Source organism: Mustela lutreola, chromosome 6 (genome assembly GCF_030435805.1).
Source record: "Mustela lutreola isolate mMusLut2 chromosome 6, mMusLut2.pri, whole genome shotgun sequence".
Lineage (NCBI taxonomy): Eukaryota > Metazoa > Chordata > Mammalia > Carnivora > Mustelidae > Mustela > Mustela lutreola.
The window spans coordinates 156,416,517-156,556,139 of NC_081295.1; the positions used below are offsets into that span (position 1 = coordinate 156,416,517).

General features: G+C 45.8%; 7 protein-coding genes, 2 long non-coding RNA genes, 19 other non-coding genes and 1 pseudogene across 30 annotated transcripts; 17 read left to right on the forward strand and 12 right to left on the reverse strand.

Moving 5' to 3' along the window:
• Window positions 1-11,373: 11,373 nt before the first annotated feature.
• Window positions 11,374-11,480, reverse strand: LOC131834894 (U6 spliceosomal RNA). Its single transcript, XR_009354988.1, has one exon. It is a non-coding gene; the product is annotated as a U6 spliceosomal RNA (small nuclear RNA).
• A 1,034-nt stretch (window positions 11,481-12,514) lies between these two features.
• Window positions 12,515-13,034, reverse strand: LOC131833034 (histone H2B type 1-K). Its single transcript, XM_059176284.1, has one exon. It carries the CDS (start codon window positions 12,997-12,999, stop codon window positions 12,619-12,621), a length of 381 nt encoding a protein of 126 aa, XP_059032267.1. The 5' UTR covers window positions 13,000-13,034; the 3' UTR covers window positions 12,515-12,618.
• A 242-nt stretch (window positions 13,035-13,276) lies between these two features.
• On the forward strand, window positions 13,277-14,245 carry LOC131833017 (histone H2A type 1-E). The gene has a single exon (XM_059176263.1). The coding sequence runs from the start codon at window positions 13,325-13,327 to the stop codon at window positions 13,715-13,717; it is 393 nt and encodes a 130-aa protein (XP_059032246.1). The 5' UTR covers window positions 13,277-13,324; the 3' UTR covers window positions 13,718-14,245.
• Window positions 13,915-15,955, forward strand: LOC131834744 (uncharacterized; annotated as a pseudogene).
• Window positions 15,956-22,287: 6,332 nt separating this feature from the next.
• LOC131833030 (histone H2B type 1-K-like) lies at window positions 22,288-25,683 on the reverse strand. The gene is made up of 2 exons (XM_059176278.1): window positions 25,241-25,683; window positions 22,288-22,804 (listed from the first exon to the last, which is right to left on the reverse strand). The coding sequence occupies exon 1, from the start codon at window positions 25,628-25,630 to the stop codon at window positions 25,250-25,252; it is 381 nt and encodes a 126-aa protein (XP_059032261.1). The 5' UTR covers window positions 25,631-25,683; the 3' UTR covers window positions 22,288-22,804; window positions 25,241-25,249.
• LOC131833042 (histone H4) lies at window positions 22,590-23,687 on the forward strand. The gene has a single exon (XM_059176292.1). The coding sequence runs from the start codon at window positions 22,590-22,592 to the stop codon at window positions 22,899-22,901; it is 312 nt and encodes a 103-aa protein (XP_059032275.1). The 3' UTR covers window positions 22,902-23,687.
• A 249-nt stretch (window positions 25,684-25,932) lies between the features above and the next one.
• On the forward strand, window positions 25,933-26,370 carry LOC131833023 (histone H2A type 1-H-like). Its single transcript, XM_059176269.1, has one exon. It carries the CDS (start codon window positions 25,966-25,968, stop codon window positions 26,350-26,352), a length of 387 nt encoding a protein of 128 aa, XP_059032252.1. The 5' UTR covers window positions 25,933-25,965; the 3' UTR covers window positions 26,353-26,370.
• Window positions 26,371-32,078: 5,708 nt separating this feature from the next.
• Window positions 32,079-32,150, forward strand: TRNAH-GUG (transfer RNA histidin (anticodon GUG)). Its single transcript has one exon. It is a non-coding gene; the product is annotated as a tRNA-His (tRNA).
• Window positions 32,151-37,435: 5,285 nt separating this feature from the next.
• On the reverse strand, window positions 37,436-37,508 carry TRNAV-UAC (transfer RNA valine (anticodon UAC)). The gene has a single exon. It is a non-coding gene; the product is annotated as a tRNA-Val (tRNA).
• Window positions 37,509-38,362: 854 nt separating this feature from the next.
• On the forward strand, window positions 38,363-46,434 carry LOC131833070 (uncharacterized). Its single transcript, XR_009354296.1, has 2 exons — window positions 38,363-38,651; window positions 45,408-46,434. It is a non-coding gene; the product is annotated as an uncharacterized LOC131833070 (long non-coding RNA).
• Window positions 39,455-48,261, reverse strand: LOC131833062 (uncharacterized). Of its 3 annotated transcripts, XR_009354288.1 has the most exons (4): window positions 47,894-48,261; window positions 47,247-47,414; window positions 43,791-47,150; window positions 39,455-43,738 (listed from the first exon to the last, which is right to left on the reverse strand). It is a non-coding gene; the product is annotated as an uncharacterized LOC131833062 (long non-coding RNA). The 3 variants fall into 3 exon arrangements; XR_009354286.1 differs by lacking the exon at window positions 47,247-47,414; XR_009354287.1 differs by lacking the exon at window positions 47,894-48,261 and having other exon boundaries at window positions 47,247-47,858.
• TRNAT-AGU (transfer RNA threonine (anticodon AGU)) lies at window positions 41,420-41,493 on the forward strand. Its single transcript has one exon. It is a non-coding gene; the product is annotated as a tRNA-Thr (tRNA).
• Window positions 47,991-48,064, reverse strand: TRNAI-AAU (transfer RNA isoleucine (anticodon AAU)). The gene has a single exon. It is a non-coding gene; the product is annotated as a tRNA-Ile (tRNA).
• A 2,859-nt stretch (window positions 48,262-51,120) lies between the features above and the next one.
• On the reverse strand, window positions 51,121-51,193 carry TRNAV-CAC (transfer RNA valine (anticodon CAC)). Its single transcript has one exon. It is a non-coding gene; the product is annotated as a tRNA-Val (tRNA).
• Window positions 51,194-57,733: 6,540 nt separating this feature from the next.
• TRNAS-CGA (transfer RNA serine (anticodon CGA)) lies at window positions 57,734-57,814 on the forward strand. The gene has a single exon. It is a non-coding gene; the product is annotated as a tRNA-Ser (tRNA).
• A 1,439-nt stretch (window positions 57,815-59,253) lies between these two features.
• TRNAR-ACG (transfer RNA arginine (anticodon ACG)) lies at window positions 59,254-59,326 on the forward strand. Its single transcript has one exon. It is a non-coding gene; the product is annotated as a tRNA-Arg (tRNA).
• A 5,331-nt stretch (window positions 59,327-64,657) lies between these two features.
• TRNAL-UAA (transfer RNA leucine (anticodon UAA)) lies at window positions 64,658-64,740 on the reverse strand. Its single transcript has one exon. It is a non-coding gene; the product is annotated as a tRNA-Leu (tRNA).
• A 3,573-nt stretch (window positions 64,741-68,313) lies between these two features.
• TRNAV-AAC (transfer RNA valine (anticodon AAC)) lies at window positions 68,314-68,386 on the forward strand. The gene has a single exon. It is a non-coding gene; the product is annotated as a tRNA-Val (tRNA).
• A 3,382-nt stretch (window positions 68,387-71,768) lies between these two features.
• On the forward strand, window positions 71,769-78,710 carry PRSS16 (serine protease 16). Its single transcript, XM_059176187.1, has 12 exons — window positions 71,769-71,838; window positions 71,915-72,075; window positions 72,362-72,461; window positions 72,550-72,679; window positions 73,842-73,965; window positions 74,196-74,273; window positions 74,355-74,402; window positions 75,032-75,322; window positions 76,048-76,189; window positions 78,042-78,221; window positions 78,301-78,446; window positions 78,553-78,710. The coding sequence occupies exons 1-12, from the start codon at window positions 71,769-71,771 to the stop codon at window positions 78,619-78,621; spliced, it is 1,539 nt and encodes a 512-aa protein (XP_059032170.1). The 3' UTR covers window positions 78,622-78,710.
• A 4,192-nt stretch (window positions 78,711-82,902) lies between these two features.
• TRNAI-AAU (transfer RNA isoleucine (anticodon AAU)) lies at window positions 82,903-82,976 on the forward strand. The gene has a single exon. It is a non-coding gene; the product is annotated as a tRNA-Ile (tRNA).
• A 13,463-nt stretch (window positions 82,977-96,439) lies between these two features.
• TRNAV-UAC (transfer RNA valine (anticodon UAC)) lies at window positions 96,440-96,512 on the reverse strand. Its single transcript has one exon. It is a non-coding gene; the product is annotated as a tRNA-Val (tRNA).
• Window positions 96,513-102,986: 6,474 nt separating this feature from the next.
• Window positions 102,987-103,060, forward strand: TRNAT-AGU (transfer RNA threonine (anticodon AGU)). Its single transcript has one exon. It is a non-coding gene; the product is annotated as a tRNA-Thr (tRNA).
• Window positions 103,061-106,457: 3,397 nt separating this feature from the next.
• TRNAV-AAC (transfer RNA valine (anticodon AAC)) lies at window positions 106,458-106,530 on the forward strand. The gene has a single exon. It is a non-coding gene; the product is annotated as a tRNA-Val (tRNA).
• A 1,774-nt stretch (window positions 106,531-108,304) lies between these two features.
• Window positions 108,305-108,378, reverse strand: TRNAI-AAU (transfer RNA isoleucine (anticodon AAU)). The gene has a single exon. It is a non-coding gene; the product is annotated as a tRNA-Ile (tRNA).
• A 1,290-nt stretch (window positions 108,379-109,668) lies between these two features.
• Window positions 109,669-109,741, forward strand: TRNAV-AAC (transfer RNA valine (anticodon AAC)). Its single transcript has one exon. It is a non-coding gene; the product is annotated as a tRNA-Val (tRNA).
• Window positions 109,742-115,377: 5,636 nt separating this feature from the next.
• TRNAI-AAU (transfer RNA isoleucine (anticodon AAU)) lies at window positions 115,378-115,451 on the reverse strand. The gene has a single exon. It is a non-coding gene; the product is annotated as a tRNA-Ile (tRNA).
• Window positions 115,452-116,767: 1,316 nt separating this feature from the next.
• Window positions 116,768-116,840, forward strand: TRNAV-AAC (transfer RNA valine (anticodon AAC)). The gene has a single exon. It is a non-coding gene; the product is annotated as a tRNA-Val (tRNA).
• Window positions 116,841-125,534: 8,694 nt separating this feature from the next.
• TRNAS-GCU (transfer RNA serine (anticodon GCU)) lies at window positions 125,535-125,616 on the forward strand. The gene has a single exon. It is a non-coding gene; the product is annotated as a tRNA-Ser (tRNA).
• A 6,566-nt stretch (window positions 125,617-132,182) lies between these two features.
• On the reverse strand, window positions 132,183-136,848 carry POM121L2 (POM121 transmembrane nucleoporin like 2). The gene has a single exon (XM_059176147.1). It carries the CDS (start codon window positions 136,585-136,587, stop codon window positions 133,606-133,608), a length of 2,982 nt encoding a protein of 993 aa, XP_059032130.1. The 5' UTR covers window positions 136,588-136,848; the 3' UTR covers window positions 132,183-133,605.
• Between the last annotated feature and the right edge of the window lie 2,775 nt (window positions 136,849-139,623).

Consider the following 139,623-nt stretch of genomic DNA (forward strand, 5'->3'; position numbering starts at 1 on the left):
AAACAAGAACATTCTCAGTCCTTCTCACTTACTACAATGGTAAATTCTTTGGATTTACAGAAAAACTCAGAAAGGCATTGACTGACATGTCCTTTTCCCGTGGACTACTTCAAAATCCCTGTTTGACAATCTGCAAACAACTTCTGCTTCCCTTGTCAGACATCTAGAGAGGAGAACCAAGCATGGCTTCACTTGTCCTCAATGTCTTGACATCAGTCGTATTTGAAGGATCTGGACCTGGGGAGGCCGGTGGCTGAGATCCAGGCGAGGATGCTGGTGACCAACCTGGTCTCCTGGATGCTGGACGTGAGTCCCCCATCCCTAACAGGGAGAGGCAACTTCCATTATTTTTGCCCAGGTGGGGAGGGATCATTGTTCTAACTTAAAGGGCCTGGTGAATGTTGAGAGAAGCTGCAAGATAAATATTTATCCATTTATCCATTTATCCACTGCCTCTCGAGATGACATGTGGAGTTATAGCTCACTACATTTCTCTGTGTGAGAGATGGTCAGTCACCTAAAAATGGGGTGTGGCGGACAGCTAAGATTATCAGCATCACACTCATGGCAAGTCAACCCCTGCTCCCTCCTCTAGACTGGGAACTTGTAGCTGGAGAAGGGTTTGGAAATGGGAGAGACTAGGGTCCTGGCTATGATGTTTGAGCCTATTCTGTGTGTAAATTCTTAATGTTGGCAGGTTTAATCGTGGTGTTAGTGTCTGTCTCAGTGAGTCTGGTTGATTAGGCAGAACAATTCAATTTGGGACCTCGTGTGTGTGTGTGTGTGTGTGTGACGTTAGTCACCATTTTTTTTTTTTTTTTTTTTTTTTTTTTTTTTTTTTTTTTAGCAGTGGTAGTGTATTGTGCTGTAGTAGGAAACCAACATGTTTGTCTACCAGCTGCTCATTCGTTTTCATGGCTAAGTAGAATTCTGGTGCACAAATAGACCGCATATTTTAGCCATCTCGTACTGATGAACATTAGATAATTTCCACATTTTGGCGAATACAAAGAGGGCTGTTGTGAGCACTGGTGTACGAGTCTTCGTACGGTGAAAGGCAGTACAGTATGCCCTCACAGAATGTGCCACTTTGGCATATCAGTTATTCGAACAAAGTTACTTGAGAACAGGCTGGTATAAGAAGAACTCTGACCCTCATTTCCCCTCCCCGGAAAGCAGGAAATAAATCTTCCATGTGAAAGGTGCCCTCCCTGTCCAAGGAGGCTAGAAGACCTCTTTCTCAGCAGAGGTGAGAATTTAGGCCCAAAGAGGCTTTATAAACAAATCTTGGTACTTCACTAATTTACTACCGCACGCCCCGCTCGCCTTGTCAGTTCTTCACAAATGCATTGTTTCTCTGTCTCCCACGGACAGAAGCTGCCTGCTTAGCTCATGTCTCTGAGTCATGTTTCCATGGGGCCTCCGCACCTATGAAGCCAAATTTGTTCTTTTCCTATTACTCTGTCTTATGTCAGTTTAATTATTAGACCAGCCGAAGGACCCAGAAGGGAAGAAGGCAGGATCTTTCCACGCCTACCATGATCATATATTTCATTTTCTTTTGAGTAAAAACCTGGGAGTGCAATAGCTGAATCATATTATAGATTATATGATTAACTTCTTCAGAATCTGTCAAATTATTTTCCATCGACAGCACAAGGTTACTAGGAGAGTTCTGGTTCCTTCATTTCTTCTCCAACACTTAGCATGATTCTTTTTTTAAACTTGGCCTTTCTAGTAAGTGTGTGGTGGTCTTTGGTTGTGGTTTTAATTTGAATTTCCCTAATGGCTAGCAATTCTCAACATCTTTTCCTATAGTTATTTGGTAAGCACATACTTTCTTATGGAGTGTCTGTTCGTATCTTTTGCCCATTTATCTAATTGGATCCCTTATTCTCTCAGTGTTGAATGTTAAGCACACTATAAATACAATCCTTTGTCAAGTAAGTGACTCCGCAAAGATCTGACCCAGTTTGTGACTTGACTTTTGATTCTCTTGTCCTTTGAAGGGCAGAATTTTTTAATGTTAAAGAAGCCCAATTTATCAATTTGTTCCTTCTTGGATTGTTTCTGTGGTGTCATAGCTAAGAAGTCTTTGCCTAATCTGAGGTCACAAAACTTTTCCCTATATTTCCTTCTAGGAGTTTTGTGGTTTTCATTTTATGGTTAAGTCTATGATACATTTTGAGGTCATTTTTGCAAATTATGGGCCCAAGTTGTCTTTTCTCTTCTTTTTTTTGCTTGTGGATATTCAGTTTTTCCAATTATTAGAAAGACTATCCTTTCTCTACCAATTTACCTTTAGGCCTCTTTCAAAAATCGGTCGTTCATATGCAATAGTTTATTCTTATGCTCTGTTATGTTCATGGACCTATTTGCCTATCTTACTTTCTATAATAATTCTTTGAAATCAGTAGTTGATAGCCGCTCATCTTTGTTCTTTTTGAATTGTTTTGGCTATCCTAGATCCTTATCATTTCCATGCAAATCTTAGAATCATATTGTCAATTTTTACAAAGAAAGCTTCTGAGTTTTTGATTGGGTTTTTTAAATTTACAGATCAGTTGGGGGATAACTGACAGGTTAACAATATGAGTCTTCTGACTTCTGAATGAACTTTATCTTCACATTGAGTTGTCCTGATTAACTTCTCCCAAAAATATTTTTGTATTTTCAGGCACAGGTGGTTAATATCTTTTGGCAAATTTATCTCAAAACATTTCATATTTTTATCATATTATAAAGGAAATTTTTAAAAATGTCTATTTCTTATGGTATTGGGCTAAAAATATACTGATATGTATATAGTCACCTGATTTGTGACGAAAAAGTGGGTGTGTGCACTGGGCAAAGGGTTGTCTTTTAATAAATTGTGTTGGGTCAACCATATGTCTATATGGAAATACCCATCTGGAAAAAACTCGTAAAAATCAACAAATAAATGTTAAATAACCCAATAGAAAATACTCAAAGGTATGAATAACATGCTCCACTTAATGACGTTCAAGGTACAGGAAGCATATGAAAAGGTATATAACATCATTACTCAGAAAGGAACCAAAAATTCAAATTAAAATAACAAAATATCACTGCACATCTTCTCAGAAGGACAAAAATCAACAAGCCTGACAGATAGGAAGCAATTAAAATCATTTTATACTGCTCATGCTGAATTGCTTTCTCTATTTTGGAAAAAATATTTGTCGGTATTTATGAAAAGTAAATATATGACTACCTTACAAACTGTCAATTCTACTCCTAAAATTATATACCTGAAGTTCATGAATGCATAAGTTCACCAAAAGACATATACAAAAATATTCATAGAGTTTATAATACCCCCCAAAACTAAAAGCAACTGAAAAGCAACCAAGGACATTAAACTTTAAAGTGTTAGCATTTCCTGAAGTTGTCTTGTAAGCATTCTTAAAGTACAAATTAACACATTAGCCCTAATAAAATGTCACCATAACTTCTATGCCATTAGGAGTCAATCAAATAACTTTAATGTGTATTTTTTTTAAGATCTTATTTATTTATTTGACAGAGAGAGATCACAAGTAGGCAGAGAGGCAGGCAGAGAGAGAGGGAGAAGCAGACTCTCTGCTGAGCAGAGAGCCCGATGCCTGGTGGGGGGCTCCATCCCAGGACCCTGATGAGATCCCAGGACCCTGATGAGATCCTGACCTGAGCTGAAGGCAGAGGCTCAACCCACTGAGCCACCCAGATGCCCCAACATGTGTATATTATTTTTAATCAATAAAGGAATTTTAGAATTTAAATCTACAAACTTCAAAGTATTGACTTTGTAACATAATTAATGTAAACATAAATTCAAATATATTATGGTTTGTTAATCCTCAACTTGTTAATATTTTACATCAGGTGGACTTTTAAAATCAAGCATATAAATAAAAATATTTTAAAATGGTATTTGAATTAAAATAAAGATGGAAAGCCCAACCACCATGTAACAGCACTGACCTGCCCTATTATCAAAATGGAGTAGGAGGAAACTGGCAAGGATGATTTTTGAGTTTACAAAAGTAGTTTGGAGGGTCTGGTCCTACTCCTATGGAAGAAGTCATTCTGCCTCCTCCTGGGTTGTGTTCAGGAGAGCCTGAAGGATTGAGAGTGGGAAGGAATGGGAACTCAGCTCTAGCTCCCTGGAGCCGGTGGGGGGGTGGGGGGGGGGCTACGGAGTTGAGGAAGGCCCTGAACACAAAACTTAATTCGTGGCCGCGCGGATTATTGGAGTTAAGTCTAAGAGCACCTTTGTTCTCTTCTACTGGACTGTGACAGCAAGGACAATGCCTCACTCCTTGTTGCTTCCCAGATGCCTGAAACAGTTCTTGACAAACAGGCACTTTGTCAACAGTAATTGTTTATTGCACCATCAAACACTTTTTTTTTTTTTTTTAAGATTTTATTTATTTACTTGACAGAGAGAGCAAGTACAAGCAGGGCCAAGGGAGAGGGAGAAGCAGACTCCCTGATGAGCCGGGACACCCCGCCCACCAATGCGGGACTCCATACCACCACTCGGGGGTCATGACCAGAGCCAAAGGCAGACGCTTAACTGACTGAGCCGCCCATGCTCCCTGCACTGTTATACACTATTACAGTTATTCTCGATTATGCAGGTGCGTGTAGGTCAGGTGTGCAACTGACTAGATAAGGCAAATGAGGCTTAATACGGGGAGGGGCATCAGGCTCACTTTCAGGGGTTCCCAGTGTAGGAACAGTTTTGGCCTGGGGTTACCTTCCTCAGGTTACAAGCTCGGGCGCACCTGCAGGAAGTTTCAGCCACTCCGGTTACTAAGGAAAGCGTTCTGGGCACCTGGCAGGCTTCGTGGGCTGGGTGTCTGCCTTGGGCTCCAGTCATGGTCCCAGTGGAGTCCCAAATTGGACTCCCTGCTCCTGAGGAGCCTACTTTAACCCTCCCTCTGCTCCTCCCCACTCTGTGCTCTCTTTGTCAAATAAATAAAATCTTTAAAAAAGTAAAAATAAAGGAAAGAGTTCCAAGCTAGGTAATGAGAAAAGCAATGGTTAGAACCGTGAGACGAACATGGCCATTGCCCATTTAAATTAAAGAGTGTGTCTTTGCGGGGGTGGAGGGTTGGGGGGGCAGGGAGGGGTGTAGTTCACTTTTATGTCTTTGTATGAAGAAGTTCCAGACGGCTACACAGGAAACGAATAAGCGTGGTTCGCTGTTACTGGTGGGGGAGCTGGGCGGTCGAGGACTATGCTGGGAACAGAAGTGCTTCTTTATGGATGCAGTTAGAAAACCCTCATAAGGGACTGCCTAGTAGAAACTGCAACAGAGCCAAGTTTTAGCTGCATTGTCCCAAACGGCCAGCAGGTGGCGAGAGCGTGCGACGTCGTCCTGCTGGTGGGCCGAAAGGGGGAGACTGGGCTTCCTCGCTTTGATTTCTGTGCGTCTTCATTCCTCTGAACGAGGAATAGATTCGTTAACCTGGCCGACTCCTTAAAAAAACTTTTTTGGGGCAGGGCGGGGTGCAGGGGAGGCAGGTGGGGCAGGGACGGAGGCCGTGTTGAAGCACCCCCGGAATCTCCGGGGATTACCAGCATCCTGCCCACGCCGGCGGGCTCTCCCGGCTTCACTGGGCCGGAGGGGGACACCAGCTGTCCTTTCAGTGTTGAGTATTGTCACAAACGTCCCAACAGATACAGAGGTAAACAAAACACCGGATTCTCGCACCGAAAGTAACTTAGAAGTGATCGTTTGTAAAATCATCCAATACCTAGCAGTTAAAACAACAACAACTCCACAACACTCAATTGCCTCAAATACTTTTCTACAATGATTTTATCTGAATTAGGATTCCGTTGGTTACTATCTGTTTTAATTCCTAACAACAAAATCTCCAAATAGTCGAGTTTGCTCTTTGGGAAAGGACTGAGAAAGGATAATCTGGGTAATAGCAATTCTCATTGTTCATGGATTGTCATTGTAGACCCTTTCTGTGAAAAGTGCTGGGAGAAGTTTTCTCTAAAAAACAAAAGTAATTACTGATATTTTCCATTCATATTCCGTTCACATTAAATTTAGCATCTTTAAGTTTAAAATTGAAAAGCTTTTGCTCTGAAAACCTTAGTTTTTACACAATAAGCAAACAAACTTGTTTTCTGTATCCATAGACATAATAGGAAACATATTTTAACACTTTCATTATTCTGAATTAGGAACCAGAAGAAAAGAAGGTTTGAACCTAAAAATCTGACCTCAGGTGAGGTCAAGTTCAGACTTCAGTGGAAAGAGACTTTTCAATCCCTTCTTCATTTTCAACTGACATTCACTAATACTCACTAATAATAGAACCTAGAAGTCACGATGTTGCAAAATAGCTTAAAAGAAAAGGCCTACTCTAGTAGGCCTGGCTAGTACATTTGTTTCTTGTTTTTTAAAAAGTCTTTCTTTCTAATATTTTCCTATTTTATCTTCCAAAGGCCTTAGTGGTTTTCTACTTACATTTTGGGTCTTCTCCCAACAACCATCCCATAACCAGTTGCCACAATCAATTTTTTTGAGCAGCCCATCTTTTCCTCACTAACCTGAAATCTCACCTCTCTCTTTTCTGAAGTTTCAAAAAAAAATTAGATGTGATCCCTGGCTTCCTATCTAATTCAGTTGGTCAATGCGTTCAACTATCTGCAGTGCTCCGTGGTATTAGATAAGTCTTTTATCGCTAAATCATATTATTCCTCTCGTTGAGAGTTTCCTAGATTTTTAAAAATCACTTCACTCTTCAAATAAATGTTAGAATTAGCTTCCAAATTCCAAAACTAACATTAGGATTTTGACTAGAAGTACCTTGAAGAATTATACCAACTTTAGAAGAACTGACATCTCTATGCTATTTAATATTTCTTGTCCATGAACATAATATATCTTTTAATACCTTTAAATAAGAGTCTGATAGCATTGGATTTCTTAATCCTCCAATGCAGCTATTTATGGTCATATAAACACACACACACACACACACACACACACACACATATATATATATATTTAATAATTTTTTAAAAAGTTTGTTGTTGGACAGAAACTCAGTTAATTTTTGTAAATTGAGAAATAATGACCAAAACCCAAAATTTACTCCTTTGCACATATTGCTTCTCCATAATGATGATGATTTGCTCATTTTGCATGTCTCATCATATTTTAAGAGCATGCAAAATCTTTTTAGTTATAGAAAATAGCTCATAATCCAGAATCCACTACTCTTCTCGTTCTACTGTGAGGCCATCTACATATTGTGTAGCTTGTAGGGTTATATGGCACCAAGACACCCTAAATAAAATACCAAGCGAGAAGGAAAGAAAAACCAGTGATTAGATTAAATAGTCAAATATGTGAAATATCACAGAAGGAAATATGGGTAGACAGGACAGTTTTTCTCAACTCAGTTATCTAAAATCCATTTCACCAAGTAACTAATTCTTAAGAGTTCTTGAAACTTTATTTGTGTATTTATCAATTTTTTAGTAACTTACATTAGTGTAGTTTAACTTGTATTTGAAGATTTCTCAGACTAAGTTGATTGGCTTTCAGTGTGTATTTTTTATGACAGTCTTTTAAAGAACACTCAGACTGTCTCTGTCCCATTGTCTGCCCATTCTCCTAAAAAGAGAAAGTGCAAGAGGGAAGAAGGAAAACCAAAACTTAAGATTGGGAAACAAAGGATTCCAAAGGCCTAAATCCGAAGACCTAAATCTTTACCAAACATCTCTTAAGCCTGCTAGTGAATCTAACTAAAGTTGCTTTAACTTTACCTAAAAAATGGACCACTTTTGGTAAGTCAATAGAATTTAATAGAGTCATCTCAGTGTCCACTGGCCAAGGCATTCCTCCTTTGAATACCAAAAACAAAAAACCAAAAATCCAATAAACTGGACGGAGTGAGCCCTGAGATCCAAGGATGGAAAGTGAAGGTTGTTTGAGCTGGTGATCAAATCCTGTACCTGAGGGACTCCCCCATTTCTGCTTCTCTTTTCTTTAACCAATGTGTTTTGGTTAAAGACCAATGGCGGAAATTATGGCTACACTTTGTCACCCTTCAGGACCTATATGTCATCCAGCTGAAAAGGACTCTAATAACTTGCCAAACTCCTAGACACCACTTTCAATGAGTCTTCTAGTAACAGATGAGGCTGCCATCATGAAGTCTGCACTACACGCTGAGACTAACTGAGTCCCATGGCCCTCTCTGCATTGCCTCACCTTTTCTCTATAATGTAGAGAAATGGGGGAAAATAGTGTTATGAGATAGGAGACCTAAAGAATTCAGTAAGTTTATAGATAAGCTTGTTAGCAATGGCCTGAGAGTGAAACACAACAAATCTAGAATGAGCGTCTATCTCAGTGAAGTCCTGTATTTGCCTCATGGGGACAAAATGGATCCAAGAAGACTAGTCCTAGGATATGGGACACTTGGCAGAGTCTGTATCCAGGTCAGCTCTGCCGAACTAAGTCTATATTGAGGAGCTCCTATATAACCTCTGCTCTGGGCCACCTCGCTTACCAACTGCTTGGGCAGTAGGAAGGGCGCTGAGAAAAGAAACATTGACATGCACATGGCTGGTATTATCTGCCTGATTACGGAGAGCGTCCTTGGAAGTATGGACCTCGTGGTTGGCATTGGCATAGGCCAACACTATTTTTAGACTCTGGGACCATTTTGAGTTCATTCATCTCATTCTTCCCTAAAACTTGTCAACAAACCTCCACTTTTGTCCTCTTCGCATCTTTGCCTCACCAGACAAATCAGTCACACGCCTGAATCACTTTAGATCAATATCGTAGATCATTTCTCTTCCTAGCAAAAGTAAACAATGAGATGCAATGCTCCCACTTCTTCCCAGTGGCAACAATCCTCCTCTCCTCCCTCTTGTCTTTCACAGATGCTCCTGAGTGTACGTTGTTATTACTCTTTCTAATACGGCTGCTATGACTGGTGTCAGCAGTGGGATTACATCCCATAAGTTGAATACTTACCATATGTGAGACATTGTTCCACGCATGTTAAAAATATTTATTCTTTTAAAAAAAATATTCATTCTTCAGAAGCACTATTCTACTCTCTTTTTAAATGAGGAAAAAAGCTAGAGAAATTAATGTGTAAATGCAAATTTTAAGTGCCAAGACCTAGTTTCAAACCTAGATAGTTGTTCTCAATTAGCAATGTATAAGAAACTCCTCCTGTTATTAAAAATAAAAAGCACAACTATGTTTCAGAAGTAGAAATAATTGCAGTGTGAGCTATTTGCTCTAATGGTTATTTTCTTCCTTCAGCATTTGCTCGGGCTGGGCCTGGTATATCTCACTTCCGTATGACAATCGAATGCTGATGTATACATCATAGTTTTGTAGATCTGATGGTGTGCAGGTAATAGTAGGAGCACAAACCACATGTTTACCGGGTTTCCCAATGTCAAGTGTATAGTATAGTTTCCATAGTAAATGAGAACAGATTCACTGACAAAGAGTAGAAATACTATTAATAATGTGCAAGACAAGTTCTTCAGAAATCCTTTTTTTTATTATTAAAATTTAAAAATTCTGCTCTACTTTGATGTGCAGAGTCCAAATATGCCTTCATGCAATGCAAACCCTAAAGAGAGTTGCATATCCAACATTTGGGGGCAATATCAAGAAAAGTGACTCTTTGAAATTGAATCTTAAGATAAGTCATTCAAATCAATGACTAGTTTGTAAATGTAGTTATTACTAATTGGAAATTTACCATATATTATCAAAACTTGAAAGTAAAATTAACCAAAGTTATATTACAACGGAATTAACTTTAACATACCAAAGGGATAATGGAAGAACAGATCATCTGCATGGTGTCTAGATATAGGGCCACTGACCTTTCCATAGACTTTTTTGTCAGTGGGGCTCTTTTAACTCCCCTGGGGACTGGGTGCCTTGGTTTCAACAACTGCTGGCGATTAGTTTAAAAAGAAACAAGTGCACAGTAGAACAATGAAATATAATCATTTGCTATAGCTGGAAAAAAGGCTATATACAAGCATCTAGTTCTAACACAATGTTCTAGGCATTCTGGTTTGTGGTTTCCGGGGAAGACCTGCCAAATAGTCCTAAGTACTTTGAGTAACAAATATCTTTTTATTTTGTGATATATTTCACAGTGTATTTTTTTCAATGACGTACCATGTTAGTTTAGCTTTGAACCAGTTCTTCTGAAGCTGATTAACAATGGGTTAAAGTGATAACAGTTTTTCAAGGAAGTATAAAAACCTTGCCTTCTTTTCTTATCTTATCTTTTTTTTTTTAAGATTTTATTTATTTATTTGACAGAGAGAGATCACAAGTAGGCAGAGAGGCAAGCAGAGAGAGAGAGGAGGAAGCAGACAGAGAGCCCGATGTGGGACTCGATCCGAGGACCCTGAGATCATGACCTGAGCTGAAGGCAAAGGCTTAACTCACTGAGCCACCCAGGCACCCCCCTTGCCTTATTTTCAAGGGGACTCCATCAGGGTACAAATTACCTCAAAGATGAAAACTTGATTTATTTACCTGATTTGTTTATGGCCTAGGCAGTTTAATTTTCTGAGTAATAGGATAATTAGCTGGGATCTTTTCAACTTAGTAGTTTTTGAAAACTTAGTCATTCTAAATTTTCATCTGAGAATGGACTATATTGCCCATGGCTCATCTTCTGTCTCAATCTTTGTCCTTTTCTTTCTTTAGGTTTATTTATTTATTTATTTGACAGAGAAGAGAGACCGTGAGAGAGGCAACACAAGCAGGGGGAGTGGGAGAGGGAGAAACAGGCTTCCTGCTGAGCAGGTAGCCTGATGTGGAGCTTGATTCCAGGACCCTGGGATCATGATCTAAGCTGAAGGCAGACATTTAAGGACTGAACCACCCAGGAGCCCCAAGTCCTTTTCTTTTTTATTCTGATTTCTATATCCTATAAGACAAACAACAAAAAAATTATTTATCATCTGACTATCTGGATTAATGGAGAGGGGCCAGGGGCTCATGTGACATGTGACAGAAGTGACAAAAATTATTTATGTTCTGTTTATTTACAGATACTCAGTTACTATTAGTGTGGGATGGAGATGAAGGAAAGAACTTTCTTTGTTTTTTTTTTGTTATGACTGGACATTGACTATGTGGAAACATACAACAAACAAGTTAGTAGCAATTGAAACCCATATATATGAGGAACTATATGGAGGCAGTTCCCAAATGCTCGACAAACTGTCGGAAGAAGCTCGAAAACAGAAGGCAATTTCAGAGAGGGGGCATATTGAAGTGGGCTCTGACATATGAGTAGGATTTGAGTCGACAAGCCACTGTGTGTGTGTGTTTTTTTAAATATGGAACGCTTCACGAATTTGCGTGTCATCCTTGCGCAGGGGCCATGCTAATCTTCTCTGTATCGTTCCAATTTTAGTATATGTGCTGCCGAAGCGAGCACGACAAGCCACTGTGTTAAATTTAAATCCGTTTTAGATAAACTAGATAATATATTTTAAATTAAACGCTTTTAAAATTACCTAACCCCCAAACCAGCACCTTGATGAAGCTTCCAAATGCTTTATAGATCGTGGCTTTGAAGCAAAGAGACACTGAATATTGAAAAGTTACAACCCAGAGACTTGGGTGACTGGTTCTTATTTACAACAGCCTGACATGGAGTTTGTTCTTCCTCACCGGTTCCAGGCAATGTCAAACATAGGATTTAAAATAGCAACAAATGGAACTTTAAAATAAAGACTGATTTTTGTTTCAGGAGAGTCTAGGATAAATGCCATCAAGCTTCTTTGCCTTCAGTGGACCCCCCCCACCACCCCACCCTCCATAGAGCCATTTCGTCCTGTAGTATTTTCCAGTCTATGGATATATGGCAAAGAGAAAGCGGCGCCCTAAACAGAAATAAACCAAGGATCTTTGGGGCCTGAAAATGACATCCGCCAAATTCCTTTCTGACGAAAATTCCGAGGAAAATTATAAACGTCATTCCCACAAGGATAGAACGCTCAAGTCGAGGACAATGGAGAGCAGCCCAGACAGCGGGAGAACGTTCCCTCCGGGAACTGCTGGGGCTCTCGGCCGGGAGTGGCCGCCGGTCTCCGCGCGGCTGGACCCGCCGGCGCGACCCAGTTGCCGGCAGCCAATCCAGGCACCGGGAGAACGGGCGGCAAATTCAAAGTGCCCGCGCCACCCCCGCGCCCAACGCTGGACTCCCGACAAACTGGGGAGTATTTGCATTTGCTTCGAGTTTAGCTTGCTCTACCCTCGTCTCTTGATCCCGACGGTGATCAGAACCAGTGGAAGAGGCCTTTTGAAAACCCAAGGGACAGTGACAAAGCAAGCGCGGTTGCTTTACACAAAGGAGTTGCAGACCTTTGGCAGGGCCTCGTTAATATTTTTGTCGTTTAGTTACCGGGACAGGAAAACGGTGACATTACTCAGGGATTGCCGTACCTCGCAGACCAATTACTGCAGAATTCCAGGAGCCAGCACAGAATGGAAACAAGCGGCAGCTCTCTCTTTGAGAACATGGGTGGCTCTTAAAAGAGCCTTTAGTTTTCAATTGGCAGCGAAGTCGCTGTTTACTTGGCGCTGGTGTACTTGGTGACGGCCTTGGTGCCCTCGGACACGGCGTGCTTGGCCAGCTCCCCGGGCAGCAGCAGGCGCACGGCCGTCTGGATCTCCCTGGACGTGATGGTCGAGCGCTTGTTGTAGTGCGCCAGGCGGGACGCCTCGCCCGCGATGCGCTCGAAGATGTCGTTGACGAACGAGTTCATGATGCCCATGGCCTTGGACGAGATGCCGGTGTCGGGGTGCACCTGCTTCAGCACCTTGTACACGTACACCGAGTAGCTCTCCTTGCGGCTGCGCTTGCGCTTCTTGCCGTCCTTCTTCTGCGCCTTGGTCACCGCCTTCTTGGAGCCCTTCTTCGGGGCCGGAGCGGACTTGGCTGGCTCGGGCATAGTTCGCAAAAGCTCAGTTCTGTGCGAAGCAGGAAATGATAGAAAAGAAGCGTGACCGGTCCCATTTATATAGAAGCCCTTATGCAAATGAAGTGTAAATTACATTCCTGTGTCTGATTGGTGGCCATCCAAAGTAACGTCAGAAGTTAGTGCTGCCGAATCAGAATGCAAGAATCACAAAGTTGCCATTACCATTGGCTAAAATGAAGCTGCAATCTCAACCAATGAAAAATTTTCTTTTTCAAGCCCAATAAGGTTTATAAAAAGTGCTACCCTTGCGCTTTCATTTTGGCAAGTTATTGCGGTGGTAAAGCTTAAGGCTAGTATGTCAGGTCGCGGGAAGCAAGGCGGCAAGGCGCGCGCCAAGGCCAAGACGCGCTCGTCGCGGGCGGGTCTGCAGTTCCCGGTGGGCCGCGTGCACCGCCTGCTCCGCAAGGGCAACTACGCGGAGCGGGTCGGGGCCGGCGCGCCCGTGTACCTGGCGGCCGTGCTCGAGTACCTGACGGCCGAGATCCTGGAGCTGGCGGGCAACGCGGCGCGCGACAACAAGAAGACGCGCATCATCCCGCGCCACCTGCAGCTGGCCATCCGCAACGACGAGGAGCTCAACAAGCTGCTGGGCCGCGTCACCATCGCGCAGGGCGGCGTGCTGCCCAACATCCAGGCCGTGCTGCTGCCCAAGAAGACCGAGAGCCACCACAAGGCCAAGGGCAAGTAGAAGACTGGCAGAGTTGGCAGTTAAAGTCCCCTGTCTAAACCCAAAGGCTCTTTTCAGGGCCACCTATATTTTCTGAAAAAGAAGTTGAACATTTAATTTGGTAAGTGGGAAGAGAAGGTGAAGCCTAGAAAAGCAGAGTATTCTTTAACTCCTATCCCGGGTTGAAAGCCCAGCTCCCAGTGTAGTCCCAAACTGCCATGTACGATAGATGGTCGCATTTGAGATTTGCAGTAACTGGAAACCCCTCTTGCGTACCTCGTCTAATGGTTTCACTAGGTAGTGTGCGTCCACAGACAGCCATTAGCTTTTGTAAGTTGACATTTCTGGTGCACCTCAGCTTCCCTGGCTGAGTTTAGCAGCTGGCTACGGGCGGCGTGAAGAAGCCGCACCGCTACCGGCCCGGCACGGTGGCCCTGCGCGAGATCCGGCGCTACCAGAAGTCCACCGAGCTGCTGATCCGCAAGCTGCCGTTCCAGCGGCTGGTGCGCGAGATCGCGCAGGACTTCAAGACCGACCTGCGCTTCCAGAGCTCGGCCGTCATGGCGCTGCAGGAGGCGTGCGAGGCCTACCTGGTGGGGCTCTTCGAGGACCCAACCTGTGCGCCATCCACGCCAAGCGCGTCACCATCATGCCCAAGGACAGCCGGGTACCCTACAGGGTTAATGGAGGGCCTCATTACAGGATAGCTCCACACCCGTGTTTCCTAACAGTAGACATGCTCTGAGGCACTGCCCCCCATCACTGTCACTGTTGCCAAATGAATAAAATAGTGGGATTACATTGGTATGTAGGACACCATTCTGGAGCCCGAGAAAACTTTCTCACATCTGGGATGAACCTAAAATCTTCAGGGCTGTTGCCTCAGGGTAATTTTTGTCAAACCTTAACATGTAAGGGAAGTTTCCCGTAACTGGTGCAATTGAAATGTGTAATGTTGCTAATCCCGCAGGCTGTTCTGCCTTCCAGACTCAAGGAACGAGTGGAGTCAGGAAAATACTATAGAGGAGTCTGATATGGTTTGACCAAGGGCTGTTTAGGAATGAAGTGCACTGTGTGGCCGGTTTCTGACAACCCCTGGCCTCTGAGGGGGCAGGGTTAGGGATGGAGGAAGGTCTGTTGACGAGCACCACACTTAACTTTTGTTGCTGTTAGGGAATAAGGAAAACCCCTGCCAACTGGTTTTATTGCCCAGGGTACAGAATCTTGCCTCCTACTCTCTGTTCACTGTACTCCTTTAACTGATGTCACCTCAAAAAGCGGGGTTGGGGGGGGAGCCTTCTTGTTTTTTTTTTTTTTTTTTTTCTTGAATGTCTTGGATAAATAACTTTGGCTGCCCAAAGTGACATTTATGGAAATCCTTCAGAATAATATTTGAGGTGCATAAAACGCAAACATTACAAAAAAGTACCCCCTTAGTTACTGATGTATTTTTAATAAAAATAAATTCAATAGGACTGACATGTGCCTAACTAGCAAACATGTTATATGATACATGCTTGATGAACCTAAAAACTGCCATCACTAATCAGACAAGTAAATAACGGTTCAAGGTAATTTGGCAATTGTTAGGAGAAATGGGATTATCTGCGATTTCCACTGGGTGACAAGTACTGAGTTTGTGGCCTAAATTCATTGTAAAGAGCAGTAAATTACGCTTCCCCATCCCAATTTATGCGGTTTCTCCTCACTACCACGCACCCTCCACCATGCACTGCCAATTTTTATCCTCGGAGGTATTGTGGCGTGTATGGACTTCAGCTTACAAACCTTTGTAGTAAAATTTGATTGACCTACCCGTGACTTTTCAGCCTAACTATAATTTATCCCTGAAAGCACCACTTCCTATCTGGGATTTCTTTAACAAAGTCTATTAATATGTCATATTAATATTCATACCCTTGTTCCTATTTCTTGTACTTAAAACATAACTACTTTTTTTTTTTTTGTAAACAACTTCTAGTCCTAGTGTAAATATGACTTTTTGGAATGAAAATGAACACTGATGGCAGTATCTAACAATGAGAAGCACTCAGATGCATCCCCTCCCATAGTAAGATATTTGACTTTTTGATGGGCTTTTTAGAAGCTGTGTGACCCAAATGATTTTACTCATTATTCAATTGTTCTGTCCTTAAATATGTCTTCCAATTTTAGGGAAAGAAAAATGACTTTTCCTCTACTCTTCTGAGTGTTCATCTGAGATCCCTGTAATAAAAGACAGTTTTCCAAAGAGAAAAACACGGAGACTTTTATTAACATTGCTAAAGAAGAAAAATTCAACTGAGTAAATTTAAAGGTCAAATTGGCTTTATTCAATGATTCACAGAGCAGGTAACATCCCACCCGGCAATACAAAGGCGTTCTGGGGAGCTATAGAAAAGAAAAGGCTTTTAAAGGTGAAAGGTGGCAGAAAAAAGAAACTATTAGCAGCTAAGAATGCATTGTTTCAGGCAAGGTCATCTTTCTAAAGGGGCGGGCCTATTGAGTGGATTATCTCACTAGCAGACTAGGTTAATTGCATTTGGCTAAAGGTTACATTCCTGGGGGTGGCAGTGGGACTCCAGGGGAGTGAGATTGTGACTAGATTAGGTATTAAATCTTGGTTTGCTGATGTGGGGTTTATTCAAGTGACTCCATGTGGGGCTTGCTGTCTCCTTTCTAATATGTGTACCTTGTGTACATATGGGAGCCACACTGCAGACAACCAGGAACCCCCAAGGTGCCTTAAAAATATCGTTTTAAACGGAAGACCGTTTAAATACGGTCTTCCGCTTGTCAGGGAGCAAGAATTCCTGTCCCCTTCAAGGGTCCTTCTGGCTGGACTAGGAATCCAACAGACTTGAGAAAGATTAACAGGAGAAAAGTCTAATTTAATAGCATTTGTACAGGGAATACACACAGACCTGGAAATTCCAAAGACAGGCAAAAGAAGGCATATATCTCATTCTGAACTTCGGCGTCTGGGATTTCAGAGGGAAGGGATGACCTTCATGAGGCAGTAAGAAGGGCGGGTGTTCCGTAATTAGATGTTTGCCCTGCCATAGAGATGTTATGTCCGAGTTTTTGCATCTGAGAGACCACCAAGGAGCCAAACACCGATGTAATCACACACGAGGGTTTATTTGACAAGATTAAGCTTGGGCCCAAGTATACCTGACACAGGGGAGTAGGGACTTGGATCCTGAGATGACATGCTTAAGCTTGGGACCAAGTATACCCTGCGCAGCGGAGTAGTGGCTTGGACACTGAACCAGATTACAGTCAGAGTTTTTAAAGACAGAGTAGGGGTGGATTGGCAGTAGGTGATTGGGCTACGATGGCATCCCTATGTTCTTGTGATTTTTTAGAGTGTTAAGCTGTCCTATTTCTGACATGATTTATTACAACGTCAAGCTATCCTACTCCTGACATGACTTGTTACCTCCTTAAGCTATCCTATTCCTAATTAGTTTTTGGTATGGTGTTTTGTTTTCAAAACCTGGTCAGTCTTCCTGGAGCCAGGAGTCATTTACAGGTCACGAAGGCCTAAGATGGCTGCCGGGGCCAAGATGGCTGTACTTCATGTCAAGGCTAGACTTGACAAAAAACAGCCTTGGTTTTTTTGGCCTCCACAAGAGATGGGTCCCTTGGAAAACGTTTACCTCTGTTAATAATCCTCTTCTGGGAACGACCCCAATTTAGATTTTTCTATGTACCTATGAGAGGGACAAAAGTTTCTCTCGAGCCCACAGGGTCTTTATTGTATTCAGCTCAGAATAATTTCAGCAAAAAAGCCCATCTTTGGGGCATCCTGCCCTCAGCCCTTATAAGCCTACCACAAAAGGTGAGGGGAAGTTCGTTATGGGAAGTTTACCAGGAAAAAAAGAATCAAGTTTGTTAGGCAGATTTAAGTTGGGGCCCTCTCCACTGATAAAAGGTCTAAAGCTGCCTACTGGTGTTGCTGGGTGGACTGGGAGACCTGGGCCCTGAGGTCTGGATCCAACCCATATCAAAGATGTCGCTGAAGGCTCTTGGTCTCCTCACGAGAAAGAATTCAAGGGCAGATGCAACACAGTGTATGAGGGGTACAAGCAGGAAAGTTTATTGAAACCAAAGAACACTCAGGATGTGAGAGACCATGGTGAGCTCAAGAGGGAGAACCATGCGTCCTGGAGTTAGGGTTTCTTTCACTGACAGTTGTTAACCAGCGGGCAGAATAGTTATTACTTGGGCCTGAAGCAGGGTCTCTTCACCGGCTCAGGGGTTTCCGGTCGTGGCGCCGCCATCTTGGGCCTGACTGGTGGGATCCGGCTTGACGCTACCCTGACCTGCCTCTGATCTTCCGCACAGTGGGCGGTGGCCTCCGCCTTGATGGCCTCGGGGTATCCCGGTAGAGCCTAAACTAACTGCCTACCCAGACGCTGGGATTAACCTTTGTCCCTCCTGGTAGAGAGGGAAGGAGGGACAGCTTTGTAAATCTACTTCCTGCTTTTAGGCGAATAAGTGGAAAGACAAAGAGCGTTTCTTCTCTCTGCTTCATCTCAAGTGCCTTCAGCTCAGAATCAACCTTACGTCAGCGTGGAATATTCTGGGATGGCCTATTAAGCTATCTTTTAATACCTAATGCTAATATTTGTATTTATTAGTACAGTATTAGGTCTATACTAATAAAAAATCTGAAATCTGCATTATATTTCTAAATGATAACACAATATTTCTAAACAAAAGTTTTAAACAAAGGAAAGCTGTCTCTTTACCATACTTTTAAGGCTTCCCCCCCCTAATGTTCTAGATTAATGTAATTGAGCGCTTTTTCTTATATTTGTAGATATTCATATATCCCTTACAGACAATTCGAACGATCTACTCCTTTCACGTTCCATAGGCTTGATGAGGACTTTTTATAATAGTGCAGAGAAACAATAAGAAAACCATGTGGGCGTTGTAGGGAGATTGGGGGAGAGGGGACAGAGGCAAGAGGAGGGAAGGATGGTTACCAGTCCTTCCTTTAGCCTGATGACCTGCCCTTGCCTTGGCTGTATTCTGCTCCTTCCCCCCCATGGTCCCTAATCAATTTATTTGCAGCTGCAGCCCGAATCAAAGGGGACTAGGAGGCCTGATTTCTCTCATGTGGAATAAAGCAAACTGGAAGACACTGATGGCAGTGACTGCTTTTTAGAAATAATACACAAAATAAACACTGAAAACCTGTACCATTGTAAGGCAACTCATGTGCGAGTTCATTCCCCTGGGAATCACAGATAGAAACTGCACCAGGTGGCTCAGTCAGTTAAGTGCCGGACTCTTGATTTTGGCTCAAGTCATGATCCTCTGTTGTGGGATAGCACTCAGCCCTGGGATTTGCACTCATGGTGTCTGCTTGTCCCTCTCCCTCAGCAACTCCCTGGCTCTCTTCTCTCTCAAATACATAAAATCTTTAAAAAAGAAACTGCACCAGGTGAGTTTTCCCACAAAGGAAACTTTATCTGCAGCAAATAAGGAAACCACATGGAGTAACTTCCAAAACCATGACTCCCCAGGCAAGGGTGAATGGGTTCCTTTTATATAGGGTTAGGGTGAATATGTAGGAAGATGAGCCTTGTCCTTGTATGTATAGGCAGGCATAGCCTCACATGCGCCTTAAAAAACATGCCTAGACTCACATTGTGTGTTATGGAAATGAGCCTTGTGCTCCTTGGGCAGATTTTAGTATGATAATGAAGTACAGGTCACTGTAAGTCACTCCGTGGGTCACTCAGTGATCCACCCGCACAGGTCGGAGTCCTGATTAGTTCAAACTGGTCTGGATGGTCTGGTCGGTTGTTAATGCTTGAAGGGTAGGTTCACTTTCCATCACGGGATACTGCTCCTGGGGTCAGCTGCCAGAGCTAAGAGATCAGCAGGAAAGAAGAAATGTGGGACAAACATCAATGAGTACAAGCAGGTGGACAGCAAAGGTCAGGTCCTGGGGCCTAGCAGATGACATTCACTTTCCTCCTGGAGTCCATCACTTTCCTGCCAATATTCCATCTGGTAAAGGATGAGAAAACCAAATTCTCCATTGAAATTATGGTTAAGGGGGCACCTGGGTGGTGCAGTGGGTTAAAGCCTCTGCCTTCGGCTCAGGTCATGATCTGGGTTCTGGGATCGAGCCCCATGTCGGTCTCCTTGCTCAGTGGAGAGCCTGCTTCTTCCGCTCCCACTGCCCCTGCTTGTGTTCCCTCTCTTGCTGTGTCTTTCTGTGTCAAATAAATAAAATGAAATCTTTTAAAACAGAAAAAGAAAAAGCTTTGTATTTTTACAAAATAATATACTGTAGGTTTATAAATAAATAAATGCCTTTGGCTATCAATTTCAGAAACTATAAAGAGCCTGACCAACTTTTCAGATATTCATCCATTGCTACCTTCTATCATGACTAGTGTTATGCAAGTATCCATTAAATCAGATGAAGAGGGAGGCTACCGGTTGGTGGGAATTTTACTTATTTTTAAAGTAGAGAGAGTAAGGTCTGTAAAAGGTATGTCAATGAACTAATGTTGGGGAAATATAAGGGGAAATTTTTTTTTTTTTAAGATTTTACTTATTTATTTGATAGAGACATAGTGAGAGAGCTCAAGCAGGGAGAGTGGGGGAGGGAGAAAGCAGGCTTCCCTCGGAGCAGGGAGCCTGATGCGGGTCTCCATCCAAGGACCCTGGGATCATTACGTGAGCTGAAGGCAGATGCCTAAAGACTGAGCCACCCAGGTGCCCCAAGAAAACAATTTTATTGTTCAATAAGCATAAAGCCAGAATATTAGGCTCATCACTGGCAATCTTCTAAAGAGATGGCAAAGACAAAGAAATCTCACTTTTTTTAGAACTAATCGGATACAACCCTTTACATCAGGTAGGATTTGCAATGTAGTCTCAGATACCAGCTGAAGTTAAATTTCCTTTTCAAGAAACTGACAAATAGAGTACTGTTTTCCTTGATGATTACATTTCAAAATAAAGGAGTCAAAGATCCTTGAGGAAAGTTCCTAAATTAAGAGGCTGGCCAAAGGCTTATTTACCCATCAGAAGGATTTACATACAATTGGAAAGGAGAAGGAAATTCTGAAAGAGAAAATGGGAATAGAGGGACCTTCAGAGAAAAGTCAGTCTCTTATCTTCCATTTGTATTTGCCCTTAAAATAAACTATGCTATCCCTCCCTTCTATTAAGATATACTGATTTTGCCTCCCACTTTCTGAATCAGTATTGTTTCTTCAAGCGAGTTTGGCAAGTTTTCTTTCATTGCAACATAAATGCAGAAAAAAAAATCTCAATATTTTAATGACATTTAGAAATTCTTTTTATTTACTTTATGAAATTTAAATGGAATACTTTGGAAACACTATAATGCAACATCTCTAAAAGTAAGTCATTGAAATAAAGGATAGCAAGAAAATAATTGGATAACAAGGGGATTCCATGCTAATGCTGAAAATAGTCATTAAAATTTCTCAGAATTTAAGCAATATTGTATATGCATTTATACTATATATATTTAACTAAGTATATAATTGTATTTATATTTGTTTATTATATATATTTAACTAAGTATATAATATTAAATATATTCTTTTAATAAAGAATTTCTTAGGGGTGTCTGGATGGCTCAGTCAGTTCAGCATCTGCCTTCAGCTGAAGTCATAATCCTGGGGTCCTGGGATTGAGCCCCATATGTGGCTCCCTGCTCAGTGGGGAGTCTGCTTCTTTCTCTGTCTGCTACTCCCCTTGCTTGTGCTCCCTCTCTCTCTGACAAATAAATAAAATCTTAAAAAAAAATTAAAAAATTTTTTCTTAGAAAGACCAAAGTATACTTTCTTTTCCCTGAATTTGAATTTTCTACTTGTTTGTTTATGACAAATTAATTGCTCTTGTAGTTAATGAAAGTTTTAGAAAGTTTTTAAAAATCATATTTATCTAGAAAAAAAAACCAACACTACTGAGATACACTGAAAGACCTAATATGATGGAGAGATTCAGTATTTTTCAGGTTAGGAGGGCACAATATTCCAAAGCTAATAAATTTACCATAATAAATGTACAGCCAAATACTAAGATATTTTTCAATGTTTCAAATAATTATAATACTTCAGCAGTACACAGAGACTGATCAACAGAACAGTGAAAATTCAAGAAATAATTTTTTAAGTAAACTTTTCCATATATAAACAATTAATTTCCTCAAACCAGTGGAGAAAATATATGTTATACTGATTAGCCAGCCGGTTAACTTTTTAAAAATTAATGCTCTGTACAAGAAACCAAGTCTGGATTATTATAGTTTAAAAATATTTTTAAATGGTTCTACTCATTATGAGTAAAATATAACTGTTGTTGAAAATGAAAGTTGTTAGCCCTTTGGCAGTGGAAGAGAATTTAACCATATCCCTGGAAGATCTTTAAATTCTCTATTAGCACATCGTGTTCCACTTCTAGGAAGTTAGTGTTTGGAACATATCCGCCCCCCCCCACCCCCGCCATAACAAGGAGAAAAACCTTTACAAAATGGTATAATCTTATGCAAATACTGTTAGTAAAAGAAAATGCATGCATGTATGTGCAGATTAAAACAGCATATTTTATTCTCTCTTTTTCAAACGTATCCTCTACAGTGTTAAAGTTGTGTCGTTTCACGAGGATGGGACAAGAGAAAAGAAACAAAGAGCCTTAGGTCTAGAGGCTACACTCGGTGAACAAAAGCGAGTGCCCTGGCAGCAGGCTGTTCCTTTCCAGATCCCCTCCTCCAACCCAGAGGGACTTCCCGCCACAGTCTTCCGGTTTTCACTCCGGTCCGCAGAGGTTACGGATAAAAAGGAGCTGCGCGGCCTGGGGGCAGTTTTGTGCTTTCACGTTTGCTGAAATGTCTGGTCGTGGCAAGGGCGGGAAGGGCCTGGGCAAGGGGGGCGCCAAGCGCCACCGCAAGGTGCTGCGCGACAACATCCAGGGCATCACCAAGCCCGCCATCCGGCGGCTGGCCCGGCGCGGCGGCGTCAAGCGCATCTCCGGCCTCATCTACGAGGAGACCCGCGGGGTGCTCAAGGTGTTCCTGGAGAACGTGATCCGCGACGCCGTCACCTACACGGAGCACGCCAAGCGCAAGACGGTCACGGCCATGGACGTGGTCTACGCGCTCAAGCGCCAGGGCCGCACCCTCTACGGCTTCGGCGGTTAAAAACCAAAGTAATCTTAGATTCTTTATATCAAAAAGGCCCTTTTTAGGGCCCCCAAGTTTTCCCTGAAAGAGCTTTAGTGCTTTTCTCCAAACGGGTCATTTCGGTAGAGCCGCTGTGTAAGTTTTAGTGCCAGCAAAATGACTAGAGGCCCAGGTACTCTTGACGTTTGGCACCTGAATTACTGCTAACCAACCTTTTCGGTACGACGTAAGAATCGCATGTATCTGGTAGATCCTGGGTCATTAATCTAACCCAAAGTCTCAAGACTGTGGAGGTCTTAGATCTAAAGCACCGCACCCCACACTAATTTTCTGTTCTTTTGAATTTAGACCTTAATGTCAGGGTGAAGGGTATAAGCAAAGTGATAAGATCCACACAGCAGACGCCTTAAAAAATGTGTTTGGTTAAGCGGAGCTGCGGGGAAGGAGCTCTAGCAAGGGTCTTGAAAACGTACTGCTCCTCTACACTGTAGGACCTAGGTACTATGCTGAAAATTTTAAATTGCTGTATTTCCCATTACAAATCACACTGCTATGGGCGTTGTACACAGCTGTATCCTTCTGTGTGTGCAGATCTAGGAGAGGCGCTGCTTAGTAAGGGGGTCTGCATATTGAACATGAAATGAGCAACTTGTGTTCCGGGGTTATTTTTGTTTTATACCCCCATACTCCACAAGTACTGAGTTCCTGTTACTCCCCATCTTCAACATTTCACTAGTGCAGACTAATTTTTTGCCAGTCCACATTTGCTAAACTAAATCTCATGTATTTAAGTTGCACTTCTCTGATTATAATAAAGTTGTTCAGTTTCTTAGAAGTTTTTTGGCTATTTTGGAGTCATGTTTAATAATGTTGGGTTTAGAGTTTCAGTAGTTTGCAAATGATGCCTGTTCATATAGGAGTTATTTCCGTCTCCCTTAATTCGCCAAAGAACTGCAGGCATAAGTAGACCAAAAAATTGAGGCTGCTTATCTCATTATTTGGGTTGAAGAGTAAGGCTTTTCTGAAATTACTGATTAACAGACTGGTCTTCCTATTTTCGTAATAAGCAATGATTGATTAACCAAAAGCCTAAAATTTGCAAGGCACTGTAATAAACAAAGGTGGAGTGAAAGAGAAGAAACCATACCTATAAGTTAATTCAAATTTGTGCTAAATGCTTTCCTAATCTTCTGAGATAGATTTTATTTTAAATTGGCAAAATATATGTGCTGACAGCCAAGTCGACCAAGTCACAAATATTATATTCTATAACCCATACCTGTAATATTTTTAACCACTCTCTAGGTAACTAGAGAAGCCATCACAGAGAAGGGGTTGCAGTCCTGGTGCAGAACTGAGAGCTTCCGACAGGTACAAGATGTGCCTCTATCCCAATCTGACCCAATTATTCCAGTCTTTCCTACAGTAGGTCTGACTGGGACTGAGAAAGTCACTTATTCTCTCACTCTGTTCACACAGATTTCGTACTGGCTCTGGAGAGCAGAATTTAGCGGCTGAAATCACAAAGTTCAGATCAATGTTCTTGTACAAATAGGCAAACTGTTGCAGACTTTAATTTGCTCAAATTATCAGAGGCACAGGATTCCACTTATTTATGTGCCCTTGTTTTTCCCCATTATACCACCTACCACTTATTAGCTCTCTAGCCACATGTGTAACAAACTAGTAAACTAGCCGCCTATCTTTTTTGTGAGCTCCAGTATTCCATTTCCTTATTCGGGAGAAAAGCGGTTTACTTGCAGACCTCCCCCCCCGCCCGCCCGCCCGCCCGCCCGCCCCGCCGATGGTCCGCCAAGGTCCCGATCCCTTGTGGGCTGGAGAGGCCAACTTTTTAAAGCTCGAGGCAACGCTGTCAACTTAATGCCCCTTCCGCCATTAGCAATTGCCTGGGACAGGAGATGGCTGCTGAGCAACAAGGCGGATTTTGGTTAATCAGTGGGGACTGAATTTACTAATACATAAACGCAAATTGTAACTACAACGGAGAAAGGCCACAAGACCCAGGCTGTTAGGATTTAAACAGGAAGCCACTCTCGCACAGAACCAAAGGATACACTTTCACGCCAGAGACAGGAATTCTTTGCGCTCACACACAGCACACACTTGCGTTAACGTCCTTTAAGGGCGACAGACGCCGCGCGGTACATCTGGTTCCTTCCGGCCAAAGGCAGTGAAAGAGCAAAGCGCGCGTTACTCAGAGCAATGGAATCCGCATAACCGTCCCGGGGTAACTGCCTGGAAATGAAGCCTCGATCCCGGCCGCGTATTTCCAGCTCTCTTACCGAAAACTTAGTGGCTCTCAAAAGAGCCTTTGGGTTAAGTTTAAATATGCTTACTTAGCGAGGTTACTTGGCGCTGGTGTACTTGGTGACGGCCTTGGTGCCCTCGGACACGGCGTGCTTGGCCAGCTCCCCGGGCAGCAGCAGGCGCACGGCCGTCTGGATCTCCCTGGACGTGATGGTCGAGCGCTTGTTGTAGTGCGCCAGGCGGGACGCCTCGCCCGCGATGCGCTCGAAGATGTCGTTGACGAACGAGTTCATGATGCCCATGGCCTTGGACGAGATGCCGGTGTCGGGGTGCACCTGCTTCAGCACCTTGTACACGTACACCGAGTAGCTCTCCTTGCGGCTGCGCTTGCGCTTCTTGCCGTCCTTCTTCTGAGCCTTGGTCACCGCCTTCTTGGAGCCCTTCTTCGGGGCCGGAGCCGACTTGACGGGTTCAGGCATGACTCGGAAAATATGCCCAAAACGCTCAAGGTAAAAAGAAAAACGGAAAAAAGAATGTGAGCCCAGTGCGACTAGTCCCTTTTATACAGAAACCTTATGCAAATAAGGTGTAAATTACAGTCCCGTGTCTGATTGGTCGCCATTCAAGGCAACGTCAGAAGTTAGTTCTGCCCAATGAGAATGCAAGGATCCCAGAACTGCACTTCCATTGGTTAAGAAGAAGCTGCAATCTTAACCAATGAGAAACCTCCTTTTTCGCGCTCAACGGGGGTTATAAAGAGTGCTCGGGTGGCGCTTGAACTTCGGCAGTTCCTCCCAGTGTGGTTGAGTTCGCAATGTCCGGACGCGGGAAGCAGGGCGGCAAGGCGCGCGCCAAGGCCAAGACGCGCTCGTCGCGGGCGGGTCTGCAGTTCCCGGTGGGCCGCGTGCACCGCCTGCTCCGCAAGGGCAACTACTCGGAGCGGGTCGGGGCCGGCGCGCCCGTGTACCTGGCGGCCGTGCTCGAGTACCTGACGGCCGAGATCCTGGAGCTGGCGGGCAACGCGGCGCGCGACAACAAGAAGACGCGCATCATCCCGCGCCACCTGCAGCTGGCCATCCGCAACGACGAGGAGCTCAACAAGCTGCTGGGCCGCGTCACCATCGCGCAGGGCGGCGTGCTGCCCAACATCCAGGCCGTGCTGCTGCCCAAGAAGACCGAGAGCCACCACAAAACCAAATAAGGAGGAGCAAGGTTAGGGACATTGAAAACCAAAGGCTCTTTTCAGAGCCACCTACCATTATCAAAGAAAAAGCTGGTACACTTGACCTGCACTCTCGTTTTGTGGGGCGGGGGGGAGTAATCCCATCAAATGTTTTAGGAGGAGGAACTCGATTGATAATCCTACACGTAGTCACACCTATAGGAAGGCCAACTTGGAGATCGTTCAGGGTGAAAAGTTGGCTATATAATTATAAAAGGAACCAAACGGGCAAGTCCCTGAGACCATTTTAGTGAGGGTCTTACCAATTACTGATTTTAAGCGGCCAAAAGTAAAGTAAAGCTAGAATGCATTGACTATTTTCCCAGGACAACAAGCAATTTGAGTATAGTAGAGTTCTCAGAAAGGACAGCTTGACTTAAGCTTGACTTAATTTTCACCAGATGTTGGGATTGTTCGTGGCCATTTCCATTTTCTTTAGGATTTCACTCTGAAGGGAGTTAGTCTGATATTGATTAAAGATACACAACGTACTGAAGCCCACGTTAGTAAATCCTTTGTCCTATTTCTTTGGAACACATGTATTTGCTTAATTCACTCAGCTCAGGACACAACAGTGGGTGCAATCTAGAATATATCTGCCTCGGAGCTACTTCCAGGCAGCGGAGACAAAAAAACATAAATAGGTAAGGTGATAGGTAAGTATCCTATGAAGAAAAGAGAGAAGCTATAGAGCATAATGGGAACTCCTACTTTAGATAAAGGGTAACTGATCAGAGACCTACATAAATCAAAAGAGACGAGCCAGGTAGGTATTCGGGGAGAATTCCAAGTAGATGGAACTGAAAATGCAAAGGCCTTAAGACAGAAAGCTTGTGGAAACAGCCTGCAGGCCCTGAAGGCTATGATGGAAAAGCAGGAGGTGGCAGCACAATATAGGACTTTGTAGGGTGTGTAAATTAATGTGTATGAGTGATCAGAAACAATAGCACTCCTGAGCTCTGAGTTAATAAATTTGATAATACAAATCAACTAGATGTGAAAATCTATGGACTCCAACCCATTTAAAAAACAAGCAAAAAGATACTAAAAGTAAAACTAACTTTATCATATGGTTCACAAACAAAGAGTTAGGAGCTCACACTTTATACTTCAATACACACAGATTTATTTGCTACTGAATGGAGGGGAGAAAATTTCCTCTGTCCGAGTTCCTTCTAGCAGGACTAAGAATTAATTTGATGAAACGGGTTAACAGGAGAAAAAAAGTTTTATAATGTGTATGGAGAGGTCCAGTAATGAATTTGACACCTGAAAGAATGATCAAAGCAGGCAGTTTTTATATATTTTAAACAAAGAGAAAAAAAATTGTGAGGATTTGACAGGATAAAGAAAACAGATGTTTGGGAGCCTGGATTAGTTAGGAATTCTAATTAAAAGTTGGGTTGAAGTAGTAGATTAGTAAAGAAGTAACAAAGTTTGTTTTTACAGCTTTCTTGGCTCTCAATTTCCTGTTTCTGGTGATAAGGATATCTTTTACATCTCAGCCCTGGGAGGGTGACTTGAATAGAAGAGATTTATTTCCTGCTTTCGGTGTGATGTCCCTGCGCCTGCTGTTTTTCAAGTAGCTCCCATTCAGGATAATCACTGTGCCATTGTGATACACTTTAGGACAGCCTGTCCTGGGCCCCTACACTACTCCTAGTCTTTGTGTGCAGAAGCCCTATTGAATAAAACAAGAGTCAAAAATGCAGGAGACCCGGGAAAAAGATGGTAGCATAGCCACACAGGTCATGTCCTCTGGGAGCAGATGCCCAGTTGAAGTTTGGGGCACAAAATGTGATTAGGGGCCAACAGCTGTGAACGGAGGAAGAGGAACAAGGATGGGACAGAAGAGGAAGGCAGACTGTGCTACAAGGCAGACAAATGTGGGAGCTCTGACGCCTGGGTTGCCTATCAGTGATGCCCCAAGCCAGGCAAAAACTCCCCTGGGCCAGTCTTTATAGCCTCATTTTGCTCTGTCTGGACTGTGGGCTGCCATGGACAAGGATGTGACCTGGAGTGGGACAAAGCCGGAGGGAGCTCAGCGGCTGCCCAGCTCCAGACCACAGTCACTCTGCAGCTGGGCTGCAAGTCTTTCCTGGCAGGGGGGCGAGGGGGGGGGTGGACTCTGGACATTTTTATGCCTCTGACATACATTAACATGAATATAAGTATCAAAGTTATGTCAACTATGGTATTTGAAAAACTTACTTTTTACTACTTTCACTGGGGAATTCAAAAGGGATGTGTTTTCTTTTTAGAGAAATGATAAAATCTACAGACTTTCTGAAAATCTTATCCTTGCAAATGGAAGGTGACATAAAACAATTGTAAGGACTCCGAGAGGAGTTTCCTTCCACTGGCCTGCTCTCGTTCTCCAGATGCTGCAAATCACTTCACAACCGGGAAAAAAATCCAGCTTTGCAGCATTAGGTGAAAGCTCCGAAACGAATAGTTGAGGCCCAGACGAGAGGAGAGTGAGCCATTAAAGAGAGGTTTTAAGGGCAGAATCCCCATGATGAGATTTGAGATTAGCACTCTTATAAGAGACCAGAACACCTTCCCCCGCCCCCGCCCACAAACAAATCACGTGAGCACACGGGGAGATGGGGACGCCTACAAGCCAGGAGACAGGTCCTGAGCAGACACTGAATCTGCCCGCACCTTGGTCTTGTACTTCCCAGACTCCGGAACTGTGAGAAATAACTGAGTGGCTGGGTGAACTGGGGAGACCCTGGGCCCTAGGGCCCCGACTCAGGCAAACCCAAAGGAGTCCACGAAAGGTTCTCTTTCTTGTGCTGAGGAGGAGTTCAAGGACAGACATGTACACAGGGGACACGTGACAGAAGCCAGAAGTTTATCAAAGCGAAAAGTTACACTCTCGAGATATGGGAGCAGGCGGCTCAAGAGGGAAAGAGAGAGCTGTGTCCCTCAGAGACTGGGTTTCTGTCTTTTTTGGACAGTTGTTAACGAGGAGGCAGAATAATCATTACTGGGAGCCGGAAGCAGGGTTTCTTCACCCGCTCAGGGGTTTCTGGTCGTGGCGCCGCCCTCTTGGGCCTGTCTGGTGGGATCCGGCTTCTCGCGGACGCTGCCGGGAGGGCTCCTGACCTTCCCCACAGCCGGCGGTGGCTTCCTCCTTGCTGGCCTCCAGGCATCCACTTTGAGCCTCACTATCTGCTTTAACATTTGTTATTTAAGCCATCCGGCCTATGGTACTTGTCATACCCTCCAACTGAGTAAGACAAGAAAGTGCAGCGTTGTTTCTTTAATCCGAATCTCAATTTGTAAGAGATAAATCTGTAAATCAGGGTATTATCTACCCCAACACAGCCCACACATAACTGCCTTCTCTTAACTATCTGGTCTTACATACTTTGGTCTAAAGTGTGCAAAACTTGGGTGAGGTTGTTCAAAAGAAGCTGTCGGAAGATTTTAGCAGGAGTATCACTATCAGATTTGCACTAACAAATACAAAATGAGAAAGCATAAAACTAGACTTAATTATTCAAGTAATGTTTACAGTAGCAGATTCCTGAATATGGGGACCATAGTTAATACATACTTTTTCCCATGTTCGATTCCTTACCCCCTCATCTTCATACCTATTACTAGATGGAGCTGTTGTAATACACTGGGGATAAGGAACAATTGTAAGGTCAAATCTAATATTGAATATCAAATCAAATCAAATATTTGTACCCCAAAGTAACTGCATGATTCAGGTAATTAATAAGGATAGAATCTCAGGAATGCTTGTGGTTATGGATAATGAGGACGCTTGACTAAGGACAAAAGAATATAACGTTATACTAGGCTGACATCTTTGACAGGGCTTCACTTACCAGGGAACCTCAGTCCCAGGTATGCTAGTCTAAGCACCTGATAGGAGTTCTGATTATTTACAGGAATGCCTGACTGATACCTAGATCCACAATTGGCCATGAATATATGAATTTAAGATCTGAAGCCTTCCCTGGAATAATACGAAGGGAAATACCAAAAGAACTCTGAGGGTAAAATTGCTTGTGCAAATAAATATTATTTGACCTATCCAAAGCCAGCCTTCTTCTCATGGTAGAATTGCTAAACTCATTGATATTTTTGTGGAGAGATCATTGTATCTCCTACTTTGTTTGCTCAAAAAGTTTACGAATTAATAAAATTATCCGACCAGAACTAGAAAGCATTGTCAGGGATCGGCCTGTCGGATTTGGTCCGGTATCACTGCTGAATAAATCAGGAGGCTCCCGGAACATACTAGTCAGTCTCCAACATATCCTTTCAGTAGATCAGTTTACGTAAAGAGATAACATTAGAGTTTTTCCATCTCTCTCCCTGGGGGAAGGAGTACGGTGTTACAGTGGTCATTTCGCCCCACTCCACCCTCAAGAACTAACCCAGCACTGTTGTCAGAAGCAACTAGAAATCACAGTGAGCTGCCTCTCTTCCCCCAGTGAATCAGGTAGGACAGTGTGGTGGTACCTGGTTTCCGCATCTGATCAAGCCTGCTGTAATCTACTCTTTGTCTTTTACTACCCAACCAGCGTTTGCACCAAGTGGAGAGAAGTAGAAAGTTTAAGTTTGCAGAAAAGATCTAGAATTCAGAATTCAGCTGCAGACATACTCGATGGGAAATGTCTATGAGACACCCAGGGAATGGGGAGGGTCCAACCAAGAGGCTGAACATCACCTTTGGAGCTGGGGGGAGAGGTCTTGGCTGAAACCCCGGAGTGTGGGTACAATCAGATCTAATCCCCCAAGGAAGTGAGAGAAGGTAGAGAACGAGACCGAGATTTGAGGACTTGGAAAGCATGAAGCATTTTGGCTCTGCTGAGAAGCGTTATCCGGTCAGCTGTCCAGGTACTTCTGAGCTCCCTTGCTTGCATTTTTTATGGATCTTCAAAATGCCACAGGCGGCCCTAACCCGGGCATCCCCGTCCACACACAATAAAACCAGGCTTCTGTGTTTGGCCACCGGCTGCTGAGAGACGTTGCTTTCATAAAGCGTGGAATTGCATCTGTGCCCATCATTCATTCTGCGGCCAAGCGATATTCTCGCAGAAATAAAGGTGGGGTTGGCTGGGGTGGTGGGGGTAGGGGGGTGCGTCCCGTGGGGCTTCCAGGCCGCACCAGCAGCCCGCGCTCCCCTCCCGGTTCCGGCCGCCCGGGAAGGCCCGAGAGAGAGGCCCCGAGGCGGCTGGAGCCCGGGCGGGCAGCGCGGACTGCGGGCTGAGGCTGGCCCCGCCTTCCGGAGTCCGGGCCTCCAGCAGGTGCGCGCCTCGGGTCCCGGCGACCCCCTTCGGCAGGACGGCCCGCCAAGCTGACCCGTCCTGCCCCGGATGGGACCCGGGCAGGTTCCCCTCGCGGCCGCGCCTCTCCAGCCGGGGGCCAGGGGTCGGAGGCCGGAGCATTTGGAAACGCGGCGCGGCTGGGAGAGGCCGGGAGGGCGGTGGGTTCGTGCGGTCTCGAAGCCCGGGCGGGGACCCCCGGCGTCGGACAGGTCCATGCGGGCAAACTCACTTCTTCTCCGCTTGGGTTTGCCCGTCCGCAGCGCAGCCCTGGGCGGCGGAGGAGGACACGGCAGCCCCCCGGGGGGCAGCTCGGAGGAAGCCCTCAGGACCCGCAGGTGGCTTCCGAGCGCCGATGCAGGTGCTCCTGGGCGGGAGGCCGGAGGGCCCGCGGCGGGCGGCTCCCGGTGGCGCGCCGTGATCGTATAGTGGTTAGTACTCTGCGTTGTGGCCGCAGCAACCTCGGTTCGAATCCGAGTCACGGCAGGGCTCGCGGGCTCCCCTGCGCGACCCCCCTTTTTCCAGCGCGCGTCTCCCGAAGCCGAGGTGCCCTTCACCCCCTGCCCCGCCTCTGGCGTGTGTCTCTCTGTTTTGGGGCTTCTCCCCCCAGCCATTCCCAAGTCCCACAGCCCTGGAGACACCGGCTGGAAGTCCCAAGAAGAAACTGAGGTAATAAAAATAAACCTGGGGATCTTTTCCTTTTAACCGCGAGGGAATAACTGCCGGAGTTGATTCTGGCGATCTTTCCCAGCGCACGAAGGCCTGATTCTGCATCGCACGTGCCAGGTTCGTGGCGGGACCAGGGAGGAGAAATTGTGAACCTCTGGAGAAAATGGGTAGAACTTTTGGGGGAAAACATTATGGCTCAGAAGCCTATCTAACCTTTCCAGCTTCCAGAGCTATTTAGAAAGGGGCTGGTGGACCGGGAAAGGTGAGTATAGGGGAGACCCCGCCTTGCAGATTTTGAAGGCTCCACAAATACTGTCTTCTGTCTTCTTTCTCATATTTTTAGCAGCTTATTAAGAACTTTCAGCATGAAGATCAATCTCCAAAAGGCTTCCCTTCTGTAGGCTGGACTAGCCGCCATTGCTTCCCCGGTGGTCTGACACAGATCCTGAAATGCCCCAGTAAACCTTCAGAGACATTGAGCCAGGGCCCAAGTGTCTTACAGTTTGGACGTCATCCCTCTGGTGGCCCCAGCGGTTTCACTCCACTCATCGTGTCGTCCTTGGTCACCGGTATCACCTCTGCCCTTTCGTGTGTGTTCTTTCTCCTCGGTTTTCCATGGGCAAGGACAGGAATCAAGTACATATTGACCCAGAAGGACCAGTTTCTATCAATTCTTTTGCCACCAGTGAACAAGGAAAGTCTGATTTAGAACAGAGACAAATCCCTGAATCTTGGAGTTCTCTAGAACACATTTCCTTCCACTTCTTACTGGCCTGAGGAGCAGGAGGAAGTCAGTGACCAAGGCCCGGAGGCTACCTCTTCCTAAGAGGGCTAGGATCCTAAATCTGGCACTGAATTCACCTATAGCGCCCGGTGAGTGAGGGGCTGAGGCAGACCAGCACTCTGGATTTGCTCAAAAAGGAGAGAGCTCGCTTGGCATGTACCCAGTAGTACTCAGCGCCAAGCACATGTCTATATTTCATATATATTATGCAGCTTGGAATAAGCATCAGCAAATCTGGTATAAACTGAGCAGGGGAATTACATGAGAAAAACTTTGCATTTTCCAGGTATCCTTTTATGAATGCAAGAAGAGTGATCTGGGAGCCTCCTGCACAAGCTGCTAGTGACCTTTGCCCAGAGAAAGCTGCCCTCCTCTGTGGAACTCGTGATCTGGTGTCTACACTTCTCTGTGCCTCATCATCGTCATGTCTTACGGAATGTTAATGAGAATTACCACTTTTTGCAGCTGTTCTAAAGACTTAAGGGCCTAAAATGCAGGATGGCACTAGTTCACGGGGGCACAAACCAAAAACACGATCAAATAAGCCATTGTTAAAAAGAATAAGAAATCGCATTGCTACTTCTATGGAAGACGTCTCTGTGCAGCGGTGAGATTGTAAACATGGGCACAAAACTCAGCATCTTTTTTAAATGACTGCCATCTTGGGCTGTTTTGATGGTGATGTGCTTATTTTCACATGGCTGGCAGAGTTTTGCCCATCCTCCGGATTAAGGCTTATTCCAGGATTTCAGCTAGTCTGTTTATGAAGCTGATCATGGCCGAAATGTTTGCCATAATAGGCTATCAATATGGGGAAGGCACAGAGAGAGGTCTTGGAGAAAGGGAGATGGTAGAAAGAATGGCCACAAGTCAGGGAACCAGGAAAAGGACAGATTTACGTTCAAGGAACTTTCTTTTAATATGAGCAGAAATCCCGAGGGAGCAGGCCAAGCCAGGGGCCTGGGGGACTCATTTCTCCCCAGTACCGCCATCTGTCTATACTCGGACCATCCTTGTATCTCCTTTACACCAGCATGGCTGCTCCTATTTTGGAAAGCTTTTCAACAGGAGAAACGAGGGGCTTTTCCTCCAGGACCTCACAAAGAACCTCAGTCCAGAAAGCTTGAGAAGTATAAATGGGTGCTGGCCTGGGGGTAAGCCAGGAGGCGAGCAGGAGCTCCCAGCTCCCAGCAATGGTAATCAAGCCGCCCTTCACTTGGTTAAGGAATAAAAACTTGGATCTTAACCTCCAGGGGCGCATCCTTACTGCTCTGTGTCCTCCAGCCTCCATAGTCTTCCTTCCAAGTGTGAGGCCCAGGGCAGACTCCTATGGGCAGAGGCTGGAAAAGGAGCAGGTCAAGTACAGCACTCTTAACGAGAAGAGACAGAAATTGTGACTCATGTGATTTCTGCCTCTTGGCTCTTGGTAGACCCGTGGCTGAGGGTTTCTGGCAGTTCCTCCACTGCTTTCGCCAAAATATCTAAAATCTTTGCTTTTCACCTTTTAGCCTGTGATCCACCAATAACTCATTTTTATGTATAAAGTATGGATTTTGTTCCCAAATATGGATAATTGAGTCTGCAATACTTAAAGTTAATAGTTGACCTTGCCCTCTGCCCTGCCCTGCCACCTCGGTCAGACACAGGTGTCGCTCTCGGCCCGCAAGAACGACCCGCAGAGGCAAGCGGTGAGAGGCAAGCTTCTTTTATTATTTCTTCACCGGGGCCCCCCGAACCAAGCATTTACAGCAGTATATATTCACGTGTGTACGCCCCCCTTTCCGCCCAATCAGAGTGCTGTGCATGCAGCGTCCTCGTGTACTCTTATGTAACCGTGCAGGATTCTATTGTTCTCTAGCAGTGATCATGCGTTTATCTCTTGGCTCCTAGTGCTGTTCACGCGCCGGCCACGAGCGCGCCCACATCCTCCTAAACCAATCATTTTCATTTCCTCAACCTTCAGGCACTCCCATCTACGTGACTCCTTGCATCTGCTGGATGGCTCCCCACACACAGGGTTTCAGTATTTGCTTTGGTCTATATTGTGCCATCCATTCTGTTTCACGGGTTTAGTTATACACTTCTGCAAAAATGCCATATATATTCGCTGTTATCCTTTGCAGCCCCTGTAATACTTACAAGGGAAAGCAGTTCTACCGTCTTTTTCTTCTTTTTAAAAATGATTTAGCTTGCCAAAGCTCTCTACTCCTTCCCCGTATTAGAATCTGTTGGAATTCTGATCAAACCCTCACTTAATATATATTATAATTATAAAGAAACTTTGCATGTTTATTTTATAAAGCTCTAGCTCTCATTAATACGGTGTCTCTCTATATTTACTTGAGCAGTTTCTGGCCTTCCATAACATTTTATAACTCTTCCTGTGTAAATATTATACATAATTCGTCAGACTGTTCCTTAGGTATAATTTCTCAAGCCTTATTTTCTGTAGGCTTCAGAATGAAAATTACAAACAGTAACTAGCAAATGTGTTAAACTCATTTATTGATCTTAAACACTTACCGATTCTCTGTTTTCTCTGTAGATACCGTATCATTTGCATCCAAGAGTTCCTTATTTATTCCTTTTCCTTCCTTATCTATTCCTTCCCAGTTTTAAATCGTCCTCACAGACTACAAACACTCCTCCCACCTGGAGTGAGGAATGTTATTTTTATCAGCACAGTTTTCAGCAGATCTTGTCATTTCGGCCCCAAATTCATCCCCCAGTTACAGATATTTCATTTGGGGCTGTCTACCCGCATCCAAGGTGCTCTCCACTTCCCACCTTCTCGAATTTGTCTTCCCCAGATGTTCCTGACATATAGTCTGGCTCCCTCAAAGCTGTGAACACACCAGGCTCCCGTCACCTTGGCCTCTCCCTCGCTCCTCTCCTGTAATGCATTTTTAGCTCGTATTCTCTGTTTCCAGTCTCCCTACCTCTCATTTTTACAGAGATCCCAGGGAAGGGGGTACTACAGGTAAATCGTACAAGGCAAGGTACATCTGAAAATGTCTCTCTTTTACATTCCTATGCGATGGATACTCAGATTTCACAGAGAACCTAGGGCAGACTTCAGCTTCTTTAAGATTGAAAACCACTGCTTTGTGGTCTTCTAGCTTCTGGTGTCAACCTTGACAAGTCCAGGTTGTTCTGCTAACAGATCTTTTTGTGAGTTGTGTTTTTCTTCCCTCTCTAGAAGATTCTATGTTCCTTCCTGTTTCATCAGTAGTCAAGGATCAGACTATTTTTCTCCATTTGACTGAATATTCAGTGATCCCCGACTGCCTAGAATTTTTCGTTTGTTTTTAGGATTCTGATATGTACCTGATTTTTTGAGGTTTATCTTCCTTGCATTTTCCCTAGCGTTTACTTTAGAAGTAGTGTTATTTAGCTATTACACATCCTCGTCTTTTCCTCCACTATAATTTTTTTCTCTCCTTCAGCACTGTTTTTGCTTGATGTTCCAGAATACCGCACATTTTCTGATCTACTTGTTGAATTTTTTGTTTCTGATCACGTATTTTTGTTTTACAGAAGCCTCTTTCCTTGTGTAGAGAGATACACCTGTTGCTTCCCTCTTCATGCTCTGTCCCACCTCTCTGAGTACATCCGTTTATTCTCAGCCTTGTTCCAACCACGTAGCCCTTATTCCTCAAGTTGCTTTTTGTTTCTGTGGTTTCAGTGCCTTTCTGTCATATAGTCTAAAAATCTGTGACAATTCTGACTTTTCCCTTCTAAGCTAAGATCAGGATACTGGAAAGGTGACTGGCAGCTCGGACCCGTTGATGGCACGGGTGCCCCGGGAGGGGAAGTAGCACTGAAGTGGGCCGGGAAGGCTCAGTGTGTGTTGGCCCGGTTTTCCGCGCAGAACCGCAGGCCCTGGCCGCGTGCAGCGCCCCCAGGCCGGGCACCTGGGCTGGGTCCCGATCTCAGGCTCAGGCTGCACCTGCTCACCCTTACCCAATCCCCTCGCCCGGGTGGACAATCGTAGGAATTCCTGCAGGTGAGCCGCTCGCTGTCTCGGTGAGCAGATCTGTTTCTGGAGCCCGAAGGCTTCCCTGTGACCTTCGGGGCGGCTGGACGTGACAGGAGCAAGACAATTTTTCTGCGACGACCTGATGCTCCGCTCCTGCCGCTGAGCGGCGCAGGAAGGTGCGTCTCCGGAACGATCCCAGAAAGCCTTTACTTGGGGGGGAAAAAAAGAGAGAGAGAGAGAGAGAGAGAAGAAAAAGAAAAGAAAACGCACCGAAAATAAAACCTAAAACAAACCTGCTGTGCCTTCGAGCCGGGGCAGAAAAGGAAGAGCTGCCGTTACTGGTTCCACTGGGGATCGAACCCAGGACCTTCTGCGTGTAAAGCAGACGTGATAACCACTACACTATGGAACCGCAAGCTGACGAACGCCTGCTTGGCCCCATATACAAAAGCTTCTGAACAACCACGTCGAAAAAAATCCCTAATTACCCAATCGAGGGACAGGTGACTCTATTTAAACACGGGGAATCTTCAACTGCCCCCCGGGAGCGTCTCCCTGGCGCAGCGGCTGGAAATAGCCAGTAAAGCCATCTGTGAACGCGCGAGAAAAACTTCGGCAAAACCGCGTTCTCGATGCGTGCCCCCTTCGAGCCCTCGCCGACTGCCCCATACTCACCTCTTCTTTCCCAGGCCGCCCACGCCTACCGGGTGCCACGCCCCGTGCAGGTGCTGCGGGTTAAAACCCCGCGGGTGCGCACTTTACCCCGGAAGTCCCGGCAAAGCCGCGGGGCGGCCGCATCTTTAGGTCCCGGACAGCACACGCCGAGAGCGCAGCACTGTCCCGGGCTCCCTTTATTTGGCCCTGGGTCAGAGCTCAGGATATTAATGCATCAGGATGGGACACAAATACGTGTTTTCAACTCTTGGGGTTCAGAGCATGCCACCCCCAAAATATGCGTCTCTGGCATATTGATAATTTTGAGTTAAAGGCACTGAAAAACCAGCAGGTGGAAGAAAGAGCACTCAGGACCTTCCTTTTTCTTCCTGAAAGCGGCGGGTAGAGTACCCCGTGGAAGGAGCCCCTCCCTGTCCCGGGAGGAAGGAAGGCTTCTTATCGCCAGAGCCCTGCCTCCGGGCCCAGAGAAAACTAACCCTTATCTTTCTAGTCACTTGTCCACAGTTAAATGCCCCCCCCCACCCCCCCGCTTTGTCTTGTCCGGTTTCACCCGATTGGTTCGACCTACTGAGTAGGCAGGGAGCTCTAACTGCTTCTTTGAGCCTTTGTTTATCCTGTGAGGGCTGCCCATCTATGTAAAAATTACTTAATGAAATGTCTGTGTGTTTCTCCTATTAATCTGCTTGATGTCCGTTTAATTTTTAGGCCCAGCCAGAAATGCTAAAAGCGTAGAAGAGAAATTTTACCTCCTTTACACAATCTCTCTCTCTCTCCTCCTTCCTCGGACACCGTATGGGTCTGACCGTCTCCTTCAAACTCTGGGCCCTGTTCTCCGGAGCCTTAGTGAAGAGTGAGGAGCCTTTGGAAAGTCAAGTCACTGGTGAGTACCACTAGGCCCAGGAGGTCATGGGCCACATAACCCTTTTGTGTCACCCAAGGTCTTCTCACTTTACATTTTAGCTTAGGATAAAATTCCAGTAGACTTAGAAATGGATGGACTTGGGCAGTTATGCCAAATCCATGGTGGGCTAAGACCATGGTAGAGCCAATAGTGTACCTATTAAACATGGCCTTGTAGGATTTGGTTCCCAAGCTCTGGTGGTAAGGTGCAGGATTATAGGAGAGAGAAAAATAATCAAATTGTCTCAGTGCAAAACAGAAATTCATAGGTTTTCTGGAACCAAGAGGGGTTTGCAGTTCATATTGAAGATGACAAATTAACAGATAGATTATTTGCCACAAGCAAGGATTGGACTCCTGCAAACTTGAAGTTCAGCACCTTGCCCATTCATCCATCACAGCAACTTAGAATCTGTCTTCTCATATCTTTCTTGGAAGAAACGAAATATTTGTTTGTAGTTTGGGGAACCTAGAATTGACTTTATAGGACCATGAAACATAGGCCCAGGCTTATAAGAATATAAACAAAAAACCAATCTAGGGAAGGTTATCTGATGGGAAATTTGTAGAATATAATTTGGGCAATTGTTTTATTAAAATATATTCTTTACATTTGATGATTTGTATGGGGTATTAGGAAAGAACTGGATTCTCCCTGACCTTGCAGATAGATATTATGATAGGAAAAATGTATGATTTTATTAAATATGTAATTGCATGAAAATGTGAAAAGGCCACCACACAAGCAACCACACATCTTGGAGACCCTTACCAAACCAAAGCTTTGAGAACCAGAAGATACAGTTTTAATAGATTGTCATATAAAAAACAAACACGCTTATCTAGATGGATAATCTAGATATTATCTAGATGGATACTCAATACTAGATCGATCAACATCTCAAATGTGAAAAAGAAAATGTACACAGCTTTTGTTTTTTAGAGAGAACATTTTTTAACTTAATAACAGAGAAAGACCCTTTAAGCATAACTATAAAAGTACAAACCCTGGGGTGGAAGAGAGGAATCCTTAACAAAATCAAGGATCTGTCATTAAGTTCCTCCACTGACAAGTCAACAGACAGGTAACACATTGGGAGATAATATTGCAAGACCTAAAATTCACAGTAGCCCAATGACCACGGTACACAATATATCCCCTGTGCATCAATGTGAAAGACAAACCAACCTCAATAAGAACATGGGCTCATTATAAGAAAAGAGTCAATGTCATTAAGATGGAGTGCCAGTAGGGAACAGACACATAAACAGATGCTCAGAGTCTTTAGAAACCATAAATGCAAATTAAAAAAAAAAAACAGTGATGAGACTCATTACACATGTTAGATTACAAAGTAGAAAGCTGAAAAGGGTCAAGCTGTGACAAGGCTGTGTGGACAGGGGGAGTGTGGCCTGGAGACTGGGATTAATTAGCCATTCCACTCCTACATCCCAGTGAAATTTGCAAACACAGACATAAAGGGGGTGGGTGAAAAGGTGGTGTTATTTGGAATTGGAGACAGTGGAGGCAACCTGTGAGTGCACCATTGGGACAGAAGAGAGAAAACACATCGTGAGTACCCACCATGGGATTTTATATAGCAGTTAGGAGCCATGACTTAGGTAGACATGGGATAATTTTGATGGCTCTTGAAGTCATAATTTTAAAAGACATAAAAATATATACCATTTATATAAATTTATAATATATGTCCATGCGATGTCAATTTTACAAAACATACATATTAAAACGATGTACAATAAACAGATTAGCTTATATAAAGAGAAGTATGGCAGCAGGACGTGGGAACAAAGGGAACGCATCAATCTTGAGGTGTTAAGGTGTTAAGAAAGGCAACTAGGTCAGATACAGGGTAGACTGGAAAAGCCAGAGATGTTCCAGAGGAAGGCAGGTTTATGGAGGATCTGTCCCAGGGTAATCTCCCATGTGATTTCTCACCCCAGTTTTCTTCTGGCTTCTCTGTATCCTCCACTCAGTTTTTCTGTCTTGATGAAGACAGACATCAAGTCCGTTTTAACCCAGCAGGTCCACAAACAGAACTAGACTGTGCCTGAAGTTTCCTCCTGTGGAACTCCATGCTGAGCCACACATCTGTGGAGCTCCAAGCCATCCTTGAGAGAAAGGGCATGACATTGTCTGGTTTGGCCAAGTTGGAAGCAGGGTGGCTGAAAATCTCTGCGTCCACGTGTCCCCATCTCTGCTCGCTTTCTTGAGCCAAATTAGATAAAATGGAAGGAAGCATGATAGTCTTGTTCAAATACAATAAACTAGCTCAGAAGGTAGCACTGTAGGTGTGTAACCTGGCGGTAGTGGTTACGTCATTGTTTTGTTGGGGGGGGGGTTAGGGTGGATTATTTACACTTGCTTTCTTTACCTCCGTCTAGATTACAAATTGTATAAGGAAAGCACACATTTGTGGACAAAATGAGTGAATTAAAGCAGAAACCAAATTAAAAGGTGCTGCAATATCCAATATTTCCTCTAGATGGCAATAGTCACCATAAAATGGGAATTTAACCCTTTTTTTTTTTTTTTTTTAAATTTGGAATTTTTAAAACCTTGCATTGAAGAATGCATTTCTTAAATGTTGAAGTTTCTGTTTTAGTAAAATCTCAGAAACACAGCTATCTTCCCTTTGCCACAAAATCAAGTAAATTTCTGACAAACTGCTACATTTCACAGAAGATGGTATAAATATGATATAACTGAACATAAATGCAAAAAGGGGCTCTGTGGCTTAGCTGGTCAAAGCGCCTGTCTAGTAAACAGGAGATCCTGGGTTCGAATCCCAGCGGGGCCTTCTTTGTTTCGTTTTCTATTTTCAACGGTGTCCTTGCCCTGGAATATGTTGGAGAGGCCTTGAAGAATTTATATGGTAGGTAAAGCCTATGTTCAATTGTTATACCAACGGGGGAGAGTCTCTTGCGAGGCAATTGCATCCCATCATGAGGGTTGGGATGAAGGGAAAATGAGTCACATTTCTGTAGGTGGTCAAAGCAATGGCTTTGCTGATGATAGGGAAGTCCAGGTTAGGCCCCGAGCACCAGTTCTCTTGCCGTTAGGTGATAGAAAGCAATGTCTCACACTCTGTCTTGGAAGTTCAGTCTCCAGTCTCTGATTCTGTGATGACCAACATTTTCAGCTCAATGACGGAGTCTGGTTGTCAGGGTCAGACCAAGAAGTAATAAGCTATGGAGTCCGGTTTGAGTCAGACTCATGGTTTATGAGGACAAGTAAGGGAGCGCGTGGGACACTTACACTCTCACCGTTCTGGTTTTGGGCAACCCTAAGAGCTGTCATCCTTGTGCATCAGACAAGCCACTGAGTTTGAAGGACAAGACTGGGGCTCAATGACATTTTGAAGAAATAAATCACAAATGGACTGTAGAATCTTCGGTGATATCTTAGTTCATAAGCTAAAACATATGTGTAGCACTACCCCACGCACTGGGCTCTTCCATCTTATGCAAAGAGATTTCAAAGGTTATGACTGGAGTTCCTTGAGAATCACTGACTATAACCTGGTCCTGCCCCATGCCTGAAATCCCACCTACACTCCAGAGTAAACTTGGTTTCATCCTCCTTTTATTCCTAGCTGTTCTGCCCCTTCCAATTTCCAAAGGGATGTGAACAGAAAGATGGTGATGAAGGGCGTCAGACAATACCATCCAAATCTGCCACTTTGGTATACAGATGTATTGTGAGCTGAAAGCAAGTGAGAAGAACCAGATTCCCAAAAAGTTCTCTGCCCCACCCCCAACCTGCCTAGAAGCAGGACAGGGGTTTACACAGAGGTCCCGCCTTCCCTGTCTACCTGAAAAGACAAAGGTTAATCCCCAGAGACAACTTCAGAGCCTGTTTTCCTGGAAATGAAATCACGGAACTTTACTAACTTTTATCTTTGCCCTTGGCCTGATTCTGCCTTCCTTTGTTCCATCATTTCACCACCAATTTATAGTCTGTTGTTAAAGGTGCTACATGACTTGGACTTCCGAGCCACGTGGACAGTTACCTGTCTTTCCTGGGGTGTCTCCCACCTTTACCTGGTAAATGTGTTAACAAATTCAGTTTGTTTTCCTCTTCTTCGTCTTTCCTTACAGGGGTTTCAGCTAAGATCTCAGAAAGGCAAAAGGCAGATCATCTTTCTTCCCCTATCAGTTACAGGCCTCATGTAACTTTAATACTGCAGTATTCTCTCTCAGCAGAAACTAAATCCAGGGAAGGTTGAAAATACCATTAGACCTATAGATCATATATTAAAGTGTTATTCCTGCCCTCTACCTACAAAAAGCTCCATCAGGGAGGAACACATATGCTATCAGTACCTGTCAATCCTTGTCTAAATCATGAAGCGAACAATCAAGAACCAAATTTGCCTCCATAACACTGCCGGTTGCCCCAAACTCGCAACAGATGAAAGGGAGGCTCCTCCATAATTAATACCATTATTAATATATCCCCAGACCACCACCCTGGCCCCCGCAGCCTGCGTGATGGATAAAAAAGCTGAGTCCTCTCTCCTATGTCTTTGGCCAAACTTAGGAAGGGGAGGAAGGAAGTTAGGAGAAATGACAGAACATATAAGTTTTGCAAGATAATGGATTCAGTAAAGATTTTTTTTCTATAGTGGGCTGACATGAAATATCCCTAGAAAGATAATGACTAAAACAAATTCAAGAAAACAAGACCGGCAGATCAAAATAAACAAATAAAAATGCTGCACACAACAGGAAAAATATATGAAAATAAGTCTGTCTGGCAGTTTATAAGCAGTTGCCTAGGGTTTTAAACAGATTTATAAATCAAATCGTGAAATATGGTTGTTAATGGTTGGTTTATCTATTTCTGTACATGCTGGAACAGACAGATTATTTCTCTTACATCTCAAGAGTCTCCTGTTCCTTTCTTTTATGCTTCGATGGGCCAGTCGACTCATCTGGGGCAATAGTCAGAATTTTGGTATTCCAAGGATCCTTTACACTGGAAAGCTGCTGTTGAAAAGCCCTGTAAACAACTGAATAAACTTAAATCAGAGATTTAAGTACCTAAATTTAAGTACCTAAATTTAAGTACCACGGCTATCAGAGATTTAAGTACCTAAATTACAAACTTGGAATGCTTATTCTGTTACAAACAATTCCAACACAAGTGATTACAATCGCTACTGATTAACTCATTTGACAATAACAAAGGGGAACACAACCCATGTTGGGGACAGCTTGGTAATAGTATGGAATTAGTTCCAACCTTGTAGATTCCTGAAGCCAGTCCTGAAGTACAGTGCCAAAGTGTTCCAGGATGGGGAAGAGCATAACAAAGGACAGAATTTGAAAACCTTATTTATTTATCCTCATTTATAATACCTGAGTTTTAAAAGCCATGAACTGTATTAAAATCTAGGAAAGTTTGCTTCCTTTTGATGTGTCTTGATGTTTCTTTGGTTTACTGCTTCTTGCCTTCCCCATAATATGACAGGGTCCTTTTTGGTCTTCCCTTCTTGGAGAGCAAATATTCTGTATTTTAGAGATAACCTTTTTTAGTTTATGCTGACTGTGCTGTCTTTAATCATTTGAGACAACAAAGTTCCCTCATATAGGAATGAGCTACAGTTCTTGACAATCATGTTACCTTCCATGCTTATTTTAAAATGTTTTACTGTAACTTTGAAACAAGTAGCCAAGTGTTTTCTCCAGTAACCATGATCTGATTCTTCTCCTGAGTGTTCAAATGGCCTGACAACTTTTAAGTTTTGTCCTCTCCAAATGAAATCCTAAATGTACAATAAAACTTTCAAGATATCTTTTCCACCTACCACTGTCTTTGAGACTTCCTGGGAGGTACCTAGAAAATCCTGTAAAAAGAGAGATGCTGGAAAGAACCACGGCTATCTGATATGTCACTATAGCTAAGTTGCACAAGAAGACTTGAAAATCAGAAGAAGAAGAAGGAGGGAAGAGAAGAGAAGAGAAGGAGAAAGGCTTAGTCTTCCCTAAGTCAAATTTGCATGGATAAGATGTTAATATAAATATTGTAGAAGCTTTACATCAAATGGGAAATTCCCGGAGATTCATCATTGCTCTTACTGTCCATGAGATGTTTCTATCAACATATAAATTCCTGGTGTTGTTTGGTTGATAATAGACAACAGGGGTAGAGTGTAATCAGTCATAATCCCAGCAATTTCTTTTATGTAAACTCAGTCGCAACTTCACTTCTTTAATTTGAATCTAGCATCTTCTGGGCTACTGAGTTTTAATTGGGGACTTACATCACTTATTATTAATAAGTCTCTAATGTATAAATATGTAGAACCTACTCCCGACTTACCAAGCCTCTTTGCTTCATACTGTGGACATCGTCCTTTTATATTCCTACTATGTGACTTGTACGTTTGTGGCATAGGATGTCTCAGGATTAGCGTATGTCCGTTTCAAGACTTTTTCTCTGTGGAAATTATGTTTATCCATTTCTATAAATTAAATGCAGTGTTTTCTATCTTCTTTGAAAATATGATAGGTCATTATGTCTACAACTATTTTATCTAGAACTTATTTTGGATTGGCTTTGTTATGTTGTTTTGCATGTCACAGAAACAACCAGAATTCCTTGTTAGTGGCATTATGGTTGTTATGAATTCTCATCAACCCTTTCGCCTTGGAAAATCATAAGTAATAAATCAATCACAACATTTAAAATCTTTTGTCATCGCCCTAGACAGTTATTTTGTTGGGAAAGGACTTGCGATCAGCTTCATCTCCAACAAAGAGACCATCTCAAAGCTTCTTAGGAAAAGATGACTATGCCAGATTCGCTTGCTTACACACTCCTGATGGTGTGGCTTCAACAGCTTTAAGAACATAACCATCCTACTGAGTCTGGATTTCCAGAATTCTGCTCAAGAAGCACGTGGGTTCATGAAACTGTGGTGGGGAAAGAAAATGACCCCACCAGCAGAAAGATGCTTCCTTATCAATAGAAGAAAGAGAAGACACGTAATGAAGTATTTACTGTATTTACATGTATTTAGGGTATCACCAAAGTGATGACAAAAGTATAAACACTGACTCATTGTTTACAGCAAAGCTGAAGAAAGAATATTGACTTCTCTTTATCTCCTTGAGAAGCAAAGGGCTGCACCTTGTGAGTCTCCCGTCAATCTCCTGAGAGCGTCCTGACCTAATTCTGGAGGTACATTCTTATATACCTAGAGGTTATTTGGCTCACAACCTTAGAGATACTCTGCATGGTAAAAATTGAAGACCAGACTTCATCCATAGAGACATTGATCTCTATTCCGAAGCCTGGAGTCAGGACTCAGATTCACTACGTATCCAAGAAACACTGCAGGGAAGGAGGTGGGGGCGGGGGGTAGAAGAAGGGCACTTTCGCTATATAATCAGAGAAAATAATTTCCATTTACCCTTATAATTGTTAACTCAAGATCTGGGGGAGCAAGAATAACAGAGGACTGACTGAGAGGTGACTGGGATATTGTCTGTTTGTCTGGAATATTGTTGATGCTGTTACAGAGTTCTATCTTCTAGATCTACAAAGAAGCTCTTTCTCTTTCCTCAGTCTATGCTGTGACTTGTAACAATTTGATAGACTTCGCTTTTGTGAGCTAAAACAATTGAAAATATCTTATTGTCTAACAACAGGCTCATTTTTGTTCTCTGTGAGTCCTAGTTTTACCTTTTTTTGAAAATTGCCTTTGAATAAATCTATACATAATTTCCTTTGATCAACAGTGTGTTTTGGCGCTGCTACTTTAGTACTATTGGAAATTCAGAGAAAGTGTTTTATTCACATTTTAACAGAAAATTAAAGGCGCCCTGTTCCTGCCCTCTCGCCAGCCCTACTTGTATACTTCATGAGTCAGGGGTAAAATGGATTCAAAAGTTCAGCTTCAACTTCTGGCTAGCTGGACCAGTTCAACTGAAAATGGGCTCTGTTTCTATATATATACTATATAAGTATGCTGTTTGGGAACTCGATATATGCTGATCAACCCATACTTCCAAGATACCTCAAGTGAAAAGAGCACGATGCAAAATAGCGTGTACAATGTGACATTTTGTGTAACTAGAAAGGGAACATTTATATTCATATTTACATCTCCACGCATAAGGACATCAGGGAGCATACGCGTGAAACTCAGAATAGGAGTTACATCTGGGAGACGGTGGTGAGCAGTGACGGGTGAAAAAGGTTCAGGCTGGGGACACACCCATTTAGTTACCTACCATGTGAAGCTATGACCTCATCCAAGAAAAACAAAACCTAGGGGCTCATCCGGCCGGCAGGAAGGTGTGGCAGGCCCGGTTCCTCGCGGCAGGTGTGCGGCTGAGACGTCCTGGCAGGCTGTCAGCGAGCGGTCACGCTCGGGTTCCAGCGCGTTTCCGCAACCCGTGGCGGAGCTGCCCTTCATCCTCGAGGTCAGCAAAGGCCTGTCGAGTCCTTGCACAAAATCGGAGTATAGTAGTTAATATACCATGGAGAAGTAGGTATCCTTTATTAATTTTTAAAATAGGTTTCTCAGCCTTTCACTCTGACCTCGGCACTGCTCTCGACGTGAAGGGCGCAGCACTGAGCACACCGGCGAAGCCCCCGCTTTCTCGGATGCACTGAGCATCTCCCACATCGCCCGCACCGCGCTTGAGACATTGCTCACGTTATTACGTAATCAGTGCGGCTAATGCCACTTTGGTGGTACCCCAGACTCTGAAACAGGAGGAAGAGCAGAGCGCGCTGGCAGCCTGCGAGGTCGTGCGCGGGCCAACGAGCAGCGGGTGGCAGAGGCCCCGGAAGATGCCGGGGGCAGAACGCGGCGGGCGCTAGGACCCGGGGCGGCCCGAGGCTCCCCGCCCCCACCGCGTCCGCCCCGCGTAGACGGAGACGCCGAACCGCGGGGCTGGAACCGGAGTTCTTAAATGTTCTAACGCGCCGTGCGCGGCGCGGAACCAGGCGGCGAGCGGGTACAGTGCCCCGACGCGAGGAGAGAAGGGGCTGCGGCGGCAAGCGCCCCGCCACCCCGGGAACGGCAACGCGGCCCCAGCGCCGGCGGCTCCTCCGGAAGCCTGCGCGGGGCCGCAACAGCTGCGAGCATTCTGTAACCCCCCTGACGCGTCCCGAAAGGCAGCACCTCTCTGGCCCCCCGGACGCGATTTCTTTTTTCAAAAAAGTGAAATTTCCGAACTCACCGCTCAGCAGCGGCGACTCTGGGCTGTCTGTCGCTGGGAGGGAGGCCGCAGAGTCCACGAGGACGTGGCGGACAAAAAAGGGAAAAGAGTGCGCACATGGCCCGTACGGGGATCGAACCCGCGACCTTGGCGTTATTAGCACCACGCTCTAACCAACTGAGCTAACCGGCCGCCTTAGGGCGGGCCTTCTACTTACACTTGTTAAAGTCATGCCCGCCCAGCCCGGCTCACATTTCCCGCCCCTCCCCCCGCTAAGAGGTTAAGAGAAATGCCCTTTTTTCTATAAAGAAAGAGAAAAGAGGCTTCCCGGCGCCGACAGAGCGGGATGGGCTTCCTCCCGGGAAAACAGACCCCAAACTGACGGCAGCGGCGCTAGAAATCCCTTGCGGGGCTCCCTCTCCTGCACTGGGAGCCGCCCCAACCCGGGCGGGGCCGGCGCCGCGCTGGCTCCACGCTCCTGGGGCCCGTTCAGGGCAGGTCAGCTTCGCCGGGACCCTGGGGACCCGGACCCTGCAGCCCCCGCCGCCCGGCCTCCGCGGGTCCGCGCTCGCCCCGGGCGGAATCGCGAGCGGCGCTGGGAATCTGGAGTGGCAGTGCGGCTTGTGGACGCGTGGTGGCGCTCGAGGACAGGGCTGGCTTCGGCGGGGCTCGAGGACTGGGGGGGTCTGCCGGCTCCAGAGAGTCTGACCCCTCTCCGTCCCAAATGTACTAAGACGCCCTAAATCCGAGACAAAAGAAGCCGAGACCAAGGCGAGTTTGGAGTTGGGGCCTTTATCTTTTCTCTGCTGGACGCTGCAACCCTCCTATGTCTCGTCTCAGTGCCCTTTGCGGCTTCTGAAGTTCGCTGTACAAACGTGTATCTGAGCAAGACTCGAAAGACACTTTTTCGCTCCTTTTTTTCTTTTGCAGAAAGGAGAGCTCTTGTCTTTCGACAAGGCAGATCAACTACTCATTTGCTTATTTTCCATTATGCCACTATAAATGTGGTTTTTAATGTGAAAATAAAAGCTGTGAGATCATGCTCCTTGTATTTAGTGCGTTTCTTGGCGTCGGCACCCTGCGTGTGAACTCACAGCTGTCGGCACTTGCTTTGTCCTCTAGTAAAAATTCAGTAGAAGGTGAACCGAAAAATCAGATTTTCTGTTCTCCGGTCCCTTTTCTCTTTGCACTTTACTGCAGCTCCCTTAGCTTTCCAAACCCTGGGAGAGCTTTCCTGCTGAAGGGCCGGGCTCTTTGGGCTGCTGGGCAACCTCTTTGCTCTCCAGTCTTCACTTGGCTATTTTTTTTCGGCCAGGAGATCCCTCTCCTTCCAGAGAGCCTTGGAGAGATTGCTCTCAGCTCTCAGTGCTGGCTCTTGGCTGTTGAATACAAAATGCCTTGGACGGGCCTTACCCCTGCAGGTGCCTCAATGAATATTTCTCTCCACTTTGTGGCCTTTTCCCTCAGGCCCCTTTTGACTTAGTCTCCTCCGCAGAGACAATCAGCAGTGGTTTGGGCTGCATGGAATTCTCTGCTTGGGTCAAGCAGGCCCACCAACAAACCTTAAAAATCTCTTGGAGTTTCTTCCAGTTTCTTCCAGTTGAAGACTCTAATGGGGTCTTCATAGGTTTGTCTTTCTTTGCCCGTCTGCTCCTCTGCTAGGAATAAGGGCAACCAGAGGCCTCTCTTATCCTATGAAGGCCTCCTTGTGGAATTTAGTTTCCTTTGATTCTTTAGTCTGGGTTCAGAAACCTGATATTCTGAAGCCTATGGGCTTGCTTTAATCAGTAGGTTGAGAGGGACACACTGTTTCAACTTCGCACAACTGAACCAAGCAGTTTCCAGATTTCCAGGCCAAAATTGCTACTGAAGCTAGTTCCCTTAAAATATATATGGTAACAGCCTAGCTGCTCTCCGTAAAGAACTCTGCCAGGTGATCTGCATGTCGGATATCACCACACAGAAATGACACAAGGAACAGTGTAATGTGGGCTTGAACGGAACAGATCTGCATATCAACGCGAATTTTACCTATAACTGGTCTTGGCTTCAGCACTGCATCAAAGAAAAGAAGAATGTCCTGAGGGCTGCAGGCAGTTCACTGAAATGTTACTGGAAATGGAAACACAAAGTAAAAATATCCTACAGTATCATGGGACAGGAAGAAAAAGCCCATGTCATTAAATATAGGTAATATGTTTAATTTGTCCTATTGTATTTGTTTTCGTTTTGAAAAAATATTACATGTATGTACTTTATGCAGACACAATAACGTAGTCTACAAAACCGAAATATACAATAAGAAGTTTAAGTTTCTGCGTCAGAGGACAGAAACATAAAAAGAGTGTTATATTTCCTCACATATATTATTTGTTCAATTAGTCCTGCTGTTAGTTACTCAAGGCTACTTTAACCTGGTCCTATTGTTTCTATTAAATAACAGTATTCAGCAACAGAGCAGCAAATAGAATAATACCGTTTCAAGTAAACATCTGTTTTCCATACATATGTGTATAATCATTCTTTTTGCATTTCGTGATTGTTCTGACCTGGTACGGCTGTGTCCTAGGTTGGCCCTCTAAAGACTGGGCGACACGAGCCCCCTCGGCTCGCCGGTGCTGGGAACGGCCCGGGAGAAGCGCGCGGAGAGCTGCAGGGCGCCCTTCCCACCGCGAGGGGGCGCGGGCTGCCTCGTCCCCCAGAGCCCGGGGCAGCCGGGAAAGAAGCCGGGGCAGAAGCAGCTGCGCGCGGAGAGCGGAGCGGCGGGAGGGAAGAGTCCCCCGCTCCAGGGGCCGCGTGAGGGCCGCGGTCCCCCCTGCTGCCGCCCGCGCCCCGGGCCGCACTCCGAGCCCCCGAGAAGCGCGCGCCCCCTCGGCGCCCCCGCAGCACCTGCTCCCCGGCGCCGGGGTCAGCGCATCGGGGGTGAACATCTGTGCCTGCCAAGAAACAGGGGCTGGCGGCTGGGGTCCCTGCCACTCGGCTTGGGGGCGGGCAGGCGCCTTCCGTGGAGACCCGACCCCAAGACAGTGATCCTCCCTGCGTCCCGCTTCCCTCCCCTTGTCCCCGCTCCTCCCCCGCCGCCCAAGGGCCCGGGACCCGCAGCGCAGGGCTCTCAGGAAAACTCGTTTCTAACAAACAGGAAGGGCGACGACTTGACATTTCCCGTGGTTTGCAGAGAGAAGTTCCAATCTCTAGAATCTCTGAAACCAAGTTAAGTGCATTTCAGGAAAAACAAACAAACCGGCGGCTGTTTCCGCCCGGTTTCGAACCGGGGACCTTTCGCGTGTGAGGCGAACGTGATAACCACTACACTACGGAAACGCTGGGTCGCAGCGGTCGCTTCGGTACCTCTGACCCCGCGCGCGTCACTAAGGCGGTTTGCGTCCACAGGGCCCGGGCGCACTGACTCCAGGCCGGCTCGGGGGCTGGTCGTCGCGCTGCGTTTCTCCCCTTCCTTTCTACTCACACAGAAAGAAAACCCTCATAACCGAACGCAGGCTTCACCCGGGGCCCCAGTTCTTGCACCAGCTTCAGCCATGAAAAACCCAGGCAGCATCCTGGAGTACTGGGGGGGTGGGGTGGGGGTCAGACCTGTAATGACCTGCAATATAAGGTGCTTTTTGTTTGTTTGTTTTTGTTTTGTTTTGTTTTTAAGTAAAACTTGACGGAGAGCGCTGTATAAGTTTAAGGAGGCAGCGTAATGACTGGACTCATACACAGACCGTCAAATGACGACCCCAACTGGAGACTTTGATCTCAAGACCTCCCCATGCTGTCTACGGGGTGTCTCGGCCTCTGCAATGGGGCCTGATACTCATCTCTTGGTGACAGAAAATGACTCTTTGGAACCGGAATTGAGCGGCTTGAGCTCAGGAGATGGTCAGAAGGCACAGCCTCTTCCTTTGGAGATAATTGACTAGACACAGTCGTGGGGCTTCATCTCACCACCAGGCTCCGGAGACCCATACAGGAGCAAGTGGAGTGTTTCGAGAACACCATTCGCTGGCACAGAATGCAGATGCTGGAACTCAGAGTCTGGAACTAGTCTTCCCTACAGAAGCATGGTTTCTTAATTCTACTGTTTAATTTGCCGGAATTTAGAGCTGGTACAAACAAGAATCAAGACAAGATTGTCACTTCACACTCAAATCTCATGCTCTCTCCATCATAGCTGAATAGGACACATGACATTAAAGCAAAAAAAAAAAAAAAATTAATATAAGGTATTATGACAACCAAATTGGCAATATTTGGCAACAAAATGTAATGCCGTTACTCTTGATGAGACTCAGACTGAGAAACAGTCTTTCTAAATTTATTGTTAAAAAGTAAGCTGACTCCAATACAAATGAACTGATTTTAGGTAAAAGATAAATTCTAATCTTGGGGAATGGGTAAGGCTAGGGTAGTGAAACATGAAAGGAGGAAATTGCATACTAATTTAATAATAGGTGGGTCTATATTTTTTTTAGTCAGAGATTTTGCTAAAAATTAGAAATATTGCAAACTTTATTTTCTGGATGAGATAAGCTTAGAAGAAGGGAACTATCACCTGGCTAAACCATATTTAGGGAAATTATTCTACACGTCCAGATTACAAGCCCCTAGTGCTAACTGGTAGAAGCAGACCTTTGACAGCCTGAAGAGGTTAGTGTCCTCTTGTCTGAGATGTTTGTAATGGCCTCGTTGGTACTTGTCTCGCTAAGCTCAGCTGATTCTCTCCAGGCCCTATCACTACCACCTGTCTCCTTTTTTGAGACTCCAGGGGGTCAAGTACAAAGTGTGACCCATGAGGAGTTGTGGTCCACATCAAAATAATTGCATGATTTCCCCCAATTTATATCGACAGATACCTGGCCAGTGTGAATGGGAATGGATCTTAAGTGGATAGGATTAAGGTGGCAGCACACAAAGTTGCATCAGACCAAGCTCACTGACAGTCTCACTTGGCCGAGGGCCCCAAGTCAATGTTTTAACTCACGGGCCTGGGAACAGCTCTACATTTTCATTCATTAAAAAAGCATAATTAATAAATGATTAATATATACAATAAACAACACAATAAAATTGAAACATCAGTTTTTCCTTAGTGTCTGCAGAACAAACTAGGCGTGTAAGGAGATTGAAATTCTAGGATGAATTTATCATGGGCTTCTCCAGAGGAACGTTCACCAAGGTTGTGAGAAAGAAATTCACAAGGAGAGCCTCAGCATCCCCCAAGTTGTTCTGCCAACTTGTTGTTTTCCTCAAGGCCAGAAGTTACAGGGGGACCTGCTGCCACAAGACTGGGACCACTGAACATAATGGACGTGATGGGATCCTGGGATGAAAGGAGCCAAATGTTGGCAATGAATTCCCAAAGACTAGCTGGGCGTTGTTATGGACTCGAAATCCACACGTTTAAGCCCAAACCCCTAATGTGACTGTATTTGGAGGTAGGAACTTTTGGGAGGTAAATAAGGTAAAATGAGGTCATAATGGTAGAGCCTTCATCCAACTGGGCTGGTGTCCTTATATGAAGACAAAGACATACCGGAAATTGCTCCCCAAGTTTGCCCAGAGGAAAGACTGTGTGAGGACACAGTGAGAAAACAACCATCTACAGGCCAGAGAGAGGTCTCATCAGAAACCGTCTCTGCACGTACCTTGATCTTGGGCTTGATTTGCATGAGCTCCCACCCTGGAGCCAGTTTTGAAGATAGAGATGTCCAGTTTCCCTTGAGAAAGCCCATTGACAATTGCCAAAAATTGATACCGTTCTTCTTCCTGGCCTTCCTAACAGGACCTGGGTCTTCCTAGCCTTTCCTAAAAGGACCTGTGTCCTTTTACCAATGCGTGCATTAGGGAAAAGGAAATAGAATTTTCTGGCATTACTAGGAAATGACTCAGAGCTGGCATTAATTCCTAGAGGTACAAAGCAATACTGCTGTCCACCAGGCAAGACTCCATGAAGTCTGCTTCTGGTCCATTTCACTGTGGGCACAGTGGGTCCCTAAACCTACCTGGAGATTATTTCCCTAACTCCAGACAGTATCTTTAACATTGTTTCTTTTATTTATTTTGAGAGAGAAAGCATAGGGGGAGGGGCAGAGGGGAAGAGAGAATCCCAAGCAGACTCCTCCCTGAATATACAGCCAGAGATGGGGCTGGATCCCACGACCCTGATATCATGACCTCAGCCGAAATCAAGAGTCGGACACTTGGCCAGCTGAACCTTGCAGGTACCCCTAATATTGTTTCTATGACTGATGGAGGGAATGCTAGTACCACAAAAAAGGTCAAGCGGAAGCCACTAGAAATTCCTCTAACCATGGCAATAGTAAGCCAAAAGCCACACTGGCGGGGTTGCAGAGTAGTGACATCAGGGACTGGAAAGAGACAAGGGCAGAGATTGCTGCCATATCTCCGCTCAGCTCGCTTACTCAGCTGGAGAAGTCAAGTGCGCTACAGAGAACGACAGTGAGCACCTGCAAGTTTATTTATTTATCAAGGATTTATTCCCATTGTATCTGCTCTTCAGGGACCGTGTCATTAGTAGGAAAAATTAACAGGTGCACTGACGCCCAGTACACAGCCACCAATGTGGTGCGTGCTGTTTTCTCTATACTGAACCAGAAAACCCATCAGCAGCAGGGGGCTTTCATCTGGCTGAGCCAGCTGTCCCCCTTACCGACCCACCTTCACGGGAGATCAGCACTCCGGTCCCATGTCATAAATGAATCACAGAGCCCCTTACCATGTTGCCATGCTCTAAATTTGCAAACTGATCGTTGTCTCACATTTGGACATTTTGGGCAGATGTACATTATGCAAACTGTTCACAAGGGGAATAGACCTGCTTTTCCAGAACGGCTCAGTCTTATCACCTCCATTCCAGTCGAGGTCCACTCGGGCTGCCTGGACCAGGCGGCTGAAATGACAAGCACCTTACCTCTCCTTGTTCTGGGAGGTGGGAAGTCCAAGCTCAAGCAGGTGCAGATTCAGAGTCTGGTCAAAGTCTGCTTCCTGGATCTCTTGGCTTCTGAGGACAGACTTCCCCCTGGGTCTTCACATTCAGGAATAAGTCAAAGAACTCTCCACAGTCTCCTTGATGAGCACCTTCTCCCATTCTTGGAGGCTCCCCACTCATGGCCTAATCACCTCCCAAACACCCCTCCTCCAAAGTGGCCTCCCTCCAGACACCAACATCTGGGTGGGGATTAGGTTTCAAAATACCAGTTCTGGAGGAGAACAAGCAGTCTACAGCAACCCTCCAAACATTCCCTTTTATTTTATTTTTTTCTGATTTCAAACTCTGTTTGTCTGGAGTAAGGGGACACCCACGTCCTATGCAGGGAGACCAGGGGCACAAGGGGTCCCAGGCATGACTGGGCTTACAGTCGCTGCTGACTGTCTCAGTTTTCTTTCTTCTCTCTTGTGAGAAGCATCTTTCTTCCTATATTGTTCAAAGCAGTGATACTGAACCACGACGCTAAGTCTGGCGCTGAAAATAGATTATTACAACGTTTTGAGAGAAAATTATCCTGAGTTGATTCGGCACATCCAGACCTCCTGGGGTCTGCTGAGCCTGAAGATTTGGAGAGGCAACAAAGGAAGCATCTTCTAAGATTCCTCCCACTTCCTGAAACTGAGAAGCATCTTCTAAGATTACCTCCCACTTCCTGAAACTGAGAACGGACATTGACTGAGAAAGTCTCTGGGACAATTTTTGAAATCAAAGACTCTTTAAAGAAAATTATAATAATTCACCAGGCCTTTCTCTACCAACTTTTCCCCTGTTGGGCAGTGTCCACATGGGCTTCTCAGGGTTCCCTGTCCGGGGGTGTCAATCCTGGAGGGAAGAGAAAAGAGCATCTCCTTGGGGGCTGTCGATGGGGGCAAGAATGTGGCAAGTTCCCAGTGGCACAGAATCTGAGAAGCCATTGAGATTGAAAAGAATCTCTGACAAAAGTTAAACTCCCCAGGACAAAGCAGGAAGGACGCGATGAGCTGTGACAGCTCCCGGCTGGTGTCCATTTATTTATTTTTTAAATATTTCATTTATTTATTTTGGGAGAGAGAGCAGCAGAGGGCAAGGAACAGAATCCCAAGCAGACTCCACACTGAATGCGGAGCCCGACCCCAGGACCCTGAGATCATGACCTGAACCAAAACCAAGAGTTGGCAGCTTAACCAATGGAGCCATGCAGGCACCCTGGGTGGTGTCCTTCCAAACAAATGGCTCCTTTCTCTTTTTTCCTTAGAGACTCCTGGATTCCTTGATAGGGTAGAGAGACTAGGAGAAAATCAAGATCTAAATAAGAACCACAGACATTTCAAAGGAGCCTTTGATTTGTGGATGGACTCGATAGTCTTCATTGCAAGATTATGTCAGTCTCTAGAGGGTTCTGTCAAACCAATCAAACTGTCCCTTGGCTAGCCTTGGGTTGGTCCTGGGTCTGTTGCAGAGCTGTGGACTGGATAAATGGCAAGGCTGGGAATGGGGACTAGAGATTGCTACTGAGCGACTGCACTTAGTGCTCTTTGTTCCTAAAGCCAAGAAAGGATTTCCTCTAAAAACTCCTGGAAACTGTACATTGTAAGGAGGACTGTGCTCTGGCCCAGACAAAAAATACTACTTTCTCTGCAAAAATAAAACACACACACACACACACAACAGATTTTGGAAGTTGTTACTCCTAGATCCAAAGGAGGAAGTTTAAGCTATTTAAATTCTGTGGTTTGGAACAAAATAGCCCAAGATTGCACTGTGGAGAGAGGACTTCTTCCACTTCTCCCAGAATACTCTAGAATAAATCAAGATGGCTCCCCCAACAAGCTTTGAAATCAGGTGTGCATTCCAGGTCTCCCTGGCCCTGGAGACAGGCTAGAACCCCATTCCAGAGCCTTCCTGCCTTCTCCACTCACTACAGACTGACTCCAAATTGCAGTTCGCTCTCTCTGGGGCTCCAGGTGAAGCCTCTTTCCAAGCCCTTCGGGATGCTCGGTTCTGGAAAGGAAACTCTCCATCCAGCATTCCAGAGGGGGCCTCTGGTAAAAACAGTTTCTGTCCCCTACCTCCTCATTTGTAGTGTTTTCTTGAGGCTTTATTTTTTAGTAGGCACATCCAAAGTCCCAAATGGCAGGCGGTAACTTGCTCCCTCCTGCTCCGGAACATTCCATCTCCTCCGTCTCCAGTCCCTCAACCGGTTACTGTTGTCATGAGTTTCCTGAATATCCTTGAGATTTTTTTTTTTGTAAAATACATATAATCTAACACAAATGTACTTGTAGTGGTAGTAACATTCTATGCCGATCGCTCTGACCCTTGCTTTTATTTTAAAAAATATATATATATGTACACCATGATCTTTCTCATTTTCTCTTCAATACACTCCATATGGAGTGCATAGCACTCCACTCTTTAATTATGCCATAATTTATCTAACTAAATAATTCTAAATAATTGGGTTTTTCCCTATATTGTTATTAATGCTGGAGAGACTAGACTTCAGCACAGTATAACCTCTCATGTGTGCCAGTATTTGAAATATTGGTGGTTCCTGACAAATTGTCCTCCCCAGCACCAAAGCCTCCTGGATATTCTGTGACCAGCGTGGCTGAGTAGGATACCAGCACTCAGCACAACTCCTCACTTCACTTCCTGCCAACTATGAAGTAAAATCCTGAAAATCAAGGATTCTTGTGACGCTGGAATATTGCTTTCTCTCGAAGAGCCTTGGGAGTGATTTCTTTCTGGGTCCCACTTAGAGTAAACGTGCCAAACGAACAGAAGCAGCCAGCATTGGTAAGATGGGAGTGTGAGAGCCAGGGCCTTGCACCAATGTGAACCTTGGTGTCCAAAGTGCCCACTTGCGTGGGGCTGTGATGGCCGAGTGGTTAAGGCGTTGGACTCGAAATCCAATGGGGTCTCCCGCGCAGGTTCAAATCCTGCTCACAGCGCTTGGTGGTCCCTTTTTCCATCCAAGTTACAAAATCACATTCTCACCAACAGATGTGTTTTCGGCTTTTCATCTTATTCCGCAAACTGGACTGTAGTAAGGCAGCTTCCTACCTCTCCGGAGGTCTGAACTAAACACCACCGCCACACAACACACATCACACACACCCCGCGGTGTATATTGGCCCTGGTATCCTTCTGGAAGCTGCGCACCTGTGAATCCCCCGCCCCCGCGCTCGCGCGCTGCTTCCTGAGGCCCAGCGAGCAAAGGCGCTCAGGACCGTCTGTTCGTTCTGCCCTGGGATTAGGAAATTGGAGGCAGATCCCAAGGGCAAAGAGAACCAGGAAATTTTATTTCTAAAACTCTTTAATGAAAGGCCTCCGGCTGAAGATAGCAACGTAGGTAAGTTTCCTTAAAGACCTCTGGTGTTTAAAAAAAGAAAAAGGAAAAGCAAGCAAGCAAACCTAAAACAGACTGTTAGGAAACATTAAGGTCTAGGATGGTAAAGATCCATTAGTATGTGTGTGTGCCAAGTGCTCTTTAAAACATCGCACAGAAATGAGGAGATGGAAGCAAGGAGGCAAAGAACAATTTGGCCAAGGCAAGAAGCCGCGTGGGGCAGGTGTCAGGTGCTCCCTGGCTGGCCTGGGACCCCAGCTCCTGTGCTTCTCGCCCTCAGAGGAGGGGACCCGAGTCACTTAACAGTTGCTCTTGTGTTTCCATGTGACTATTCCACCTGCACTGAGCGCTTTAATTTACTAGCTGATTTAGGTAATGATGGCTCCTAGTCTTTAATTTTATAATTATAAATCCAAAATTCTAGGTTCCTATGTGAATTGAGTTCTTAAAATGTTTACCTTTTTTGAATTCTTGCCACCTTGCTGCTTAATTTGGGAAGGTGGGTGTTTCTGAATGTCTGCTCTGTTGCACAGAGTCTGAAATCACCTCGTTCAGCCCAAGTTTGGCTCTTTGGAGAGTGAGGTGGGAAACATATGATTAATAGACAGTAGTATATTTTATTTCACTTTCCTGGTCATTATATGAAAATTGTAAATGATGCAAATGTATGTAAATGGTGATGTAAATGACAGCTAATAACTGATCCATGCACATAGCCTCAGTATTAAGTACAGAAGAAAAATGCGATGCTGATGGACCAAGGAACCCATTGCATAAACTACTGAACAGTTCACAGATAGAAAAAATAGAAACAAGCATGCATATAAATGGAAAAAAAAATGCAAGTGACATCGTGTCACACACATGATGTTTCAGAAATGTAATATTTTACTGGAAGGTACTCATGCAATCTTGCCAACCCCGATCAGCCTGCTTTACTGGAATCCACAAGTCTTTTCTGTTCAACTCGCTTCTCCCCACGTCAAGAAGCAACTCAGTGATTCTAATGAAAAATGAATAATGAACACCCTTTAGACAGGAGGGCCAGTGGCGCAATGGATAACGCGTCTGACTACGGATCAGAAGATTCTAGGTTCGACTCCTGGCTGGCTCGAGCCTCCTGTTTTCTTTTCTCACAAGAATGTCTTTTCGTGTTTCTTCAAGTTGGTAAGAGAAACAAACTTTCCAAGTGCTCTGGAAAGTAATTTATACGATCTGGCTCCTCACCAGGTGGCAGCCTTGGCCCTCGGGTAAGTGGGAATAAGTGCTCAACGGCTCCTCTTTTGCCATAATGACAGGGACTGGAAGATCTTCGGAAAGACAACTTCCAGATCAAACGAGGTATGTTATTCGGCCATAAAAAGGAATGTTGTCATATATGGTACAACATGGATGAACCTTGAGGACATCTGCTGAGTGAAAGAAGCCAGCTGTGAAGGGCCACATGGTGTGATTCCTCTTATAGGAAAGGTCCAGAATGGGCCTCTCCACCGAGATGGTAGCTCCCAGGAGCTGGGAAGGGAGGGAAGCTACAGAATTTGCTGGGGCTGATGGAAATGTTTTGCAGTTACATAAGGATGATGGTTGCACAACTCTGGGTGCACTAAAAACCACTGAATTGTACACTTTTCCCTAATTTTTATGGTATGTAAACTGTACCTTAATATTTAAAAATCAAAGAAGCGTCAAAGAGAAAAAAAAAATCACACACACACTACAAAACAGTATTTTTCTCGCGACGTTTTCCCGCCTTGGGGAGGGCTCTCTCTCTCCCGCACTCTTTCTGTCCCTGAGCATCGGTCCGGAGGAAAGAGAAGGGACATGCCCTGGAGAAATGTTGAAGCAAGAAAGACCCGGCTGTGGACAAACGGAGTCAGAGCCTCGCTTAGACCCTCAATTCGCTGATCTTCGCAAAGATGCAAGTTGACACGCGCGAAAACGACTCAGCCTCCTTGGCCCCTCCCCGCCCGCCCCGCGAGGCCCCCCGCAGCGCCGCCCCCCCCACCCCCGCCGAGAACCGACACGGGGAATCTGTTCAGGGTCGTAAAGGATCCCAGACAGAAGTGGAGCGGACGAGAGGCTGAGGATGTGAGGGAGACGAGGGAGCGACAGCCTTTGGCGGGGTCTCTCCAAAAAGGGGCCTCCTCTGCGGGCGCCCCTGCGCGTGCCTCCTGCGGCGGGGCGGCGGGTGGGGGCACCTGAGAAGCAAACGGAGCTGAAGGAGTGGTGGGAGGGGCGGGCGGAGGGGGACACGGACGAGCGAAAGCGACCTTCAGGGGCTTTATCCTACAATCGTGGGCTGGCGCTGGGCAGCGCGCGTCGTAAGGGGGAGCCCGCCGCGCGTCCAGACCACGCTGGATCCGCCAAGGTGAATTAAAAGGTGGGGAAGGACGAAGAATGGTCCAGAGGATTTGGAGTCTCCTGCAGGAAATGCTTCTCAAATTTCCGCGCGCAGCAGAGTCCCCGCGAGGGAGGCGTGAGCGCAGTTTCTGGGCCTGGCTCCGGAGATGACACCTGGGCTCGCAGGAGGCGGCCGGGGACTTTTTAGCAAGGGGATCCCGGCGCGACTAATCCGCAGGCCGCACTTCACTGCCGGACTCGGGCTTTTGAGTTTATCACCCGCTTTTGACAGCCAACACCACCGCGGAGCTTCCACGGAAGAATGAACAAGAAAACAGCCTATACGGACAGGGAAATCACTGCTGTAGCACTATTCCGCTAGGCTTGAACCAAGGTAATCAGTTCTTTCCCAGGGTCATTAATTTTAAGGTAACCGACCGTTTCTATTCTCAAGATTTTTATTTTCCTCAAGATTTTTGTTATAAACGTGTCAATTTCATCGAATACTTTTTATTTTCCTTTTTGGTGTCTTGTTTTAGAAAGAAGTACATTTCCATCTCCCCCTCAAACAAACAAAAAGACCTTAGATTTAATACTCACAATCTTGAACCTAAAGAAAACTTACGGTGGTTTTTTTTTTGGTTTTTTTGTTTGTTTGTGTGTTTGTTTTGTTTTGTTTTGTTTGGTAAGCTGCAGGTCGGGAACTTCTCTTCCCCATAAAAACATCAACAGAGATTGTTTTGTGAAGAGAAAATGTTTTTGTTTTCCCCCAGAACGTTCTAGAGCCGCACTGTCCAAAACAATAGTCATTAACACATTTCTAAAACTTAGTTCTAGGGATGCCTGGGTAGCTAAGTCCGTTAAGCCTCTGCCTTAGGTTTAGGTCATGACCCCAGGGTCCTGGGATCCAGTCCTGCATCTGGGCTCCTTGCTCAGCAGAGAGCCTGCTTCTCCCTGTGCTTGCTCACGTTCTCTCTGTGTGTGTCAAATAAATAAGTAAATTTAAAAAAAAAAACTTAATTCCAGAAAAAAATGTATGATTTCTTAGTTATGTTTTTTTTTATTGATTCCATGTTAGATTATAATATTTGGGGAAAAAGCATTACAATTAATTACACTTGTTTATACTTTTAACAATAGCTACTTGGAAAATTAAAATTACTTATTATATAGTTTTAAGTCTTACATCTTCTTGGGGTTATTGACGTGGTAACACCAGTAAAGGGCAACCAGTTTGCCAGGATGCCATTCTTTGGGGCAGACTCCGTGGTGGTGTTGCATTCCAAAGAATCTGTTTTTTACTTAAAAAAAAAAAAAAAAGCATGTATTCTTCTCCAAAAGCAATTCTTAGTGTGTGAAAACAAAAAATGTTTTGAACTTAGTTTCTTTACCTGCCTTTTTTTTTTCTCTGCAAGAGGGCTCTCTTGTCTTGTTCCTAAGCAGAGTTGTCTGCTTAGGAAACAGAAGAACCTGGGTTGCAGTTTGGTGAGGCTCTGTCTGCAGGCTTTGTCACTTTGAAAATGTAAGTCCCAGTTTTGTTGCAGTCAGTTTGGTGGATTTATTCTTGAAGCAGCCTGAGTTACTCAATTGTTACATGATGTGGAAGACTAAAATCCTGACATTTACTTTATAGATGCCTTCAGTTTCAGAAGGTGGTGATAATAGAAGTGTTCAAAGAAGAGACAGAAAGACTGATGGAAGGTGTTAAAATTTGCATGAAAAAATCACTCCTCACTGCTCAAGACTGAAGTACCATAAACTATTACCTGAACACCAAAAAATTCAGAATTCTCGTCTGATGACAATGCAATGAGATTATCAGTGATTTGTTTTGCAGTGATTGGAATATTTTGTCTTTGACCTCTGAATTTATCATCTGACAGCTTGTAATAAGAGCTCCAGCAGTTACTGGAAATGCTGATTTTTATTTTAAATGATCCCCACAACTGCTTTTAATTCTTTTCACATCCTGAAAGAGTCACCATAGGTGTGATTCAAACTCACACATCAATAGCTTACTAAAAGCAACATATCCATCTCAGCCTAAATACTATTTGTCCCATAGGCTACCGTCCTAACAATCTAAAAATGATGAAATGCTCATAAATGGGAGAAGAAACCATGCACTGTCAAGAGAAAAACTAATCAACAAAGTGGGATTCAGAGATGTCCCTTGTAATGGAACAGTCAGAAAGGAAGTTTCAAATACCTGTGAGTATCATGTGAGAGGCTCTAGTGGAAAGTAGAGACCACGTATGTCGGCAGATGAGAAATTTCAGTAGATTGTTGGAAACTGAAAGTCAAATGGATATGCTAAATTTAAAAAAAATACACAAGGTAATAGAGCTATAGGATGCTTTTAATGGTTTACAAAAAAAAAATTGGAAAAAAAAAAGATCATTGAAGAGTTAGTGATTAATGTCAAGTGGTCTAATATATTTATAACAAATCCCAGAAGGCAAAGAAATAGAGAGTGGAAAAATTATTTGAAGAGATAATGACTGATTACTTTCTCAAAATAATGAAATCAAGCCACAGCCCCAAGACCATAGAAACCTAAGCATTTCATATTGGGGTGTGGTGTGACCCTATTTACCTCCAATTCAAACTGCTGAAAACAAATAGAAGAGAAAATATTGAAGGCAATGAAAGAAAAAAATACATATTATATATAGCTGAAAAAGATAAAAGTTGCTGCAGACTTCTCACCAGAAATTACATATGTCATGAGACAAGGAAATGACACTTCCAAGTGATGAGAGACCAAGAAATCATAATAATTTTTAAAACCCCAAAAAACTCTTAACCCTGAATTCTCTACTAAGCAAAAAATATTTTTCAGAAATGAAGAAGATATAAAGATATGTCCAGACAAACAACATCTAGCAGACTTGCACCATAGGAAATGTGAGAAGATATTCAAGAAGAAGGAACAGGAGACAAAAGAGATAGGAAGGACTGAATGTGCACAGAAATGGTTACAGTGCAGGCACACAGAAGGCATACATTCCCCAATTTTAATCACACTCGATAAGATAGACTCCATAAAGCAGTAGTAACTGCTATACCGTAGACATGAAAGCAAACACATGACAATGATAACACAAACCAGAGAGGGCTAGTCTCTCGCCCCACACAGGGGCAGGGGACCTGGGCTAATTGTACGTGTGTATAGAAAGCCCTAGGGAAGCCAGTCCAGATCATTTTTAAAAACATGAAAGACTGGGCGGGGGTGGGGTGGGGGCTGGTTGGGAGAAGGGGGGTGGGGTTATGGACATTGGGGAGGGTATGTGCTATGGTGAGTGCTGTGAAGTGTGTAAACCTGGTGATTCACAGACCTGTACCCCGGGGATAAAAATATATGTTTATAATAAATAAAAAATAAAAAATAAATTTTAAAAAACCATGAAAAACAATAAGGCAATAGTGAAGATAAAATTAAACCATGTTTCAATCAGAGAAAGACAATTATCATATGATCTCCCTGAAATGAAGGATTTGAGAGACAACGTTGGGGGTTTGGGGACTAGGGAAGGAAAAAATAAAACAAGATGGGATTGGGAGGGAGACAGGCCATAAGAGATTCTTAATCTCAGGAAACAAACTGAGGGTTGCTGGGGGGAAGGGAGTGGGAAGGAAGGTATGGCTGGGTAATGGACATTGGGGAGGGTATATGCTATGGTGAGTGCTGTGAAGTATGTAAACCTGGCGATTCACAAACCTGTGAATAATACATTATTTGTTATACATTATATAATACATACATTAGTTACATATACAATAATACAATAATTAGTATTACAAAGTAATACAATAATACATTATATTTTACTAAAAATAAAAAATTAAAAAAATTAAACCATGTAAATGCTCATAAATTTCAAAGACAGGAAGAAAGATAAAGGAAAGAAACACCTAGAAACAACTTAAGAAGACAGTGGATTTTAATAGCAATATGTCAGTGATGACAGTGATGACATTATATATAGATTACCTGAAGGCATCAATGGTAAAGTCTGTCAATTTCTGGATAATAAAAAATTGGACCCAGCTGCAATACTGGAGCAAACCCCAGCTCTTAACAAGGCAATTCTAGTCTCACCCCTACCGGGAGTGGGGTTCGAAGCCACGCGGGCACATGCCCATTGGATCTTAAGTCCAATGCCTTAACCACTCGGCCATCCCGATGGCACATGCAAGCATTCTTGTCAAAATTACTAAATTAGAATTTATTAGAATTCTTGTCCCTGGGAGGTTATGAATATACCTGAGAAATCTGAGACCAGGCATCCTGGGGAGGGGGGGGACTAACAAAATGTCTATGTGCAACAACTATTCTAATCACTAATTTGTACCATACATTACAATGGGTGTTAGGGAAAGACTGACACATCCCTGATCTTGCAGACTTGCATTAAAATGAGAAATATTATTAAAGAAAAAGCACAAAAAGAAAGAAGTACTATAAAAGACAAAAAAAAGAAAGAAAAAGAATACTCACATTGTCAGATTCAACTCACTTTATCACCACTTACGCTCAAGGGAAGACCCTTCTCTTAGTGGATTTGGAAAGAAATCCAAAAAGGAAAGGGAGTGGAGTAAGAGACAGAGAGAACCCAGCCACATGAACTGTCTCTCTTAACTCTCCAAAGGTGGTCTCTACCCTCCTCACTTCTCATCAGACAACACTAGTTTGCCTGCTGAATCTAAGCCCCCATTCCAAAGTCAATGAATCTGACTGTCCAGGTGAGGGTTTTGGGTCTGGAACCAGAGAACAGTCAATATTGAGACAAGCTACCTTTGGGGTAACTTTAGAAAACCCCACAGTACACATACGGAGTTTGGAGTTTAACATGTGATACTGGTTTAATAAAGACGTATCCTAACCAAGGGTTCTAACTCTCCACTATTGACATCGCTTTCCTGAGTACCTAGTATGTGCTAGGCACTGTGTCAGGTGCATATAATCTACTCAGGCAGTAATAAGATGCTGTCCAGACACTTCAGTTGGGACTGAGTTTAAGAACTTATTAAAACAGGTTCCAGATATGCATTGGTGGGGGTTGTACTGAAAGTCTGTGAAGGCTTCTAGAATCCCCAACAGGGTTCCTTTTTCTCCATATTCCTGCCAACCTTTGTTTGTTCTTATCTTTTTTTATAATAAAAAACATTCTGACAGGTGTGAGGTGATAGCTTATGGGGGTTTGGATTTGCATTTCCCTGATGGTGAGTGATGTTGAGCATTGTTTCATGTGTCTGCTGGCCATATGGACATCTGCTTTGGACAAATGTCTCTTCAGATCCTCTGCCCACTTTGTTTGTTTTTTTGTTTGATATTAGTTGTGTGAGTTCTTCATGATTTTTTTTTTGGATATTCACCCCATATCAGACATATGGTATGCAAATATTTTCTCATGTTCTATAGGTTGCCTTTTTATTTTGTTGATGATTTCCTTTGCTGTGCAGAAGATTTTAATTTGATGTAGTCTTACCTGTTTATTTTTGCTTTTGTTGCCTGAATTATTGTGATTCTTAGCACAGAGTAGAATTATCTATAGAATTTATAAAATATACTGAACTAGAGAGTGTAAATACCTAAATGTGAGAGGTAAAAATTAATAGAAATGTAGGTAGAGAAATGTCTTTGTGACCCAGAGGTCAGAGAGGACCTAAACAAAAATTCTAAAAGCACAAACAGTTGGTATAGTTTACTTCATCCAAATCAAAATCGTGTTCAATGAAGGCCATAATGGAAAGGTCAGTGGACATGTGTGAGTAAAGTAGAAGATATCTGAAGCATTTAACAACAGCTTCATCCATGTCATGTAGTAAGAAGCCATAAAAATCAGCAAAATCGGGCAGAAAATTCAACATAAAATGGGTAAAGAATAGGAACAGGATGCTCATAAAAATGAAGATAAAGAAGACTCTGAAAAGATTAACTGATTTAAAGCAATTAATATTATTAGTACTCTATGAAAATGCAAAATAAAATGAGATATTACTCTACCAACATAGAGTTTGAAGAATTAGAAGGTTGGATGCACCCATTATTGCAGAAATGAGGATATCAGGACCCTCGTGTCCTGCTGATGCAGGTTCATGAGGAAGCAGCCATCCTGGAGAGCAGTCTAATAATTTTAACTCAAAATTAACGAGATCCAATGATCCAGATATTCTGCTGCTAGGTGTATATGATCCCCACTCCTCATGGCCTCCCCCAAATCTCAGAAAGTCACAGATCAAGTCATATGTGGATACTAACTGCAGCATTATTTTTGGTCCTTCAGAATCAGACTCAGCCATGCCCCCATCATTAGTGATAGGTAATAGATGATCAGTAGTAGACCGGTAAGTGTGTTAAATGCAGAATAATGAATATTATGATACTATGAAATTTAATAGACTAGATGTTCATGTAACAACACTAGTGAACCCTAAAAAGAAAGGCTTTTTAAAAGATACCTAATGAAGTTCTTTCCTTCATTACAGGATTATTCTGCTCCTTGGTCTTCAAAATCCTACTGTTGCTCCCATGATTTTGTTTTTTTTGTCCTTATACATTTATGCCTTTAAACATCCCTAGTCCTCTTTCTAACATAGGTTGGGATAGAGAGAAAGCAAATGCTGTGCTTATTTCCCCATAATTATAATCAAGTCCATCTCTGACTGACTATGATTTTTCATCAGTATGGAACAGAAAGGATTCCTAAAATAGTGGGTGGTGATAGGGAACCACCATTTATATTGGGATCGAAATACTAAAGAGGCTAGGGAAGAATTTTTTATGTCAAATTTCCCTGTTTCTCATTTCACCACTGACCATTTCAATCTAATGAGGTTAAGCTAAAGGAATAAATGTCATTTAGGACATAATCAGAACTTCATTTGCAAGCTGTTTGTTACTTCTGATGACGCTTCCTAAATTCTGACACATGCTGACTGGGCTACCAGTATCCTTTGCCCGTGAATTTTTTTTTTTTTTCTGCCTTGTTTTTTAAACTTGCCCAAACCCACTCAGGAGATTTACTTATTGCTGTCCATCTTTGCATGAGCATCCCCCCCCCCCCATCTTTCCTTTTCAAACCTCAAGAAGGTGTCTTATTTAGGAGTGTTAATAGCAGGTTGTGAATGACTCTCACCACCACCAAGATCCCGACAGGCTGTGTCCTGCCTGATGAGATTTCAATTCTCCAGATCCTTCAGCTTTCAAAAGAAAAGAGCCTGTGATGTCTTTTGTCCCCCTGGCAGGGAGAACATTTGATACGTTCCCTCCCCCAGGCAGTTAAAAGAAAGTGAGCCCAGCCTGTCCCGGAAAGAGGGCTTGTCCGTGTCCCTCGCAAAGGCTATGGGTAGGAAAGCTGACCATACTCACTCCACCTGTGGCTCGCCATCGCGGGGTCCAGAGACAAGTGTCCTGGGCTCGCTAGTTGGTTCTGGCTCCTACAGGACAATTTTCGGCCGTCCAGAGAAGGGCAGGGCATCTTACACGGTCAGAGACAGCAGCCTATGACATTAAGACTTTTCCCAGTTACCTGCCTAGAATCCCCCGCCCCCTCGTGTCTGCAAAGTGACTGGGGCTCTGGGGGGGGACACGGGCCTGGCTATGAATTGTCCAACTCCGATATTGTGGATACTAAGAATGGGAACGTGCAGAGGGGAAACAGCGCCTAGGGCAAGAATACAGCCTCAAGGGAAGGATAAATTCATTGAAGATCAATTTTAACTAATTCTGGAATGGAAAGGGCCCAGAGGCCGTGAGTTTCCGTAGTGTAGTGGTTATCACGTTCGCCTAACACGCGAAAGGTCCCCGGTTCGAAACCGGGCGGAAACAAGGCCTATTGCTTTTCCATAAATTCTAAATTTTGTTCTCCGAATTTTCTACTTCTATTTGCCTACTTTTCTGCCAAGTCTCAAGGTTCGTGCTCCCTTTGCAGCCCAAAACTCTAAGTTACAAGAATGACGTTACAGAGCAGGAGCAAAGCTGAGACGGGCTCCCTCTCCCGGTCAGGGTGCATCCTGATCAGGCTGCGTCCTCCCGGCGGCGTCGGAGAATCTGCGCTGCGCGGCCGGGACCGCTGAGCGAAGGCCTGGTCCGCACCCTCTTGGGGCAGAAGCGACCGGGACCAGCCCTAAGAGGGGAGAGTGGCTGGTGGATGCAAAAAGGCCGAGCGAGCCGAGCGGAGAGTCGTTCCGGGGGAGGCCGACAGGTGGCAGAAAGGAGCCCACGGGTCCAGGGCGGCCCTCTTAGGCCATTGCTGCCTGACTGCGGCCTTCCCCCGGATAAAACAGGAGGACCCTGGATTTCAAGCAGCGAAGTGCCTCCGCGGGTCTGAAGTTTTTTAGAAGGACCCCTCTGCCAGACCCGCTGTGTGCAGCGAACAGTGGAAGCAAGGACATCTGTGAGGTCCCTTTCATCTTGCTGCGGATCAGAGAGAACGGTGGCTTGGACAGGATGGTGGCAGCTGAGTTGGTGAAAAGCAGTTACAGTCTGGATATATTTTAAAGACAAGGCAAAAGAAATTCCAGAGAAAATGGATACGGAGAGTGAAAAAAGTGGAGTCGGTAATGACTTTGAGGGTTTTCTTCAGGAAGGATGGAGTTGCCATTGACTGAAATGGGGTAGACTGGAGGGAGCAGCTTTATTGGGGGGGGAGGGGAAGTGGGAGCTCTGTTTTAGACGTGCCAACGTGTAGATGTCTCGTATAAAACACCCGGGGTAATACTAAGCGATCAGTTGACTACGCACGCCCGGAGTTCAATGGAATGGTCTAGACTCTAGACACAAGTTGGTGAGTTGTAGTCATTAAGCCATGAGAACAGATGAAATCACCAAGAAATGAGTGTTTATAAAGAAGATGTCCAGGGACCAAACCCTGGGACATTCCATTATAGAAAAGGGTGGCAGAGAAGAGGGGAAACAGAGGATATTGAGAAGAAGAAGACAGGGAAGTAGAAAGACTACCAGGACAGCAATGTCTTGAAAGTCAGATAAAGAAAATATGTTAAGAAGGATGAGTTGCCTATGGCCCCTAAGAAGTCAAGGACTTAGAAGTGATGGTTAATTTTAGACATTTAGAGGCCATAGATAGGAAAGGGAGCGAGGGAAGAAGGAAGGAAGGTCGAAGTAAAATGCTGAGAATATAAATTAACCACAAACTTATCAATAGCCACCAGAACCAGTCTGTCAATGATAATTGTTAAGGCAGTGAATCACCTTCAACCCCTGCCTTCTAAAGGTCAGCTGGTCAGAGACAGATTCATCTCAAGGCCCTTGAGTGCTAAACAAACAAGAGCCTCTCTTCCCAAAATCATGTTTCCGCAGAGTATATCAACCCGCTCAGCCCCCCGAAGTCCTTGCTTCCGTGAGCCCCCTCCCCCAAAAAATCTTCTCTTGGCTCTAGCCTAGCTCTCCCCCTAAGTGAGCTTTGGCTCCATATTTCAAGTTCTGAGTGATGGCTTCATCATCCTTTAAAAATGCAACTTTATCAAATCTGAAACATCTACCTTTCATTTTTTGCTGGGATTTTATTTTATTTTTTTTGCTGGGATTTTATTTTTTTATTCATTTCTCATTCCTGCTATCCTTGTGTATCCTGTACAATAATGTGGGCTCTACAGCCATGTTGTCTTGTCACAGACAGACTCGGGCAGGTGTTTGTCCTTTATACGGGTGTGTTAGATTCAGCAAACAAAATGCCAACATTTGAAAACACCCTCTGACAGAAAGGCTTTGCACACTCTCTCCACAAATAACTTACTGAATGCCCAGCTTAGGTTCAAAACTGTTGTAGATCTGAGAGATCCAGAAAAAAGAAAAACAAGAACTCTTTGTAGGGAGCAAACAGGTAATTTTTAAAAAGGAAAGGAAAGGAAGGTACACTTGCGTACGATTTGATTTTTTTTAACAATAGGAAATATGGACTTCCGTGGTGTTGAGAGGCAGCGGGAAGACGGGGGAAGATCAGGTACGTGAAGGGAGGACCCGCGAGATGGGTGTGCGGGGCTCAGGGAAGGGGACAGGGACACATGGGGGGGGGGCAGAGGCCAGGCCAGCAGATCCTGTGTCACCTCCAGTCCTACCCCTACTCCAGAACCTCCTTTTCTTTACTAAGATTTCTATGCGAAGGCTTTAAGCCACTTTTTCTGAAGATGGTGCTTCTTTTTCTTTCCTTCCCCCCAACCCCACCTTGGAGAGGGGGACAGAGAAGGTGCGTGTCACTGCTGAGGACTAAGAAACAACGTTGACATTTAACCTCAGTTTTATGTTGGAGAGCCTCTTCCCAATGCCTGCGTCGAGTGCAGCAAAATTAATTTTATTTAAACACAGGAACTAACCCCTTTCCTGGACTGTCTGGGGATCAAACCCCCAACATCAGTGTTGTTAGCAGCACCTTCTGCCCACCTGAGCTAACAGCCACCTGGCCAGACCCTCTTCTTACTTAAAAAGTAAAAAGTTGGGGTACCTGGGTGGCTCCGTAGGTGAAGTATTTGCCTTCCACTCAGGTTATGATCTCAGGGTCCTGGGATCGAGTCCCACGTTGGGCTCCCTGCGCAGCACGGAGTCAGCTTCTCCCTCTCCCTCTGCCCTGCTCTCTCTCTCTCACACACACCCGTTCACTCTACCTCTCAAATAAATAAATACAATTTTTAAAAAAGGTAAAAAGTTTATTGGCATTCTTGTTTTCTTTAAAGCTAAGGGATATCCTTCTCATTTTCCAAAAGAGACTTTTTTTTAAGGGTGGTGAGACAGGGGGCTGGGCTAAGGAGCAGAAAGAGGGAGATTGGGAAGCAGATGGGGCAAGACTGGGACAGGGACAAAAGAGAAGAGAAGAGAGTGGCTGAGGACACGCCAGGAGCAGTGAGGAAAGCAGAGCGAGTGGGCAGGGCCAGACCCCGGGGTGGGGGTGTATAATCTGTAGGACAGAAGGTAGAGGTCAGGCCTAGAAACGGGGAGGCTGAGGGACAGAGGGATGGGAAATCCAGAGGCAGGGAGCGAGCGAGAAATGGATCTCAGGGCCCAGGTCTGCAGGCCTCCACATGCCCACTCCCGCGTCGCTGCCCCGCTGTGGTGACTCCCACAGACGCCTGTCCGGGGGAGAAGCGTCCGAAAAGAACCCGAGCTCATGTCGACAGGCTATAAGTGTGCAGGCCGCGCCGGACACCTGACGAAGGGTGACAGGCGAGCAGAGCACCCGGAGGCTTGTGCGGACAGCATGGCCGGCAGGCCCGCCCTGTGGCTGGGCCCTCTGCTCCTGCTCTCCCTCTGGGCGTCCTTGGCTCCAGGTAGGAAGACGCTGAGGGTCAGGCAGGGTCTCCCCAGGGGACCTGGCCTGACTCCTTCCCGGTCTGTGTCCCACAGCCTCCCTCCTGAGACGCCTGGGGGAGCACATCCAGCGGGTTCAGGAGAGCTCGGGCCTGAGCCTGACTTCGAGCCCAGGGGCTGGGGCCCTCCCGAAACAGGGGTGGCTGGAGCAGCCGCTGGACCCCTTCAACACGTCCGACAGGCGATCCTTCCTGCAGGTGAGGCCCGGAGAAGGGGAGCCCGCGGCCACCTTCCTTCCCTAACTCTGCCCCCAGTCCCCACATCCCTGGACCCCAGGGCTCCTCCTCTGCCCTCTGTCAGCGCCCCGTGGCCCTCTGAAGAGACAAGCGGGAGAGAAAGGGACACATAAATAAACAAGCCTATTTCACGTACCACCAATAACACGCAGGAAGAGCGAGAAGGGAGAGAGGCTGCGAGGCACCGGGAGGAAAGGAGAGGTCAGGCCTCGCCAGCCTGTTCCTTCTTCCCTGTCTCACCCGACAGCGGTACTGGGTGAATGACCGGCACTGGGCCAGCCCGCGGGGACCCGTGTTCCTGCATCTGGGCGGCGAGGGCAGCCTGGGGTCGGGCTCCGTGATGAGAGGTAAGAAACGAGGATGGGGGAGACGCGGCTGGGGAGCTGGTGGGGGCAGGGGCGGCTTGCGCGCCCCCCAACCACACGCTCTTCACAGGGCACCCTGCGGTGCTGGCCCCAGCCTGGGGGGCCCTGGTGATCGGCCTGGAGCACCGGTTTTACGGCCTGAGTGTGCCCGCTGGGGGCCTGGACGTGGCCCAGCTCAGCTTCCTGTCCAGCCGGTTCGCGTGAGTGACTTGTTTGGGGCGGTGGGATGGCGGGTCTGCGTCTCAGCCTCCCTACATCCTTGTGGCCGGTGCATCATTGGCGGCGGCCTGAAGCGGACCCCTGGGTCTCTGGCTCATGTTTTCTTCTCTTTTCCAGTCTCTCTGGATCTCTGGGTCTCTATCCTCCCTCTCTTTCTCTCAGGCCATACTTGCCTCCCTCTCGGACACAGCGTCCCCACTCGTCTTCGCTTCTGCCCCAGCCCCGCTGGGGCTGTACCCCGCTGGGGTACAGTCCAGATGCGGCTAAGGGCCAGGCACAGCACAGACCCCCTCGAGGGCGTCTCTCACAGGCCTCTTCTCTCGCTTAGAGGAAACGAGAATCTTCGGGTGTCCCCGAGGTCCGCTGTGAACCCTCAGACCAACACTTGCTCCCGCTCTCTGGGCTCCAGCTACTCAGAGGCCCCGCGGTTCTCCGGACTTTGGAGCACGCTTCCCTCCGCAGGGAGGGGGCTGCCCCCCACGTCTGTGCAGCTCCCTCCCCCTTCTCCCCCTCCCGGACCTGACTTGGTGACAGCCCCTCCCGGTCCTACACCTGCTCCGCTGTTCTCCACTGCTCCCCGCAGGACTGACCTGTCCCTTTCCCGCCTGGCGTCTCTCGACCTCCCTTCCGCCTGCACCCCTCCCTGTCCCCACCTCGGTGTTTCTTTCTCTCGGTCTCTCCATTTTCCACAAGCGCTACCGGTTTCTGACCCGAAAGTCCGGGAAGGAAGAAAAACACTTGGGATAGGAAAGAGGATGTTAGACGCATCCCAGAGCCCCTTTTAATTGGGTCTGTCCTTCCTCCGCTGGCTTCGCCCGCTCCAGCCTGGGACCCCAGGTCTTCCCGAGTGGCTCTCCCTTTCTGCCCGGACTTGTCAGGTTTCCACTTAAAACGCCTCAGAGATTTTTCCTCCCCCACGTAGTCCGGGGGGGGGGGCGGGTGGAGGCTCTCCCGAGGGGCCTCCTCTGGCCCAGGCTAAGAACGCGGGGCGCGGGGAGCCCTCACCCCCATCCCGGGAGAAGAGCCCTGGCGTCCGGCCACACCCCCCTCCCAGTCTTGTCTCCGGGTCCCCGCCCGCGCTGGGAGGGAATCTTCGGGGACTTCCGGCGAGGAGGACCCACCGAGCCTCCCCTCTGCCCCCAGGCTGGCGGACGTGGCCTCGGCCCGCCTGGCACTCGCCCGCCTCTTCAACGTGTCCGTCTCCAGCCCCTGGATCTGCTTCGGAGGCTCGTACGCCGGCTCCCTGGCCGCCTGGGCCAGGCTGAAGGTCCCCGGGACTCTGGGGGCGGGCTGGGGGGGTCCCCTTCCGAGGACAAGGGTACCCGGTTCCCGTTCGCTTCCCCCCGCGCACTCCTCTCCCCCCTGAGGAACTTGTCACCAGAGTCACCAGAGGGTGGGGTCTTGCCTAAGACCGCAGGACGCGGGAGTGACGCGGGGAGGCGGGAGTGTGGGGTCCCCGGTCCCTCGGCCCGCAGGCTGACGGCTGTCCTTCTCCAGTTCCCCCACCTCATTTTCGCCTCGGTGGCCTCCTCCGCTCCGGTGCGGGCCGTGCTGGATTTCTCGGAGTATAACGAGGTGAAGACGGCGGGCGGCTGGTGCGGGAGGGGTCCTCGCCCGGGGAGCCCGCTGATTCCTTCTCCTGCGGCCCCCCTGCAGGTGGTGTCCAGAAGCCTAATGAGCTCGGCTGTCGGCGGATCCCCCGAGGTAGGAGATGGGGCCAGTCCGAGGGGGTAGGGGGACGGGAGGCCTTGGAAATGGGGGCTAGAGGAAAAGGGGGAAGCTTGCAAGGTGCGAGGGTCTGAGGGAGGCCCGAGACCCGGAAGGTGGGCGGACTTTAGAGCGCTGGACGGAGAGATGCGGCGGGCACCAAAAAGCGGGGCGCCCTAGCAGGGGCGGGGCTGATGCGGGACGGGGCCTGGGGCGGCGACCCTATCAGGAGGGAGAGGCTCCGCGCTTGTTGGGGTGGCTGGGATGGGACGACCCTATGGGGTGGGGTGGAGTGGGGTGAGGCTCGGCTCCGGGTAAGAGGTGGGGGGGCGACCCTCTCAGGGGTCTGAGGCTCCGCACGGGGAAAGGGGGTCCGTGAACAGACCCTATCAGGAGGGAGAGGCTCCGCGCGGGGTAAGGGAGTCGGGGCGGGGGGGGGCGCGAGCCTCTCAGGGGGTGTGGCTCGGCGCTGGGCGCGGACCTCTCAGGAGGGAGAGGCTAGCGGGGCGCGGCCTCGGGCGGGCATTCCGGGAAAGTGGAGCGCTCGCGAAGGACGCGGGTCGGGGGCCAGGAAAGGCGAGGCCCAGGCCGGAGTCTTCACCAGCGCGGACCCTCGTTCCCCGCAGTGCCGGGCAGCGGCGTCCGCAGCCTTCGCGGAGGTGGAGCGGCGGCTGCGCGCGGGCCCGGAGGCTCGCGGGGCGCTGCGGGCGGAGCTGGGCGCCTGCACGTCGCTGGACCGCGCGGAGGACCAGGCGGAGCTGCTGGGGGCGCTGCAGGCGCTGGTCGGGGGCACCGTGCAGTACGACGCGCAGGCGGGAGCGCCGCTGAGCGTGCGGCGGCTCTGCAGACTCCTCCTCGAAGGCGGGAGCAACCGCAGCCTCTCCGCGCCCTACCACGGGCTCCGGCGGGCAGTGCAGGTGAGCGGCCCTGCGCGAGGCTTGGTGCGGGGGAGGAGGGTCAGTCGGCAAAGGGCGCCTGCTCCTCTGCCAGACCTTGGGCCAGCGTGAACCCTTCTGAGCTGTAGTTTCCTCATCTGTGAAATAGGGATGACACCTCCGGGCTCTCTAGAAGGTGCAGTGACTTCGGTCAAGGGAAGCATGCCGTTTGCAGGCGTTAGCGACTGTGACTGTTACCTCTTTCGCCCATCTTGTTCTGTCCACTTCCCCGGGCCTGCAACAGAGTCTAGCGCAGCGCAGAAGCTCAATTAGCATTTACAGAAGGAAGGAGGAAATGTAGTAGAGCCGGGGATTCCAGCCACGGAATCCACAGCTACAAAGAGCTCTTCCTTCTCCAGCGCTGTCTGGACCAAATGCTGTTAAGAAGGGCTTCACATATATTATTTCACAGAATCCTCCTGATAGTTCTAGGAGCGAGGCACTGTTTTCATCCCCACTTACAGATGAGGAAACCGAGGTCCAGGAGATGATCACTTGCCCAAGGTCTCACAGCCATCTAGTACCTCTAACACACATGCACCCAGGCACCACTCACTCTGACCCCTGATTCCCACGAGAACTCTGCAGATCTTTGGATTTCTGACCTTTGACTTGCAAGGACTTATGTATGCTTTCTGGCCGTGGGTCCTGACTTGCTGCCAGGACAGGAGGAATGTATGTATGTATGTGTGTATATTGTCCTCTAGGTTGTCATGCACAGCCTGGGCCAGCGGTGTCTAAGCTTCTCCCGAGCAGAGACAGTGGCACGACTGAAGGCCACAGACCCCCAGGTGTCCGGTGTGGGTGACCGGCAGTGGTTGTACCAGACTTGTACGGAGTTCGGCTTCTGTGAGTGACCCACCGCACCCTCACCCCCCAAAACAGTATTCTGTGCTGTGCCCAGAGAATTTGTCTCCTGGAGGGTCCGGACTGATTTTCATTTCGCTGGCACAACTGGCCAGACTGCTGTGCATTGTCTAGCCTGTGGGTGTGGGTCTAGAAGATAGACACTCCACTGGAGTGTGCGTGTGCCCTGGGCACTCACATAGCTTCTCTCACACAAGCCCTCCACATAGGTGATCACCCCTCCAATCTGCGCTTCATCCGTATCCCTGTCCTGGGTTACCATCTAGAAACCCTGGCAGCCTTTCCCGTGCCTCCTTCCCTTTGCCCCCACAGCCTGTCAGTCCCTGAGCCCTGCCTGTTCACCGCAGCTCCTCTCTGTTCCCAGCTCTGCTGTCCCGGTGGAGGCCCCCAGCCCCTCCTGCCTCCATCTCTGACCCAGCCTCCTCTCTGGTCTCCAGGTCTTCTTTTCACCCATAAAATCTAATTTCCTCACTGCATCGAGAGTGATCTTTCTAAATACGACCTTGTCCTTCCTCTGCTCAAAACCCATGGGTCCTAGAGTGGGATTGCCAAATACAATGCAGGATGCCCAGTTACATTTGAATTTCAGATAAACATTTTTTAGTGCATGACCTAAATATCGCATGGAACATACTTATACTAAAAAGGTGTTTGTTTCTCTGAAATACGAATGTAGTGGAACAGCCTGTAATTTCAGGGCTAAATCTGAGTACCATACCCCAGCGTTCAGATCCTTTCCACATCCCTTGAAGGCAATGAAGATATGGTTTAAAGTGAAGTACTCAAGTCCAATTCCATTGTTTCATAGCGATGTGATCTTGTACAAACTTGGGCAAATAACCTAAGCTCTCCCCCTGGGCCTTAGTTTCCACATCTGCAAAGTGGGAATAATGACAGCACTTCTCTCATAAGGTGGTTTCTAGAATTAAGGGAGGTAATATATGTCACATGCTAAGAATAACACTGGTATACAGCAGGTACTCCCCAAATACTTATTATTATTATGATGATGATGATGATGGTGATAATAAGACATTGCATATTTTGACCCCCTAATGTACCAGCTTTCTTGAAACCTCAGGAACTTGGCCCATACTATTCGCTTGTCCTGGATTACTTGTCTTCCTCTCGTCACCCAGTTCACTCCTCACAAGATGCTTCCTCCTCAGGAAGCCTTACCTGATTGCTAGAGCTAAGTCTGCCCCCTGGCTTACTGTCCCACCCCCTCCATAGCTCTGTGTTTCCCCCCCTAGTGCTTTCCACAGTCTTATCATACAGACCTTTTTGCCTGTCGCCTCTGCACTGTGAGCCCTGTCACCTCAGATCCTGGGACTATCTTGGTTTCTGCTGTGTTCCCAATACTGTTCACAATGCCTCTGAGCATACAGGAGGTGCTCAATAGGTGGTGGAGAAAGGAATGAGTGAGTGTCAGGCTAAGGGAGTTCCATGAAGGCTGGGGTGGGGAGCTAGGGAATTTGAGCAAGGGAGGCGAGGTCCAGTTTGTGCTTTTCACTCCTGTGTCTGCCCCCTCCTCCAACCTATGTGCACGTGCAGGCTCCCCTCTTTATGAGGCTTTCTCTTTTCTGTCTTTGCCTGGTCTGGCTCATTCTTTCTAATTCCTGAAGGTTTTTATCCCTGGCCGGATGCTTTTCTGGAGCCTGTCATGCTCCCTCTGGGATTCCTCCTTCCCGGGGCTTTCTCCATCACAGACTTGACCAGGAACTTACTCAAGGGAGGGTATGGAGCAGATTTGGTCATCACCAGAGAAAGCTCTATAAGTGATTAGTAAAGGGGAGGGCTGTAGGCCCCAGGATGACAGACTTTCCTTCCACAGATGTCACCTGTGAGGGCCCCAGATGCCCTTTCTCCCGGCTCCCTGCACTGCCCTCCCAGCTGGAGCTCTGCGAGCGGGTGTTCGGTCTCTCCACTTCATCCGTCGTGCAGGCTGTGGGCCAGACCAACTTGTACTATGGTGGCCAGACCCCCAGGGCCACCCAGGTGCTGTTCATTAATGGTGAGCCAGGCATCGGACCCTGCCTCCTAGATCCACACCTAGCTGGGGCACAGCACACCATTGTTCCCTTTCTTACCAGGGGACACAGACCCCTGGCACGTGCTGAGTGTAACACAAGCCTTGGGACCCTCGGAGTTAGCCCTTCTCATCCCCGGTGCCTCCCACTGCATGGACATGGCCCCAGAGAGGCCCTCAGACTCCCCTAGCCTCCGCCTAGGGCGCCAGGTAAGAGAGCCCCAAGCTGGGTCCTCAGCATGCTCGTTTGCATATTGCTTTGCACGTGCCTGCCCCGGGCCAGGCCGGAGTCTGACCTTCCCAGTTTTCCCCACAGAGCATCTCCCAGCAGCTGCAGATCTGGCTTGGACTGGCAAAGCAGAGCTTTGTAAGCAGTGGGGGCTGAGGGGCCCATACCCTCGCCTCTCCCTGGGTGGCCGCCTCGGTCCTGGACGGACTCACCAGAGGAAGCAAGCAGCTCATGGGGAAGGAGGAAATCTCTGGGAATTGGGTTTTAGCCCCTGTGTCCACAAACGTGGCCGAAAGTGTTGTGGGACCCAGAGTTGTGAAAATATAAATGGAGAATTATCCTCATTGTGAATACTGGTTTTTATTTTATTTTTTAGGGAGCATTTTATTAATCGTTTCATGGCTATCTTTTTTTGTTGCTTCAAGTATCTTCTGGAAAGCCACTTTGTGTCATAGAATTCTGGGCCGATCTCACACTGATTATTTTCTTCCTACTTCCGAAAACACAGCGATCTTGGTAGGAATCAAGTCAAGCTTGGCGGAGTCCCTTTGGGCTGCTATAAGAGAACACGCGACAGATGTGGTGGCTTAGGGACAAAGCTAGTGATTTCTCATGGTTCTGGAAACTGGGAAGTATGAGATCAAGGCATCGGAAAATCAGGTGTCTGGTGAGACCTCGCTCCCTGGTTCCTACTCAGCTGTCTTCTCTCTGGGGCCCCACGTGACAGAAGGAATACTGGTGTTTTTAATGCTAAATGTCAGAGTGATGTGCTCTGGCCCAAGTCCTGCTCAGACCCTGCTCAGACCTCGGACCCCTGAGCTGCTCCTGCCTCTCACTGTTCCTCTCAGGGCCCTTCACACCCCCACCTCTGCCTTTGTCTCTGAGTCTTGTCCCTTCTCTGGATGTTGTCATTTCTGTCTCTCTGTGTCCCAGTCTGTCTCTCTTCACTTCCTCTCTGACAGTCTCCACTGCAGTCGGCTTTTGTCTCCCATCCTTGGTCTCTGGGTCACCTGAGTTACTTTCTACCTCATCCTGTATCTCTGCTCTGTTTCCCTCCACCTCAGACTTGTCCTGTCTCTCCTTTGCTGCTTCTCGGTCTCTGTCTCCCTGAGACCATCTCCTTTTGTGTCTCTGATATTCCTCCTCTCTGTTTCTCTTCCTGCCATTTAATCTTTGTCCTTCTCTCTCTCTTTCAGCCTTCCTTCCTAAGCCTTCACTCACCATCACTTCCCACCACCTGATGCCACTTTGGCATCCTGATAGGGATGCCCCGGGTTTGGGGAGGGCAGGAAGGAGCAAGTCAGGGAGACAGCATCTCCAGGGAGCTGTGAAGGGCAGAAGTAAAGACAGGTCCGGACAAGGCAGGGGGTAAGAGAGGCCACAGCCCACTCTCCTGCGAGGAAGTCCCTCCTTGTCTATCTTGACTTCAAACCCCAAGGACGAGCTCTTTCTTCCCTCGCCTAGAGCTAACCCAGCCCTGTTCAGCAGGTGCTACCCTGTACCACTTACTGACCTCGAACCATAGCCCGTTGTGCTGGGGTCTAGTCTCAGTGCCTCCCTTTACATGTTCAGCACGTGCACCACAGTCTGACACATCGTGGGTGCTCAGCACCTGTTGGGAAATGAAAGGATGGGTCTACGCTCAGCTAGTCACACACTTCTGGTTTTCCTTCCACTCGGCTGGATACAGCTTCCCTCCATCTCCTTTGCGAACTTCCTTGCAACTTGACATCCGAATGCGTTTGGATTTGGGGTGAGGCTCTGTTCTCAAGCATTCTGGGCGCTCCTTGTGGGGGGCTTGTGGCGCTGGGCTGACCTATGCAGTATACATTGTGGGGGTGCATCGTGGCTCTGTGGTGGCCAGAGTCCCCAGAATGGCTGCTGGTGTCTGGGCAGCCCACTGTTTTCTCCCAAGATGGTTCTGCAAATAACATTAGTGTCTCCATTACAAAAGGATGGAAAATTCTGAGCTGTTCTTCCTCCCTGGCCTTCTTGTCCCATACTTGGCCCCTCGTATCTGTTCTTTTCCTGGCAACCACAGTGATGCTTTCAAAAGGTCAGTCAGGTCATGATACCTCTCTGTATAAAATGCTCAGATCGCTTCCTGCTACAACCAGAATAAAGTCCGAATTCCTTCCCATGGCTACAGGGCCCTGCAAACTTTGGCTTTGGAAGTCTTTGAACTCATTTCCTAGCACTCTCCATGCTGCAGGCCAACCACATGGCCTCTTTGGTTACTTAAAATCTAGGGCCAATTCCTATCTCAAGCCCTCGCATTAGTTGTTCCCTTTGCCCAGAAGTTGTTCCCTTTAATGACCTTTAAATGACTGTTTCCTTCTTAACATTCAGGCTGAACTCCAATGTCACCTCCTCCAGGAGGCCTTTTCCTGACTGCTCCCAGGTCCCAGTCACTCCCTATCACGTTACTATTTTATGTACTTCCCAGCCACAAACGCTATTTTCAGAATTGAATTTTAATGAAGGTAAACAGTTTTGAGGGATGTAGAAGCATTATGTTCTGAAGACCCCTGGTTTGTTGCAGGCAAATTCCATCCTTAAACAAGTGGGGAATCTTTCCTGAGTGATCTGCTTTGGAGATTTCTGCTCAGGTGCAGATGCAGGCATAACCGTATCCTGAAGCGAGAGGTCCAGGGGCCTTGGGAAGATGCCCTGTCCAGACACCCTCTCTAGACCGTACTGTCAACAGGACACAAACCTCTCATATCGAATCTAGAGAAGAACAAAGGTGGACGACTAGTACTACCTGATCAAAAGATTTCCCATTAAAAAAAAAAAAAAAAGATTTCCCATAAAGTTCCAATAATTAAGACACTGCGGTTTGGGCATTACATATAGACAGATCTACCGGGCAGGACCGAGTTCAGAAGTAGATACACACACACACACACACACACACACACACACGATCAATTAGTTTTCTACAAAGATGCCAGTGCTCATCACGGAAAAGAACAGTCTTTAAAACAAGTGATTCTGCAACAGTTGGATAAATTATAGACCTTCTTTCAATCTCTTTTGCAAATTCCTTTGCAACTCATCATCTGAATGGGCCTGGGTTTGGTGCTAGGCTGCTTTCTCTCAGCCTTCTCTGAGCTCCAGAGCTGGGGGGAGAAATGCAATCTCACCCCTACGGTGCCATCCTCAAAAATTAATACAGGTGGATCATAGGTCTAAATGTAAAACCCAAACTATGAAATATCTAGGAAAAAATAGAAAAATTACTTATGACCTTGTAGTAGGCAAGTACTTCTTAGGGGAGAAAAGAATAGAGTGAGATACACAAAAAGGGATAAACTGACATTATCAAAATGAAAACTTCTCATTAAAAAATTATCATTAAAAAACATTAAGAAGGGGAAAGACTGAAGGAAAACGTGCACTACATACATTTGGCAAAGGATCTGTGTCCAGATTAAAGAATTCCTGGAAATCAATTTTTTTAAAAGAAAAACCAGTAACAGGAGCGCCTGGGTGGCTCAGTGGGTTAAAACGTCTGCCTCTGGCTCAGGTCATGATCCCAGGGTCCTGGGATCAAGCTCCGAATCAGGCTTTCTGCAGGGAGCCTGCTTCCTCCTCTCTCTCTGTCTGCCTGCCTCTCTGTGATCTCTCTCTGTCAAATAAAATAATAAAATCTTTTAAAAAGAAAGAAAGAAAAGAAAAAGCCAGTAACAAACGGTTAGGACAGAAAGCCCCGCTGGGCGCCTTTCGTCAGAATCTTTTCGGGTCAGAATTGGGATTTGAGAAAGATGCGCAAGAGGAGGTTTCGTTCATTTACAGCAAATGTTAAACTCCTCTCCTTGTTCCCACCCAGGGTGGGGGAGCGTGAACTAGGAAGACGGTGGGGATTGATTTCTGTAATGTTTATCCTTCGTGGGTTTTGTTTTGGCCCTTCCCCCGCCCCTTGCCTTCCTTCCTCCTCACGCGTCCCCTTCCCGCCCTCACCCCCGCCCCCGGATTTGAAGAAACCGCGAGGCCCTCGGTTTTAGTTTACATCCTCCGGGTAGGGTGGATCCCTGCGGCAGGTGGTCGGTTAGTTCGCTGGTTAGAGCGTGGTGCTCAGAACCTCAAGGTCGCGGGTTCGAGGCCCATTCCCATTTTCTGCGCGCAGTTCCCAGGTACCAACCCAGAGACCACCACTGCTGAACCGAAATACTTGTGAGGGCTGTTTTGACCTAACCTCTTGTTCTTGTTTTGTTTTGTTATGTGTTGGGTGTGTGTGTGTGTGTTTAAGTAACATACGAATGCTAAAATGGAGAGTATTTTTTAAAGGAAATTGAGTAAAGTAGGGCAGGTACAGTTAGGTAAGAGGGGAGTAGCAAGAGTTGGAGAATTTCCTATTTCAGTCGGGGGGAAAAGCTGACATGGTTCTGCCTTGTATTACACTCTCAGCAGGATCGAAGACCACATCTTGCCGTCGGCCGGTTAGCTCAGTTGGTTAGAGCGTGGTGCTAATAACGCCAAGGTCGCGGGTTCGATCCCCGTACGGGCCACTTCTTTTTATTCAGATGTTTATTGCCTTTAGATGCTTAATATCTGAAAAAGTCGCCTCTTAACGTTGAATGTGAAGTGCTCTAACCTTTATTGCCTTTCTTTAGATGCTTAATCTCTGAGAAAGTCGCCTCTTAACGTTGAATGTGAAATGCTCTAACCGTTTGCATCATTGATGGCGAGAATGTGCACAGCGGGAGGCCTTGGGAGACTTGAGAAGGGGGGGTTGGGGATAACCTCCATCATGTTCAAACAAAGCACGTTCTGCCTGAACTGTGAGCATTAAAGGAGCTGCGAAAGAAAATTATGCATGATTTAACGTTTGTTTTTAAAACTCTCCACGCTTTAGAATGCAATAATTAGCTGTTATTTTGTGTCTGGTAGATGCTGGAGACACATTGTTATGTGAAAAAAGCAGAATCCAAAACAGTTTGTGTAAGATTCTGATTCTTCTATTTTATTTTATTTTTTTTAAAGATTTTATTTATTTATTTGACAGAGAGAGATCACAGGTAGGTAGAGAGGCTGGCAGAGAGAGAGAGGGAGGGGAGCAGACTCCCTGCTGAGCAGAGAGCCCGATGTGGGACTCGATCCCAGGACCCTGAGATCATGACCTGAGCCGAAGGCAGCAGCTTAACCCACTAAGCCACCCAGGCGCCCTGATTCTTCTATTTTAAAATCAGATTTATTATGAGATGATTTACATACAATAAAATGCACCTGATTTAAGCATAGAACTTGACATATTTATACACACAAGTAACAAACACCGCAAAGTAGAGACCATTTCCATGATCCCCAAAAGCTCCCTGTGCTCTGTGGTAGTAAGAGTAATGCCCTCCCCCAAAGATGACCACATCTTAACCCTTGAGGTCTACAAATATGCTAGTTTTCATGGCAAAAGGGACTTTGCGCATGCAGTTAAGGATCTTAAAAGGAAGTGATTACCCTGAATTATCTGGATTGGGTCCGATGTAATCACAAGGGTCTGTGAAAAGAGTCGGGGTCATAGAAGGAGACGTGACCCAGAAGCAGAGCTTGGAGAGACGCAGGACTGCGTCTTAAGGCCAAAGAATCCCAGTGGAGTCTACAAGTTGGACAAAACAAGGAAACAAATTTCCCTCTAGAGCTTCTGGAGGGAAATTTGTTTCCTTGCTTTGTTCTGGGAGGAACGCAGGGCTGCCGACCCATTTTGGACTGACTTCCAAGACTTTAAGGTAGTAAGTTTATCTCATTATAAGCCACAGAATTAGTCGTGATTTGTTACAACTGCACTAGGAAACTAATGCATACCCTTTCTGGTGAGTTATACCTTCATCCCAGCCCCAGGCAACTGCAGATCTTCTTCCTGTTGTTTAGGTTCTGCCTTTTCTGGAATTTCTGATAAATCATGGATAATATAGACTTGTGTTCCTGGCTTCTTGGACTCAGCACAATACTTCTGAGATTCATTCATGTATCAGTGGCTTTATTCCGTTTTATTGCAGAGTCCTCCTCCATTGTAGGGATATATCACCATTTGCTTTCTACTCGCAGTCAATGGACATTTTCACTGTTTTCAGTTCTAGCTATTATGAAGAGCACTTGCTGTGAAGATTAATGGAACAGTCTTGGTGTGGACATGTGTTGCATTAGTCAAGGCTCCCCAGAAAAAGAGAGGGGGGGATTTTAAAGAATTGGCCCAGGCCATTGTGAAGGTTGGCAAATACACATCTGCAGGGTAGATCATCAGCAGAGTGGAAACCCAGAAAGGAATTGGTGTTATTCCAGGCAAATGGCAGTCTGCTGGCAGAATTCTCTCTTCCTCAGGAGAGAAGGTCTTTTTTCTTTAAGGACCTTAACTGATTGGACAAGGCCCACCCATATTACAAAGTGTAATCTGCTTTATCCAAAATCCACAGTTTATGTTTTTTTTTAAGATTTTATTTATTTATTTGATAGAGAGAGAGCACAAGCAGGGTGAGCAGCAGGCAGAGGGAGAGGGAGAAGCAGAATCCTGGCTGAGCAGGGAGCCCAACTCAGGGCTCAATCCCAGAACCCCATAATCATGACCTGAGCTGAAGGCAGATGCTTAACCTACTGAGCCATCCAGATACCCCAAAGTCCACTGGTTTAAATGTTAATCTCACCTGAAAAATGTCTTTACAACATCATCTAAACTAATGTTTGACCAAGTATCTGGATTCTGTGGCCTAGCGATGTTGACACATAATGTTAACCAACACATATGTTTTCATTTCTTTTTTTTTCTCCACCCATATTTTCATTTCTTTTGGGGTAAAATACCTATGAGTGGAATTACTGGGTTTCTTGGTCAATGTATGTTTGACTTTTTAAGAAACCACCAAGTGTTCTCCAAAATGGTAATACCATTTTATATTCCAAACAATACTTTATGAGAGTTCCATTTGCCCCAAACTTCTCCAACATTTGATATTATCAGACTTTTAAATTTTAGACAGTCTACTGGATTTGAAGTATTATCTCATTGTGGTGTTAATTTGCATTTGCTATAACTAATAATGAGTATTTTTTCATAGACATATTGGCTATTTACATATCTTCTTGTTTGAAGTGTGTGTTCAGCTCTTTCATTCATATTTTTCTTGGGTTTTGTTATTTAGTACTGAGTTATAAGAGTCCTTTATAGATTCTGGATACCTGTCCTTTCTTAGTTCCATCTCTGAATATCCTCACAGTCTGTGACTCGCCTTTTCATTTCCTTACTTTTGATGGAGACTATTTGATCAGATGTTTCTATTTTATACCTACATACAAAGATATCCTAAGACATCTTTGCATTTCCCAGGGTCATGATGATCTCCTATATTGTTTTCTCAGAATTACATAAATCAGTCTTTTGTTTTGGTCTACAATTTATTTTAAATTGATTTTTACATATACTATAACTTTTTAAAGAATTTATTACACAGCAATAGATACACAGATACAGAGTGCCACATCAAGCATAAGACTACTATAAAAATATGTTAATAAAGTGGGGTGCCTGGGTGGTTCAGGGGTTAAGCCTCTGCCTTCAGCTCAGGTCATGATCCCAGGGTTCTGGGAGCCCCGCATTCGGCTCTCTGCTCGGCAGGGAGCCTGCTTCCCTTCCTCTCTCTCTGCCTGCCTCTCTGCCTGCTTGTGATCTCTGTCTGTCAAATAAATAAATAAAATCTTTTAAAAATATACTAATAAAGTAAAATCATTACTCATTAAACAATTTAAAGTATGTTTTTAAATTAACCTATGATGTATTATTTGCTTCAGGGGTACAGGTCTGTGAATCATCAGGTTTACACAGTTCACAGCACTCACCATAGCACATACCCTCCTCAATGTCCATCACCCACCTACCCTCTCCCTTCCCCTCCCCAGCAACCCTCAGTTTGTTTCCTGAGATTAAGACTCTCTTATGGTTTGTCTCCCTCCCGATCCTATCTTTTTTCACTCTTTCCCTCCCTACTCCCCACGACCTCCTGTCCTGCCTCTCCCATTCCTCATATCAGAGAGATCATATGCTAATTATCTTTCTCTGATTGACTTATTTCACTTAGCGTAATACCCTCTAGTTCCATCCACATCGTTGCAAATGGCAGGATTTTGTTTCTTTTGTTGGCTGCATAGTGTTCCATTGTATATCTACACCACATCTTCTTTATCCATTCATCTGTTGATGGACATCTAGGCTCTTTCTGTAGTTTGGCTATTGTGGACATTGCTGCTATAAACATTTGGGTATACATGCTCCTTCAGATCATTACATTTGTATCTTTAGGGTAAATACACAGTAGTGTGATTGTGGGTCATAGGGTAGCTCTATTTTCAACTTTTTGAGCGACCTCCATGCTGTTTCCCAGAGTGGCTGCACCAGCTTGCATTCCTACCAACAGTGTAGGAGGGTTCCCCTTTCTCTGCATCCTCACCAACACCTGTTGCTTCCTGACTTGTTAATGTTAGCCATTCTGACAGGCGTGAGGTGGTATCTCACTGTGGTTTTGATTTGTATTTCCCCGATGCTGAGTACTTTTTCATGTGTCTGCAACCAGGATGTGATCTATTCTGGAGAACGTTCCGTGTGCACTAGAGAAGAATGTGTATTCTGCTGCTTTGAGATGGAATGTTCTAAATATGTCTGTGATGTCCATCTGGTCCAGTGTGTCATTTAAAGCCTTTATTTCCTTTTTGATCTTTTGCTTAGATGGTCTGTCCATTTCAGTGAGGGGGGTGTTAAAGTCCCCTACTATTATTGTATTTTTGTTGATGTGTTTCTTTGATTTTGTTATTAATTGGTTTATATAATTTGCTGCTCCCATGTTAGGGTCATAGATATTAAAATTGTTAGATATTCTTGTGAGACAGACACTTTAAGTATGACATAGTGTCCTTCCTCATCTCTTATTAGAGTCTTTGGCTTAAAAATCTAATTGATCTGATATAAGGATTGCCGCTCTAGCTTTCTTTTGATGTCCATTAGCATGATAAATTGTTTAAATTGTTTTCCACCCCCTCACTTTGAATCTGCAGGTGTCTTTGGGTCTAAAATGAGTTTCTTGCAGATAGCATATTGATGTGTCTTTTTTTTTTAATCCATTCTAATATCCTATGTCTTTTGATTGGGGTATTTAGCTCACTTACATTCAGGGTAACTATAGAAAGATATGATTTTAGTGCTATTTTATTGCCTGTAAGGTGACTGTTACTGTATACTGTCTCTGTTTCTTTCTGGTCTGTTACTTTTAGGCTCTCTCTTTGCTTAGAGGGCACCTTTCAATATTTCCTGTAGGGTTGGTTTGGTGTTTGCAAATTCTTTTAGTTTTTGTTTGTCCCCAAAGCTTTTTATCTCTTCTATATTCAGTGAGAGCTTAGCTGGATATAGTATTCTTGGCTGCATATTTTTCTCATTTAATGCTCAGAATATATCATGCCAGTCCTTCCTGGCCTGCCAGGTGTCTATGGATTGGTCTGCTGCCAATCTAATATTTATACCATTGTAGGTTACAGATCTTTTGTCTTGAGCTGCTTTCAGGATTTTCTTTTTGTCGCTGAGACTTGTAAGTTTTACTGTTAGAGATGACGGGGTGTTGTTGGTCTTCTATATCACTATCTCTCTTCTACCTCATTTATCCTAGCAATAAGAGCCTCCTTTTTTTTTTTCTTTTAAAGATTTGACTAATTTACTTGACAGAGAGTGAGAGAGCACAAGCAAGGGGAGTAGCAGAAGGACAGGGAGAAGCAGGCTCCTCACTGAGCAGGGAGCCTGATGTGGCTCAATCCCAGGACTCTGGGATCATGACCTGAGCTGAAGGAGATGCTTAATCATCTGAGCCACCCAGGCACCCCAAGCTTGAGCCTCCATTTTCTATTGCACCTCTTTAATAGCTTTTTTTATTTCAACTCGATTAGATTTTAGTTCTTTATTTCTCCAGAAAGGGATTTCATTTCTCTGGAAAGGTATTCTCTAGTATCTTCCATGCTTTTTTCGAGCTCAGCTAATACCTTGATAACCATCATTCTGAACTCTAGTTCTGACATATTACTAATGTCCATATTCATTAGGTCCCTAGCCATCAGTACTGCCTCTTGTGTTTTTTGTTTTTTGTTTTTTTTTGAGGTGAGTTTTTCTGCCTTGTCATTTTATCCAGATAAGAATAGATGAATGTGAGAACAAAATACCAAAAGGGTAGCAATGACCCCGGAAAAATTTACACTATGCAAATCAGAAGAGACCCGAAACTGGGGGGAGAGGAAAGGAGGGGGAAAAAATATATATTTTGATATATATATGTGTATATGTGTATATATATATACACATATATACATACATGTACATATATATATATATGTAGATAGATAGGTAGATTATGCATACATATATATGTGTATTAGACTGGTGAATAGAACAGAGCCACACACTTGATTTTGGGTATATTTTGGTCTGTAGAAGAAACTGCCTCCCAAAATTTTAAAGAAAGAAAAACTTATATATATACACCACAGTAAGGGTAAACACGATGAAGGGATAGAATATGACTGTAAAGATGAAAATTTTAAAAGATTCTAAAAAAGGAATTGATAAGATAAGAAGTTGGTTGAAAAAAGAGGAAAGAATGTGTTCATGCTGGAGATTAGAACAAAGCCATGTGCTAGATTTAGGGTATATTTTGATCTATTAGAAGAAATGGTATCCCAAAATTTTAAGGAAAGAAAAACCTATACGTATACAAAAAATAAGGTTAAATACAATGAAGGAATAGAATATAACTATAACAATGAAAATTTTAAAAGATTTTTAAAAAGGTATTGATTAGATAAAATAGTTTAAAAATGTTAAAATAGGAAAGAGGAAATGTTAAAATGTAGAATAATAATTTTTTTTTAAATTTAACTTTGCAAGACTAAAGGATCATGAGGGAAAAAGCCATGAGTTCTATGTGTTTCATTCCTGTATCTCTGGAGTTCTGCAGTTCTTATTGATCAATGAGCTTGGTCTTGGCTGGACGGTCTTGCTAATCTTCTGGTGGAGAGGCCTGTTGCTGTGATTCTCCGATGTCCTTGCTGGAGGCAGAATTGTACTGCTCTTGGCAGGGGCCAGGCTAAGAAATCTGCGCAGTTTTGGACCTTTTGTTCCCTAAGCGCTTTCCGGACGGCTTTGGAGGACAGGAACGAAAAGGGCGGCTGCCCAGTCTCCTGCCCAGTGGGAGCGAGAGGTCCAGGCCCCGCTCCTCAGTGCGCCCTCAGAGAAAAGCTGTCAGTCCTTCCAGTCTCCCTGGTCTTTAGCCACACTCCGAGCTCACCTGGCCTGTGACCGAGCATTTCTGTCTCTGGCGCATGGCCCCGTTTGGAGTCTCCAGACCCAGCAGATTCCTGCTGCCCTGCTCCTCCTGGTGAGTCTCCCCAGACTTGTCACTTGTGGGGTCCCTGCTCGAACAGCAGTAGTCCAGCTGTGCTCCGGATCACGGTTTAAGGTAACCCCAGCCGAGAGCCACCCCTCAGCTCCGTCTCTGTAGCTGGCTTCCCCACTCAGATACCTGGGAGCGCTGCTGCACTCAGACGCCCCTGGTCTTTCTGTGACCCCACAGGTCCTGAGACCACACTGTCCCCATGAGGGCTCCACCCCCCACTAAGCCTCTGGAGTGACGTCCCTCAGTGGAACAGACTTCTGAAAGTTCTGATTTTGTGCTCGCTGCTCCGCCGCTTGCTGGGACACCCCCCCCCCCATCACTTCAGATTCACTTTTCTGCACGTCCTACCTTCTGGAAAGTGGTTGATTTTCTGTTCCTAGAACTGCTGCTTTTCTTCTCTTTGATCTTCTGTTGTGTTTGTAGATGTTCAGAATGGTTTGATAACTATGTAGCTGGACTGCTGGGACCCAGAGATCTTTAGGTCTCCTACTCCTCTCCCCAAGGCTGAGTCTTATAAAACAGCAGGCTCCTGTTAGGACCAGGGTGCTGGTTCTTAGGATTCTGCTTAACGGAACTTACTCTGCATTGGAGCCCCCTTTGTGACATGCTACCTCACCTGAGTTTGTCAATGTTCCCTGGAGAAAAATGCATATTTTCTAGAGGAGGTTATAAATTGGATAAATATCTGTTATGCCCAAATTCCGAGACCCCCCAAAGACGACCACCAGAGTCCAGAGTCAAAGCCAAACAGCAAGGGTCGTTTATTAGGAGTTGGAACCCGGACCTCCGCACACTCGTTGTGGGGGACGTTAAGAGGTCCCGAGCTCAGGATCACAGCACTTTTTATCCACTATTTTTGGGGAGGCAGGGACTTAGCATACATCATAGTATCTTGTAACAAATCGCCACATACCGCAGGAAAATCAAACGGCAACTCTATAATATGACTGGCGCGCTACAGAGCGGGAAAAGGCTGGGAACAGATTATTGGTTAGGTCAAATGGCTGTCATTCTTCAGACTGCTTGGTTGGCACCGCTAGGGTATGTGCCCCCTCAGGATTGGCCGGGGTCTCCCTGTCAAGCCGCGGGGTGCCAGATGGTTATTATCTCTTGCACCCAGAGCTGGGTGGGGGGTCCGGGAGCAGTCACTTTGTCATGTCCAATTCTGGGTGGGGGTTTCTCTGGCACCAGATGGCTGTTATCTCTCGGCCCAGAGCCGGGTGGGGGTCCGGGAGCGGCCCCTCTGCCAGGTTCAATTCTGGGCGGGGGTTGTGTGGTTACAGAATGCCTATAGAAAGTCTGCTGGTATTTTTCCATCTCCTCATGGGTTAGCAAGCGAAGGTACAGAAGCAGAAATAGCGATAATGGTTATAATTTAGTCATATATCCATAAGGTTTACCTTCTTGACTACGCTGCCCTGCTTCTCTACATCCTTTTTAAAAAAAAATATTTTATTTATTTATTTGATTGAGAGATCACAAGTAGGCAGAGAGGCAGGCAGAGAGAGAGGAGGAAGCAGGCTCCCTGCTGAGCAGAGAGCCCGATGTGGGGCTCTATCCCAGGACCCTGAGATCATGACCTGAGCGGAAGGCAGAGGCTTTAACTCACTAAACCACCCAGGTGCCCCTTTATATCCTTTCTTTTTTTTTTCTCTCTCTCTCTATATCCTTTCTTATTTGAGTTCTCTTCACCTATCTTGTGCTGAAGGTGTCCTTTTAAAGTCTTTATTATTATTGCTCTGAAACCTATTTTTTGTGTCTTCCATAATTTTTATTTTATAAATGTAGTTGGTACATTCTTTAGTATATAACAATGTATAAGTGTTCTAACTTTATTGGATTCATAGCCTTTAACATTCAAAACCGATCTCTTTTGTCATGTTTAATTTTGGGGTGCTTGAATTCAAAATTATCTCATGTCAAGATCACGAACCCTGATTTTTTATGGCTTTCTCCTGGTGTACCTTATTCTGTTTCTTTTTTTCTCTGAATAATTTTGCTTTGGATGTGTATCTTAACATATTGTTATGTTTTGTTCCACGAGCCAATTTGAAAACATTTTAATGTATGACTTAAGCCTATTAACATATATGATATGATTGATACATTTTTTTTTTAAGATTTCATTTATTTATTTGACAGACAGAGATCACAAGTAGGCAGAGAGGCAGGCAGAAAGCAGGCTCCCTGCTGAGCAGAGACCCCGATGTGGGGCTTGATTCCAGGACCCTGAGATCATGACCTGAGCCAAAGGCAGAGGCTTTAACCCACTGAGCCACCCAGGCGCCCCGATACATTTGTTCTTAACTCTGTCATATTTTTATCATTATAATGTGTATTTCTTGTATTTCTCATTTAAAAAATTTCTTGTGACATCTAGAATGGTTTGAATTTTTGTCCAAGCAGTTACCTAAATGCCCCTGTTTCCCCCATTTTTTACTCTGTCTAACTTGTTTTTCCCCAGTTTTGCTGTTGTTGTTGGCCATTTGCCCTTGCTTACTGTCTATGGGGTCAGTACATTTATTTTGTTTCCTCTCTCCTTTCCTTTCTGTTCCTATTTTTTAAAAAGATTTTACTTATTGATTTAACCCCAATGCGGGGTTAAATCCCAGGACCCTGAGATCACGACCCAAGCTGAAGGCAGAGGCTTAACCCACTGAGCCACCCAGGCACCCCGTTCCTATTTTTATATACATTATAATTTTTGTACCAGAATGGAAACATTTAATATTATGCTCTCACTTTGCCCTTGCATTTATTTGAGTCATCCATCTACCATTAAATATATTTAATGTACACCCAATAAAGTTTCTTTATTTCTTAACTGAATGAATCCATGTTATCATATACTCTGCAAGAAGAGTCCAGTATGTACATATTTAAAACTCTTGATTCTTGATTCTTGAAGATTTCCGCTTGGCTAGAATTCTTGCTTCACTCTTCTATTTCTATTTTTTTCATGCTAATCTATTTTTTTTATATTGCTCTTCAGAAGTCTGATGTTAGGCTTCCTCTATTTATAGAAACCTCTTGGATTATAGATTTAATTATTATTTATATTTTGTTGACTGTTTTTATTTCTCTTAGGAAATCCAATTACTCATATATTGGAATTTCTTTGCCTGCTTTTTGTTTAAATCATTTTTATCTAACCCATTTTTCTTCTTTCTTTATCTCCTTTTCACTTTCTTGGTGGGTTCTCTTTCTTCAGTTCCCATTACCAAGCATTTGTGTTGTAAATTTATTCTCCCTTGGGTGCCTTGTAATGTAGTCTTCATTTCTGTTGTGATTTTTCTTTTTCTTTTTTTTTTTTTTAAAGATTTTATTTATTTATTTGACAGACAGAGATCACAAGTAGGCATAGAGGCAGGCAGAGAGAGAGGAGGAAGCAGTCTCTCTGCTGAGCAGAGAGCCCGATGCAGGGCTTGATCCCAGAACCCTGGGATCATGACCCGAGCCGAAGGCAGCGGCTTTAACCCACTGAGCCACCCAGTGCCCCAATTTTTCTTTTTTTCTTGCATTTTTTCCTATGTTCAACCAACTTTCATTTCATTTCGTCCCATTTTTGTGCATGTTTTAGTTTTTTAAATTTCTGACTTAACATGATTTTTTTAAATCCAAAAATGTTTGTTTGAAAATGTCTCTTGCAACCACATGGATGGAACTGGAGGGTGTTATACTAAGTGAAATAAGTCAGTCAGAGAAAGACAGTTGTCATATAATCTCACTGATATGTGGAATTTAAGAAATAAAACAGAGGAGCATAGGGGAGGGGAGGGGAAAATAAAACAAGACAAAATCAGAGGAGACAAACCATAAGAGACTTAATCACAGGAAACAAACTGAGGGTTGCTGGATGGGAAAGAGGCCAGGGGATGGGGTAACTGGGTGATGGGCATTAAGGAGGGCACATGATATAATGAGCACTGGGTGTTATATAAGACTGATGAATTGCTGAACTCTACCTCAAAGTAATAAGCTATATGTTAATTAATTGAATTTAAATTTAAAAAAACAAAGAAGGGGCGCCTGGGTGGCTCAGTGGGTTAAGCCTCTGCCTTTGGCTCAGGTCATGATCCCAGAGTCCTGGGATTGAGCCCCGAGTCAGGTTCCCTGCCCCACAGGGAGCCCGCTTCCCTCTCTGTCTCTCTCCCTCTCTGCCTCTCTCTACCTAATTGTGATCTCTGTCTGTCAAATACATAAATAAAATCTTTCAAAAAAAAATCAGAAAGAGGGAAAAAATGAAATAAATAAAAGGATCAAAAAATGAGATTTTCTTAATTATTAATTGCAGCAGATATTTAGCAAGTACATAATGTTCTTAATGTTCACTTTAGTTTATTGGTGCACTTATCTTTTCCTTCAGTAAATGAGATTCTATGAAGTCTTAAAGTGATAATGTAAAATTTTCTTTAAGTGTTAAAAAAGGAAATTATTGTATGTCATGAATATTTCTTATATGAAAATAATGGTTTAAGTTAAAATGGCACATTATTCAATATGATTAGGACTAATAGCCACTTCACATTATTGAAAAATAATATAGATATGAAAATAGTACAATCAAAATGGATTTGTCCCTGAGAAACACTACAATTTGAAACTAGATTAACTAGTTTTTTTTATAATAGTTGTCTCTCTCTTTTTTTTTTCTTAAAGATTTTATTTATTTATTTGACAGAGAGAGATCATGAGTAGGCAGAAAGGTAGGCAGAGAGAGAGAGAGAGAGAGAGAAGCAGGCTCCCCACTGAGCAGAGAGCCAATGCGGGGCTTGGTCCCAGGACCCTGGGATCATGACCTGAGCCAAAGGCAGAGGCTTTAATCCACTGAGCCACCCAGCTGCCCCTAGATTAACTAGTTTTAAATACTTTTAAACTAATGTTTTAACTTTTATTTAAAATACTTTAAACAATACTTTTAAACTAGGTTACACTTTCAGAATATACTTTTTTATATTATTATTTATTTATGCACAAGTGGTTTTAGATTTTCAGAACATAAACTTTGTGTTAATTTTAGCAGATTATTCTCTTCAGTATAAAATTATAGTTATTAATACTCAATAATGTCATGATGTAAGTTTGTAAATTTGTTTTCATTAAAATTCCTTTTGAAATGCAGAAAAAAGGAAACTGTCTCCTTCAGATGAGAGCTGTGTTAAATTTTTCTTCTGCTTTTTCATTTTTGGAAGAATTTTCAATAGCTACAATATTTTGATTTTGTGTTTTCTTGTAGTTGTTTTGTATAAAGTTTATTCAGATATTGTGTGAAGAGATTTGGGATAATTTACACAACTCCTAGTTCAAGACCAACTGCTTCTATCCCTACATAACAATACAGTGACTTTAATAGATGTCTTTGGGAGAGGGGGTGGGGGTCCACGAGGAAAAATTTCTGTGTCTTCAGATTTTTGTCTCCTTCGGTCTCGCAGGATTTTGAATCCACTTCTTCATTTTTCTTTTACCATCCAGTCTCCAAAGGGAGCTGGAGCTACTCCCTCTTGTTTTCTTTTCGTTTGTGCCGCTACTGCTTTATTTCTAGCTGACCTCCACATTCCGTCCCAGTAGACAGTGCTTTGATCTACCAGGAGCCCTTTTCAGTGTTTCCTCACTCAGAGTGGAATTTCTATTTGAGGGGAGGGGAATTTTAGCTGATCCTTAGCCTCTCTGTTCTGATTTTCTTACCTCTAGATAGATTTCTGGACCTCCTTTCATTCCCTGCAAAGACTTACCTTTGGGAGCTCCTGAAAGGTAGGTCTGCTAGGATTGGCTGTTTATAGTTCTCCTTATAAGTAACTTGAAGTTTGTAGTGTTCTCTCTTCTAGTCAGGGAGAAGGTATGGTTTTATTGCTGTGTGCGTGTGTTTTAATATGTTGGAAAATTAAGATCTGAGTGATTATTACTATCCTCAGGTTTTAAATCACTACCCAAATTATGAGACATTTAAAAATTACATAGTGCTTTGGAAAAAAAGTGTGCTTTCCATTTTATTTAACAGTGTCAAATTTTCTCACATTGGTAGTGTAGCAACTTTTCTGTCCACAAGCATGTGAATGTTTGTGTTTCCTTGCAAAACCACAAAAAAATGTCTCATCTACCCTCCTTAAAATCTCATTCTGGGGGAAACCACACACATCTAATTACATGAAAACTAGAGACTTCCAGTTTCTGGGACCAAAGACTTGGGGTTTCCTTTAAGTACATTTCTCCACCTTTACTGCTTCAACTTGCTAAAATAGATGCTTGTTTCTGCAATTATAAATCTTTAACATTGTAACTATTACAGAATTAGAATAATCTTTTCAATCAGCCTCTGACTGTGTACTATTTTAAAGTATTCCACATTTGTTATTGATCAGGCGTTGCTTGTAACTGTTTTCTCCCTGGCCATCACGAAATGCAGAGAACTCCTCTGATAGTACAAGCCTATGTGCCCAATCAAGTGAGTGTCCAGAAAGGGAAACTGAGGATGCAACCCACTGGGCCATCTGTTATCTCAGCTTTTGAGGGAAAAGGAGAATTCCCAAATTTCTTTTGAATGAAAGCCAAAGGTAGCCTTTTGGTTCCACTGGGAATTGAACCCAGGATCTCCTGTGTGTAAGGCAAATGTGCTAACCACTACACCATTGAACCCAAGGACAATAAGTGTCTCAAAGAGCTCTTACTAGAATCAGGTGAGAAAAGAAGACCAAAATTAGATATAGGTTCTAATTATGACTGAGAATTAACTCCTGTCAACATGGCCCAGGGGGACATGTAGGACAAATGTGCTATCTGCATCTCACATACACAAGCTTGAAAGTCTTTTTTTTTTTTTTTTTTAAGACTTTATTCAGTTATTTGACAGAGAGAGAGAGAAAGATCACAAGCAGGCAGAGAGAGAAGGGAAACAAGCTCCCAGGATCCTCAGATCATGACCTGAGCTGAAGACAGCAGCTTAACCCACTGAGCCACGAGGCGCCCCCACAAGCTTGAAAGTCTTAATGAGTACTGTTCCACTCTCTGTTCCACTCTTAATGAGTAGAGTTCCACTCTCCTGGAACACTTAGTCTGGCCGACATTTATTGTTTTTCTACCCATATTTATTGAGAGCTTACTATGCTCCAGATACTTTTCAAGATTCTGGGATACAGCAGTACATACAAAGGTTACAAAAAAAAAAAAAAAAAAAAAGTCCCTTCTTAAGAAGACATTGTGGTACTAATCACTAAAAAAGTGCATTTCTGTTTTCTGGAAACTAATCTTGAATTTAGCAACAGTCCACATTAACTCCTCCTTTGCCCCTTGTCCTGAAACTACTGTGCATTTCAATTCACAAGATTGAAAAAGGCATTCATTAAAATCACTGTCAAGCCCATCATAAATATCTAGTATTACTATGAAATTAGTTTAGAACTTGCAGACCTCTTGAAAGAGTCCTGAGGTTGTCTATATGACTTGCCTTAACTAACAGAAAGTTAGCGGCCTTGGCATAGCCAAATGTGCATTTGGGCTTGTTTCTTTGGGATCCCACAGGCAGAAGAACATGCCTTAGCCAGTCTGCTAACTCCGTGAGGAGGAGGAGGAGACTCATATGGTACAGAGTCCACTCTCCCCCTCCCCCACTCTGAGTCTTCATCAACTGATGCTCAGAAGCTTCAGCAAACCCAGGTGAGATCAGATCTAGCCACCTGAGTCCAGCCTATATCAAGTGACCCAGAGCCACTTGGGAATAGATAACTATGTTTTATGTTGGTGATACTCCAGGTGATTTCTTATGCAGTAATTGCGGATTGACACAGAAGAGACAGAATTAGATTATCCACTCTGCTGAAGACACAGCCATTACACATCACATGTCCACACCTGTTCAGCCACGACCTAATGAGTGATAGATACACTCTCTGTCTCTGTGGGAAATTTCCACTTAGTGTTGAACCAGTATATTCGGTTAACTCTCCAATGGTCTCAGATAGAAACTTTTATTGACCTCTAGGATATATATTAAAATATGCATACCAAAATGAGACAAAGCTATAAAAGAAAACTTAGCACAACATCTCTCTTAAACATAGGCCTAAAAATTCTTAAAAAATATTGGCAAATCAAACTCAGAAATATTTAAAAAGATAATACTTTATTACTACATGAAATTTATCCCAGCCTGTTTTAACATTCAAAAAATCAATCAGGGAAATTCACCACAATTTTGTAATTCACAATATTAATAGGCTAACTAAATACAAAAAAACCCCAATATGATCATATCAATAGAGGCAGACAAAGCATTTAGTAAAATTCCACATCCATTCATGATAAAAATTCACAGCAAACTAGGGATAGAAGGGAGCTTTGCTTACCTAATCAAATAAAGCCTTTCTACCAAAAAAAAAAAAAAAAAAAAAGTACAAACAACATCATACTTAATGGTGAAAGACTGAATGCTTCCTTCTAAGATTTAAATCAAGGCAAAAATGTCCTCTTTCTCACTTTTCCTGATCAAGGAAAGACTTAGAGGTCTTAGCTACTACATTAAAACAAAATGTGCAGATTGAAACAGAAGAAATAAAGCCATCTTTATTCACAAATAATGTGATTTTTTATGTAGGAAATCCCCTACAACCTGAATAGACACTTTTCCAAAGAAGACATACAGATGGCCAACAGACAGATGAAAAGATGCCTAACATCAGTAGTCATCAGGGAAATGGAAATCAAAACCATAGTGAGATATTATCACCTCACACCAGTCAGAATGGCTAGTATCCAAAAGATAAGAAATAACAAGTGTTGGTGAAAATGTGAAGAAAAGAGAGCCCTCGTGCACCGTTGGTGGGAATTTAAATCAGTGCTGCCACTGTGGCAAACAGTAGGACAGTTCCTCAACAAATGAAAAATAGAACTACCCTATGATCCAGTAATCCCACTGCTGCATAGTTACCCAAATGAATGAACACAGTGATTTGAAAAGATACATGTACCCCTATGTTTATTGCGGCTCATTTACAATAGCTAAGATATGGAAACAACCCAAGTGTCCATTGATGGATGAATATATTACACACACACACACACACACACACACATACACACACACACTCTAGAGCATTACTCTGTCATGAAAATGTGTGAAATACCACCATTTGCAACATGGATGGACCCAGAGGGTATTACGATAAGCGAAATAACTCAGATGGACCTTGCTGAATTCTTACCTTTTTTTTTTTTTTCCTCTTTCACGCCTTCATCTGACACACTTTTTAAAAATAGTGGCAAGCATTTTTCTTTTTTGTAAAATAATGTTTTTTTGTACAATAACAATAGCCAGAGACAGGACGGAGTCCTTACAGGTATATCTCATGTTCCAAAATGTGCTTTGTTTCAGACATCCTGTATTATAAAAATTAAGTTAAATTGTGGAGAGGGGTGAGTCAGCAGGGCACTTTGCACTGGAAGAGGAAAGTTAGTCTTTTAGAGTGAAAATCCAGGAAAGACTGCAGAGGCTTTCATCAATGTGCTGGAATAACAACTTCCAAAGCGGAGGCCACTTGAACTTCAGATGCTATCATGAGAAAGATGAATTCTGGAAGAACAGGGTTGCCTGTGGAGCCTCAACAGAGGCCCAGACCAAGAACACCCCTAATCTCATAGAGTTCCCACATTCCCAAAAAGATAGCATAATTTGTAAAAATATGTGACAGAAGAAACTACAGTGCCTTATTTCAGTACTCCAAGGAGGATGGAATGTTTGTAAAACATCACTGAATTTCAAATAGTTAAAATACACTCATACCTACACCTCCTGCCAATCTTTTTCCATTGGGTCACTGCAATAATATTCAGGAGTGAACATAATTTATCAAGGGCTTCACCTCCTTGTTCAAATTCTTTGCTTTTTGTGTAGAATAATATTAGGATCTCTCGAACAGCTGCATTTTTCCTTGATGTGTTTCCTTTATGTAGGAATTCTTTCCCTTGTGTATTTTTATTAGAAGCAGTTTCTCTACTTGCTATTATCATTATTATAACGTGAGTACTTAATTTCAGTCAGTCAAGGCAATTCTGTTCAAGTGAGACCTATAGTTTAAGAAACTTCTGGAAAAAAATTAAATATAACTACTTTCAGGGTAGGTTGGAATGTTGAAAGTTTCTTTTCTTTTCTTTTTTAAAGATTTTATTTATTTGACAGACAGAGATCCAAGTAGGCAGAGAGGGGGCAGGGAGCAGACTCCCTGCTGAGCAGAGAGCCCAATGCGGGGCTCGATCCCAGGACCCTCCATCCCAGGACCCTTGATCCCAGGACCCTTGATCCCAGGACCCTGGGATCATGACCTGAGCTGAAGGCAGAGGCTTCAACCCACTGAGCCACCCAGGCACCCCATGTTGAAAGTTTCTATTGAGGGTTCTTATTTATCTTTTCTGTGCGTCTAAAAATTTTAGATGTTATTCACCAGCTGTAAATATTTGAATGTCTTTGGTGCCTACTATATGCAGAAATGCAATGAGGGAAGGATACTAATGCAATTGGCATGGCTTCTCTGTTTGCAGTAGAATTTTAGAGATAAACACATAGGGTAGAACACCATGATATTGAATTAACTTACCATATCGAAAAACACATTTTCTCCCACACGTGTCAGACTCCACCGAAAATAGGCTAATTCTTTCCTCTGCTACATTTTTTTGCATGCTAGATTAATTTCTTGGTTAATTTCCTGAATGATAGTTGGAATAACATAGGTGCTCTCTTTTTGCAGTGTTTGATCTGTTTAAATTAATAGAATACCAACAAAATAAATAAGTCTACTTAGGAGTTACCATTAGGAATTAAAAACTGTAAGTCTTAACTAAGGATTCCTCCACATTCTCAGGAATATGAGAGACAAAATTCAGGTGGAAGTACAGAGATCAAGCAAGTGCAAAATAGTATTTCCCAAGCTCAGAAGTAGACAAACAGGAAAGTATATACACAAGCAAAAAGACCTTCACAGAACCACATCCATTCTATTGCACGTAAAAATGTTCTAAAGGATAATACAGTTGTTGTTGTTTTAAGATATTGTTTATTTGACAGACAAAGCTCACAAGTTGGGGGTGGGGAGCAGGCTCACCGCTGAGCAGGCCACTGGGATCCTGACCTGAGCCAAAGGCAGAAGCTTTAACCCACTGAGTCACCCAGGTGCCCCACACAGATTGGATTTTGTTATGAAAGAAATAAATGAATGTGGATATTGGAAACAGCATAAAGCAAATTGCTCTGAGCCTTGGAATCACACATTTGAGCATCCCCTTCTGCCTCTGTCTCGAAACCAATCACTTCCTGAATGAGACAGATGGTTTCTAATGAAAAAGGCATTTAGAAGGCTTTTCCTACATGAGGATCAGTGACACGGTGGGCATGTCTTCTAAAAGGTCAACCCAAACTTTCCAGATTCAACAACTGACTGGCTTGCTCTTGTCCTTTTAAAAAATATCTTTCTTCCTAAATAATTTTGAGCGATCAGGAAATAGGAAAGGAACTGCCTGAACTATTATTCCCTCATCTCTCCCCATGCCGACCCCAAAGAACAGTGGAATGTCAGGTTCACACACAAGACAAAGCCTCTCTTAACCCCCAAATCCACAAGAGAGGAGCACTTGATTTCACCTGTGTCAAAAGCATTTACATTTATCTACATATGAGGCAGAGAGGGAGGTGGTGGAACTTCCTGGTTATTATTGTCATTTATAGGCTGTTCCTTACATTTGCGAGCGGTGCGGACTCTTCAAGCAGCAGATTCGTCGTGTCCCTTTCTTGCTTCGTTTGACTCTGGACCTTCCTGATTTTAAGTCTCAACTCTTGGTTTCTTGATTAGTCACTTTGCTCTGTTTCTCTCGGGTCACTCTTTTCCATTGTATTAGCAATTTTCTCCCTCAGGACGGGCTGCAAATTTTTCAGCTTAGCTTCATCTTTGCAGGACTCGTACTGGAAGTCGCACTTATCTATCTTTTGGGTTCTCTCCAACCGCCTGCCCCCTTCAGCAACACTGGCTTGGGGTCAGGATGGGAGGGGTGATGAAGAGGGTGGAGAGGTAGGGGCAAAGCCTGGTGGAGGGGCGCACCAAGCAGTGATGTCTTAGCAAGGCTGCTCACACGAAAACGCTGTATATTTTTGATAGAAGTTTGTGCAATTTTATTATAGATATGTGTCTGATTGGTGTGTGTTACAATATATTCCTCCAATGTTTGTCTCAAGGATAGGCCAGATGATCTAAAGGATTTGTCTAGTTCCAACCTCTTGGAATGAGAACGTGTGCCTTTTCCAGGTCATTTTCAGTATTTGTTTCTCAGAAAGAAAGGAATCATTATTAGTTTTAATATCAACATCAGGAAAAAGGTGAGAGTAAGAAGAGGTCTATCCAATATCACTTGGTGGGAAAAGGTAAGGAAATGAACATACCAGTGAAGTCTTCCACTGTTTTGATATTTATATATAATTTCTCTTTTAAACAACTTTTTTCCAAGTTTGTATTTAAATTCCAGGTAGTTAACAGACAGTATCATATTAGTTTCCGGTGTCAAATTTAAGAAACTCCATGTATTTTTAATGCATTCCCCTTTGCTACAGCAAATTACCAGTCTCAGCAAATACAGAAAATGGTCAGTTTTACAAGGGATTAAAAGGCAACCGCTTAGCCACAAAGAGAAGAAAACTGCCTGTGTCAGAGCGCCAGCCTTTTGCCAAGTGATTTCTGCGTCATCCCAGGAAAGCCCCAGGGCAATCCTCATTGCTCGAGCCTGTGCAGCCAAGAAGCCCCATCGTCTCCCTGTTGCAGATTCGAAGCTGAATCCACCTTCGTGTGGAGTTGTAAAGGCTCCTGGAGGGGACATAGTCTAGCTGCCCTAGTGGAAGGGGCCCAGGGGCTGAGGAAGTCTCTCTTCCCCACACAGTGTAAAGTGCTGGGCACCTTTCAGGATACAGTAAGAAAACTCTATCAAAATCCTGAGACTTAAAAAAAAAAACGCTAATAATCCTGATAATGAATCTGGATGCCCTTCTGTTGGTCAAAAATTCTTGGGAACCACAGCAGCAGAGCAAACAGCAAAGTCACCCTCAAATTCTATGCAAGCGAACCACCCTATAGCAAGGGCTCTGTGGCTTAGCTGGTCAAAGCGCCTGTCTAGTAAACAGGAGATCCTGGGTTCGACTCCCAGCAGGGCCTTCTAGTGTGAGCTTTTGTAATTTTGCATTGGAGAATTGGAGATACTTTGAAATTTACATCCCTAAAGCCCCAGAAGGGGAAGAGACAGCATCAATTGAAGAATCTTATTTAACAAAATTACAACAGCCAAAAAGAAAAAAGAAATCTGTCCCAATAGTACAGCGATAGAAAACCCAAAATATCTGCTGAGAACTGAAAAACTCAGAGAACTAGTTCTACTAGTTAGGATTTGAGTACTGGAATGGCCTAAAATAAGTAGGGTTTGCTTCCTTGGTCTTTTACCATTTTAGATCAAATGGTAAAGACACTCACTACTTAGGTTTTATGTGATATCTGCAACTGTCTTAATTATATTGCCTCCTGACTCTTTACCAACTAGAACATTGTCCACATTTGTTTTTCTTGAATGGCTCCTTGAATGGCCATTTCCCCCTCCTCCACCACCAGTTTGCACCAATAACTTTTTGGCCCCCTGAATAGTGCATTGAAGCAGAGCCATGGTTCTCAAAGTTTAGTGAGCACAGGAATTACCTGGTGGTCCATTAAGATGAAAAATTTAGTTCCCTACACCTCTGATGGGGCCTGAATGTCAGCCTTCAGACACTCTCCCTGGTGAGTGATATTTATGCTGCTGTTATATGGACCCTCTTCTTTGTGGAAGGGTTAGTGACTTAGTGATCTAGTTTCAGTGGTTGTGCTTTTTTGGGGGGGGGGAGGTAAAGTTGGCATGTAATATTATATACCTTCTAAGTGCATATTATAATTAGACATCTGTATGCCCAACAGAGTGATCACCACCAGAATGTCCCTTTCCATTCCGTAGTTGTCTTTTCATTTTGATGGGCAGTTTCCTTTGCTGTGCAAAAGCTCTATGGTTTGATGTAGTCCCCTTTATTTTTGCTTTTGTTTCCCCATGCATTTGGGGTCAGATCCAGGAACCCATTGCTAAAACTGATGTCCAGGAATTTACCGCCTATATTTTCTCCCAGGGATTTTATGACTTGAAGACTTACATTCAAGTCTTTAATTCATTTTTAGTTAATTTTTGTGGTTGGAGTAATTGTGGTCTAGTTTCATTCTTGTGCTTGTGGCTGTCCAGTTTTCCCACCACCTCAATAGTTGTGGTTCTGAGTTCTATTCTTTTATATGCTTGTGACCATTTTTCCAAACCCATTAGTAAGCCTGGAGTTGTGTTTACTCATTTGGTTTTTGTCAAATCCAGTTCAAAAGAAATGAAAGAAAAGAACCACGTAAAAATTCTAATATAATTTAGTGTAAATCAAGTAGTGTTATAACTGTTTTCTCCTTTTCATGTGATATGGGACTCTAAGATACACCAGAAATTTTGGAAGGAGGGGTAATATGATTTGTACCTTTTCTTAAAATTAAAGATTTTATTTATTTATTTGACAGAGATCACAAGTAGGCAGAGAGGCAGGGAAAGAAAAAGGGGGAAGCAGGCTCCCCACTGAGCAGAGAGGCAGTGGGGCTTGATCCCAGGGCTCTGAGATCATGACCTGACCAACCCACTGAGCCACCCAGGCGCCCCATACGATTTGTTTCTTAAAGAGGAGAGGATAAAAAAGAACTAACAGCAAAGCACACAACATTCCTTTAAAAAAATGCTTGAGGCAATTAGAAATAAAAGTATAAACCTGAAAACACTTAGCGCATTTATTAGATAACTCTAAAAAATAATAAACCTGGAAAAATACTTTGAACCCTGAGACCTGAGACTTTCTTGTTTATGTGCTCTATTTTTTCGACATTCCAAGAAATACTTTTCAAGTATTTGTCATATGCCCTAAATGCTCTCCACCCTACTCATGGTGCACAACATCTCTCAAACAATGGGCTTCATTTCAGTTAGTTTCTTGCTTCTCCCCATAGTTGTGTTACAGGTTGATTTCTCCTTTTGTGGGCCATCTGGGAGGAATGTTATCTGTCAGAAGACTAATATTATAGCTCTCTTGTCATGGGATGCTGGCTACTATAAGAAATAAGGGTGATAAACAGTGATATGAAACACTGCTGGGAGAGGTGAGTGCTTAAATATAGTCACTGGAGAATGTTTGTTCTCTACAAATTGATCCCAAATGGGATCTGGAAATTCACCGATACGTCTTTATGAAAGTGTCTTGTCTTTAACTGAAATCCTATTTCTCCACCGACTAAAGTGAATGTATCCTCATCATTCCTAGGTCCCATGACATCTCCCCAACCCATGACCAACCATGCTGCCCCTAATGCCAGATCCCCTGCTTCTCTCCACCTCTCCTCCACTGATGTATTTCTTCATCTATCCAATCTCAGATCAGTGATCACTTCTTTCGAAAGCCTTTCCTAATCACTAGGAGTTGGAAAATTGCCCCGTTCCTATGCTTCTGTGAAAATGCATGAGTATTTATCTCTGTGGTTTCTTTTGGCAATTTTAAAATCCTTACCCTATTTTGTTCAATCATATTATAATAATCAGCGCATGGGCCGTTTACTACCCCAGCCTGTCCAATTTTTCAGGACATCTGGTACCTCCAGAGCCTAGGTCAGCATTGGGCACATTGTGAGCTACTCATTAATTCTTTTAAAGTAAATGCTTAGCAACTTACTGCAAAATGAACTATTATTTATGCTATTGAGTTGATACCAGAAGGAAAAAATAAGACTGGCGATCTTGCCATCTAGGAAATACTGCTTCTCTTCTGTTTCCTGCAACATTGCGACCAGACCAGTTTTGGGTGAAGAAAGAGTGTTTTCCACATTGCCATTTGCAGGAGGCGAGGGTACACCCACACAGGATTTGAGGAAAGATCATTTGGCAGTGAGCACCTTCCAAACCCCTCTGGAAACGCTGGGGAGGAATGACAGTTTAAATGAAGAGAAAAATAACAAGTAGGCAAGGGCACCGCCTGTTAAGCAAATTGACACCGATCACTGAGCCCTGGCTTTGCAGAGCCGTGGGAGGGACATGGAATCATCATGACACCTCTTTGTCACCTCCCCCCTCCCCACAGTGAGCTGGGCACAGCCCCCATCCCCAACGCAGCAGAGATCCCCAGACCAGCTGGGCCCTCGCGGAAGTTTGGGGGCATCTTCAGCTGGCTCTGGTGGTTCCTGCTTCTCAAGGTTAGAAGAGAGGTGGACACCGCAGCCCTGAGAGCCTCTGGTGACCCTGCCTGGAGTCTGGGAAGGAATCTGGACTCTGGTCTCCAGTACCTTTGGTGGTGATTACAGCGTTTCTGTGTTGTTATATTAACAAACAAAAAGTGTAAGGGGAAATAAATACACCGTGAGTGAAGATACACTAAAAGAAAAATCACTCGAAATCACTAGGTTTGGGAGCACCCAGAAGACGCGTGTAAAAATGCCTGCACGCGCAGAGAGGTAGGTATCAAGGGGGGTTTCTGTGGTGTAGTGGTTATCACGTTTACCTAACACGTGAAAGGTCCCTGGTTTGAAACCGGGTGGGAACAACCATTTCTGAGAATTTTCTTTCACTTTTGAGGAAATGCCATCTTATAAGTGCCTAACTCTTTGTGACACCCACACCCCTGGGCTGGCCCAACATGAAAAAACACGGGGTTTCCAAGTTACCTGGATTCCAGCAACGCTGAGACTTACACCCTTACCTGTGGGGCAGGGCACAGCTTGGAGCCCCACCTCTGAGAATAGGCCCGTCCTGGAAATCCACCCAGTTAAAATGCTTTCTTCTCATGGATTGCACTTTATGTCGTCTGGAATCAAGAACTTTCCAGCATATCTGTTAGAATATTTTCTTCCAGGCTGTGGCTAGTGTCTCCTCTCTTAAATCAGTCTTCTCATGAAATATGTGTCTACCTCGGCTCAGGTGTTTCCAATCTAATAACCTTATAAAATGAACATCAACACACAGTTCACAGAAAAAGAAATAAAATGTCTTCTAGATTTGACCAGATACTTGACTTACTCATTATCAGAGAAATGCAAATAATTAAACTATGGAGGATCTCTTTTCACTACCAGACTGGCAGAAGGAAAGCTTTGGCAGCATTGTCTGTTAGGGAGGATTCACTCATTCAGTAAATGTCTGCGGATCACCTGCTTTGTCACTGGCCCTGACACGACCCGCCGCACACCTGGATCCAGGCTCAGAGTCATGAGAGACTCATGTTTCACTGATGGCTCCAACCCAAATGCTCCTGCTCTCAAGGACGCCCCATTCTAAAATAAGCTCCGCTCAGCAGTCAAACACAAGTCAACCGACCCTCAGCATATGAACTGGGGAGACACTGAAGCCATGTAAAATGTTTGCATTTATACACAAAGAGAGGTCAGGTTTAGGCTCAGGTCATTAAAGCACTTTTACTTCCAAGAAGGTCCAGAAGGACGTTTGTGAGTCCAGTAGAGCTGAAGATAATCTGTGGACTAGCCAGCATATTTTCAGATGAGAAGGACGCCTGACCTCACTTACTAAATGCCAGAAGAACTGGCCGCATTGTGACGACAACCAGAAATGTGTGCACAAAAAATTTCCACAATACTCCTTCATGCTCGTTTACCAATTCTAGGTGTAACTTACCATGAAAATGGGGGCAATTAAATGCTTTCTAGCAAGTAAGTATGAATAAAATGAGTATCTTGGAAATTTCAGAAGTTGGAAAGGCTACTTCCAGGCAGATAATATTTTTTTAAAAATTATTTATTTATTTATTTATTTCACAGACAAGATGATAAGTAGACAGAGACAGAGGGGGAATCAGGCTCCCTGCTGAATAGCAAGCCCCAGATGGGGCTCGATTCCTGGACCCTGAGATCATGACCTGAGCCAAAGGCAGAGGCTTAACCCACTGAGCCACCCACATACCCCCAGGCAGAAAGTGTTTGTAAAGACTGAGAATGGTTAAGTTGAAGGGAAAGATTTTTGGTCAAACAGTTGATTGTAAAATGATAGAACGACTAACATCCTGGACAAGATAGGTTCCCCAATCAAATAATGAAGGAACTCCTGAGGTTTTTGTTTGTTTGTTTTTTAAGTTTGTTTGTTTTTTTAAGTTACGTGAAATCTGATTGATTTCTTGTGTGAAAGCAAACCCTCTGGCCAAGACTCAGGAAGTCCGTAATCAGAGTCGCTTGTATTACCCACTGAGCCAGTAGGGCATCCTGATAGCAGCAATGCTTTAGAAGGAACCTCAAGTGTTAGCCTTAGGAAGCATAAGAAAATCCGGTAGGCAGCCCTGAAGTCAAAAGGACCCGAAAACAAAGGCAAGATGGCCAGTACGGGGCTCGAACCCGCGACCTTGGCGTTATTAGCACCACGCTCTAACCAGCTGAGCTAACCGGCCAACCCGCTGTGAGCGCTTCCCGCTCCAAATTTTAAAGCCCTATCTATGTCCTGCAGCAGCTCTTCATGGAAACTAGACGTTTTCTTCCTTTCCTCATTCCACCCAAGCTCAAATCAACACAAACACTGAAAGAAAAAAGTCCATCTGCAAGCACAAATAAACCTCACGAGGAAATTTCCTCTTTCTCAAATCCTGCCGTTTGATCAAAATCTCAGCAAATCTTTCCCCACTCCCCACCAACCACCGAAAAGCTAATCTTAAAATCCACATGGAAATGCGAAAGACCGAGGAAGGAAATATAATTTGAAAAAAAGAAAGGAAAGAAAGAGAGAGAGAGAAAGAAAAGGACCCAAGCTGGCGGATATATTGTTCTTGATTTGAACACCCTATGCTATGAGGCAGTAACCCAGAGTGGAAGAGTGGCCAACAGGGCAGCCGTACAAATCCACGGAACAGAGCAGGGTGGAGAAGTCACGCCACCCACATATGGCCAAGGATAGTCTCTTCAGCAAGGAGTGCGGGGGACAATGGCCAGTCACGTGACGAAGCCTTCCTGGTCATTAGGAAAATGCAAATGAAAATCCCAGGAAGGTAGCATTCTGTGCTCACAGGTATGGGAGGGGTTCTCCTTGGAGCTCTGGGCCCTGCGGAAGTTTGGAAATGTGGCTCCAGGCCCCATTAGAAAGGTCACTAGCGAGCTGTGGTGGGCCTTTCGGTTTAGGACATGGGCCCTCCTGGTGTTGTAACAACATCATGGAATATTGCAGAGGGGAAACAGCCTCCTGCCTGCCTCTCACGTAGGCCATGTGACATCCGTAGACACACTAGGCTCACTCATGGGCACCGAGTCCAGCCCGGGACAGTCCGACAGTCTCCTCCCCATTTCAGTCCTCACTCTGCCTGGCACACAGGTGGGCACATCCCCCACTTAGTCCTCAACTTCTATGGGTCCCGCCCCGCACTGCCCCGCCCAGAATGGGCACTTTCCAGTGCTACCTACACGGATTTACTTATACTTTCCTACGGAAGGCGAGCACCTGAGGTTCCTTCTAAACCATTGATGTTATCAGGGTACCTTACTGGCTCAGTGGGTAGCGCAGGCGACTCTGCTCACGGGCTTCCTGAGTTCCAGCCCCATCACCTTGGCCAGAGAGCTTGCTTTCACACGAGAGAGAAACTAGATTTCACGTAACTTAAAAAAAAAAAAAAAAAAAAAAAAAAGTTTCCGGCGGTCCTGGGACAGCCAGGAAGAGTCTATCCTGTATTAGGAGAGAAGCGGCCCGCGGAGGGGTTTCCGTAGTGTAGTGGTTATCACGTTCGCCTAACACGCGAAAGGTCCCCGGTTCAAAACCGGGCGGAAACAGCTATCCACGTGAAGTTTTGTCACTTTGCGGAGGGAATGCCTTCTTATAATATCCTAAATGCCTGTCTTTGTCCACGCGCCCTACCCCAGGGGAGCCCACCTGAGAAAATACGGATTTTTCCAGGTTGCCCTCACCTGGCCCGCCCGCCTGGGCACTTGGACCCTTGCCTCCGACCGAGGCCCTCAGAGAATTGGACCTTCCTCGAAATCCACCCGGCTAACACTAAAGTAGACCCTTTCTTCTACGCTGCGGTGCTCTAAGGGTTCTTTATGGCGTCGGGATCGAAGCCCTTTCCCAGCACTCCTGCAGAGTATCTCCTTCCAGCCTGTGGCCAGTGTCTCCGGTCTCCCGACGGCCTTCGGAGATCTGCGTTCTGTTTTTCGGAAAATCGGAGCATCTCCCTTCCCGCGGTGCTTAGGGCACGTCCTGGGCACGAATTACCGGCCTTCCCCGCAGGCAGGCAGGCTCCCCCAGGCCTCTCCAGTCGGCTTTCCTGTTTTCTCCCGCTCCGCCCCGCGCGCAGCACAGCCAGGGGGCCGCAGCCCACAGGAGTCCCCGCGGCCAAGCCAACCAGAAGGCCGCCCCAACGGAAAACACTTTTTTCCCCCTTGCCAGCAGTATTTCCCAAGACCCGCGGTATAGGCTTCGCGAGTGCAGCGGGTGCAGCGGGCGGGCTGGAACCCACCTGGGGGCGCAGGGAAGGCGCGGAGACCCCGGCGGGCGGAGAGGGTTGCTTACCCCCAGCCTTCTTTCCTTTTTCTCCTGCCCTGCTGGACCCTCGTGCCGCCACCTGTATACCTCAGGCATCCGGTCCGCCGCGGGATCCACGCCGTCGAACCTTCCGGAGCAGCACGGCACCCCGCGGCCTGGGCTTTCCTGGGGGAGGGGGCGGCACCAGCTGGAAGTGGGCTCCACCGTCCGCTCCCGCGAGGCACGGGGCGGTCCCGGCTGGGAACCGAGAGGGGCTAGGACGGTTTCCCGGGGCGTGGGATGGAGAAGAGTCTGCGGGACAGACGTACACGGACTTGGGAACCGGGACGCTCCAGGCAGGGTCCGCGTCGTGGCACCCGCTCCTCAGGGACGTCGCCGCGGTCGCGAGACCCAGCTCCGCTCCTGGACTTTGCGGCGCGGTGTGCGGGATTTCTCTGGAGGGAGGAAGAAGAGGAGGAAATGGCATCGTGGCATGTTGCGTTGATGGGGTGTTTGTTTTCGTCACGGATGTTTTATTTCAATGGGGGCGACCACACTCGGGGAGATGACACCCCGAGGTCTTAGCTGCTGGAGATACCGGCGGACCGCTGAGAACTGGAATTCTAGCCGGGGTGGGGAGGAGGGTTGAGTTTGCTGGGCTCTCAACCGAGGCCACTGGGTTTGTCCCCAGGGGACTAAGGGGATTTCCAGGATCCAGATTCTTAGGACTTTTCAGATTGTTTGGGGAAATTTAGCTGGGTTTCAGTTATATTCATAAAGACCAGATCAAATGCTGTGCGAGCTTTGCGAGGACAAAGAGATAAAGGCAGAAACTGGTGTTTCTAGAAGTATTGACTTTCGCCTACATATTTTATGGCTTTTTTTTTTTTTTTAATCATGTAACCCTTAAGATTATGGCCTGAAATCCTCTCCTTGGCGGGGAGGTGGAGGGGGTTCCTATGTCTTCAGCCTCATTTCACACTTCACTGCCCCTTTCCCTCCTGCCACACCAATCCCTCTTACTCCCCACCGAAGGATTTGTGGACTTACTATTTGTTCTTCCTGAAGTGCTTTTCTTTACCTAGTCAATGTCTCCTCAGCCTTCATACTTGAGCTCAATCACTACTCCTTCAGAAAAAACTTCCCCACAACCTTTTAAATAAATCTTCATATTTCTCTTAGGACTATGTCCCTTTGGTTGCAAAGTTTGTATTAATCTGTGCGATAACTTGCTCCGTGTCCGTCTCCCCGCCGAGAATATCATTTCCAAGAGGGTGGTCTGGTTCATCAGTGAAACCCTGTTGCATGCCTAACACACTCAATAAATGTTCAGGGAACAAATATGTGAACACTTAACTGCGGTCCAACAGGGTAAATGTTATCCCCATTTTGAGATGAAGAGCTGAGGCTCATACGGAGTAGCTCATCGTCTAATTTGCAGAGCTGGGCCCCATCACCCGCAGAAACTTACCGTTTATGATGAGAACTCTCAGTCTGGACAAAAGAAACGGAGCAATATGAGATCACCATGTGTCTATCACCCAGTTACAACGACCATTAATATTCTCCCACTTTTATCTTTACCTTCATCCATTCCTCAGTCTCCTCTGGGTTTTTATTATTATTATTTTTTTTTACAGTTCTTTTTATGGGTAGAAGGTACATGTTTCAAAATGTATAAATCTCTACTACAATCTTGAAAAATGGATACAGTCATGTAACACACATCTCTATTATTATAAACGGACCATTTCTGTCTCCCCAAAAGCTCCCTCTGGTCCTTTCCCAACCACCTCCACCCAGCCCTGTAGATAAAACGACTGTTTTGACTTATTTTTCAAGTTAGTTTTGTCTGCCCTAAAAGTTCACAAAAGTGGAATCATACAGTATTTACTCTTCTGTGTACCCCTTCTTCCACTCAGCATCCTACCTCTAAGATTCATTCAAGCTGTTACTTCTAACAATAGTTGAGAGTTTGCCTTTGTGTGAATGAATACACTGCAGTTTTTAATCCACTCTCCTGTGGAGGGACATTTTTTAAAACAAAATAAACGTAAACAAACATCATCCACATTATTAATATACCCATTTGCCCCAAACTGTTCTTTACATTCAGATCAATCTAATCTAAATTCCAACAGGTTTTTTTTTTATATTGACAAATCTTTGCCTTCTAAAACCTAAATCAAGAAAAATCAAGAAATCTTGACTAGTAAGGACAAATTTGGAGGACTGACACAAGATATCAAGATATATAAAGTCATAAGAATTACATGAGTTGGTTTTCCTTCCCGAATTGACAAAGAGATCAACAGGAGAAAACACAGAAATGATAGTGTTGGAACTGTTGGTTAGCTGTGGTGTGGTCCTTCTACACACCATAATTATTGGGATGACAGCTCTGGATGCAAATATCAAAGGTAAAATGATAAAACTTTGGATAAAAAATAGGGGAGACTATCATCACATTATCATAGACAAAAAAAAATTAGAGCATGACATAAAAAGCTACAACCATTTTTTTAAAAAAGTTATTAGTTCTTTTCTGTAGGCCACTGCTGTTGACTGTAGAGAAATTGCAAAGCTAGACTCTGCTGACACTAGGGCTGAGAGGACATCAGAGCCACCAAAGCCAGTAGTCACGTTTCCCTGTCAGGAACCTCCCATTTATATGAAATATAATAAGCCGTGAAGCTGCAGCAGCCAGGAAAACCTGACTCATCGAGAATCGTGGAAATGTTTCAGGCCCAACTTGTGTCATCAGAGGAAAACAAGGATGAATGATCAGGAGAGTCCTGATCTACCTACGGAGGGTAGTTATGCCAATAAAAGTCGCAATCCCATGTCCAGTTTCTGAACTTAAGAAAGATCTTCAGATTCAGAATCTGCTGAATGAAGAGACACCTCTTGTATCCCCAGGATGCGGCAGTTGCTTGTCTGAGGTTGTACAGCTGAGAGCCGGGAGATAACATCCACTGCTCTGGTTGAGGAAACCAAAGGCAGGCGTCTGGTTCCTCTGTGTGCCGATGAGAAGCTATGATGTACTTTCAGCGGATCCTAAATGGGTGTTGAAAATATCAAAGAAGCATGAAGATGCTACTGAATGAGGACAAGAAAGTTGTCAAATAGAGGTCATAAAAGAAAAGAGTGATTTCTCCTACAGGGAAAATGGATTTCTACATGCTAACCAGTTGTTATCTTTCATGCAGGGATGTGAGTTAGGGAGTATTTGAATTTCATAAAGGAGAATATTGAGAGAGTAAAAGGAAAAATACGGACTTCAGACCAAATTTATAGAGATCTGGGTTCTGTGGTTGTTTACTCTCAAAGGAACTAGATCAGCACTACTTAAAATATGGAAATGAGCAATGATTTCTGTAGGATCAAGGCAGTGTTTCAGATCAGTGGGAGAAAGAACAGCTGCCCCACAGCGGGGACCAAGGAGAGTCACTGTGCAGGACTCATACAGCACATGGGAAAAAGGACCCATTTCCAATGGGTCACAGATATAAATGTAACATAGAAATGTGAAAATTCCAAAGGAAAACATAGATAAAAGTTTTTATGACAGTAAAGTGGATAAACAGAACTAAAAACCCAAATAATTTTATAATTATAACTACAAAATAATGACCATACTTTTGCAAGGCACAATCGATCCTAAGAGAAGTCCAAAGGCAAATGACAAATTAGAATATTTCAGTTACACCTCATAGACAAATGACTCACAGCCTTCAAATTTAAAGAGATCCTACAAATCATCAAGACAAAACTAACAATCTTAACGGAAAGATATCAACACACAGTTCACAGAAAAAGAAATAAAATGTCTTTTATAGATTTGACCAGATACTTGACTTACTCATTATCAGAGAAATGCAAATAATTAAACTATGGAGGATCTCTTTTCACTACCAGACTGGCAGAAGGAAAGCCTTGGCAGCATTGTCTGTTAGGGAGGATTCACTCGTTCAGTAAATGTCTGCGGATCGCCTGCTCTGTCCCTGGCCCTGACATGACCCGCCGCACACCTGGATCCAGGCTCAGAGTCATGAGAGACTCCTGTTTCACTGATGGCTCCGACCCAAATGCTCCTGCTCTCAAGGACGCCCCATTATAAAATAAGCTCCGCTCAGCAGTCAAACACAAGTCAACCGACCCTCAGCATATGAACTGGGGAGACACTGAAGCCATGTGAAATGTTTGCATTTATACACAAAGAGAGGTCAGGTTTAGGCTCAGGTCATTAAAGCACTTTTACTTCCAAGAAGGTCCAGAAGGACGTTTGTGAGTCCAGTGGAGCTGAGGACAATCTGTGGACTAGCCAGCATATTTTCGGATGAGAAGGACGCCTGACCTCACTTACTAAATGCCAGAAGAACTGGCCACATTGTGACGACAACCAGAAATGTGTGCACAAAAATTTTCCACAATACCCCTTCATGCTCGCTTGCAAATTCTAGGTGTAATTTACCACGAAAATGGGGGCAATGAAGTGCTTTCTAGCAAGTAAGTATGAATAAAATGAGTATCTTGGAAATTTCAGAAGTTGGAAAGGCTACTTCCAGGCAGAAAATATTTGTAAAGACTGAGGATGGGTAAGTTGAAGGGAAAGATTTTTGGCGAATTGATTATAAAATAATAGAACGACTAACATCCTGGACAAGATAGGTTCCCCAATCAAATAATGAAGGAACTCCAGAGTTTTTTAAGTTATGTGAAATCTGGTTGATTTCTTGTGTGAAAGCAAACCCTCTGGCCAAGGTGGGTGGGGCTGGAACTCTGGAAGTCAGCGATCAGAGTCGCTTAGTACTTCCCACTGAGCCAGTAGGGCGCCCTGATAGCAGCAATGCTTTAGAAGGAACCTCAAGTGTTAGCCTTAGGAAGCATAAGAAAATCCGGTAGGCAGCCCTGAAGTCAAAAGGACCCGAAAACAAAGGCAAGATGGCCAGTACGGGGCTCGAACCCGCGACCTTGGCGTTATTAGCACCACGCTCTAACCAGCTGAGCTAACCGGCCAACCCGCTGTGAGCGCTTCCCGCTCCAAATTTTAAAGCCCTATCTATGTCCTGCAGCAGCTCTTCATGGAAACTAGACATTTTCTTCCTTTCCTCATTCCACCCAAGCTCAAATCAACACAAACACTGAAAGAAAAAAGTCCATCTGCAAGCACAAATAAACCTCACGAGGAAATTTCCTCTTTCTCAAATCCTGCCGTTTGATCAAAATCTCAGCAAATCTTTCCCCACTCCCCACCAACCACCGAAAAGCTAATCTTAAAATCCACATGGAAATGCGAAAGACCGAGGAAGGAAACATAATTTTGAAAAAAAGAAAGAAAAAGAAAGAAAAGGACCCAAGTTGGCGGATATATTGTTCTTGATTTGAACACCCTATGCTATGAGGCAGTAACCCAGAGTGGAAGAGTGGCCAACAGGGCAGCCGTACAAATCCACGGAACAGAGCAGGGTGGAGAAGTCACGCCACCCACATATGGCCAAGGATAGTCTCTTCAGCAAGGAGTGCGGGGACAATGGCTAGTCACGTGACAAAGCCTTCCTGGTCATTAGGAAAATGCAAATGAAAATCCCAAGGAGGTAGCATTCTGTGCTCACAGGTATGGGAGGGGTTCTCCTTGGAGCTCTGGGCCCTGCTGAGGTTTGGAATTGTGGCTCCAGTCCCCATTGGAAAGGTCACTGGCGAGCTCCTGAGCCGAGGTGGGCCTTTCGGTTTAGGACATTGGCCCTCCTGGTGTTGTAACAACATCATGGAATATTGCAGAGGGGAAACTGGGCCTCCTGCCTGCCTCTCACGTAGGCCACGTGACAGTCATAGACACACTGGGCTTGACTCATGCGCACCGAGTCCAGCCCGGGACAGTCCAACAGTCTCCTCCCCATTTCAGTCCTCACTCTGCCTGGCACACAGGTGGGCACATCCTCCCCCCCCTTAGTCCTCAACTTCTATGGGTCCCGCCTGGCCCCACCCAGTATGGGTGCTTTCCAGAGTTCAGTCCAGCAGCTCCCGAAAGGTGGAGACCACAGGACCGTCTAAAGTTAGATAAAACCAAATAGGACCACTTCAAGGAACTTTTCTGAAATCTCCCATCCCCTGAGGCTGCCTAAAATTTCTTCCCTGCTGTAGAAAAGGACTTCTTCCCCAGGGAGAGTTTACTTGGTTTGAGTCATTGACTCCGATATTATTGATTTGAATAAGTAGAAAACCGCAGTAACCTTGATATTTTTTGGAAGAAAGATCAATTCAGTGTTAGGGGACCTGGGACAGCCCGAAAAGTCTGTTCTGTATTAGCGAAGAGAAAAAGGTGCCCTGGAGAGGTTTCCGTAGTGTAGTGGTTATCACGTTCGCCTAACACGCGAAAGGTCCCCGGCTCGAAACCGGGCGGAAACACCATGACTCCTTTAGGGAGTATAATGCTTTTGAAGTCTCTCTAGAGCCTTGCAGTGCTATGTGTTGGGAATGGCACCATTACCTAACGGGGACTGAGTGGGGACCCCTCACCTGATACACCTAGCACGTGGTCAGGTGGAAGGATGTTCCCCTCCTGGGTGATGTGTCTCCACTCCTTCCCAGTCCTGTCCTTAAGGCCATATCCACCCCTCTAGGCGAAGGCCCCCAGGGGCCCTCACTCTGCCCAACACTCTGGAAGTTCACTTATCTACCTTCAGTGGGATCAAAACGTGTTCCACTTAGGTCCAAGACTCTCCTGGCTCATTTAAGATGGAGTTAGGGTGTTTCTTTGTATGTATGTGCACTGGACTGGGGTCCTCGCTAAGAACCTCGATACTGCAGATACTCCGTGAACGGCTGGGCGTGGGTGGGGGGCTCTGGAAGAGCCCAAGACCATTCCGGGTGGGAGGAGGGAGTCCACACGCTCTAAATAAGTGGGGCCATTTGCTGCATTTTGGGAAGTGAGGAAGGAGAGTGGGGAAGATTTAATAGTAACTTGGTTGTGCGTGTTAGTCTCATTTTACTCAATACCAACCGTGCACACTGGTCTTTCTTTTCAACTGGCTGACTGGTTGGTGGAGGTTCAACGCCCTTATGTGGGCTTTGAGCCAATGTTTGTTTTTAAGTCGTGTTTGACTCAACAAGAAATTTTGTTTTGCTGCAGCATGAGCTGGACTTAGTAAGACTATGAATTGATGTAAAACATCAGGAAACATCTTCAGGTTACTTGTTTATTTTTCTGCCTCTTAGATGTGAAACTGGCCCTTTGGATTTCAAGCCTGCAAATAAAGTATTTCAGTTGTGAGTCTTAAGTAGGTTCTGCAAGGACTCTCAGTAATAGCTCTACCAGGCGTCCAGCTAACGCTGCACGGCCCGCCCTGGAATACTTCGAGAAGCCGGCAGTGAGGGGGCATGCCTCCGAATGGGCAGGTCTGTGGCTGGCGGACCTGGGCATCCATTGCATTCAGATACCAGAGTAGACGTGAACTCCTGTACAGTGACTAATGGTTTGGCCGATCGGTCAGAGAGATCAGTGTGGACTCCTCCTCTCTGGAGGAGACCAGGAAGCCCCTTGCTTCTTACTAATTACCCAGGAGAAGTGAGCAGCCAGAGTCCTAGAGAAGCTATTCCCAGACAGCCTGAATTCGCTACTTGAAGGCAGTGGCTCTGAGTGGCACCATGGGTGGGCGGGGTGAGGTGAGTGTTAGCCTAGAACCACCCCTTTCCGTGGCAAGGCATTCATTCTTCTCACAGGCTGGAGTGCTGTTTGCTTCGAGCTGGGGCTGAGCTCCCCCCAGCCATGCTCTCAGCTAAAGGAAGCTGAAGGTTCTGAGGTTACCCGCCCTCTCCGGGAGCAGACGCATCTAAAAGAAGGTCTCTGAGTGCGGACAACTCCACTCTTTTGCTTCCATTCACGACAACCCTGAAGAGTCTTTGTGGGGGTGTCTGCATGGCTCAGTCCATAAAGCATCTGCCTTTCGCTCAAGTTGTGATCGCAGGTGTCCTGGGATCCAGCCCTGCCTGGGGCGGGTGGGGGTGGGGGTCTCTGCTCAGTGGGGCGTCTGCTTCTCCCTCTGCCCCTGCCTCATATGTGCCCTTTCTCTCAAATAAGTAAAATCGTGAAGAAAAAAAAAAAAAAAGAGTAATTGCAACTATAGTCTCTCTTAGAATCAGAATTATTTAATACCTTTGCATTATACTCAAAGGAAAGCCAAGTTCCTAAGATCTCCTACAAGGTCCGGCAGTTTCTAACTGTCCACTGCTCCCCGTCTCATCCCTGGTCTCCTTGCTTGTGCTCTGGCCACATGGGTCTTGTTGCCATTCCTCAAGCATTTTGCGCAAGTACCCACCTTGAGCTCTGTTCCCAGGGGTGCTCTCTGCCTGTAATTCCTCAGCACCTTCGTCCGGTCAAATGCTACTACAACGATGCTGCAAAGTCTGCACCAACAACTCAATTTAGAATTCCAACCTACTTCTAACACCATAGCCTCCTCCATTCTCTCAATCCCCTGTAATTTTCTTATACATTCTGTCATTTTCATGTTATGCTAGTATTTATTTCTGTTTTCCTCCCTAGAAGGGTAAAAACTTTGTCGCTGGTGGTGATAGCGTGTCCTTGCCCTTCGTTCCCTAATGCTTCCTAAGCACGTGAAACTGGGTGATCTTTTTAAACCACAAATCTGTTCATATGACTTCTCTGCCTAAAATCGCCCCATGGATTCCTACTACTATTAGGATTCATTAAAAAATCCTTAACTCTGCCTATAAAGAGTGATCCAACTCCTTAGTTTATACTTGATGTGGATCAGCTAATGCCTGGTAATTACTGTCCGCACCCCGTTTACCAACAAAAGTACCCAGATTTAGACGTTGGATTCTACTAGAGGGTCCTGTGTCATCGACATGTCCTCTCCCCTCTGTCTGGTATCCTACTCTCCCCACCAGTCTTGACCTCCAGACACCCTGGCCCGCGTGGTAGCCCCGCTTTCCTCGGAGTTTTTGCCCACGAGGTCCTTTCTGAGGTGTGAAAACGGAAGCCCCTGTGGACCCGTTCTCCCGGCTCTCACCCAGCCCCTTCCTGTCCCATCTGCTTCTACCACATTCTCTTTGTCAAACCACTGATTGCACCCCCAAAGTCTCACGTACCTGAGAGAAGATAATATTTCTGAACTCAACATGCACCCCCTGTAAATTCCCCTACATCTTGGCTGTCTAGTTTTGCTTCAGACCTGTAGCATGCAGCAGGGAATTCAGAAAGGAGAGCAGGAAATGTGACCAGGAACCCATTGATGTATCCTCAGTTAGAGTTAAACACACACACACACACACACACACACACACACACACACGGCTCTGCCCTTAAGCACAGTGGGACAGTGTCTGTCAAAATTGTCAGTGCACAAATTCTTTGACATAATTTCTGTATGTGTGGGCGGCATCATGACAGGAGATACGGCATGAAGTGGCGAAGAGAATATCTGAAGATAAAAAACAGCAACAATTACTCTGAATTTAGCACTTAAAAAATAAAAGTAGGGGAAGGAAGACAGAAAATCTACCCCCCCACATACCCCCTCAAGCAGTGGCAGATTAGCTCAGTTGGTTAGTGCGTGGTGCTAATAACGGTGCTAATAACGCCAAGGTTGTGGGTTTGATCCCTGTACAGGCCACTCACTTTAAGTTTTTGTTTCTGTTTTCGGTTTTTCCCCTCTTCAAAGACAGATGCTTAATTTCTGAAAAACCCCCTTCTTGTGTGCAAAAAAAGCAGGGAGTAATGCACAACGGTCTCCGGAGTTCTCAGTCCCTCAACATCAGTTTCCTTTAATCCACTCCTAACTCGATTCAGCTCCCGGGTGCATCTAAGTTTGAACTTGGTGCTTTCTCTGTACTCCCATGACTGCGCGCGGCTGCTCAAGGGCCACAAGTACTGGAAAAGAGAGACAGGCCTCTGCCTTCCTTCCTCCTTGCTTGCTTGCTTGCTTGTTCAGTTTTAAATTGTCTTTCCAAAGTTGTTTCCCAACCAACCTCCTTTTTCTGAAAACATCAAGAGATACACAAAGTAAAAGAGAAATTCTTAAAAGGTTGTTATTTCGATGTTTCCAAACTAAAATGTCACTGACAGCTGAGATTGGCTGCTGGTGGAGGGCTAATTCAGGACAGCCCTTCTCTCTACCTCTCTATCACTTTGAACAAAAAACAGGCTTCCTCCCTTCTTTCTTCTTTTCATTTCTTTTCCTTTTCTTTCTTTCCTTTTTTCTTTTCCTTCTTTCTTTCCCTCCCTCTCCCCCCCCTCCCTCTCTTCCTCCCTCTCTTTCTTTCCTTTCCTTGTCTTGTCTTCTGAACAGGAGTTGAACCTAGATTCTTGAAATCAATAGACATATACCTTGTATCATTTCTCCTGATCTGAAAGGACAAGCAAATATCACAGTTACCTCTGATCTTTGTGGATGGTCCATTCCCAGCTGTGTATAGTTACCGCCTTGCCTGAACATGCTGATCATTATTCTCCTCAGTGGGGAATTCCTTCTAGAACTTTCTCTCATCACAGCTCTCTGTCCTGCCAACTCCAGCTGTCTTAGTCTCCTGGATCTCAGCAACCTCTCATAAGCTCAGGTAGTTTTTCAGCCTCTCCCCAGGTCCCTCAGGTCTCATGATCCCAGGGCCCTGGGATCACATTGGTCTCCCTGCTCAGCAGGAAGCCTGCTTCTCCCTCTCCCTCTCCCTCCCCCAACCCCGCCCTTATCTTCCCTCTTTAAAAAATGGATGATCTTGGTTGTCCTAAAATCTTATACAGTTGAGAAGCTTTATGTTCAAGCTTTATTTCAGGTAGCTGATTTTCTTATTTTAAAGTGTATCCAGAAATAATCTGATTTACCATTTTTACTACATGTTCAGAAAACTTCCTTCACTGAGAATCATTTCAGGCATCTCATTTTGTAAATCAGTGACCTTTTCTGAAACAATACGGATTTTTTCTAATTTTATTTACCTTTCAGGTTATTCTTGATGCAAATAACTAATTATATTTCATCCAATGAAAGTAATACGAAGATTCATTTTAGAAATAAATCTATATAAGAAATGTTCTATGAATGGACATAAAGAAATCATATTCAGTACATCAGCTGTAGGGGCGAAGGGCAGATAGCCCAAAGATGGACCACTGTGGCATGAAGATTATCCTGAGCTGAAGGCAACTGACACCTTGTGGGCTCAAGAGAAACTTTTGCTCCTTCCTTCACTACATAGACGATTCTAAATCGGAAATCTATTCCAAAGTAAAGGTCATTGTCAGAGATGCATTTTATCTGAGTGACCCATCTACAGGACAGAACGAACATCTAATTACTGAGCATCTTCTCTGCCTCTCATTGCCCTGGAGTTGCCCTGAAGTCCCCTACCCACCCCCCTCTTCCTTAGTCAGGATGACATATATACCTCAGTTAGACTCTCTTTGGAATTCCTATATCTCTGTGGATTCCTCCTGTTAAATGGGATTTTTTTTCTGTTAATTTGTCTCATGTCAATCCGATTCTTATTCCAGCAAGAACGACCTTGATGAGGACAGAGTTACTTGCTCCCCAACACAGGCAAGGGCTGGCTCACAACCATTTTCCAGAGCTGGGAAGGAGCGGGTTGGAAGCCCCGGGCCCAGCAAGATCCATGGCAGCTGCTCACTTCTCTCTCGCTCTTTCCTATCACCTTACGCCCCTAACAACTGAAGTTCTCACCAGCCTGCCCCCTCTCAGCCTTGAACACAAGGAGGACCCCCTTCCTGACCTACCCTGGCCATTACAATCTACAGTCTGGCAGGGCAGATAGGGTCAGGGTAGGGACTGAATTGGAGAGGGGGGATCAGGATCCCAGGAGAGGGGGAGCCAGGAAGACATCTAAGAGATGAGTACCCCAGCTCCACTAAGCAGGCTGGGGGACAAAGCAATGACACTAGAGAAGGAAGAGTCTAGAGGGAAAGGAAACCCCTCTCACAATTTGTTAAACCTTGTCTGAGGTCAAGTTCACAGAATTAACTTCCAGCACCTCTGGCAGCCTCCCCAGACTTCAATATGTGGGCCAGACACAATTTTCTACAGCTGAAAGGTGTAAAATGTTAGTCTTGGGGCTTTCCAGCTTCTCACAAAAGAAACAAGGGTGGGACCCAGGGGTCAAAGTTCCACCTGCAGGAGGACCCAGCAGCAGCCAGTGAGGGACAGACAGGTCGACCCAGAGGTCCAGCAGGAAGTCCTAGGAGCTGGGCATCTGTGTGAGGACTCAGGGGTCAGCCTTGGGAGGGCAGACAACAGGTGACCGGCCCAGGGCCACAGAGCACAGGTACAGAAACTTCTTTAGGAGAGAGAAAAAGTACAGCGATGATGATGTAGAGTGTGAAAGCTCTTACAAATAGCGGGGCCTGTTTGTGCTTCAGCCTCAGCGCTCGGGAAGGGGAGGGGAGGCTGGTGGGTGGGCGGGGGGCGGTTCGCCCTGGCGTCTCTTTGGGGGTCTCTCCTGCTCACGTGGCCGGTTCCTGAGCGCTGAGCAAGGGGAGGATGGCGGTTGCGATCCGTCCCTCTTCCCGTCTGCTTCCCCACCCCGAGGTGCTCCGGGCGCCCTGGGAGCCTCGTCCAGCCTCGCAGCGCAGGCACGTGGACTTCTGCGGAGGCGCCAGCGGCTCCCCCGGTGAAACCTTTCCAGAGCGCGAATAAGACCTGATAACGAAGCGAGGGACCTCAGGGCTCTGCCTCAGCTTCCTCACCCCTGAAACAGGGACAGGGCACCCCATCCCACAGGGCGGCCGAAACACCTGTCACGGAGCCTGCACCTCGGGAAGGGCTGGGTCTCCGTCACCGCCTTGCCTGCCCCCTCCCGGAGCACCCAGCTCCGAATGGTGCAGGAGGAGATTCGGGGACGCAGGGGAGGATGTCTGACGTTTGGAAGTCGATGTTTTCTATTAAGACTCTGGTTTAGATGGTGTGTGACAGGTAGCAGCCCATCACTTAATCCTACAGGACGGAAAGCAGAATGCTCCCACTTTTCAAGCCACTGGATCTAAGGAAGGACAAGCAGGTCAACAAAGCCTTTAGGGTCACCACCAGGGGGTTGGGTCCCATGGTGTAATGGCCAGCACTCTGGACTCTGAACCCAGCGATCCAAGCTCAAGTCTTGGTGGGACCTCTGTCTGGTTTCCCCCTGGATTTCGGACACTCAGCTCCTTTCTGAGAGCCATGCTCTTCTTTCCATGCAAATCGCTCTTCTTTCCATGCAAATAAGGCCAAACTTATTCTTGCCTGCCACCCCCTGTGAGCCAACAAGCTGGGGCACTCCTTCAGAGCAGACCGAAATGCTGTCTCCCCGGCTCAGTAAGACAACGACGGAAACGTTTACCAACCTACTCTGAAGCTGGCTTTTTGTCGTCCCACCTCCCCCCGTGGACCCCGTTGTGCGGATTGGACAAGCGCAGTCACTCTGGGTATTGCCGGGGACGTTTGTTTTTGGAAACAGGCTCTTTCGTTGGGTTTTGGAAAGAGGAGGAAAGCATCTCGGAGCGAGGCGAGGAGCAAGGAAATGTGGTGGGAAAACAGCCGCGCTCGTGTTAGTGGAGATCCGGGAAGCTGGGTCAGAGAAGCCGGCGCGCCCCGCAGCAGAGGCTGGAGATCGGGAGCCCGCGGGACCGAGCGAAACACTTCCCGAAAGTGCACCTGCGCCAGCACGCACCTGCTCCTGGGGGGCGCGACCCTCTCCGCTTCCCAGCCCCTCGCCAGTCCTGCGGTTGTGTTACTTTGCACGCGACAGCTAGCTGCTGCGGCCTGCGACCTGGGGGCCGAGGCGGGGTGGGGGGGGTCGGGGGGGTCGGGGAGGATGATATTTCCTGTTGCCAAGAAGGAACAATTGGTTGGAAACGCTGGCGTCTCCGATATTCTGTATATATTGTCTGTAAATGAGACCGAGGGCTGCGTCTCAGTGGCATGTTCTTAAGGGCCTCTTCGCGGAGGAGGTGACAAATTTCTCATCCCCTTCCGACTGACAGCGGAAGGGAACGCACGTATCACGTCACGTTAGCGCTTTAATTTTTCTACACTTACTCAGACTCTTAAGAAAACGATTCTACTTGACTTTTGTCCAAGGAAATAGATAATCATACTTGGTGAAACTATACTTAGGTGGTTGCAAGTCCCCTCTTCGCTATCCCTGTTATTTACTAGTAAATTTAGGAAATAAACTATTTACCGTTTATTTACTAAATTGAGATGGAGGAAATGTACCGAAGAGAATGCACCTTAAACAATCATGAAAGCACCTTTTGTAAAATGTCCCATACTTAGAAGCACAAACTAGTGGTCTTTTTGCTGTTAATTCCCACTAAATTCTTCTTATTCCTCTGCGGACACATGATTTGGGGGGAAATATTCCCAGCCCTTTCACTGAAGAACGCGTTTCCAGTGCAATCCTACTTTGCATGTATAATAAATGACCTATGCACAAAATTATCTCTGTGCATCTTTCACTGTGTGCCACGGCTAAATGCGACAGCTATTCAAGGCAGAAGGAAAGTGCTTAAATAGATGCATCGTCGCTGGAAATAACTAAAATTGGGATTTCAGTGTATGCTGTTTGTTGCACAGTGGCACGAAAGGATGTTTGGGCACTAAAATACATCATATTAGGATAAAATCCTGTAGCAGGTATGCAATGAAAATACATTTGCAAGGGAAAACGTTTTATCGAAGAGTCTTCAACGGTAAAGCCGCAGCAAGTAGGGCGGTAAGGAAAACTGGGGGCCGGGGCTGTCGGGCCTCAGAGGAGATCGGAAGGCTGAGCAGAGACTGAGGGTGCAGCGGGTAGAAAACGAGATTATGGAGTTTGGTGGTGGCGGGGGGGATAGAGAGAATCTCTCGGGACCGGAAGGCAAGTGCGAGCACGAAGGAGGGATGACAGCCGAGGCGGGCGACCCGGGCGGGTGTGGCAGGAGCCTCCTAGTGTGACAGGTTCCCCGGGGAGAAGGTGGAGGGAGCGGTCGGGTGTGAGAATTCTCTGGGACAGCCGCAGTTTGAAAAACAACGCCACGCCTCAGGGTCAAAGTGCAAAGCTTTGCTAAAAGGGAGAATTAAGAGAGTCTTCAAAAAGCGTAGGTACCTGCGGGACGAGGTGGCCGAGTGGTTAAGGCGATGGACTGCTAATCCATTGTGCTCTGCACGCGTGGGTTCGAATCCCACCCTCGTCGGCGGGTGCCGGTCTCGCTCAGCAGCGGGGGTGCACGTTTTGTACCTCACGCGTCCGGCGGGTGGGCCCCTGCCGGCGGCCTCGGGCAAGACCTCCGCGCGCGGGGGCTGTTCCTCGCCCGGACCCAAGCCGAGGTCGAGGCCGGCCACCCTCGGAGAACGGGTGCTCCCTGGGAACTGTGCCCTGGATTTGCTTCAAAATGCAGCTCGACGGCGGTGGAGGCAGAGAAGGACGTCGGCAAAATACTGCAGACCGTCCGCGCTGCGTGGCGGGACCTTGGGTGTTTGTGTTACTATTCTTTCTGCCCTTTTCCGAATTGCCATTACAAGGATCTTTAACATTTTACTTGGAAGTACCTTCAAACGTGAAGAAAACTAGTAAGACTAAGAATAGTACAAAAACAACCGGTATACCTTTTTTGGGGGATTCACCCCTTAACACTGGAAACCATTCCCTTCCTCTCCCTCCCTTCGCCCCGCTCCGTCCCCCCCCTCTCCGACTGTCTCCATCTTCATCTTTGTGTTTCTCTATTTGTTTTCAGAACCGGGTAAGAGTAAATTCTATGTTTCATGGCCTTTTGTTCTCAAATATTTAAATAGATATTTCCTAAAAATAAGGATATTCTTTATGTATAATGAAAGTATGTGTCAGTTTCGTGTATTTCACAATGGTGTTATTTTTAAAAATCTCTGGTCTGTATTTCAGTGTTGTCTGTTGATCCAGTAATGCCCTGGATAGCATTTCCCCTCCGGTACAGATTAGCTGTTTTATCAGTCGCCCATATCCCTTTTTAAATTTTTTTTTTTACGATTTTATTTATTTATTTGACAGAGAGAGATTACAAGCAGGCAGAGAGGCAGGCAGAGAGAGAGGAAGGGAAGCAGGCTCCCTGCTGAGCAGAGAGCCAGAGGCTTTAACCCACTGAGCCATCCAGGTGCCCCCCAAATCCCTTTTAAAAAAAAAATGTTTTTATTTAAATTCCAGGTAGTTAACATCAGTTGTCCATATCCTTTTAGTTTCCATTTATCTAAAACATCTTCACAGCCTCTTTTTGTATTTTATGAAATGCCATTTTTAAATAGTACAGTAACTGCTCCCTTTGTGTTCTGTGTTCTTGTTGTTTTTAAATAATACTTCTCATTTGCACTTTGTGGGATTTTTTTCCCCCTCATAATAAGGTCCAGATTTTGCATCCCTGACCACAACACCACGTAAGTGGTACTAAGTCTTTAACGGGGCAGAAAACTCAAGAAGCATGCAATGTTTATTGCCCCTCATTAATGTGGTTAATTCTGATCACAGTCAAGGTCACACATGAGTAGGCTTTCCCCTTTGATGATGAATAGGCAGTTTGTGGGGAGACATCTTAAGACCACACAGGTATCTTGCTCCAGACAGGAAGAATTTCCTCTGCCCTTGAAGCTCCTTCAAGAATCAAATTGACATGAGAAAGATTCACAGGAGAAAATAAAGTTTAACCTTGTTCATAAAGGGAACACACACAGACATGAAGTTCCAAGGACAGCCAAGCAAAATGACGAATACATGTCATTCTGAACTAAGAACTGGACTGTAGTCTGAGACTTGAGGGATGAAACGCAATTCTCTGGAAAATGACAAAGAGCAAATGTTTGGGACACAAATATTTTCTGGGCCACTCAAAAACAACAGGACACAGAGGACCTCTTAGATTCTTCTCAGACCGACTTCACAGTATAACATAGTTCTCTGCTGTAACAGCTCTCTTCCTGGAGCAGGTTCTCTACCAAATTTCTTTTTAGCCATTTGTAGGGGAGATAAAAAGCTTTTCCTGAATCTGCTGGGTTCGGATGGCTTTTTAACTCAAAATAATCTTCACACCAAAGTGGCCCATCTTGGGGCAGCCTGGCCTTGGCCCTGCAAAGTTACCCCTCGGAGTTATCATGTGTTGAAAACCAGTCTTTACTAGATGATGGCATATCAGCTCCCGCCTTCTTGCACATTCTACTGTGAGTCGAAGTGCGCACCCATGAACGTGAGGTATCAAAGCAGCACCCCCCACCCGGGCCGTCCCTGGTCCTCCAACCCCCCCACCCACTTTATTTCCATTTTTCCATGTGATTTTTTAAAGCAATTTTTCTTATTTCAGGTGCTTATTATAGGAATTTGTATTTTCTTTTTATAAGAAACTCACTCCAGAGTACTTTACTCACAAAACTTTTCTCAAAGACACATTTTTGCAAATGTCTTGCTAAGACTTCTGTGTTTTGTTTTGTTTTGTTTTCTGAGTCTGTCCATGGGATCCTGATGCACAAACTTCTTTTGTTGTTAACAAATCCCTTGCATTTTTCTCTACTATTTCCCATTTAACTTCTTTGCTTCTGTTTTGCCCATAAAGTGCCTACAAATGGTGTCTTCATGATTACTGCAACATGTCTTGCTTTAGGAAGGATTCACAAAGCACTCCCGTTAACTTGATCTGATAAATCACGCATCAGACTGAGTAAAGAAATGAAAGAAGCAGGAGACTAGTGCCCAAGTGAAGTGTAATAGAGTCACCAGGCAAAAATCCCCAATAAGAACATTTTTCTTTAAAGTGTGAAGGAAATATAAAATTGGGCACCTGGGTGGCTCAGTGGGTTGAGCTTATGCCTTCAGCTCAGGTCTTGGTATCAGGTCCTGGGATCAAGTCCTGCATCGGGCTCTCTGCTCTGAGGGCAGCCTGCTTCCTCCTCCCTTTCTGCCTGCCTCTCTGCCTACTTGTGATCTCTCTTGTCAAATAAACACATAAATCTTTTTTAAAAAAAAAAAAACATAGCTAGAAACAAGTGTGTATTCTGAAAGACGTAATGCTGATCCATTGGAAAGTAAACGTGAATTTGTCACCTCGTCCCAAATAAGAAGGGAGAGAGATTTGTTTCTTAACCATCTGTAGAAATTAAATAGTGTGGTAAGGCATCGTAGGAGGGGTCAAAGGAAAACTAGATTCTGCAACTTGCCCATTCCTCCTGAGATCTGGGAGGGAAGAAATGCAAGGATCCTAGCAGAGGAGAGTTTTGACGCATCAGTCTCTGGGGTATGGGCCCAGCATGCTTCTGCTGTGCCGCTCTGCTGGTGGGGCTTTAACAGATGTTGTTTCTCCTAACTATGGACATGATCAGGCATCTCATTTCCTTGCACTATATAGGTGAATTGTGATTTGTTTATAAAATAGAAATCTATTTTCAATAAAAACAATACATTTCTATCAGTTCTGTTGTGTATATAACAGCACAGTTAAATCTCAAAACCATAACACCAGCAAAAAATGCCACACAAGGCAATGTACTATGTGATTCCACTTATATGAAGTTCCGGAGCAAGCAAAACTGTCTGGTGATCGAAATCAGAATAGTGATTAGCCTGCAGGATGCAGTGTTGACTGGTAAGGTGGCCTAAGGTAGCATTCTGGAGTAAGGGGAATGTTCTTGATCTTGATGTGAACGGAGGTCACACGGGATATACATATGCAAACCTCGTCGTTCTGTCTACACTTGAGATCTATGCATTTTACTGTGCGTAAAAGAGCTAAGGCAAAAGTGGCCATGAGAGGACAGCTTCCCAAAATAATTTGTAGAACCAAGAAGTGGTCCTTGGGAGCAGGAGAAAACTCACAGCACTCATTGGGAAGAGGGCTGAACCTTGGCAGGATTCCTCACCACCCCTCATGCATGAAAGAATGACATTCTCAGCAAAGTGCTTACCCTAAGAGACTTGAGAGCATTCTCCTCAACAAGTGAGAGAAAATTTACTTTCCAAGTATACTTCCAGGAATTCATTTCCTTCATATCAGTTTGAAGAGTGTATTGAGAGAGATCAGAACTAAAATATGGACATTTTTGTTCTGGAAAGCACATTCTTCAACAGGTCAGAATTAGTCCTTTCACCCAGTTAAATATTTTTCCACGACTTCTGTAAACAAACAACAGACTTGGGTTTTCTCCATGTTGTCTAAGAAGTCACAGTTCTCCGCATGGCCACCCTGCCTTCTCGCGCTTTCCTCTCTAACCTAGCCCCAGTGATGTGAATAGAAAGCGTACCCCTGCCACAGGAAAATGCTGGAATTGTATGAGGTAGCAAAGCTGAGCCATGGGCTTCATCTCTGGCCACACCGGTAAAGATAGTACCACCTTGGTTAGAATTCCCTTCTTTCTCCTTCATATGAAACTTATTTGTATTGTTTTAATCTTTTTTTTTTTTTTTAATAGGCTTCACACCCCACGTGGGGCTTGAACACATGACCCTGAGACCAAGAGTTGCAGGCTCTACTGACTCAGCCAGCCAGGTGCCCCTAAACTTATTTGTATTTTCTATGGTACAGTCCGGACTGCTTTAAAATGAGCCCCCTGAGATTAAAAAAAAAAAAAAAAAAAAAAAAAACTTGTCTTCTGCATTCGACAGATACATGTCTCAACACTATAGATACATGTCACTACTACTCAACAACTCAACACTACTGGGGTAGTCTGCTGGAGCAGAAACCTCATTTAGACTGCAGAAAAGCATAATAAAAAATGAGAATTTACAATCACAATGAGAATTTTGTTTTCTCAAGAATAAGAAAGTATGGGGGTATCTGGGTGGCTCTGTCTTGGTCTCAGCTCAGGTCCCAATCTCAGAGTCATGAGTTCAAGTTCCGTGTTGAAGCCTAGTTAAAATAAATAAATAAATAAGTTAGTCTGTTTCATGCTCCATCTCCCCTCTTACCCTGCGGTCTCATCTCAGCCAGCAATCAGAATAATACTACCTAAAAGTGAGTTGACCTGTCATTTCTTTGCCCCAAAGGCGCCCCCCTGCAGCCTGGCACCAGTTCTGGCCTGGAATCCTCTTCCCTCGTTCGCTGGCATGTGAATTCACGTCTATGCTCAGTTGTCCGCTTCTCGTAAGACCGCAGATGAAACTCCGGCCCCCTCTCAGTCCTTCTACGACCTCTATTTGGCTCCTGCCATTTACCATCTCGTTCACGTACTCGTTCCTTTCTGTTGTGTTGATGGTTTATTGTTTATCATTACCCAGAAGAGAAGCTCGGACAAGAATAGGAACTTTGGGGGGCGCCTGGGTGGCTCAGTGGGTTAGGCCACTGCCTTCATCTCAGGTCATGATCTCGGGGTCCTGGAATCGAGTCCCACATCGGGCTCTCTGCTCAGCAGGGAGTCTGCTTCCTCCTCTCTCTCTGCCTGCCTCTCTGCCTACTTGTGATCTCTCTCTGTCAAATAAATAAATAAAATCTTAAAAAAAAAAAAAAAGAATAGGAACTTTGTCTGTTCCTGATGCATCCCACGTGTTAGAAGAGTGCCTAGTAACCAGTCTCGGTCAGCCCATGGTTTGTGAGCAAGTGATTGAAGGGCCTGCAGAGGTTTCCTTCCCACCCAAGTCATCTCACAATCTATGCGAAATTCCGTGTATTCTGCCCAGACTGTTCTCCCCTCTTTCCAAGCCAGACGGCTCAGAATCCATCTTCTTCAGCAACCCCTTTCCCTCATTCTGCTTCTCTCCTCCTCCCCAACCATGCAATTGGTTACCAGTCCCTGCTCCTCGATTTCTGCTCTCTCTCTGCCTGGTGAGCAGTCACTGCTGGCTACCTAGTTTGAACCCATATTTTTAACATTTGCAGGTGTCTTCACACTCTCCCATGTCTCTAAGCCTCCAGTCTGTCCCCATGTGATTCCTCCTCACGTGACAGCCAGAACCATCAAACCCAAACTTGTCTCTTCTCTGATTAAAATCTTTCTGAGGCTCTCCATTGTGTTTGGAACACTGTCCATGCTGCACGTGGTTTGTAAGCACACCCAGGATCTGCCCACGATGTGCCCACGATCTGCTCTGTGATCTGCCCACAATATGCCCACGATCTGCCCCACGATCTGTCCAGATCTGCCAGGGCTTCTCCCCAGCCACACCTGGAAGTTTCCCAGTATCTCCTTGGAAGTTAACCCAAGAGATCTGCTCTGTCTTCTAGACCTGTCCGTGAACATCTGCCTTCAGCCTGCAATGTCCCTTTCCCCTTGGTGCTCCAAACACATAAAGACAGAATTGAAGTTCTGAGTCCTTTTGTTTGTTTGTTTGTTTAAGTTCTGAGTTTTAAATAAGATGACTTGCTCCGCTACCATTCCCCCCAGCATTTGTACAGGACTTACGGGCTAACTTACCAATCCCCCCCCCCCGCCTCAGTTTTCCCAGACAGGAGTGGTCCTTTGCCTCTGAATGTCTGGTGCAAAGCACAACACAGGGCATATGGTCATGACTAGATAAATATTAAATTATCATGTAAAGAACTCTTGCCCCCCTCTGTAAGATGGCACTCTTGGGTCATGGAATGCTGTAAACATCTGAAACGGCATGGAGATTTAATCAGACATGCCTGCTATACAGCTCTAGCTCTGAGGACCTGCTGTAGTGAGGGAGAGGTGACCACAGACCTTGGAACCATGAAGTTTAAAACCCCACATTGGCCTTCACTAATAGGGTGGGCTTGGGCAAGTTTCTTAATGTCTTTCTGCCTCTCTATTGATACGAGTTTAACAGTAATTCCTGTAGCATGTACTTATTTCAACATTTATTTTTATTTTATCAACCAATAGAAGATTGCTTGTTGTTCCAATTGGACCTCTTCCAAGATATCCATAAAACAGGAGATAGATGTGTTCAGGGAGTCATTCTTGCCTCCCCCCACACTAGGAAATGCTAAGGAATATGTCACAGTTCACTTACAGACCTCCTGTTGGTTCCAGAGCAGATGTCTGCTGACATGTCTCCCTTTCTCCCATGTTCTCAGGTCTAAGAGGCTTCCTGCCCTGCCTGTCCTCTCTGGGAGAGATGTGAATGTGGAGGTACAGATTCAAAGGAAACATGAAGTGTAAACTTTGGCTCCCTAATTGGGCCTTTCTGGCTCATACTGTAGGATCATGACTATAATGTAGAGAGAAGAACATGTCCTTCCCTCTCCAGGCCCTATTACTTCTTGAGGAGTCCGCCCTTGAAGTCAAAACCCTGTTGTGAGGTCAGGAATCAATATTTGCAGCCATTAAGTGGTCTTGCTAGCCCTAGACAATCAGCCCAGCCCCAGAAACTTCTCACAGGGGCTCTGCTCTCTGGGAGTAACATCACTCCTCCAAGCCATTCCTCCTCCAGACTCGGCTCAAAGTACAAAAGGCACAGTTGTGTCGACAAAGTGATGAGAGCAAGTCTCACAGACACACTGGAGAGTGGATAGCAGAAGGCCAGGAGCCTTGCTCCAAGCCTGGAGGGACATTGGCCGAGAGCTTCCCTTTTCTGGAACATGGAGTGACCTCTGGGATCTGACAGACGGGACTTTCCCGTCTGTGAGGAGCTAAACTGGCAGGGAAAGGAAGGGGCCAGAGCACCACCTCTCCCAGGAAAAGATTAAAACCGCTTCGGTGGGAGGAAGTGACAGCAAGTGCAGCCCTCAAGGGTTGATCCATCAGGGACAATTACACCAGATTTCATCGAATTCAAGTCAAGGTTAAATTACATCCAAAGCTCCTCCAAGCGCTCACTGAAGAAAAAGCAGTGAGAGATGAGGGGGCGCACCCCTGTGGGACGAGAAAGGGAATGAGTTCTTCCGGCCAGATGAGAGCAGGCTAAGTTTTAGAATCTGTTCCTCCCCCCAAAAGATGCAAGAGTGCAGGATGTACTTGCTGCCTTCCTGGCATGTCTGTTCCCGAGGAGAAAGTCGGGGCGGTGTCCTGACCACTCTCACCCCGACAGAGAGAGGAGTGGGTGAGAAGGGACAGTTCTTTAGTTGCGAAGGTTCGGTCCTACTCGGTTTCATTCTGCCGTTACTGCTAGATACCTTGGCTCTTCACCTTCTTCTAAGGTTGCAGATTGGGACCCATACGGTGAATATGTAAAGTTCTAGCCTGAGATCTGGGAGTCGTTTGCTGTAGAGAATTGGAAGACCCACAAGGCTCTTCACAATCCTGAAGTCCAGATCAGGGGAGGGGGACACAGGCTATTTCCTGTGGGCATGCCTTCGGGAATGCCCTTGGTCCCGGTTCTTTGGGGTTTTTGATTTTGCACCAATGGAAAATGAAGAGGCTGGTGATCTGAAAGTTCCTCTCCCGGCACAACCCTGGGCAGGTGGAGAAGTCATCCCAAAGTTGAAGCTGCTGCTTGTTGATACTGGCCCAGGGACAGGGGTGCTCTGAGCAAAGGGGGCCACGCAGGGGCCCCCAAACATAGATTTTCCTGCAGAAATGCTGGCCCTCCCCAAGACAAAAGGTGGCCTCTGGTTGGTCAGGCCTGGACTGTTCTGGCTCCAGCCCTTTCCAAAAGGTGAGATGGCGCCACGGGTCCCACTTGGCACTCCTCCAGTGCTGAACGTCCCGGGATTGGAGCTCCTGTCCGGGCCAGGCCCACTGACCCCAGAGTCCCCACAGTCCATAGGGGTCACTAATCCCCCAAAAGCAAAAGGGGGTGGGGCTGTGCTGCCAAACACAGAGCCACAGGCCACATTCTGGTGCATCTGGGCCACAACCCCCAAACCAGTCTTACTTGCTTGGCCAGAGGGAACCCCTGCCGCAGTGCTGCCAAAGTTCGGCCAGATGCCGGCAGGGAGGGGACAGGCGGAGGCCAAGGCGGTCAAACCCCCAGAGGGTGACTTCGCAGTACTGCTTAAGGCCAGCTGAGCCGGAGCGGGGGTTGGGGTGGGGAAGGCCGCAGCCGAGTTTCCAAAAATGAAAGGGCTACTGAGGCTTGGGCCAAGGGCTGGTTGTGAGGCCCCTTGCCTCTGCCCACCTGTAGCCCCCAATGCCTGCTGGAGAGTGGCTCCTGGGGAGCACGGGAAGAGTGGCCCTGAGCCAGCCCCTGAGGGATACCCGAGTGTGGATATGGGAGCGGAGATGCTGGATGGTAATGAGGGCTGGGGCGAAGCTACCAGGGCTGACAGAGGACAGCCCACACCCTGCAAGCTGGCAGTGCTTTTACTAGGGGATATCTGCACAGCGCTGGAAAGAACCTGGCTAAAGATGGTGACCGTGTGCACGGTAGGAACAGTAGTACGCGGGTGTGCTGGGAAGATGAAGCTTGTGGTCGGGGTGAAGCTGGCCCTGAAGGCACAGGTAGCCCCAAGAAGGAAGGAGTGGCTGGTCGAAGGGGTGGAGTAAGTGTTGCCGGGGGTACCGGTAACATTCACAATGGCCAAATCCAATGGTGGCACGAAAGAACGGTCTTTGGGGGGGGTGGCCATGATGCCAGAGAGAGCCTTGACGGGGCCATGGAGGAGGTGGGTTGAAGCAGGAGAAGCTAGAGGAGAGGTCTGCTCGAAAGAGAAAGGAGCGATCGTGGGCAGGGGAGTCAGGATGCTTGAAGATGTTGTAGTGGCCACTGAAGTTGTGGCATATGAAGAGACTCCGATCTCACTCTTGGGTGGGAGCCCCAACATAGGGCTTGACGTGGGGTCCGCAGAAGCTGTGGCTTCGGGAGGTGCAGAGGCAGGAAGATGGGGCGCTGGGCTGCTCATTCCGGACAGAGGACTCAGCCCGGGGAGCACCGCAGGGCTGCCAGCAGTCCCCTCGGCCTGAGAGGATGGAGGGGGCCATGTGGCATCAGTCGCCGGTGATGTGGGAGCAACAGAGGTCAGAAGGATGAAAGCTGACATGGGTCTGGAGTCTGAAGAGGTGCCTGAAAGGGGCTCTGACCCTGAGCAGCCCTGGGACGACAGCGCGCCGCCCTCCTTCGGGGAGACTGCCTCTCCCGTGGCTGGTGGGAGGGCCAGGGGAGACTCCCGCATTTCTGTGAGGCTCTCCAGCTGTGGATTTGGGTTCTGGGTTGGAGCAGGGCTGGCAGAAGGCAGGGCGAGAGGCAGGGAAGGCTGAAGAGCAGAGCACGTCTCAGGGACAGAGTCTGTGGTGAGATTGGTTGTCTCCTCTCCGGCTTTATTGCTCCCCTGGAGTTCACCTTTCTCCCCTAACGCCAGTTCCTCTCCAGGGTCTGCATCACGAAGATGGCGAGGTGGGGTCGGTGCCAGCAGGTCCCCAGGACTAGAGAGCAGCCCAGAGCTGCCAGATGCTTCTGGGGACCCGTCTGATTCCAGTGAGACTGGAGAGTGAGATCGATGACCCTTTTCTGCCTTTTTTACTGGCCATTCTGGTGTCTGTAGGGACATTCTGGAAACATTTCTCTTCCAGAGCTCAGAGAAAGTTCTCGCAGAACTGTAAGAACTTGCGATCGCATTTCTTCTGGAGCCGAGCAGGCCACCTGTGTGTGTGCTGGCCAAGGAGCTCAGGTAGGAGCAACTGGGCCTCTCCGTCAAGCTACGATCCGAACTCCAGGGCTTGAGGCTTCTCTTCAGAGGCCCAGGCCTGGGCACAAAAGAAGTGAGAGCTCCGTGTTTCACCAGGGGCCTAAATGCGGATGCTCTGGTGTCTGCACTCCTGATTTCACTGTGTGAGTCCTCGGGAAACAGTGGCTCATCAAACCTCACTCTCCCTTTCTGGCACTCTCCGAGGGCCCTCAGCACCGTCTCCTTTGCACACGGGTCTGGGGGCTTCTGAGAGGGTGAAGACCCTGCAGAGTCCATGTCCTCTGCGGGAGAAGTGGTGGGAAGCGCTCTCCGCTCAGGAGGAGCTATCTTGATGGTCACTGGGCTCCCTGCTGCCCTGGGGTGCCGAAGAGACCAGAGAGTCCGCTGGAGGTAACTGTCCCGCCAGTCTGAGGGAAGAGGCCCCACGATGGAATTCTGGGACCTCTCCATGGGAAAGCGCCTCCAAGCCTCATGGACCGCCCACGCGATGGGACTGGCAGGATCCCGTTTTGGCTGCCTCCTTGCACGTCGGTGCCGCAGGGCCGGGTGGGCGCGGTGGACGGCCGGAAGCCGGTGGACTTGACGAAGGGGCTGAGCCCGCCGGCGGTTCCGCGGCCTCTCGGTCGAGTCCGTGCGCGCCTGCGCGGGAGACGACGGCTGGGACCCCGGCCTGCCCAGGTAACTGCCCATGCGGGGCGCCGAGGCGGGTCGGTTCCCCCGGTTTCTGACGGACTCAGCCGGAGTCGGAGCGCGCCGTGTTCCGCTGACGGTTGGGATCCTGGCGCGAGGAAAGTGCGAGGGTCTCGGGGCACTCGGCAGCCCCCAGGCCCGGCACCCACAGGTCGGCGCCCCGTGGGAACAGAGGAGAGGGGCCCCGGCAGCCCCAGGAGCTTGCGGTGCGGTTTGGACGCTTCGGCGGGGCGCTGGGGCCTGTGCGCTCTCGGCTGCGGCTGCGGCGCGCGCCGGGGAGGGGCCGGGGGGCAGCGCGCGGCCTGGCTCCGCGCCCGCAGCGCCATCCGGGACCGCGCGGCTGGGACCGTGAGGCCGTGAGACCTGGCTCCGCGCCCGCAACGCCTTCCGGGAGCCGCGGTCGAGTGGGCGCCGGGTCTCCAGGCTCTGGCTGCGGCCACTCGGGGGTCCAGGCGCGCGGCCCCGGAGTCGGGGCAAGCCCCGCGGGGTGGGTGGGGGCGGCGCTCGGAGCGCGCAGGGCAGGGGAGCCGACCGGGGCCCCCCGGCCGCCAGCAGCCCGGGACGCTGATTTGGGGGACTCGGCGGGCGTTTCCCCCGCTTCTGCGTTCCCGCTGCCCTTACCTTTTCGCCTCCAGGGCCAGCCTCCGCCGGAAGGACGAGCTCCTGACGCCGCCACCTCCCGGACCCGTCCCGGCTCTTCTCCCCCGGGCCGAATCCCGGTCGCCCCTCAGTTGTCAGCGGGATGACGGGAGGCCGGTTGGGGAGCGACCGAGCGCGGGAGTGGCTCCGGGCGCAGCGGCGGTGGCGCCGCTAGGCCAGGGCGCTGCCGTCAGTCCCCGGTAGCTGCGGGTCGGGACGGAGAGACTCTAGTGACAGGTTGGAGGGAACACTCTTCCCTGGTGCGCAATAGTTTCCCTTCTCGAGCCCTTCCTGACTTTCTGTGGTTGAATCTGCTCCTGGAATTTCCCCTGCCGGCGATTTCAGGGCCCTCGGGAAAGAAAAGTCCTCCCTGCTCCATTCAGTACAAGGTTCTGAATAGAAGACCCGAGAGGCAGAGATTAAAGGGTAGAAGTCTTCTGGTTCCCAGGAGTCAAGGCCCGAGACTGCTCTCGCCCCCTCTGCTGGGCGCCCAGAGGCCTGGGTGGTTCCAGATCGTGACTTTCAGACGGGCTTCCCGGAGGGTTTCTGCGCTGTCAGCCTCTCTAGACTCCAAAGTATCCTGAAGCAATTTTTCACAGATAAAGTGACCACAGGGTCAGCCCTATGGCTCCGAGCAGCCATTAAAGTTAACCTGGGAAGTTCCCTGCTCACTTTCCAGGACAGAGAGAGGGGGAAGGGTGGGTAGGATCCAGCAGCAGAAGTTCAGCCTCGGGGGAGTTGAACCCAGGGTAGGAGCAGCACAGAGAAAACCTTGAGACTGGGCCCTGAATTAGTGTTTAGGGGGCAGGCTGAGCAGGTGATGGGCCTGGGGAGGGCAGAGGACAAGGGGCAGATCTTGGGCATAGGACAGGAGAGGGTCCATGGGAGGATTCTTCTAAGAGAAAGAAAACAGGGGAATAACCAGAATGTCGGCAAACGGAACTTAGTTAAATAACTTAGAGTACAGCTGTAAGATAGGATAACAAAGATAAGGCAGACCTTTATATATTAATGTTTGTCTATGTCCATGATACATAAGGCTTCTTCCTAACCTCATATAATTTTAAATTCTAGGCTTTATTTGTGTGAAAACGTAGCTGTAGATTTCTAAGTATAGATGTGGTCAGCAAAGAAGGGAGGATATTGACCAAAGTACTAACATGCAGTTATCTCAGGTGTGGTACTGGAGTTGATTTGCAACGAATTCTTTTTGGTTTTCCTGCACTGTGTCATATTTTCTACAAGATTCTATCTCATTAAAAAAAAAAAACTAAACTATTTCCATTTTTAAAGAGAAAGTTTAAACAGGAAAAAAAGTTAGTTGCAAAGATGTATTTGAACTCAGTATCTGGAGCCAGGAGATAAGAAGGAGGGTGTTGAAAGAATTCAGGATTCCAGGCAAAAAGGCCTAAGTAGGGATGTGGTCTTTGATCCTTTGACAACCGCTTGTGGGGGGGGGGGGTGCAGAGAGATTGAGAAGAAAGAACAGAAGATGCATGATGGCTTGACAATAGTGGCACTGAGTTAGAGGTCCCCGCCCGCCCCGTAAGGAGACAGTATTAAACATCTTGGTGTTGAAAGAAAACATTGATCAACTGGATTTCATTAAAATTAAAAACTTCCATTCAGCCAAAGACGCTGTTAAGAGAATGAAAAGACAAGCCACAGACTGAGAAAATGTTTGCAAAACCTATATGATAAAGAACTGGTATCCAAAATATACATAAACCTGTCAAAATTCACAATGAGTTTTTTAAAAGTTAGTTTAGAAACGGGTAAGTCACCATGGAAGATACATGGATGGCAAATATGCTTGTGAAATGATGCCTGACTTCAGACATCAGGATCAGGAGAGAATCGCAAAGGCAAGCATCAGTGAGATACCAGGACAGCCACGTTAGAGTGGATGCAATCCAGGACACTGGTGACGCCAGATGTTAGTGAGGATGTGGAGCAACAGGAACTCTCACGCATTGCTGGTGGGAATGCAAAATGGTACGGCCACTTTGGAAGACAGTTTGGAATAATAAATAAATAAAACAGTCTTACCATGCCCGCTGGCAATCAAACTTCTAGGTATTTACCTAAATGAGCTGAAAAGTTTTATTCACACAAAAACCTGCACATGAATGTTTGTAGAAGCTTTATCTATAATTGCCAGGAATTGGAAGCAACCAGAAAACACTTCAGGGGGAACGTGATAAACCATGGCACAGTCATACAATGGAATATTATTCAGCACTGAGCAGAGATGAGCTAGCAAGTCATGAAAAGACAAGGAGGAGCCTCAAATCTATATTGATTGCTTCCTGAACAAAACCAGTCTGAAGAAGGCTACCTACTGTGTGATTCCAACTACATGACATTCTGGAATGCACAAACCTATAGAGAGTAAAA

Bases quoted from the DNA above. Each gene is read 5' to 3' on its own strand.
- LOC131833042 (XM_059176292.1), top strand. From the start codon at position 22,590: ATGTCTGGTCGTGGCAAGGGCGGGAAGGGCCTGGGCAAGGGGGGCGCC.
- LOC131833034 (XM_059176284.1), bottom strand. From the start codon at position 12,999: ATGCCCGAGCCAGCCAAGTCCGCTCCGGCCCCGAAGAAGGGCTCCAAG.
- PRSS16 (XM_059176187.1), top strand. From the start codon at position 71,769: ATGGCCGGCAGGCCCGCCCTGTGGCTGGGCCCTCTGCTCCTGCTCTCC. The intron at 72,076-72,361 runs GTGAGGCCCGGA...CTCACCCGACAG, and splicing joins ACAGGCGATCCTTCCTGCAG to CGGTACTGGGTGAATGACCG. The intron at 72,462-72,549 runs GTAAGAAACGAG...CGCTCTTCACAG, and splicing joins GTCGGGCTCCGTGATGAGAG to GGCACCCTGCGGTGCTGGCC.
- LOC131833030 (XM_059176278.1), bottom strand. From the start codon at position 25,630: ATGCCTGAACCCGTCAAGTCGGCTCCGGCCCCGAAGAAGGGCTCCAAG.
- POM121L2 (XM_059176147.1), bottom strand. From the start codon at position 136,587: ATGGGCAGTTACCTGGGCAGGCCGGGGTCCCAGCCGTCGTCTCCCGCG.
- LOC131833017 (XM_059176263.1), top strand. From the start codon at position 13,325: ATGTCAGGTCGCGGGAAGCAAGGCGGCAAGGCGCGCGCCAAGGCCAAG.
- LOC131833023 (XM_059176269.1), top strand. From the start codon at position 25,966: ATGTCCGGACGCGGGAAGCAGGGCGGCAAGGCGCGCGCCAAGGCCAAG.